The following is a 144,179-nucleotide window of genomic DNA, read 5'->3' on the forward strand; positions in this document are numbered from 1 at the left end:
GGTTCTATTTTGAAGATGGAGCCAACAGAATTTGCTGGAAAATAAAATAGGAGTGAAAAAAGTGTACCTAAAGAAGACACCACGTTCTGGGTATAAGCACTTTGAAGGGCTGTATTAAGAAGATATCAAATGGCAAGTTGCATCCTTAACAATATTCCAATCCCCACTTGACTCTATTTCTCACACAAACCCTGCTGGGATTTTAAAGTTTATGAAACACAGGTATGCACTAGTAAGTTCTGTAAGTGCTGGAAACTGTATCTATGATCCTTGCAAGTACACTGAGAGAATGTTCAGGAAGGATTCAACATGCTGGCTTGTTTGCTTTGCAAACCTGTTTCTTTGCATCCATTTCTCTCCCACCAAGGAAATAGCTATGTTCTGTATTCAACATACACTTTAAAGAAAGGAAAAAAATGACAAAGAGGAATTTTATTGGTTTTTGAGCTTCAAAGTAGACTTTATTGATATTTGGCAAATGCAACTGCTTAGGGAGAATCAGAGCAATTCCAATCCTCTGTTTTCTCTTACAGAGATGCACCCTCTGCTTCCTGGGAAAGAAACAAGGATAAAGGAATTGACAGGGGATGGAGTGAAAGAAAAAAATAGAGAGAGACAGGACCTGTATGGTGCTGGTCCCAAGTGACTCTATATCCTGTCCCTTTCCAGCACTAGAATGATTTTTGGTTGTTAAAAGTCCGATAGATTTAAACATGTGATGTGGCTCAAACCATAGTCTAAAGAATATATTCTCAAAGGGCTGGGGATGTAGCTCAGTGGTAGAGGGTTTACCTAGCACATGTGAAGCCTGGTAGGTTCAATGTACACCAGAACAGAACAAAACAAAACAACTCTCCTCAAGAAGCCCTGCATCTAGCACAGCGAGAAGCAATTGCTGAGTCAATGTTAACTCTAATCAAAAAGCATGGACATCTCAAATGCCCCAGAGTGGAGGGAACACAGAGAACTAAGAAAAGGCCATGAATAAAAGGGTCTTTATGCTTCAGGCAGTAATCTTGGAAGGAGCAAGAGTTTCCAGAACAAAAAAGAATTGGATAACAATCAGACAAGTACCTCTTTCGGGACTTACATGCCCCACCACAATGTCAGAAATGTGAAGGTGGGTCTCAATGTTCAACTCAGAACATTTTAGACCTGTATGCAACTCACTGATAGAATCTAAATTATTTATCCCAACAAGTCTAGAGAGTGAGCAAACAATAGAAAACTAAATTGTCTGCAAGGGCAGAAGAATCAGAGTGCAAAATTAGTTCCATTTTGTAAAATAAAAGTTGCATTTTGGCATGTCTCACTCTGAGATCTGTTTTACTACTATATTTGATTCTTATAACACCTTTAAGTAGATGAATAGTGGCCCTAAAGATATCACATCCTAATTCATGGAACCTGTAATTGTTACCCTACATGGCAAAGCTTTTGCAGATGTTATTCAGGGCTTTGAATTGGGGAGAATATTCTAGATCAATCAAGTGGGCCCTAAATCGAACCAGAAGCATCCTTTTAAGGCACAGGCAGAGGAGAATAAACACAGACAAAAAAGAAAATGCAATGGGATCACAGAAGCAGACATTCAAGAGGTGTGACCTCAAGCCAAAGAATGCAAACAGCCACCAGAGTCTGGATGGAGCAAGGAACAGATTCCCCTTAGAATTCCCAGCAGGAAAATAACCCTCCAGATTTGTGAAACTAAACATCCCTATTGTTTATGTCACCAAGTTTGTGGTAATTAGTTATAGCACTCTTAGAAATTAATACAATAATCTAATGAGCAAGCTGTATTTCCATTTTACTGATAATAACTGAGGTTTTGAATAGCCAATTTTCCCAAAGGTTGAACAGTAGCAACATATCTGACCCCACATGATGCTCTCTCCCCTGCACAGAATTACTGCTACCTGCCTAGAGCTTCCCAACCAAGACACATTCTCTGCCACCTACACTGTGTCTATTTATATCACAGGCATTCTTTCTGTATCAGCTAAAATCAATTTCTTGGTTTTTTTGCAGTTTTCATGTTTCCATTGCCTCAAATTTTTTTATTTTGAAACAAATTCAAAAACTATTTGCTAATAAATTGAAAATAAACAAACATATTTAAATTGTAAGGTAAAAATAATGGGCAACATTTCAAATTATATCACTCTTCATCTTCCATGAAAGTAATTATAAATCATTTCAATTTGGACTGCATTAAAAGGTAAATACAACTACACTTTCATCTCCCTCCATTCAGAATGACAATTTTCAAGAACAGAAACAATAATAAATGCTGGCAAGGATGTGGAGAATGTACACTCATACATTGTAAGTTGTGATGCATATTAGTATAATTTCTCTGGAAAGCAGTATACAGTAACCTCAAAATATTAGGAGTGGAACCGCTGCATGACCCAAATATTCCCCTCGTTGAGAATTATCCAAAAAAAACCTAAAAGCAGCATACGTCTGTATTTATTCACAATAGCCAAATTCTAGATTCACCTCGATGTCTATTGATAGACAAATGGATCAAGAAAATGTGGTAAATATATACAATGGGGTTTTACTCAGCTATAAAGAAAAATAAAATCATGGGGTTTCCCAGTAAATGAACAGAAATGAAAAAAAAATCATGCTAAGTGAAAAATGCCAAACTCAGAAAATCAGTGTTGAATATTTTCACTCATATGTTGAAGCTGTAGCAAAATAAGGGGAAAAATGGGGGGATCGAATGTCATAAACACATAGGGAAGATCAGTGGAGTACAAGAATAACATTGAGAGGGAGGGAGGAGGAATGGGAAAGGGGAGAAGGATGAAATGAATTTAATAAATTCAGATTATATCCACATAATATGACTATACCACAGGGAATTTCACCTTTTTAAAAACACCAATCAAAAATAAATAAATAAATAAATGTGCAAAATGAAGATCAGTGTAATAGAGGAAAGAGCAAAGGGGGAGTGAAGAGAGGAGTGTAAGGAAAGGGAGCAGGGATTGAAATCAAATTTCATGCACCATGCAACTTGTCAAAATGTCTCCAACTACCATGTAGAACTATAATCCTCTAGTTTAAAAAAAAGATAAAAAAGTAAATACAAAAAGGATTCAAAAATCAAGCTATAACAGATGTGTAACTAAAATACTACTACTACTACTACTACTACTACTACTACTAATAATAATAATAATAATAGTGGTAGTAGTAAAATGCCCATGGACACCAAAAAGTGAAATCTAATAACCAGGGTTTTTTTGTTGTTGTTGCTGTTGACCACATGGAAATAAAGGTCAGAATTCCAGTCTAGAAAGGAAAAATAAGGAATAAAATCTTTCAGAAAACTTCATTGAATATTTAATGCCATTACTAGCATCAGGAAATTATTCTCATAATATTAAGAAGAAAAAAATGTCTTCAAAAATGTCATAAACTAGAATACATGTAAAAAAGTAAAAGATGTACTTTCCATTCCTTCAATGAAAATTTCTGGTACCATCCTACTGAAAATTCAGATAACAGATAGAGGAAGCAAATTAAAATACAGAGGATTGAACACAATTAGGACTTTTGCCTCATATATCAGCCTGGTATTGAAAATAAAATTTTCCTGCTACAGAATCTGGCTTTTAAAGTCACATTACATTAAACATTCTTTTTAAATGTACACATTATTATCTCAATTTGGATGCATTGTCACATATTGTCCCCCAAGCAATCTCATGACATTAAGTATTAAGACTATAATAACCCAATAAACCCAGGTGGCATAATTGATTATCAGTAAATCACATTCTACATTAAAAATAGTATTTGTTATTTAACAAAGACAGCTATCTAAATACAGGCCTTTATACGCAGAAAGTTCAATAGGAACGTACAAGATGATGAGGTGGATTACTTTACCAGAAAAGGAAAACACTTAAAGGGAAAGTGAAAAGTTGCTGGTCACCAGCTTTTTCTTGCCCAGGCCTGGCTATAAAATATCATTACCAAGAACTAAGGAAAGTGGTGGACCAGCCAATAAGCTTTCTCTTGACCATCCTTTAGCATTATCATAAATGCAAACAAATTTTAATCTATTAAGTAATCCTACTAAGAAACTTACAATGTATTTTTCTAAATACCAAAAAGAAACAAATTAATCCTACAACTAGAGGCTCTTTACTGCAAAGTTCAAAACCAAGATGAACTCAAACATGGAGTTATTAGCATTTGAGAAAAGACCCCAGGTAAGTTTCACACAAATTCAACATAATTGTTTTAAATACTTTATTTCTTGAAAACTTCATGAAGTTCACTTAAAATACCATATCAAAACATTATTAAAACTTTAAATACACATTTTTAATCATTTAAATCCTAACCTCATATTTCCTACCCCTAACTACCTGATCAATAATTAATTAATTCTATTTTTAAACATTTTTCTGAAATTATTTTCCAGACATTATAAAGTGAATTATAATTATCAAATATTACATATATGTAGACAGAAAAACAGGAAGAAAGTCTCCTTAAATTACTTAAAAATAGCAACTATAGAGGCAGAAAAGGAAAGAAAAGCTTCAAAGAGTTTAAACAGCTTCTTTAAAACAAAAACAAAAGCTTCATACTGTTTTTAAATTTTAGTTTTGTTTCAAATATATCAGTGAGGTCTAATGGCAATTGAAAAAAACTGTACCAAATAATAATAATTATGTGTAATTCTGTTTAATTTTCAGGAACTTTATTTCTAAAAAATAAAAGAAGGTAAAGAAGAATAAAGATAAGTTTTTTCTGAAACTGTTGATTTAACTTCAAAGTCTTTTAAAAAAACCTCAATCCTCCAAGAATGGAAAGTGCTCACCTGTGATCTTCTGCCTTGATTTCTTTGCTGAATCTACTGAAAGTACAGCATGGGGCTCAAATAGAAACCTGAGTCCCTACTCTTCTCATCACTTGATAAGAGAAGAAACAAAAGTGGCTTTTACCTGTAATTCTCCCAGAAAACAATTCTTTTGTATATCTTTGTTACAGGAAACTCCAGGAGACAAATGGTCCTTGTACTTCTCTGCACTGGGTAGAAACTACAAACGTTTTTGTCAATCTTATTTTCAGATAAAAATGAACAGCCTCTGACCAAGCAAAATAAAAACTGAAGAAGCAAAGAATAAAACAGGGCTCAATTTCTAAAAGGTTCTTTAACCTAAGAATACTACTTAATACCACCAGGATCTCCCATAAAATTGCCACTGCCAGATTCATCTCCCCAAGTGTGATAATAGGAAAATTGTGACACTTTGGCTTGATGACTATAAAAGCCCTGTAGTTGGTTCTCCAGTGAATTGAAATACACTTTGTATTAACTCAGACCCCAAAGTCACCACTTATATTCATAGAAAGCCTTATTCTCCACAAAATGTTTGCATATATGTTATCTGAAGATGAGTGGGTAAATATCAGAAGCTCTATAAACAGCTTCCATATATTCCAAGCTATCCAGTGCATCCTTAAAGGATTCAGAGTAAATTTCCAGCTGGGCATGTCATGTGGTTTCTTTGGCCTCCTTTCTAAGCCTCTTCCATTTCTGTATTTTTGCAATCCATTCTTTAAATAATAACAATAATTACTATTATTATTATTGATACCAGGGATTGAACTCAGGGGCACTCAAGCACAGAGTCACATCCCCAGTCCTATCTTCTATTTTATTTAGGGACATGGTCTCACTGAGTTGCTTTGCTGAGACTGGCTTTGAATTTGCGATTCTCTTTCTTAGCCTCCTGAGCCTCTGGGATTACAGGTGTGTGCCACTGCGCCTGACTCTTTAAATTATTTGATATAAATATTTTACAGTTTAGTACAACTTAGTTCAAAACAAACTTATTTGTTTTGACCATGAATTTCAAAGATGTATGTAATGCAGAGTCCTTGTTCCCATGGAATTACTATCTAATTTTAATAATATGATTATTAGTAAGATCATTGTAAGAAATGGTATAGAATTTGGCCCACTTTGGGGCTTCAGGAAGATAACTTAGCTAAGTCTTTTTAAATTTCTTTATTTTAAAATTGTCTCTGTTTCTTATTTTTCTTATTTTCTTATTACTAAAAGAATACATTTTTATTAGAGAAAAGAAAAGTGGTAGTCACAATTCATGTTTAAATATATCAATCAGGAATAACCGCCTCTTGTCTTTTTCTCTGGTTCTACAAGAGGGTATGTGTGTACATTTTTCATAAAATTTAGAAAACATTATATACTTTATATGATATTTTTATTTAATCATCATTACAAATTGTATATTTTCCCACATCAGTGTTTAAAGAATAACTTCAAAAACATAACCAAAAGCTATATGATAAATAATGTTGTAGCTCATGAATATACAATAATTTATAACATTATATTATATATACCATTAAGCTTCACTTTCCTGGTTAATTGATATTGTAAATAATTTGCTTTGAATAGCCTAATGTCTAATTCCTATCCAAAGTACTTGTTTCCCACTCCTGCAGATAGCATGTACTTGTGGGAGCAGCACCTCCCAGGACACAAAATATTGCCAATACTCCTAATGCCTCCTATATCTCTCTCTGCTTTTCAGGATTTGCAATTTCCCAAGGGATGTATGAGAAAAAGTGGTTCCAGCAAATGTGCTAATCATCTCAAGAAATAGCTTCAGAGCACCTGTAGTGTGCATCTAGGGGGAGACATATCTGTGAAGGAGGTAGATGTGTCTCCCTACTTGCTCTCAGATGGAAAAGGTGACTATGATAGGTTGAGTGTAAGAGGCTCCCAACTGCTTTTTTCTTTTGAACTTCCTCAGACTGTGGTACTATGTTAGCTGTCACTCACCCTGAACAACTGAAGGTTTCATTTTTACTTTGTTTTTATAGGTATTTTATGAAAGGGCTAGGTGAAATAACTAAGCCATGGAAAATGCATAGCAGTAAGTCAGATAAACATGGGCAGAAAAGGGACTCCTGGGAATCACAACAGCAGGAGCAAGGACACTGAGAAGAAACCTCAGTGCATCAGAAATCTGTAGGCAGTTCTTGAATTACAAACAGTGAGGCTAGATGTGACATGGGCTGCAGTTTCAAGGGGCAGGCAGGTCACAAGGTACTATAAAGGCCCACAGAAGAACTTGGCCCCATATGGCATGAGAATCAGATCTGCATTCAGAGAGATAACCTTGATACTACTAGAAGCATGAGAACCAGGAACAGAATCCTGAGGAGAGAACTGGTAGGATCTGAACTCAAGCAGCAGAAGCTATGAGAACCGAAGAAGGAAAATTGGCTGAATCAGGAGGTACATGCAGGCAGAGCACTTCAAATTCTTGTTGCTTAAGAATTTTTTCATTTCCAGCCTTACATGTGCTACCAGGACACTATGGTCTTTTAAAAGCTGCAAGGTCAGGGCACATAGTTCACTATACAGAAGCCATATGCCACATGTCCTAAAGGCTTCAGGACTTTTTTTTGCTGGTGATAACGGTGATCACAAATCTGAGAGTTGGTAAGTTATACACAGCACAGAAAGCACAGCAACCTATCAGCCCCAGAAAACAAGAAAACACTGCCTATTTTGTTAAGAAGAAAAAAAATGTGAAGAATCAACTTGAAAGCAGGCAGCAGTGAACTGTCCCCTCCCTGCACTGTACATTGCTTTTGTCTTAAAGAGATCACGTGGACGTGGCTGCACACATAAAAACAGTTTGATTAAAAGCCTCCAGTCATTCATTTTGCTTATTAAAGCCACTCCACAATGATATCCACAATGGAAATCTCAGCTGTTCTAGCAATAATACTAAAATGCAATTAATTCCTTTTCCCAAAGAGTCTACAGGTATGTGCTAGAGGTATGTACTAATTGCCACTGCTTCGTACCATGGCTTCAATTAGGAATCAATATGGGAGCATGACAAACATGGATCCCATTAAGTTCCATAGGACTTGAAGCTGAAGTCGACTCCCCCACCAAGTTCCTCTTACAGTGATTATAAAAAAAAAAGAGTACTCCATCTGATGAGCTATAGTGACATCCAGTGGTTTTTGAGCAAAGCACACCAGTTACAAAATCTGGTATATTACAATATAAAAGAAGGGAAAATATTTGCTGATACAGTGACATTAAAAATTCAATGGCTATTTTTGACTGGAGAGAACTGGGGATGTGGAATATTTGTCATAAACAAATAGTGAGAAGTCAAAAAATTCAATGTCTATAAAATACTGTGTACATCTAGAGTCACAGTAAAACATGCACTCAAATTAGGAAATTCAGAGAACAAAATCAGGGTATTTAGTTGCTTTCAATGATTTATTCTGCCTATTAAAATTCTAAAAATCAGAATGGGGGATATTCAATGGCACAGTGTGAGTTTAGCACACATGAGGCTCTGGGTTCTGAGCACTAGCACCAAAAAAAAAAATTCTCAGAAGTATATATTAATAATTATGACCAGAAGATATGACAGGTTGCTATTACATTCAAAGTTCCAAACATAATATTTCTACTAAGTTATACAAATTCAAGAGCAGGTGATTTCCAACATGATTTCTTGTGTTGTTCAGATAAAATAAGTTATCAGCCTTTTTTAAAGTGAACCAGATTGGCTCAGTTTGATCTTAGTAACTTCAGTACCACCTTGGAAAGAAAGGCTATGCGAAAACGTTCTTGGAATTCAAGATTTAAATTACAGTATGCCTGAGTGACAGAGATGTAGAATGATACAGAAACAAACCCACCACATAATCCTAGGAACATGAGCTTTGACCAACTGGAGTGAGAGAAAAACTCTCAACTCTCTTCTATTCTGAAAATCTAAATGTTCTTTCTTATAAGGTCTCAAGATAGCTCAAAATCACTAAATTTCATAAATATGCAGAATACATGTAAATGGAGTACAATGGGTCATGCACAACTAGCACAAATGATAAAGAGGGGCAGGGATAATTTCCATAAGCCACAGGCAGTTTGCTGTAAAAGCAAAGCAAATTTGCTTATCCTCCAAGGGTCAAAATTTTAATTCTGGCCTCTTTTGTGGATCCAGCCCAGAATCTCACACATGCTAGGCAAGTGTTCTGTCACGAAGCTACATTTCCAGCTCAGAAGTATATATTAAACTAAATCAGATCATATTGCTCTCTGGGCTCACACACCCCTAATTGCTTTCTCTCTCAGGATAAAATCCAGGCCACTCCATGCCTATGAGATCCTATAGGATCTGGTCCTCTGGTGGCTCTCTGCTGTGTTATGCCATAACATTCCACTTTAGTGACACTACTCAAGGCACACTGGCCTCTGGGCTGCTTCCTGCATACAAGCACATTGCCACTTTGGGCCCTTTCCATTTCCCATATCCTAGATCCACAACAATCTCCCTCTGGCCTGCTTGATGTGTGCTTAAGGTCTGCACTCAAGCACCACCTTCTCAGGGAGGTCTTCCCATGCCTCTATTTAAAGCACATCTCTCCCACCCACTTCCACTTGCTGTTCTTCACCCAATCTTCCTTCCCTGGAGTTTACCCACACCTAAGAGATAACAAATATTAATGTTCTTATCCTTCTTTCCCCATGACATACTGTCTCCAGGATCTACAAAACTATACAAAAGTCAGTATAAACCTGTCTGTAAATATTTGCTAAACTGTTTATGGAGGACAGCCAAGGGAAGCTGGGGAAGTTCCTATGTTCCTACATTAAATGGAATCTATAAAGTAAAATGGGGGGTGGACACTCGAGGTTTTTTTTTTATGCACACATACACAAAAAAGAAAGCAGTCTACGAAAGTGAGAACAAAAGGAGAGTTTGTTAAAATAGGAAAACTATTTAAAGACATTTTTAATGCTAACAGAAGTTATTTCAGTGTTGTGAAATTATGGATAATTATGTTTAATTCTTAAGATTATTGTTTATTTCTCAGTTATTTACAGTGAACTGTTTTATTTTTGTATTTGAAAATATTTTTTAGGGTTGAGGATGTAGCCAGAGGTAGAGTACTTCTCTGTTTTGCACAAGGGCTTGGGTTTGGTCTCCAGCATCATAAATTTTATCAATGGAAAACTTATCACTTTGGTCCAAAAGAGGTCAAGGATGTCTCCTGAATAACATGCAGAGCTAACTAGCTAGTAAAAAAACTTTTGGCAAAGAGTTTGTCCTTTGGTTCTTTATATCAAGGGCACTCATTAAAGACTTATAGGGAGGAATCAGGAGTCATTCTATTGACAAAGGATATCTGTCACTGCATATCATATTTAAGGAAGAAAAAATAACCTCATTCTACTTCTTTTTATTCATTTTAATATGCAAATGCAAAAAAATGTTTCTTATTTCCATTACTTGATTAAATATATATTGTAAGAGTATTTATAGGTTTGTCAAAAGCACAAACAATAACAACAAAAAAATTTCAAAAACATATTTGTTTATATTTGGTGTTCAGGAAAACCACAGCACCTCCATAATGGTTATTTTCCTATTACACTGTTAGACAAAGAACTGGAGGCTGTGTAATATTATATATGTTAGCATTTGGGTAGAATTTATGTTTGCAACTGTTTTGCTTAAATATATAATATGAATGCAAAAAAAAGAAGAAGATGCCAGAACTAAAATTCCTTCTCATTGTTTGGTCTAAAGCATTGTTGATGAAACCAAGAGATATTATGCTCAAATCTTTGATTTTATTTCAGCAACTTCTAGAAAACATAGTAATGGAAAAATACATTGATATTATTATATGTTTAAATTAGGTATGCAGCTCAAATTAATTTTGCAATGTTCCATTTTAAGTTTTTCCAATAAAAGACTTGTATATTTCATTCTTTAGTATAAATAATTTTCAGTGTTCTCAGTGAAAACTGCTACTCAATTTGCAGAGCAGATCTATGTTATTGAACTTCAAAGCTATTTGCTAGGGATAAATTGTAGTGATTATAACCAAAAGAATAATTTTAAAGTTCCCCTCCAAAGAAAAGAGGATGAGATACTATGGCTATATGTGATGCTAAATAAAAGCTATATTCTTGTCAGTATAAGTAAATTAAATAATTTGGGATATGGCAGATATCTTTTGAGAGCATCATAGTTTGTGAGATTGATTATCACAAAGAGAAGTTAAATTAGTCATAAAGGGCAATGAGGAAAATACACAGTGAGCTTTCTCTGTCCTAGGATGCAGGGAGCTGAGCTGGCCACTGCAGACTGCTTCAGAACGCAGGATCGCTGGCAGGTACATAACCATCCTCACTCAGGTGTCATGATCAGCTGGCACTGCTGCAACTCATCAGCTGTCAACTGCAGAGGTGCTCAGGTTCCAAATCCCCATGGAGACTGTGGAACTATTTTAACTTCTCTTCCACAGGTTTCACTCTGTCCTCTCCTGGGGTTTCTGACATGTCCCAGGACAGCAGTCATAAAACCTGAAGTCTACCAACACTTTTTAAGGGTTTAGGGAATGCAGGCAGCATGAGGTACATCCACTTCACAAGGGTCTCTTCAATATGAATCCTCCTAAGAGCACACTTATGCCAATATCATTTTTTAAAATTCTGTTTTATCAGAGAATGGCAAATCTCTCATCTGACTAGAACCTTTCTTTGGAAATAATTCTCTGGGGTGTAAACTCTGGAACCTATCAAACAAAGGGACAATTTTGTATACTAGCAGTCAGATGAGAAAGCGAATGACTCTAATGACTAGTTATAAAATTCTTTCACAATTCTTCAAAAAAATTGAAGGAAGTAATTGAGCTGTGAATGATAAGTTATTTAAATGACTTTGATGATGTATTACTAAACGTTTTTAATGTATAATGAGAAGGAATTTGCAATAGGCTGAATAATAGACCCCCAAAATAACTCCATCTGAATTCCTGTGAATGTCATCTTTTATGAATAAGAAAAAAAAGTCTGCAGATGTAATCAAATTTAAGATCTTCAAAATGAGATTTTCATGGACTATCTAGGAGGGACCCTATAAGAAAGAGGGATTATATTTGGTGCAGATAGAAGAGGAGAAGGCACACAGACAGAGATTAGTGTAAGGCAGCCTTGAGCCAAGGAATGCTGACAGCCTCCAGAATTTGTAAAAGGCAAGGAATGTATCTTCCCCAGAGTACATGCCTGCTGACACCTTGATTTCAACCCACTATTACTGATTTCATATCTCTAGAGGTCTAAAAGTAAATTTTCCGTTATTTTAAGCAACAAAGTTTGTGATAATTTGTTATAGCAACCACAGGAAACTAATATAGAGTTCAAAGAGTTGAATGGAATTGCCATAACAAACTCCTTCCGTTCTCATCTACTTATCTATAAACATTTTTTTAAATCAATGCCATTAAAAATAAACAGGGAATAAAACTATTGTCGAATCCTGTATCCCTTGAGTAATGAATTCTTTATAACTTATTAAAAGAAGCTTTAAAAACTCTCCAGAGTTCATAATACAAAACCTCATTTCCAATTAAAAAACAGAAGTTCAGTGGATTAGACAAAGGGGAATGTAGTAAAGGGATAGAGGATAGAAATAGGAAAGACAAGTGGTTTAAATCTGACGACACTTTCCTATGTACATATATGAATAGAACACAGTGAAACTCAACATTGTGTACATCCACAAGACTAGCATCTGAAGCAGAATAAGACATACTCCATGTTTGTATAAATATGACAAAATAGACTCTACTGTCATGTACAATTTAAAAGAACAAATAAAATTTTTTAAAAATTGAAAAGGTTAATCTTTATATCTTCAAAATATAAAGGAGTTCTTTAAAATTTTCAAGTAAAATCTACAGTGCACAACACTATTAAGAGAATGACAAGCTGGGCACAGTGGTACACGCCTATAATCCAACTGGCTGGGGAGGCTGAGGGAGGAGGATCATGAGTTAAAAGCCAGCCTCATCAAAAGCAAGGCACTAAGTGATTCAGTGAGCTGTTGTCTCTAAAAAAATACAAAATAGGGCTGGGGTATGCGGATCAGTGGTTATGTGCTCCTGAGTTCTATCCCCAGTACCCTCCACTCCCCCCAAAAAGAGAATGACAATTGGGAATTGAGGGTGTAGCTCATTGGTAGACAGCATGCAAGGCCCTAAGTTTGATCCCCAGCACCACAAAAAGAGTAAAACAAAAAAGAAAGGAGGGATGATGGGGTGGGCGGAGAGAACTACTATGGATACTTATAATTGCCCATACTGCCATCAACATAAAAAATAGTCCAAATAACATTCTGCTTTGTCAACTTCTCAAAAAAAGTTTAATTGTGTTTCCAAAGATTATTATGAAATCATCTTTCCTTCAATTTGAACTCAGAGCTGGTATGGCTCTGTGAACCTATACTCTTGAAGTTGAGGCAGGAGAATCCCTTGAGCTTAGGAAATCAAGATCAGCCTGGGCAACATAGTGCAATCCCACTTCCAAAAAAAGAAAAAAGAAGAAGAAGAAGAATACAATTTAAACTCTATGTTTTAGTTCTAAAATTCTGATATGTCATTATTTAAACAAGGAACAATGCTATATTTATAATATTTCTATTCTTGTTTCCATTTGGTGCTATATTCTTGACTAATCACCAACAATGAAAAATAAAAAGTAAAGAAAAGATCTGATCATATTCCTTTTTGTTTACTTTTATATATCTGAAGAAAATCTTTGTCACATGACCTACAGGGCACAAAAAATGATGCAATATTATGATTCTGTATCCTTACCTAGACTTATATGAGGCAGGTGTTCAAAAAGGGTCCAACTGTGGTCATCAATGTAATGATTCTTCAGGATCAACAGCTGGCAAACATCTCAGGCTGTTATGTCACTGGGTACCTCTAAAGCCCTGCTGGTTTCATCTTCACTGTACACTTTAATCACCTGTGTAAGGAGAAAAAAGAGAGCTAAAATATTCTTGTTTGTTTTTTTAAAATAAATTTTATTGCATACATTAAAGGTATACAACATGATGTTTTAAGATAAAATATAGCTAATTAATTAGTTATTATAGTGAAGTGAATTAACATATCCATCATCTCACATGGTTACCTATTTCTTGTGTATGGCAAGAACAATTTAAATCTACTCATTTGGTAAAAATTCCAAAAACAATGACTAACTTAGTCCTCATTATATACATTAGACCTTTGGAAATGTCAGTCCTATATATCTGATAGTTTGTATCTTTGATCTATGTCTCCCATTCCCCTTCTCCTCACTCTGTCCCTATTTCTGTATTTTAATTTCTTAATAAAAGAAGATACCACATGCAACTGAAATCATGTAATATTTTTCTTTCTATGTCTGGCTATTTCACTTAGCATAATTTCCACCAGGCTCAGACATGTTGTAGTGAATGACAGGATCTCCCTTTTTTAAAGCTTACTAAATATTCCATTGTGTATTTTTATGTGCATATACAACTGAGTATATACACACATACACGGTTCTTTTTATCTATTCATCCTTTGATGGAACATTTAGATTGTTTCCATATCTTGGCTATTATTAATGATAATGTTGCAATAAACATGGCAGTGCAAATATCTTCAAGAAGTAGTGATTTAATTTCCTTTGGGTGTACCCAGAAGAGGGATATCTGGGTCATATGGTCATCCTGAATTTAATTTCTCTAGAAATTACCAAACCATTTTCCAAAATGCCTGAACTGATCTAAATTCCCACCAACATTTCCCTTTCTTTATATCCTCACCAATACTTCCCTTATCTTCAGAACAGCCATCCTAAGGACTTTTTGGTGATACTTCATAGTGGGTCTACATTTCCTGATGGTTAGTGATGATCTGCACCTTTCCATATACTTTTTGGACATTTTTTATGTCTCCTTTGGAGAAATGTATATTCAGGACCTTTGCCCATTGTTTTTTTCTGCTATCAGGTTGTAAGGATTGTTCTTTTACATATTAACCTTCATCAGATATGTGATTTTCAAAGATTTTCTCCAATCCATAAACAGCTTTTTCACTAAAATATTTAATTAAAATAACATTCTAATAAGCCAGTTTACTAGTTTACTAATTTTCTTATACAATGAATGCTACCTAACCAAAAGTTATTTGTCAAGGTCACTTTGTCCAACAAACTCCATTTTTTTTGCATTGTCTAAACTAAAAGCCATTCAATGAGTATTCAAAAAAATTTCCCCACCACTTTGCTCTATTTAAAAATCTATATATCTCTTATCAATACTTTAAGTTTCACATTCCATATTTAAATCTTGTACATAATCCCAGCAATGTTAGTGATTTATTCCCAGGTACACTTATGTAGTATGGAACAAAATCAGACTGTTTGAAAACATTTTTCCATTTCAGGTATAGAAGTTTGGGCAAATACTGGATAGATGCTCACCACATCCTTTTTTTTTACTCCCTTGCAATTAATGTTGCCAGCTGATTGAGTTTGAGTCAGTGGAATGTGTGTGTAAGGACTGCTGCACTTCCAGGATGCCATAAAATTCTCCCAAATTTAATCCCTTTTTCATCCCCCCCCCCCCCCGCCACTGAATGGAAACAGCTGTGTGGATAGCCCAAGGGAAAAGGAAAATCATGGGACAGAATGAGGTTTTGTCCTTAAATGATTTCGAGGAAGATGTTTAACTGATAAAAATCATCATGAAACAGTAACATGAGCAAGAGATAAATTTCTATTGTGCTGACTCACTGTATATGAGGATTTATCTATTAGAAAAGCCAGTGTTATCTTCAATTATATAGAATCAGAGTTTTATATAAAATACCCCATCAACATTTATCAAGCTGTGCTTTGGACTAGAATTTCCAATATTATCTATTCTATGTGTTAATTAAGTAAAAGAAGATATAGTGTCCCCCTCGCGCACCACTGTCTTCCGGGGCAGGTTCCGCGTCAGGTTCCCTGGGATGGGAAGAGCCCAGGCTAGTCAGCCTTGCCCCTAGCTCTACCGGCGGCCAGCATACTGGCTCGCCATCGAATTTCCCCATCCTGCCCCTGACTTGCCCCTGCCCACCCCCGCCAGGCCAATCCTCCCACCCCCTCCCCAACTCCCCAACTTTCCCACCCCTTCACTCCAGTCCGGCTCTGTCCCATCAGGTGGTTCCCCCCACCCCACCCCCATCCGCTCTATCCCGTGCCGGCCCCATCCTCGCCCCTTTTGTGCGCACCTGCGGTGCAATCTGCCCTCCCCGCCCTCCACCGCCTGCCTTGGACAGCGAGCTCCGCCACGGTGCGGCTGCCCTCCGTGGTCTCGCAGATGTACACGGCGTCGTCGTCAGCCGAGACATTGTGCATTGTCGGCCTGCGCTCGGTGCCCTCCTCCTCGATGCCGTACTTGGCGCTCGCCCACAGCCGCGTCTCCTCCTTGAACCACGCAGTTTCGGTGGTGGGCTGCGGCACCTCGCACTGGAACGTGACAGACTCCTTCTCCCGCACCTCCAGGTCCTGCAGATGCCTCTTGAAGGGCACGGCAGGCTCTGTGGAGACCGGCTGGTGAGAGGGGCCGGAGGATACCGGAGGACAGGAGGCTCCAGAGTGCAGGAGTTGGGATCTGGGAGTTGAGAAGTGTGTGTGTGTGGGGGGGGGGGCAGAATTCGGAGACAGAAGAAGATGGAGGAGGTGGGAAGGGGTAAAAAGGGTGTAGGATATAGGATGGCTGGGGGCAGGGGGTCCCAGGGGATGGGGACCAGAAATGGGGAAGAGGCAATGTCGGATAAAGGTGGGGAAGTGGGGTTTGGCAAGGAAAACGTGATAAGGGAAAGACAGTGGGCTAAGTATTAAAGTTCCGGAAATGGTGAGGTTTGGAGGGGTCTTGGCAGGGTAGGGATAAGTGCGGTGGGAGAGGGGCAGGGACTTGGCGGGTTGCACTGCTGTGGTGGAAAGCAGGTCCCTACAATCAGCAAAGACGGAGGATCTTAGCCCCTGCATTATGCAAATCAGAAACAAAACCTGTGAAAGGCGAGAGCCACCCAGACTTCCAACTCTGGTCTATATTCCACGAGCGACTTGCGCCATTGGGCTACCTATGGCAGCGGCGGCTAGGGCCAAAGGAGGTGGGCACAGGGACCGGGGAGGACCCTTGCCTGCGCGCAGGCAGCTTCTCGCTGGGACCGCCACCTGGCACCATGGTCCTCACCTCGCACCACCACCAACACGGAGCTGTAGGTCTGGCCCACGAGGTTGGACGCCGTGCAGGTGTAGAGGCCGCGGTCCGACTGCTTGCAGAACAGAATCTTCAACACGAAGTTCTCTTGTGCATCCTCATACACCACGTGTCGCCGTCCCTCTGTCACCACCTGCCCATCCTTCTTCCACACGATCTCAGGCTTGGGCTCACCCGTCACGTAGCAGCTGAGACGCGCGTGTTTGCCCTCTGTCACCGTGCAGATGTGGGTGCCGCGCCAGGTGGTGAGGCGGGACGCCCTCTGCGCGCATGGCTTCACGTCGCTGCTGCAGGTGAGCCAGGAGCGCTGCCGTGGAGGCCCCAGGTGGGCTGGCAGTTTCCGTGTCTGATTCTACCACCAGCGAGGCAGCAGCACTGGCTGCACCCAGCGGGTTCTCTGCCCGCACCTCGTAGGTGCCACCGTCCCGCGGTCGCGCCGCCCGGATGCGCAGCTTGCTCGCCTCGCCTTGCTCCTCCACGTGTACACGGGGGGCGTCTGGTGCACCCAGGCGCTGCCTGTCCTTGGACCAGCTCACAGCCGGTCGTGGCGAGCCGCGGCACGCAGCAACTAAATGTGGCCTCAGCGCCCTCGCGCACGCGGATGGACGTAGGCCGTAGCAGAAAGTGTGGTGCCTGCTCAGCACACGCGGCCTCAGCGTCCACTTGCAGGCCCACGGCCGCAAAGGCTTCGCCAATCGCGTTGCGCGCGCGGCACACATACTGCCCTCTATCGCCAAGCGCTAGGTCCAGGATAGTGAGGCGGTATATGTCGCCGTCCTGGGCCAGACGGAAGCGTGCGCCTGCCTCCACCCGCTGCGGGTCCTTCTCCCAGCTTACGTGTGGCGTGGGGTTGCCCACGATCTGGCAGCTCAGTGTGGCGTCCTTGCCCACAGACACGACCAAAGCCTTGGGCCGGGTCAGGAAGCGCGGTGCACCGCTGAAGGAGTGATCCATGGTGGTGGCAATGTTGAGGACCTGTGAAGGAGTGGAAAGACTGTCCCAGTGGTGTTGGGATGAGCCCCTCGCCATGCCCCACCTACACCCCTCCCTTCCTCAGTGCCACCTGCAGAACCCAGTTTAAGGCGGGGTGCTTCCTCCCCAGGGGTCTCTTCTTGTCCTGCACATTACCCCACCCACCAAGCCTGGCCAGATGGCACCATGGCCCAGCAGTGCAGAGCTCTTTAACTGTAAAAGCATCTCCTCTCCCTTCCCCTTCAGCTCCAGTCTCCCCAGTTAAGGTTCCTCCAGCAGCCAGGCAGCCCTGCTTCTCCAGCAACTTGGCACTTGGCCTTCTGCCTTCTGATAGCTCTCCCCACAGACCTACCCAGTGCACCTGGGCCACGCTGCCCGTGAGTGCCATCCCCTGCCACACACTGCTGCTACCAGGGTCTAAAACTCCAATTTGGCTGTTTCCCTGGCAGTAGGAGGGGGAGGCCAGGCAGGCTGGGCCTTAGAGGCCCCCAGTGGGCACCAGTTTTCTGTCTGCTCCCACTGTGGATGCCATTGTGTACCACAGGTGGCAGTTATTTACACAACCAGCTTTGCTCTGAGCCTCCTCCAGGTGTGCCCACATCCTTTATCCCTAACCTTTTCTGTGGGGTTCCACACATCCCCTTGACCCCATTCTTCAGCAGCAGAAGAAAAGGAAAGGAACCCCCCAGCTGGCCAGGCTCCTCTTAGCCAACAAGCACTCCAAGCCCACTCAGCTGCTCCAGACCCCACACCCTGGCTCACAGTGCCCATCTGCTGCCTGCCCTCCTCATACAAGTCTCTGGCCCAAGTAGGAACAGGGAGATTCGAGAGTGGGACAGTGACATGGCTGGAAAGGACAGCTGAAGGATCCTGGCCAGCTGGGGCTGGCAAGGTCAGCAATGTCCCCTGGAACAGCCTGGGGTCTCGAGCTAGTCTGGGGCTAAGTGGCCTGGTCACTCCACAGATCTGTCATAGCTCTGCCAGCTCTGGGCTGGGAAGGGGTCAGAAGCCTCAGTCAGCCTGAGGCTGAGCCCCAGCCAGCACCCAGTACAAGAGAGGAGACTTCCTGCCTGCACAGGGTCTTGCCTAAGAATGACAGGAGGAAGCACTGACGCTTTCCACCTGGGCAGACACAAGCACCCCACTACACAGAGGTCGTCACCATGTACCCTGCAGAGCCCCCAGTTTCTTGTCTCTGCTGCCCAGGATGTAGTAGTTGGATCCATGTTCCCTGCAACCCTCCAGCTCCCAGTGCTCTGATTCAAGTACCTAATCTCCCCTAATTCCCTTACAGGAGGCTGAGCCTGGAACAGGGCTGGGCTGCAGTTGCTGTCTGCTGACTCACTGTGCAGTCAGCACCTCTGTTTCTCCACCACCACAGCCAGGCCCCATCTCTCTGGGCCTCGGCAGGATTTGGGTAGGAGTCGGGGGTCACCAGGCAGCACAAATCAGGATCCCAGTGTAGAAGCTGCTGAGGCACCTTTATATGAAAGTACTACTTTGGCATCAACATCCAAAAACCCTAAGCACCTAGGTCTTAACAGTGCTTCCTGAAATTATATGGTCAATCTGTGGGTTCCCAACCCCCCATCACACCCAGAGCCTGAGCTGCCCAGCCAGAGAAGCTTCAACAAGCTTATGCAGGCAGCCAGTCACTGCACAGGTTTAAGGGGACCTGGCCACAGCCCTCAGCAGGTACACAGGTTGACTCTGGCCTAGCAAGAGTGGTGGACACCCCAAAGTGTTTTTAGGCTTCTGGGCGACAGTGTCTTGCCCTGCAGTCTGCTCAAGACCTACATTCCAGCCACCAGTATGTTTCGAGTGGTGATTTACCCCAGTAAAGACCATGGGGCCCAGGGGTTCATCCAAATATATCAGCTTCAGGGGACCTCAGCCACCCTGCAGGTAGACATCCCCACTGGTCAGCAGGACTAAGGCCAGAGAGAGGCTGTTGCATGAATATGCTCCAGGAAAGGGCAGCTGCTCACCTTCCCAGGCACCCATTCAACAGAGGAGGAAACTGAGGCCCCAAGAAACCCACCCAGGGACACATGCTGAAGCACCTTCCTCCTGCCTGGTTTGAACTGGGGTCTTAGGAATGTGCTTCCTCATAAACACAGCAGAAGCTTCTCAGCAGGGGAAACTGAGGTCAGACTTTTTCCTCTCTGATGTCTATGGACCACACTGGGTTCCTCAGCCTGCAGAGGGCTTCTCCAGCCTGCAGGACTCTTGGATCCCTCTCCCACCTGGGCTATCCCCAGGAGCCCCTGAAGCTGGCCCCAGCCCACCCATGCTCCTCACCCCACCCCATCCCAGGGAACCCCTCTGAGCGAACTCGCACAAAACTTTGCTATTCTCTGCTCCTTGCAGGGTTGGGCCTGTATTTCCAGGTGAACCTAGAGTGGGAGGTGGCTCAGGGACCCTGCAGAGTACCTCATCCCATTCCCAGGAACCCTGCTTGCAGGCCCTCTGCCTCCACTGAAACAGATCCAGTGACCTGTGACCTCTGTGTCCTTTCAGAATGTATTTCCAAGGGCAGCTCCTGAGCCTGTGCCTCACCTTAGACCCTGGGCCTACTCACCGCCCCCACTCCAGGGGAAATTCTTTCCCAGAATCAAGTGTCAGTGCCCCACTGGCTGTCCCCTCCACTGAGCCAACAGGCCCAAAATAGCCCCAGCTGTCAGCAGGCATCTATCTCGGTACAGCTGGGGGCAGGGCCGGCCGGACCCCCAGGCAGTACAGTGAGTACAATTACTCATCCATTGGCATTTCCCTTTTTGCTGTGCAAAGGGTATATTCATTCTGAAATATTTTGATGTGTATTTTGTCCAGTGTGTGTTACTCAAGCTTCATGGAAATTTAATTATCAGTTTTTTTTATTGGTTGTTCAAAACATTACAGAGCTCTTGACATATCATATTTCATACATTAGATTCAAGTTGGTTATGAACTCCCAATTTTACCCCAAATACAGATTGCAGAATCACATCGGTTACACATCCACATTTTTACATAATGCCATATTAGTAACTGTTGTATTCTGCTACCTTTCCTATCCTCTACTATCCCCCCTCCCCTCCCCTCCCATCTTCTCTCTCTACCCCATCTACTGTAATTCATTTCTCTCCTTGTTTATTTTCCCATTCCCCTCACAACCTCTTATGTGTAATTTTGTATAACAATGAGGGTCTCCCTCCATTACCATGCAATTTCCCATTTCTCTCTCTTTCCCTCCCACCTAATGTATCTGTTTAATGTTGATCTTTTCTTCCTGCTCTTCCTCCCTGCTCTGTTCTTAGTTGTTCTCATTTTATCAAAGAAGACATTTGGTATTTATTTTTTAGGGATTGGCTAGCTTCACTAAGCATAATCTGCTCTAGTGCCATCCATTTCCCTGAAAATTCCATGATTTTATCATTTTTTAGTGCTGCGTAATACTCCATGGTGTATAAATGCCACATTTTTTTTATCCATTCATCTATTGAAGGGCATCTGGGTTGGTTCCACAGTCTAGCAATTGTGAATTGTGCTGCTATGAACATCGATGTGGCAGTATCCCTGTAGTACGCTCTTTTAAGGTCTTCAGGGAATAGTCTGAGAATGGCAGCAGCAGCTTTAATCTAATTATCAGTTGTTTTTGTCTTAAAATGGGAGATAAACTGTAGTTGAAATGGTCAGGTTTTTAAGGCATTTATCTTCTGGTGACATTTTGCTCTGTTGAGACATGCATTTTGTAAGTACATGTCTGTATAATAACACACATATTTCATGTCAATATTTTTGTTCATAGAACCAGTTTTAGTAAAAAAAAGGTTTTCTATTTTTTCACTTCATCATTCGATATGTTTGAGCCTCTGTTCATGTTCTATAGGTGGGAATTTATTATGATCACCATCTGATAAAAGAAGCTGGTAGCAAAGTTAGGGTTAATTTTTATTTTTACCACAAGGTCATTTGTCATAACGAGGTTTTACTTAGGGGTTTTACAAGTTAGCATCAAAGTAGGCAATTAAGAATATTAACATTAACCAGCATTATTATAATTAATTCTTTTTTTACTTTTGGGATTTCACAGTGGGATTGAGAATATATGAGGAGTATCATTTCTTAGAAGTATTTTTAAGTGTAGCAGATGCAACAAAGCTTACATATTTCCATTAAAATATGTAGCCCTGAATCTGGGCTGGGGTTGTGGCTACACCTCAACATATGTGTGTGTATGTGTGTGTGTGTGTGTGTGTGTGTGTGTGTGTGTGTGTGTGTATGCTTTGAAATCCTGTCACTTTTGATTTTCAATTATGTAGAATACCTTTCTGAGTGTTGATTATATTTGTATAAGTTCATTTCATAGTTTTTGCTATTTAGAATACCTCTAAATGCAAATGAGGGCTCCCATGAGGAAACTAAATGTGTAAATTTTGGTTTCCCACAGCAGTTCTGTGATGTAACCCAGGGCCTCCAAGCCCCAGCTTAGTGGTTTGGTTTAGAATGATGATGGTATAAATGGAGAAAAGGGATGCATACTTGATTGTTTTATTTGTTCATATGCATTATAATTGAGAATAAAATATATTTTGACATACATAAATGGAGTATAACTTCTCATTTTTTTTTGGTTGTATATGATGTAGATTCACACTGGTCATGTAATAATATATGTATATAGGTTAATAATGTCTAATTCATTCCACTATTCTTCCTACCCTCTTACCCTACTCCACTCCCTTCACTCCCCTCTGCCTTATCCAAATCACCTGTATTCTTCCCTAGAGGGCATCCTCCTATCTCAGTCTCTAAACTCATGGACATTACAGGTGTGCAACACAGTGCCTGGCTTTTCTTCTCATTTATTCTGAGGTCCCAGGCAATATTTCTTCTCTCAAAGATTTATATTGTTTAACACCTCATAAGTACATATTAGTATGTACAATGTAATTACTTTGATTCCTGGGTAATATCTATCTCAATTTTTATGATTTTTTATTGTAAATATATTTTAAATATCCTCCTTTCTATCTAGTTTTAGTTATTCAATGCTGTATTCACCCGCCTCTGCCATAGAACACAAGAACTTATTCATCCTAACTGTAATGGTGTTCTGGTTGACCAATCTCTCTCCATCCTCCCACCCTCTACACTCTTCCCAGCTTCTGGTAACAACTATTCTCTCAACATCTATGAGATTGACTTTTGTAGAATTCACATATAAGTGGAATCAGGTAATATTTGTTTTTCTGTGCCTGGATTATTTTATTTAACTTAATGTCCTCCATGTTTATCTCTGTTGTTGCGAATGACAGGACTTCTTTTAATTTTGTGGTCAAATAATATTTCTTTGTATATATCACATTTTCTTTATCCATTTGTCAGTTTATGGGCACATCTGTTGTTTTCATTTCCTGGCTATTATGAACAGTGCTACAATCAGTAGGGTAGTGCATGTGTTTCTTTGCCATGCTCATTTCATTCATTTTTGTATACCCCCAATAGTGGAATTTCAAGATATGTGGTAGCTCTATTTTTAGTTTTTGGAGGACTCTCCATACTTTTTTCTATAATAACTGAACTAACTACATTCCAACCATCACACTCTTCAAAAATGATTTTTGTATCTTGCCTCCCACATTTATCCCAATATTTCCCTAATATTATGGCTTTCCAAGTATGAAAATATCTACCTATCCAAACCGTTATCTCACTGTCCTCAATACTGTCATGTAAATAAAAAGTTTTTACAACTGTTTCTCAAACACACAATGACAGTTTCTGTCTGGAACTTTACTAGATTTTTTTGCAACAATATCTTTGACTTTCTCAATAATTTACATAGTTTATTCCAGTATACTTAATTTTAAGTGTTTACTGTGTTATTATAAAATTGATTTGTCATTTTTACTTTACCATATTTGTTAATAGTACCTTAATTTTACCTTTATATCCCAAGGGATGGAATCTAGGGCCTTGTGCATGTGAGGAAAGCACCCTACCAGTTGAGCTATATCCCCAGCCACAGACTATATTATAAAAATGGAGAATTTCATAGATACCATTGAATTTATGTATTGAGATGCAAGAATAAATAAAATGGCCACATGAGTCATGAATAAAGAATAATTTGAGATTATTCAAAAATAATATCAATAATGATGATATAAATTAAGATTTACTAATAATTAAAATGTCTATTTTTCTCGCACTTAAGACAAATAATCAACCTAGTCAGCAAGAAAATGAGCACATACATTATTATCTAGGCAGTATATATATCCATGTAAGGTCTAAAAATATTTGGCTTTTATTTGGTGCTAAAGTTAAGAAAAGTCACACATCACTATTGCTGCATTATTTAAATAAAATTCTTTTTGTTAATCTTTTCTTTTTTGCTGGCATTGTAAGGATTTCTAGTAGAAATAATGTATTAATTTATTGAGGTATTCTGCTTAACTTGCATCATAGACTCCTCAAGATTTACATTTAATATGTAAAAATATTTTGACATGCATAATCTATTTTTATTTCATCAACACATTTTCTTAAGTTATGTATTTATGAACCACATAAACAAAAATATTCTACAAAGGTGATAACAAAATGAAGAGAAATAAAACAATTCTATTAAACATATAATAATAATCTATGTTCACCATTGAGCATCAAATTTTTAAATTATCATATCTTGGCATTTTTCCCTTTGTTTCCTACCACAAATTATATTATTCAATACATCTTATACAAAAACCTTTATTTCTTATTAATAATGTTTTCCAGCTAAGGCAGAATTTTCTGAATATTTCTCTCTGTGTGTGTATGTTTGTGTGCATAAACGTGTATGACTGTGTGTGTGTGTGTGTGTGTGTGTGTGTGTGTGTGTGTGTGTATAGAGAGAGAGAGAGGGGAGAGAGAAGGACAGAAAGACTTTTTATGTTAGGTAAATATATTTGTATTTGTATGGAAACTCTGGTATAATTTTGCTATAAAATTTGAACTTAAAAATGAAGTATCTGATATAAATCATTTATAAACAGAAAAATGAAATATCTGATAATAAACAGAAAAATGAAAATTGAAAAAGTATTATCTGCTGGTACATTCTTTATTTTGTAATTGATCTTTTAATATTAGATATTGATCAGATAATATCAGCTACTAAAAATAGCATTGTTGGGGCTGGAGTTATGGCTCAGTGGTAGACTGCTCACCTAGCATGGGCGAGGCCCTGGGTTCAATCCTCAGCACCACATAAAGAATAAATTAATTAAAAAGATATCCAGTTGTAACTGAAATAAAAATTTTACCCATCTTTCCTACTTCCAAATCATACCCATTCCCTAAAAATGAGTGTTCTTCTAATAAAGTTCACTATATAAATCTGTTGAAAATCAGATTGTCTATGTACTTTGTTAAGCTATTAATACTTGATGTGCAGCCTCCAATCTAGCTCCTATTGCAACCTGTTCTCAGATGTTTCCTTTACAAATGTCCACTCCAAAATTCTCACATCAGGCCACAGTGTCTCACATCTTCTGAGTAGGCTCACAGCTTCCTCCTAAATCCCCCATACTGTTTCCCTCCACCAGAGACGTTGACAGTCCTGGTGTTCTCTTGCCCTCCTGTTTCAAGGTTGATTCCTTCCACTTTTCAAGGCCAATCCTGCCTTCAGAACCATCCAGCTATAGCTACATAATGCTCTAGTCAAATGGACCCACTGGTTTTTCTTCAACCATCTCTGTGCTTCACTCTGAAGTCACTGTTCAGGTAATTTCTGAACCTCATGTAAAAATCTTCCTTTTAACTGAAATCTCTGCTCATAAGAATTTTACCCATCTTTCCAGAGGAACCAAATCAAACATTAATTCCATATAGCATTTCAGAGTTTTTAAACTCATATAAAGTGATTTCTCTCTCATTTCTATCATCACCTTTTGAACCTCTCTCATCACCAGAAAATGGGGCATCAGAATGTTGTCTTCACATACCTACTGCTCCTATGAGGCAAAAAGCAGAGGGCAGGGATGGTCATGTCACTTCTCCACACTTCCCTCAGAATTTAGTTTAATGCATATGTACACAAGAACTACTCAAATTTTTGTTAAATATAAAAACTGGACTAAAGTCATTAAACTGGACTAAAGAAAACAATATCAAAACATAAACTACTTCTCTGAATACTACTATTGCTGGGGCTTTTAGTTTAAGGTTGTGAATTAAATACATGTACAAAATTGTTTCCTATTGTTTCTGAGACCCTCTGAAAATGACAATGAATACAAACGGTAAGCTGGGTGCAGTGGCACATGCCTGTACTTCCAGCTACTTGGGAGGTTAAGGCAGGAGGATCACAAGTTCAAGGGCAGTTTAGACAAATCATGGAGACCATGTCTAAAAATAAAAAGAACTGGGAATGTTTATAAGTGGTAGAGCATCCCTGGGTTTAATCTCCAATACCTACCAATATAAATAAGGTAAAAAATAAATAAGACAAATAGATACATAAACAATATATAAATATAAAAAAGGGCGGGAATGTAGCTCAGTGGTAGAGCACTCCTGGGTTCAATTACCAGTCCAAAAAAAAAAAGATAACATGTATTTATTTAACAAAAAAGGGGAAAAATCTCCATGGAAGAGATGAAGACATTTAACAAATTCATGAAAAATGAAGAACAGTAACTGATATCTTCAGTGCTAACAGAGAAAGCAACAGGAGAAGATCTATCTATTAGAGGCACTGGACTCTCAAGAGGACATGTCCCTCTCCACAGAACAGAGGTAAGAACTGAGGCTGAACTTCTGTACGAAGAATAGAGGACCTCTCCAACTCCAGGAAAAGGGGTGAACAAACTAAACTTGGAGAACCAGGCAGCAAAAGTGGTTGCTGAAACCCTAAAGCAAAGTCTCTATATTCTGGCAACTAGGATTCTACCTCTAATTTATTATCAAGCTTGCTTGTCTAATTTCCTTAGAGCCAAGCCTAGTCAGTTGATATCCCTACTGAACACAATGGATACTTACTTGGCTTTGAAGTCTCATTTCTAATAATGAACATAACCAGGAACAATCACACTTAAAAGGAAAGCCTACAACATGAAAACATCCAGAACAGACTGCAACTTACTACTCCCCCAAATGAACTAATCCAGGGAATGAAAATAAATAGAGGGCTCAAAGAGTAACTTAAAGAAATCTGCAGTTACTGCATTCAGGATCCCCTCAATTAACACTGATGATGGCTATGAGAACTTTCCTAACATCACAACAACTGTACACTGAGGGATACCACAGTCTCAAAAACTCAGCCTCTGCCCACTTTAACATGTCAAAACTGGTTAGAGCTATGCTGAATCATCTTCTCTTTCTGCCTTCTGTCTAGGTGATCTCATCTGCATGCTGCAGGGTCCATCTGATCCTCACCAGTGTCTCCTAATGTATTAAATGTGCTCCTCTCTATGTCATCTGTCATTTTTTCTTTCCATTCTCCCTCCCTGTGCCCAGGCCACCAGGAAGGCCTACTTTTAAACAATGTGAAATCGACCTATTCCCCTCCATCTCTGATGTCACCTATCTAAGCCAAGTCACTGCTTGCCTGGTTATCTAACCATCACAGGCTCCATATTTCATTTGTGTCCTTCCAATACAATCATGAAATACTCTGACATCTTTTAGAAACCTAACCTACCACCCTTCACTATTTGACAAAATTCCTTCCTATGGATAACAAGGCCTTGAGCCCCTCCTCATTTCATCTTTCTCCTGCTTCAGTTCTCAGCTTTTTTTGACCATTTTATAAAGCAGTCCAAATATCTGTTAAGAGTATCCTGTTGATTTTTTTAGAACTTACCATAAGCTAAAATTACCATTTTAAAACCACTAACCCATGTCCTTTTCCCATTTAATTGGTAGCTTCACAAAGGCAGGGATCACATTAATTTCCTTTTTTGGATGCCAGGGATTGAACTTGGGGGCACTCGACCACTGAGTCACATCTCTAGCCCTATTTTGTATTTTATTTAGAGACAGGGTCTCATTGAGTTGCTTAGTGCCTCACTTTTTGTTGAGGCTGGGTTTGAACTCATGATCCTCCTGTCTCAGACTCTCGAGCTGTGGGATTACAAGTGTGCACCAATGTACCAGGCTCATATTATTTTTGCACTGTAAGCACAGTGAGTAGCATAACTGTCTGGCACCAAGGATATGCTCAATAAATATTAGTTGGTTAAGTAAAGGATACACCTGTTTTCATCAGTAGGTTAGACAGTGAATTAACCCAACAGGAATTCTTACAGGAAGCATAAAGATAATAACATAAAGATAATAATAAATACTTGCTTTGTCTAGCTGCATTCATTTCACCAATATAAACCTGCCCCTTAGTCCTAGAGTTAAGAGACATTTTTCAAAATTTTATTACCAACTACAGTCTTCTTAACATATGTCTCAGAGCAGTGTTTGAAATGAGTCCTCTTCATTTATATTAGCAGGTTTGAATCAGTTACTAGAGTTCACTGCAACCCAAACTCCCTTGTAAAATATCATACATTAGAATCTTACTATGTTATGGAGCTCAGTAACAGGCCCCTCCTATGCAAAGCATTTCCTTACTAATGTGCTTAAAGTATCATAGGAAACAGTTTCCTCTTACTATTCCTGTGAGCCTTTCATCAATCCACTAATACTAAAGTTCAGCAAACTTTTTATGTACAGGCACCAAAAAACATAGCAACTAGCCAAAACTACAAAAGATATAATGAGACACAGAAACACAGTAATTACGTGAGACTGTAAAAATGCCACTCTCAGTACAAGATAGAGCAATAGGATAAGTCAAAGTAAAGCAATAAGAAAATCCAAACAACATAACTGCTATAGTTTGGATCTGGAACATGCCCACAAAGGTCTCTGTACAAATGAAGTCCTGATGTCCAGTGTGGTGCTCGTGAGGTAGAGTCTAGAGGGAGGTCACCAAGTTCCTCGGGGTGTGGCCTCCAAGGACTGTGAGCCAAGTTTCTTCCCCTCTCACTTCCCCACTACTCCCACCACAATTCACTCTCAACACAGGTTCAAAAGCCCTCATGGATTGGAGCCCCCCAAACTGTGAGCCAAAATAAAGCTTTACTCTTTATAAGTTGATCATTTCAGGTATTTCACAGTAACAGAAAGCTGACTAACACAATAATCAATGCAGACCTTATGAACATACAGTAATGCTGTGACCTGAAAAAATAACACATATTCTCACATACCCATATAACAAGCCACAAAAATTGATTATATACTAAGCAAAAACAAAATAAAACAAACTCCCCAAACCTAAGGCCAAGTGACTCCATAAAATTACTAATGTTACAGAAAACTCTTTGATCATTATGCAAAAGCAACATAATTTACTAACAGAAACAAAACTCAGAAAGGCTTCTCTGGAGATTTAAAAGCTTTGTCATGAAAATTAAAGAACTTGTTAAAAATGACCCATGAAAATACTGCATTTCAGAATCAATGGGATCCACTGAAAACAATGATGAAATACAACAAAAACCAAACAAGAGGAGTGAATTAAATTTTGACCCCCAAAGTAGAAAAAGAACTACAGAGTACAGAGAACAAAAGCTAAAAATGAGAAAAAACAAAACAGATCTAGACCACACACACTGGCTTAAGTAAAAACAAGATGGCACAGATATACAAGAAGTAAGATAACCAATGAAACAAGAGAAATTTAAAAATTTTTTAAAGAATATCTTCTTTGCAAACCTGTAAACAAATACACCTGGAATTCTACATAAAATGCACAATTTACTACAAAAATACAATTTATCAAAATTCATTCCATTAGAATTAGAAAGCCTAAACAAACTCATTTTCATAGCAAAAAACAGTTATCAAGAAACTGCTCCCCTGAGTGCTCCGAGGGAAGCTGCGAGGCTGCGGCAAGCTGTTGAGACGCTACTTCAGGCAAGCTCAAGATAACCGGTTCTAACAAGTTCAAGCTGAACCAGCCACCTGAGGACGGCATCTCTTCCATGAAGTTCAGCCCCAACACCTCCCAGTTCCTGCTGGTCTCGTCCTGGGACACGTCCGTGTGCCTCTACGATGTGCCGGCCAACTCCATGCGGCTCAAGTACCAGCACACCGGTGCCATTCTGGACTGCGCCTTCTACGATCCAACGCATGCCTGGAGTGGGGGATTAGATCATCAGTTGAAAATGCATGATTTTAACACTGATCAAGAAAATCTTGTTGGAACCCATGATGCCCCTATCAGATGTGTTGAATACTCTCCAGAAGTGAATGTGATGATTACTGGAAGTTGGGATCAGACAGTTAAACTGTGGGATCCCAGAACTCCTTCCAATGCTGGGACCTTCTCTCAGCCTGAAAAGGTGTATACCCTCTCAGTGTCTGGAGACTGGCTGATTGTAGGTACAGCTGGCCGCAGAGTGTTGGTGTGGGATTTACGGAACATGGGCTATGTGCAGCAGCGCAGGAAGTCCAGCCTGAAATACCAGACTCGCTGCATAAGAGCATTTCCTAACAAGCAGGGCTATGTATTAAGCTCTATTGAAGGCTCCTAACATCATTTTGTGACTGTAAACAATTATTTATTAGCAAACAATTGATCCCAGAAGGGCAAATTGTTTGAGTCAGTAATGAGCTGAGAAAAGACAGAGCATATCTGTGTATTTGGAAAAATAATTGTAACATAATTGCAGTATATTTAGACAGGCATCTATTTGGACCTGTTTCTATCTCTAAATGAATTTTTGGAAACATTAATGAGGTTTACATATTTCCTTGACATTTATATAGTTCTTATGTCCATTTTAGTTGTCCAGCCACTGGTGATTAAGGTTGAAATGAAAAAAAATGTAGTGCGAATGAGACTCATTTCAAAGTAATTCCTTAAATCAGAACACGAACTCAGCTTGGCCTATTCTGAGTAGTTCCAAATAGTATTATACAGTCACGCTTTTTATTTTTAATTTATATTATTTGCAAATGTATATCTTTGATTAGGACTTAGACTATTACTAAAATTTTATTTTATCCATGATGTATTTTTTTTAATTCTTTGATATAGAGAAGGGTCTTATTTTTTAAGTATTTCAGTGAAAAATGAGTTCATTGTGAATGCATCTTTTGAAATGTATTTTCTTCATTGCAGGTCCACCTAATCATCTCATGAAAATGGTTTCTCTATGGAAAGCTTTGTTTGCTTCCTACAAATACATGCTTATCCCCTAAGGGATGTGTTATAGTCATTGTGAACATGTTATTTAGTATGTGGATTTGTTTTTTGTTTTACAAGAAATTTGCCTGTTTATTTTTTAATAGATTGTTTAGGATGAGGAGTCTGCGTCCTTACACAGTAGTGTGAAGAATTCCTCCTATCATCCCCCATGTAAGCCCAGTTGCTGTTTATGAGCAGTTCCAGTTTTTTTGTAGTATAATCTAAACCTGTTATTTCCCTGCTGTATAATAAATCAGATTCGGAACAAAAAAAAGAAACTGCTCCCCCCCCCCAAAAAAAAAATTGCCAATTCCAGATATACACAATCTGTGTGGGAAAAATTTCAACTGTATCTGAAAGACACAAAAGGATATTTGACCAATGGCAAGATATCCCTGTCCTTGGATACAACTCAGCACTATAGAGAGTCCAGTTTTAAGATGTGTCACCTGAAGCGACACATCTGCATATATCTTGTTTGAAAAATGGTCATACTTCACAATTTCAAACAATAACTAAATCAACAAAAACACAGAATATAAACAAGCAAATAAACTTATTTCAAACACATAATTTAACTATACTGAAGTGGAAAACAAAATAACTCAAATAACTTCTGAACATTACTTTGACTCCATGCTATCTGACAATTATAAACAAATCATAATTGCCATTTCTTTTGTTTTATAACAGTGCCCCATTTAACTCTGAACCTACTTTCAATGCATTCTAGGATCGAACAAGGAAGTAAAAATATGAGATCCAGGTTTCTCACTTTCAAGAGAAAGGAAGTACAAAAATAAGAAAATACAACACAACTCTATTGTACTGCACTGGAACTTAGATTCAGTACAAACTCATAGCAAGATACAGAGAAAAAAGAGACGCATGTACATGGAGGGTGTGTGTGAACACACACACACACACACACACACACACACACACACACATTTCCTGACTGTCTGCACTTAGACCTAGAATCAATGACATTCTAGTAAGGAATCAACAGTACACCTAGCACCCAGATCCTAACCCTCAATGCCATCATTAGTGAATAAGGAACCACAGATGGCTGGAATCATAGCTAATTCAGGGTGGAGCAGAATTACAAGGTGAGTCTGGAAAATAAGGTGCCAGAAATCAAAAATACCTGAAGAATGAAGAGTCAATGTCAGGACACAGAAACCACTGCTTGAAGCTGGGCACAATGGCACATGCCTGTAATCCCTGTGGCTTGGGAAGCTGAGGCAGGAAGACTCCAAGTTCAAAGCAAGCCTCAGCAATTTAGTGAGACTCCATCTCCAAAAGGAAAAAGGTGAGGAGGGGTTGTGGATGTGGCTCACTCTAAGTGCCATAAACAAAAACAAAAACAAAAAACAAAACCACTGCTTTAAAGGACTTCCCACTGGCCATATATAGAACAATTTGAGCATAAAAATAAATTACTGTAATAACAGATTAGATTCCACTGAATAAAACCGGAATCCATGAGTCCATGCTAATGTCAATATATTAAAAAAAAGAGTGAAAAAGAAAAGCTCTTTCTTACAGAATTTCAACTAAAAAATGCAAAAGAAATAATCAAATTAGAAAAACCACTATTTCACATAGTAGTAAATGATTTAGACTAAATCATCAATGGATATGAAAATCCGAGCAGCAAAATAGTGATCTAATCTCACAGCATTTCCTGGCAAACTATTTATTAATAAGGTACAAAAGAGTAACTTTTCAACAAAGAATTCTGACTGACACTATTTTATTTTTATTTATTTATTTATTTTTAAAATATTTATTTTTCAGTTCTTGGCAGACACAACATCTTTGTTTGTATGTGGTGCTGAGGATCGAACCCGGGCCACATGCATGCCAGGCAAGTGCGCTACCGCTTGAGCCACATCCCCATCCCACTGACACTATTTTAAAGAAATAACAAAGTTATCATGATCATCAGGAATGAGACAAACTGGCATCATACTGCCACATAATGGCACACCGAGAAGACACAGCACCATTTTTGTAGTATTCCTGCCTGAAATGCATAACCTTAAACTAACAATGAAGAAAAACAGACCAACTCAAACTGGGAGACATTCTATAAAACAACTGGATTGTACTCTCAAAAAATGTCAATATCATGAAAGTTAAAGAAAAAACTAAGGAACTGTTACAGATTAAAGAAGCTTTGAAAGAGACAAAGTACTATTTGTGTTCTTGGATTGTACTCTGGCTTGATTTTTGGTTTTTTGCTCCAGACACTATGCAAACCTAACACTCTCTAAACCATTGAGACCATGAATATGGTCTTCACATTAGGCAGTGTCATTGGCAATATCCTGATTTTGTAACTGTACTATGGTAATGTAAGAGAAATGTTCTTATTCTTAGGAAACACATGGAAGTATTTAGGTGAAAAGAATCATGACAGCAACTTACTCTCAAGTGGTTTACGAAAAGTGTGTAGAGACAAAACTGTAATGAGAATGTACTAAAATGTTAACTAGGAAATCAGAGAATGGTATGTGTTACTATTCTTGCAACTTCTCAGTGAATCTGAGCTTATTTCAAAATAAAAAAAAAATGCTTCAGACAATGTATTCATTTTACATGTTCCTTTATCAGTAAGCACAAAAATGTTTCATGCAGTAAAAAAGAAATCTAATAAATTTAAAAACATTCTTTTCATTGTACAGAAACTCTAAGTGATAAGAGAGAACAGTCAGTTTATTTGTCAGTTCCATTTGTTTTTAGTGGTACACAAAGTAACAATGTATCTTGTAATCAATGGAGTCTTATGTTCAAAAAATACAATACAAAGTCTCATAGAAAAAATTGCTCAAAAAGGCAAAAACAACTAGCCCTACCATATGTTCTCAGAAAAAAATACCAATTCTAAGAAAATATAATTCAGTAAAAAAGCCAAAGTAACTTTCTTATCAAAATCACTATTAATACCTTGTGTTGCTAGAATAATCCCACATGGCCACATCTAGGAGGCTTCAAACCCAGGTCTTTGAGGGCTCCTTGAGGATTTTTTGCTGGTAGATCCCTACTACAAGATCCTCTACAGCGAGAAGTTCTAGATCTTGCATGAATTCTTCCATATGTAAAGAAAAAAACAATTAGTGAAGGTGTGTATCAAAATGGAAACAGGAACTATAACACACTTCTGCAGTGACCCACAGTTTTACTTACCTAATGCTCGTGCCATTCGTTTCAAACACCAATTGACTCTGGCTCTATCATCAGACTGGACAAGGGGAAGAAATTATTTGTATTGTATGCCTACCTTAAGTTGCTTTTAATTAATTAATGCTGTCCTCTCAAATGGGTGGGGGGAGATATAGGGAATAAAGACTGAAAAATTTGATAACTAAATGATAACTATTAAAAACAAGTGATATACATTAGAAAAAAAAACAAAACTATTGTTACTACTCACCAGTTACATTTACCTAGCAATGCTAACAAAGTGAGACTTAAGATACGCAAACGCATAAAACTATTAAGAAGGAAAATATTATATAATCTGCTCATGATTAATAAGTACAAAAGTTAAAACCCAATTTCTCTGACTCCTAGCCTAGAAGAATTCAGATAAAATAAATAATATAGTTTTCTCTCAGCATTACAAAAAAGGGGGGCTGCTACATTAGACTTTCTGTAAAAGATAATCTTGTGTGGAATAATAGATGTTCAGAATACAGCATCCATTCTTCAGGTTAAAAAGACACTGCAGATATTTCAAAAGGAAAAGCTCAGAAAATATGTTATCTATCCAAGTGAAAATATATTCAGCTTTATAGTCTTCAAAATCTCTCCCAAATCAGTGAAATTTAAAAGAAAAGGAATTATATATTAATCACTCTGAAACTACTCAGAATTAATCTCACACACACAGTTAATACACAGACAAGAATTCTTTTTCTAGGTGCTTTCTGTGGATGTTCCGGTATCTAAATGGATACCTTAAGAACTATTAACTGGAAATTACCTTGCAGTAGATAGGTGGCCAGTTCCCTGGGTTTGGATGAATAAATCTATACAGGTTTTGTAATACAGTTGCTTGGTCATGCCCCAATTCAAATTCTTGTGACTAGAATCACCTGAAGGAAATACAAAGGAGGTAGAAGTTCAAACTTTGAACAATATAAATATTATGGTATAGTCTAGAAGTAGGAGTAAGAGAAGAGAATAGTGGGTAGTTCATATTTAAGCACTTGTTCCATGTGCTGGTATGAATAGGTACTTAACATTTTAATTCATAGTCTTAGTCACTTTAGGAGATTGATGATATATACAAAAGTAAAGGCCACTGAGGATCCCAGAAATGGGTAGAGAAAGATAACAGTTGGTAAATGTGGGGTCAGGACCCAAAACACAGGCTAAAGTGAGCAAGCCTGCAGTGTTTTCACTATTCCCATGCTGCCTCTTGGGAATATTTTGTTAGTAGGGCTGGGGAACACTGTAGTAATGACTACTTTTTAAGAGGTTGTATGATGAAGACTTTCATTTCCAGAATAGACCAAATAATTTGAACCAACTATCCAGGAAAAGAAATAAAATTCCTTGGGAATATTAAGACCATATGACAAGAGTAAACAATTACTAAGTCAAGGTACACAAGAATACAGAAATCCAGAGAAGCAAGGCTAATTTTGGAAAAGTTTTCCCCTGGGTTATTTTACCAGTTCCAAAAGAGAAAGCAGATGGCTGAGCAGTGTGCTTTTGCAGTTTTGGGGTTTCAACTTCTAGAAGCACAGTTTCTAGAAGCCCAGCTAAGATAACAATATTACAGGTCCCAAATTACTTACTTTTTCAAATACTTTATAATCAAGGACAAAAAGACAAGAATGAGAATCAAAATAAAGTTGATAAAGATCCAAAGGTACTCCAGATAAATAAAAATGCTTATGTTTGACAAGTTCAAATTATGAATTTCAATGTAAAATTAAGAACTATAAGAAGAGAATGCAGGGGGCTGGGATTATGGCTCAGTGGAAGAGTGCTTGCCTTGCACACATGAGGCACTGAGTGTGATCCTCAGCACCACATAAAGTAAATAAATAAGCAAAATAAAGGTCATAGTTGCATCTCTGGGATAAAACCAGCTTGGTTATGATGTACAGTCTTCTTACTTTGTCGTTGAAAATTGTTTGCTAATATTTTATTAAGGATTTTTGCATCTAAGTTATCAGTGATATTCATATGTAGTTTTCTTTCCTTGATGTGTCCTTATCTGGTTTTAGTATGAGTGTGAAACTAGCTTGATGGAATGAATTTAAGTGTTCCATCCCTTTCTCCCTCATGTAATTATTTGAGGTTCATTGGCATTCGTTTTTCTTTAAAATTTTTGTAGAATTCAGCTAAGAATCCATCTGGTCTTGGACCTTTCTTTTTGGAAGTCTTTTACTACTATTTCTCTCTCATTGCTACTTATTGGTCTTTTGGGATTTCTGTCTTCTTGATTCAGTTTTGGCAGGTTGTATATATCTATATATAGCCAATTCTTCCAGGCTACCCAGTTTATTGGAGAATAAATAGTTTCTAATGTTCCTCAAGATTTCTGTGATGTCTCTGTGATTTCTCCTTCTTTATCTCTAATTTTATTAATTTGGATCTTCTTTCTTTTGATTGATTTTGCTAGGGGATGATCAGTCTTGTTGTGGCCTCGTTCCCGCCGCGGCCTCGTTCCCGCCGCGGCCTCGTTCCCGCCGCGGCCTCGTTCCCGCCGCGGCCTCGTTCCCGCCGCGGCCTCGTTCCCGCCGCGGCCTCGTTCCCGCCGCGGCCTCGTTCCCGCCGCGGCCTCGTTCCCGCCGCGGCTTCCGGGGTGGAGGCCTCGTTGCCGCCGCCGGCGTGTCGGCCTGGTTCCCGCCGCCGCCGCCGCTGCCGCCGCCGCCACCGGGGAGGCGGCCTGGTTCCCGCCGCCGCCGCCGCCGCCGGGGTGGCGGCCTCGTTCCCGCCGCTGCCTCCTTCCCGCCGCCGCGACTGAGGTCAGCTTTGGGGGCAGTAGGGCTGTGGTAGCCGCGGTGGCAGCTTCTTTCCTGCCAGGAAGTAGGGCAGCTTGGATGGTGTCCCCGTGGTCTTCAGCTGGGGCTATGGTGGCAGCAGCTTCATTCCCGCCGCGAGGTAAGGCGGCGGGGCTGGGGTCCGCGTGAGGGGCAGCCTGGGCAGTGGAGGCAGCCTCCTTGAAGCGGCGAGGTAAGGTAGCAAGGCTGCAAGGCTGGGGTCCGCGTTGAGGGCAGCCGGAAGGGGGGGGGGCGGCGGGCAGCGCGCCAGGCAGCGGCAGTTTCCTTCTGGCTCCGAGGTAAGGGGAGGGAGGAGCCTGGGGTCCGCTTGGTGGTCACAGCCAGGGCTGTGGCAGCGGAATCTTCCTTCCCACAGCGAGGTAAGTTGGCGGGGCTTGGGTCCCGTGGGCGTCAGCCAGGGCGGCGGCTGCAGCTTCATTCTGGCCACGTGGTAAGGTGTCTGGGCTGGGGTCTGAGTGGGGGGCAACCGGGGCGTGGCAGCGGCAGCTTCCTTCCCACCGCAATGTAAGCGGGGCCTCAAGTCCACATGCGGGCAGTGGAGGGGGGCGGCGGTGGCTTCCTTCAGGCGGCAAGGTAAGGCAGGAGGCTGGGGTCTGGGCAGCGGCAGCTTCATTCTTCCTCCAGGTAAGGCAGCGTATCTGGGCTCCTGTGGGTGTCAGCCTTGGTGGCAGCGGCAGCTTTGTTCTTGCCGCAGGTGAGGCAGCGGGGACGCTGGTTCGGAATGGAGTTGGCGGCCTCATTCCTGCCGCGGCCTCCTTCCTGCCGGGGTAAGGTGGCGGGGCTGAGGTCGGCTATGGGGACAGCTAGGGCTGTTGTAGCGGCAGCGGCAGCTTCGTTCTCGCCAGGAAGTAGGGCAGCGGGGATGGTGTCCGCGTGGGCTTCAGCCAGGGCGGTGGCGGCACAGCTGCTTTCCTGCTGCGAGGTAAGGCGGCGGGGCTGGGGTCCGCGTGGGGGGCAGTAGGGGCGGGGGCAGCTTCCTTCAGTTGGCATGGTAAGGCGGCGGGGCTGGGGTCCTGGGAGGTGGGCAGTTAGGGCTCCGGCAGCGGCAGCTACGTTCACACCGGGCGTCCACGCCACCGGTGTCCCCGAGGTGTGGGGCCTTTTGGCTGCTCCTATTGGCGGCTGGGGTGGCGAGCTGTCCGTGGGCGGCCTTCCCCACAAAGGGCCGCGGAGCTGCGTGGACGCCGGCAGCAGCAGCAGTGGCTGGCCTATGAGGGCGCTGACATTTGTTGCAGTTCTTGGGGCTTTGTTGTTTTTCCTTGGGCTTTTACCCTTCTTTTTGTTTATTTTGGATAAAATGTCCCCGGTGATGTAAAGATTGAGCAAGGAACCTTGGTGACATGGGGAGCTTTGCCAAAGTGCAGTTTGGATTCTGCTTTTCCCATGGTGGCGGCTGGATGAATCTTCACTGCTGGCCCTGGAAAAGGCTAGGGAAGCTTGTTAGTTGAGTTTTAAATTTCCCAGTGTTGTGTTTAAAGTTTTTACGTGCATAGAAGAGGAATGTTCACCTTAAATAAGCATATGAGCGGTTAACAGGGAATGTTTTCCTCTGGGAAAGGGAATTTGGTAGCTCTGACCCATGTCAGTCTGTGAATATTTAGACGTGTAGTGACTTTTTAACATTTTTCATAAAAATATGTTATTTACAGTGTGTCATATGTTGTTAATACTCCTTGCCTTAAGTTCCCCGGCAAATCTTTTTCATGCCTTCTGAGAAAGTAGACAATTGATAGATTATCCAAGGAATGGAAAAAAATGTGAGTGGGTGATTTCGACAATCCCTGAGAGCTGGCATTGTAAGACTCATCCTATCCCCAGTAACATTTTCATACAATAAATGTGAACACTTTTGAAGCCTTTTTATAAAGATACAATTTGGGAATAATATTAAGATAAGCAAAAGCTGTTGATTGATTTCTTAGATTAACATTTCTTCCCTTTTCTCTTTAAATAAAAAAGTTTTCCAAGTGATAACTTCATGAAGATGGCCAGTGATAAGCAAACGTCCGATGATGATGACAGCCCACCACCAGCACTGGCAGTTCAGATTCGGACCCTGCTGCTCCAGATTCTGAAGATCATGAAGAAAGAACCTTCTGCCACCCAGCTGAAGAACTATCTAGAAAAACCACTGGTAAGTTATCCACTAGTGCTAAAAGGTAACATTGTCAGGTTGTCTTCCAAGTAATTGGATGCTTGTATTTTTATTTACATCAAGAACAATACTCCAGAAATACTTCATGACCAATTTTATTTGTACTTGAATGAATTGTCATCCTTTAGGAAGCATGAAAACGTCCTCACTAAAATTATGCTTCTAAGCACACTTATTCTGTACTTTGGTAATTTCAGCAAGAGTCCTAGAGACTGAATTCTCATCCTGACAGTTTAAGGAGTTGGCAAGGAAAATTTGTGAAACTGAATTAGATGGTTCACTCATTTGTAGGTTAGGGAATTCCCAGATACAGGATACAACAAATGACTACAGCGAATTTTGACTCGTTGGCTTTATGAAAATGAAGGTGCATTTTCTGTCTCTCCCCACCCCCCACCCCTCCCAATCCCCAAAAGATTTCAGGTTACACACTTACGGTTCAAGCTTCTGATAATGGCAGTCCACCCAGGGTCAACACGACGACTGTGAACATTGACGTGTCTAACGTCAATGACAATGCCCCCGTCTTCTCCAAGGGAAACTACAGTGTGATCATCCAGGTAAGCTTAGAGTACCAGAGGATTTGGGGGATCCTTTTTGAAATGAGCTCTTTCACTGGGGTCAGATGCTGATTTGAAATATCTTTCTTTTCCAAAGTCTTTCATCTCCCCTCCTTTTGTGCTTGGGTGTTGAGCTGTTCCCACTGTCTGAGAACTAAGAGCGTTGCTAATCCTGTCTTCTTCTGCTGTTGCTTTTCCTCCCCCCCTTCCTCCCCATCTTGGCCTGGCTTTGTCTTCCCTCCCACGACTCCACCCTGCATCCTCCTCGCTCCCACCCCTCCACACCACCATTACCTTCCACACACCCTTTTCCTCACAGGCATTCCTCCCCCTTCCCATTCTCTCTCCCCACCTCAACTCCAACTGCAATCCCCTCTACCCCACTTCTTTTTTCCCTCTGTCAGGTCGATCATCAGTAAGACTTTCCCCCTATGCTATATTTTATATTATTAAGAAACTCTCAGGTACCCCTTCTCAAATGGATTTGGTTGTGTTGAAGTAGTTTTGTGTTGTTCTGTTTTTAATTGGTGCAGGAAAATAAGCCAGTGGGTTTCAGTGTCCTCCAGCTAGTCATGACAGACAAGGACCCCTCTCACAATGGTCCACCCTTCTACTTTACTATTGTGAGTGGAAATGAAGACGAAGCATTTGAAGTGAACCAGCAAGGAGTCCTCCTGACGGCAGCCGCCATCAAGAGGAAAGTGAAGGACCATTACTTCCTGCATGTGAAGGTATTGAAGTCTTTCCTGTTTTATGGGAGAGCCTTAGGGAAGACCTGATTGGCAGTTATCTTCCCACATTAAACAGCTTACATTTCATAAAAACAAAAATTTATACGTTTGTGGCATGTTTTGTGCCACACCTTCATTTTTGAGGTGACTCCCTTATTCAGTTGGTAGCCTGATCATCTACAGTGCTGGAACTGAGTTTCTGTATGAATTAGTGGAAGACTATTTGTCCTTTATCTCAACAGGCCTTTTTCTCATCCAGAGGAATTGGTATAAAACAGTTGGTGATTATTTATTTATTTATTTATTTATTTATTTAGAATTTGAACAATGTAAAGACATTTTTATTAAGCAGTTATAAACAAGATAATCAAAGTGATTTTTTCTTTTCTTTTTCTTTTTGTAGGTGGCAGATAATGGAAAACCTCAGTTGTCATCTTTGACATATATTGACATTAGAGTCATCGAGGAGAGCATCCATCCTCCTGCAATTCTGCCCCTAGAGATTTTCATTACTGCATTTGGAGAGGAATACTCTGGTGGTGTCATTGGGAAAATCCATGCAACAGACCAAGATGTGTATGACACTTTAACCTACAGTCTTGACCCCCAAATGGACAACCTGTTCTCTGTTTCCAGCACCGGGGGTAAGCTCATCGCACACAAAAAGCTAGATATAGGGCAGTACCTTCTTAATGTCAGCGTAATCGATGGAAAATTTACCACAATGGCTGACATCACAGTGTATATCCGACAAATAACACAAGAGATGTTGAACCACACCATTGCTATACGCTTTGCCAATCTCACTCCAGAAGAATTTGTTGGTGACTACTGGCACAACTTCCAGCGAGCTTTATGAAACATCCTGGGTTTGAGGAGGAACGACATACAGATTGTTAGTTTGCAGCCCTCTGAACCTCATCCACATCTGGATGTCCTACTTTTTGTAGAGAAATCAGGTAGTGCCCAAGTTTCAACAAAACAACTCTTGCACAAGATTAATTCTTCTGTGGCTGATATTGAGGAAATCATTGGTGTTAGGATATTAGATGTATTCCAGAAGCTCTGTGCAGGACTGGATTGCCTTTGGAAATTCTGTGATGAAAAGATATCCATGGATGAAAATGTTATGTCGACGCATAGCACGGCCAGACTGAGCTTTGTGACACCTCGCCACCATAGGACAGCCCTGTGTCTGCTAAGGTAAGTAAATGAGAACAGGTATTTCATGTACAGCCTTTGATGATTATACCATACACATCATTTTGTTGAAATTCCTGTTTTTTTATCTCTCTCCTCTCTTTTATTTAATTAAAGAGGGGAAATGCCCACCTGTCCACCATGGATGCGAAGACAACCCCTGCCCTGCAGGATCCGAATGTATTGCTGATCCAAGAGAGGAGAAGTACACCTGTGTCTGTCCTGGTGGCAGATTTGGTCAGTGCCCAGGTAGGTTCAATGACTAAGCAAAATTTTATTTCAAAAAATCAGTTCCAATCTTTCTTAATTTTTTTATTCTTTATTTGAGAAAAATAAATGATGCAAAGTATGTTTATTTAAGTCAAATGTAGAGATGAATAAGGAAAAACAGTAATGACTTTTTCTTCCTCTTATATAACAACACATTCTAGTTCAGTTTGATGTTCCCCTTTTCGTATCATCGGTGCTTGAGTAGATTTTAGAGGTTTGTTTTTCCTTTTTCTCTTTCATCCTCTCTTAAATAAAACAAAATAAAACAAAAAAAGCCTGAAGAAAATTATATCTTACACAATCCTAACTTCTTGCTTTTTTTTCTCTCTACGTAATAGTGTATTATGGGCATATTTCTGAGCCAGTATTCTTTTTAATATCTGTGAAATATTTTCTAGCATGATTCTTTTTGTGATTTAATCAGCATTTTCCTTATGTAGAAAGATTCCAAATACTCTGTGTAAAAAAAAATAATAATAATCCTTATACATATATTCTTTTCTATTACAGTAGATCAGGAACTGCTGGGTCAAAGAATTAAGTGCATTTAAAATTTTAAAGATAACATTATGTTAATTTTCCAAAAAGGTGAAACAATTCTTATTTTTTCCAGTCATGTATGAAGGTCTCATAACCCAGTCTTCTGCCAGCATTGACAGTTTCCAGTTAAAAAAAAAAAAAGAAAACTCCTTTGGGGCTGGGATTGTGGTGTGGCTCAGCGGTGGAGCGCTCGCCTAGCATGGGCGGGACCCAGGTTCTATCCTTAGCACCACATAAAAATACATTGTGTTGTGTCCATCTACACCTAGAAAATAAATGTAAAAAAAACCTCCCCATCTAATGAACACAAAATGATATCTCGTGATTTTAATTTTCACTTCTCTGGCTGTTTATACCTTTTTATTAGCTTACTTGTTTGTATTTGTTTTGATTGTCTGGGCTACTTGTTTATTATCAACGTGTAGAACACTTTGTGCATTATGAGTAGTGACAGTCTATATGTTATTGACCTCTTAATTTGTTAAATCTTTTTTTTTTTTTTGGTGTATTGCAAAATGTTTTATTTCCCCTTCCCCTACCAGAAGTACAAAGGGATTTTTCTCCAGTTAATTAGAGACTAGAGGGAGTTGACTGGGAATTTTTGTTAAATATTTCGTCATTTTGGAATTTAATTTTTATCTAGTCAATTCTACTTGATTTTACTTAGCAATTTTCACTTCTGGAGAGAGCGATCAGTTTTCATCTTATCTGAGGAATGGGAATTGGTTTATCAAACTATCTTGAGGCTATGTAACTATTTTCTGAAATTGTCTTCTAATAATTTCCATTGAATATGGTTACGTTTAGCTCTTTTGTTATTTTAGAATTTATTTCTCTGTGATAAAGTGGTCTAATATATTCTTGCAAATGGATAGCCAGTCAGGCTATACTGTTTATTAAGTAACTAGATGTTTTGCCATGGAATTTAATTTTATAATTTTATATGTGACCTTAAATTTAAAAATCAGAATATAGGAGGACAAATCCTACTCTAAAAACTATACTTAAACTGGCTTCTTTTGTGATTCACAGGAAGTTCATCTATAACATTTACTGGAAACAGCTTTGTGAAATACCGTCTAATGGAAAATGAAAACAAATTAGAGATGAAACTGACAATGAGGCTCAGGACCTATTCTGCTCATGCAGTTGTAATGTATGCTCGAGGAACTGACTACAGTATCTTGGAGGTATGTGATTGTCTGGTTTTAGTCTTACACCTCCAATTATGGCAGCCTTTAAGAAATATAAATTCCATTCTATGTTTTGATTGTTCACTTTTTAAAAACATTAAGCCAGATGGGCAAATTCCACATTTAAAGAATTCATTGACACTTTTACAAATTTTATACTTCATGGGATGAAAAGTTCTTTTTCGCTTTGCAATAATATGGAGATTTATTTCTGTTTTTTACAAACGTTTTTAGGCATATGTGAGAGTTAATATTCAAACTCTGAATATTGTATCTTATTAGTTATACAGCAGGTTTATAGAGAGGGCATACGTATGTTTGAAGTGATAATTATCATGACTACTTTTTTTTAACTTAACTGGGTTTTAACATTTGATGCTACATGGTCCTTTCTGTGGTAGGTGTGGGTGGTTAAAAACTAGTCACTTCATATTTTTTGGATATGTACTTGGTACTAGAACTTGATACCCCTAAAAGATACCTTGGACAAAATGAGTGTGTGCTTTATAAAGTATTTAGATGGAAGCCCTTATCTTTTTTTTTTTTTTTTACCTTCATTCACCAAATATACCTCTCCTATAGACTTGTGGTCAGAGATTACAATTGAAAGTTCTGTGAAAGTAATGTGAAAGTGATTGTTTTCCTTGTAGATTCATAATGGAAGACTGCAATATAAATTTGACTGTGGAAGTGGCCCTGGAATTGTCTCTCTTCAAAGCATTCAAGTCAATGATGGCCAGTGGCATGCAGTATCTCTTGAAGTAAATGGAAACTATGCTAGATTGGTTCTAGACCAGGTTCATACTGCATCAGGCACAGCCCCGGGGACTCTGAAAACTCTGAATCTAGATAACTATGTGTTTTTTGGTGGCCACATACGGCAGCAAGGAACAAGGAATGGAAGAAGCCCGCAAGTTGGTAATGGTTTCACGGGCTGTATGGACCCCATTTATTTTAATGGGCAAGAGTTACCTTTAAATAGCAAACCAAGAAGTTATGCACACATCAAAGAGTCAGTGGATGTATCTCCTGGGTGCTTATTAACAGCTACGGAAGACTGCTCAAGTAACCCTTGTCAGAATGGAGGCATATGTAATCCATCGCCTACTGGAGGTAGGCTTCGTAACATTATAGTGATTAAAATGTTGTATGTGTACATTTAAGGGGAAGAATCCCAAATGCTTTTGGTTTTCCCCCTCCTTTTGTTCAAATATTATTGTCAGATACTGCAGCAGAAATGAGTAGGAGCCGGGCACAGTGGCACATACCTTGTAATCCCAGCAGCTCAGGAGGCTGAGGCAGGAGGATCGTAAGTTCAAAGCGAGCCTCAGCAACTTAGTGAGGCCCTAAGAAACTCATTGAGACCCTGTCTCTAAATAAAATATAAAAAAAGGGCTGGGGATGGGGCTCAGTGGTTATGCAACACTGGGTTCAATCCCCAGTACCAAAAATAAAAAAAGAAAAAGAGAAAGAGAGAAAGAAGGCAGAGCAGGGCTTAGTATTCTTCCCAGAACTAGGCTGAAGAGATCAGCTTCTCTGGCTGCTGAACTTCTACAGGCATGTCTGAGGTGTTTGAGTAGAACATACTTCTGTACACAGTTCATCATGCCCCCGAACCACAGCCACCTCTGAACTCTTCTTCTAACTCCTCAGACATAGACCCTGGGAAATTTAGAACTGGTATCGCTTAGTTCGTCTTGGTTCTTTGTACCCCCTTTCATCCAATGCCTCAACATGGAGGTCTGCTAGACTCTTGCTATCCATTAGAGAGTGTGAGTTTTCAAAAGGCCTCTAATCCTCCTCAATTGCTGCATTGTCTGTCTGTCTTAAAGCCAGTGGGGACTCTAGAGCTTCTGTATTCTGGGTTTCCATTGGACCATTTATAATCAAAAATAGTTAGGAAGAAAATGGCAGCTATCAAAGCCTAATAAGTAGAGCTTTGTGTAACTGATAGAACAAAATGTTTCAAAATAATACTTTAAGTGAGATTTCAAAAAATTCTGGTTGTCTGCTATTTTCTTTGGAGAGAATGTATGTGCATTAAAGCTAATAGAGTAAGTACACCAGCTTATTCCCATAGTAGCACTCTGAAAATCCTAGTCATGTCACACAACAAAAGCTTATATTATGTTCATATAAATTATGTGATCAAATCAGGGCAGCAAGGAGGCTGACCTCACTGTGTCACTTTGGGATGAGACTAAAAATCTGAAATGCTTCAAGATCCAAAACTTTTTTAGTGCCAACGTGACACTGAAAATTTTCACATTTTGGAACATTGTGGATTTTGAATTTTCAGGTTATGGATGTTCAACTAGTATTATTGTAATTTTCTGAAATTAAAATACTCCAAAATCTGAAATATTTATGGTCCCAGCATTTTGGATAAGGGATATTCATCCTGTACCAGCAGTGGAAGGCTTGTCCATCAGGCTTCTACCCAGAAGGAATGGGAATTTTACCAGCTTTATAGATCTTGGAGAATTAAATCTTCACTTAGATGTAAAGGTAAAAATCAATATAACAAGACTTATTTTTGAATCATGGAATGATAGGACTATTTTGTTCCTTTTTTACTGATGTAGGCTATTACTTCAAGTGCAGTGCCTTATACATAGGGACATACTGTGAAGTGAGTGTCAACCCATGTTCCTCCAATCCCTGCCTCTATGGTGGCACATGCATCGTACACAATGGAGACTTTGTTTGCCAATGCAGAGGGCTATACACTGGTTAAAGGTATGTGTATTTTTCAGAATGAATTATATTATAAATTAATTATAAATTTCAGAATGAATTATAGTTTTAAATCTTTTAAAACATGTAATTCTGCATGTAAAACGTCTCTACATTCTTCATGTGTTAGTATTTTGTTTTGTTATAGACTCATGAAGTTTATGCATGTTTTTCCCTTGTTCTTCAGATGCCAGCTTAGTCCTTACTGCAAAGATGAACCCTGTAAAAATGGTGGGACGTGTTTTGATAGTTTGGATGGTGCTGTTTGTCAGTGTGATTCAGGTTTTAGGGGAGAAAGGTAAATGGTTTCTTTAAAATTTATATTTCTACCTTTCTGTGGTATTATATTCATTAGCAGACACAACCAGCCTTCATTAATGTAGACTACATTACTTCAGAGTTGGATAATCCTCATTGGCAATTTTGTAATTTATCTTCTTGCTCTTGAGATAAGGGAAAATACCAAGCAGATTAATATATATTATGTTTGAAAAACCTACTTCTATACTTTGGAGGTATTATTTATAAACAAAGAATGTATGTGGTTTTACAGGCAGCAAATGCTTGGAGTGAGGTGAGTTTCTTGTTTTCTACAGTAGATGCTTGTGAAGCTGAACCATCCATCTTCAATAGCAGTGATAATGACATTTTATCATCATATGTTATAACTAACATTTATGGAGATCTAGAAACCTTTTTCAATTCCCATTTTGCAATAATTACTGTAATTCTAAGAGGAGATTATTATTTTCTAAGGGACAAAAATAAGGCATGATGTATACCTTAAAAAAGTGGATGATGTCATCTTATGTTAGACTTTTCACCAGTTCGGTTTTAACAAAATTACTTAGTGCATATTATCTATAAGTGCCTAGTGTAGCTTGCTTATGTATGTATGTATGTATGTATTTATGTGTTTGGTACTAGGGATTGAACCCAGAGGCACTTAATCTGAGCCACATCCCCAGCACATTTTTGTATTTTATTTAGAGACCGGGTCTTGCCGAGTTGCTTAGGGCCTCACTAAATTACTGAGGCTGACTTTGAACTCATGATCCTCCTGCCTAAATCTCCTGAGCTGCTGAGATTATAGGCATGCACCACCACGCTGGGCTAGTGTAGCAAATTTAGATAAGCCTTTGCTATCAGTCTTATTAGGCTGTTGGTGGCCACACCTTGTAGGTGTTCCTGTATAGTTTAGCTCTTGTAGAATCATGACTTGTGTTTCGGCCCTAGTCACATGGCCTTAACTCATAAAGTGACTTTTCCTAATTCTAGTTAATGGATACTCTTATCATATTTGACAAAATATATCATTAATTAGAATTTTTATACCAGAGTATGAGGGATGGTAAATGGATAAACTTTATTGAAGGAGGAGGGAAGGTTTGATAAGCGGCAGGTAGATCTGCATAGGTATATGATGTGTCCCTTTTCAAAAGACAGAAGGGACTTGCTTCTAACTTATCCTGAATAACATTTTTTAATGGAAACCATAAGAGTTTTCTATGCTTTTATGTGTGTTATGGAACTGTCATATTCCCAAACACAAATATTCTCTTAGAAATTTAGTCTAGTCTATTACAAGACTTTGCAACACACAGGTAATTTTTCAAAATGCACATCCCAAATTTCTGAATGATAGCTTGTCTGTGAGAACTAGAAACAAACTGATGTTTTGCTTATGGGATTGATGTAGTTGAATCCTATAAAAACAGTTAAATATTGGCTTGATAAGTTCATCTCCCCCAATAAATATACATTCAAAGCATAAAAGCAGCTGATTAATTAAAAGCTCTTTTGTTGTTATTGTTTATTTGTTTTCTAGATGGTTTAATCTGATTTTATTGAGGGGTATCTTATTAAGAGGGGATCTTAGCATTAGTCTCTGAAGAATTATAGGTCTGGCATAGTCTGACATACCAAAACAGTCTCTCCACTTTCTTGGCAGGTGTCAAAGTGACATTGATGAATGTGCTGGAAACCCCTGCCGTAATGGGGCCCTTTGTGAGAACACACATGGCTCCTATCACTGTAACTGCAGCCAGGAATACAGAGGAAAACACTGTGAGGATGCTGCTCCCAATCAATATGTGTCCACTCCATGGAATATTGGACTGGCCGAGGGAATAGGGATTGTGGTTTTTATAGCAGGGATATTTTTACTTGTGGTGGTGTTTGTACTCTGCCACAAAATGATTAGTCGAAAGAAGAAACACCAGGCTGAACCAGAAGACAAACACTTGGGACCAACCACAGCTTTCTTGCAAAGACCATATTTTGATTCAAAGCTAAATAAGAACATTTACTCCAACATACCACCCCAGGTGCCTGTCCGTCCTATCTCCTACACTCCAAGCATTCCAAGTGACTCTAGAAATAATCTTGACCGAAATTCTTTTGAAGGATCTGCTATACCAGAGCATCCTGAATTCAGTACTTTTAATCCTGAGTCTATGCATGGACACCAAAAAGCAGTGGCCGTCTGCAGCATAGCACCAAACTTGCCTCCCCCACCTCCCTCAAACTCTCCTTCTGACAGCGACTCAATACAGAAGCCTAACTGGGACTTTGACTATGATGGTGAGAAAAACTATTTTCATCTCACTAAAATGTTACTGAGATATAACAGTGATTAGAAGTTCTGCCATAGCCACTGGTGGTTCAAGTCAAAATGTGGAGAGATATATGATCAGAATCTGAAATCCTTATGATTTGGGAAACATTTTCAGATGTCTTGAATTCTCACTGCGCATTGTGGCTATGATGTTATTTTAATGAATGTTCCAGTTAATATTCTAGTGTCATGTTCCAATTAATTTTCTGAAAAGATCATTCATTTTTGTAACTGACAAAAGCTCTCAACTGGATCTTTTTTGGACTTATTATAATAAAAAATAATTGGAAGGGAGCATTTCCATGTTAGAATTATTTTTTAATATGGCCAGAAGAAGTAGCAGTATTTAAATTACCAAGTTAACATTTATTTTAATGCCTTAAAAAAAAAAAGCTCCATGTGCTCTCTACTCCTCCTCCTCCTGTACTGGGGATCAAGGGGAGGAGGGTGCTCTACCACAGGGTCTTGCTAAAATTGCCTAGGTGGTCCTTGGACTTGTGAGCCTCCCCAGCCTCCCCAGTAGCTGGGATTATTGGCACTCAGTGCCACAACCAGCTTCTATATATCATTAAAAAAAATCAAAAGTTTTGTTTTTTTTTTTTCTTTCTAACAGTATCCATATGCCTATTTATAGAGAAATTCTATCCTTTGAATATCACAGAATACTTACTGACTAGACTCCTTTGTTTGGGTTTTTGTTGTTTTTTTTTGTTGTTGTTATTTTTCTGTTGTTTTGTTTTTCTGTTGTTGTTTTTCTCTTTTTTAAGTTTCAGTGGTTCATTTATGAATAAATTTTAGGCAGTCACTTGGTAAAGCTCAGCAGAGAACTGAAGATTCCTGGCCTACATAGAACTTATTGCTTGTCTCTCATCTCTTTTAGCTAAAGTGGTGGATCTTGATCCCTGTCTTTCCAAGAAACCTCTAGAAGAAAAGCCTTCTCAGCCATACAGTGCCCGGGAGAGCCTTTCCGAAGTGCAGTCTCTTAGCTCTTTCCAGTCTGAATCCTGTGACGACAATGGTGAGTGTGAGAAAGGTGACGGGTGGAGGCCGCTCGCTGGTTGTGCACGGTGCTGCTCACATCATGTCACATAACAGTGTGGATGCACCAGGCCCCCAGTTAAGTCTTAAAATATTGCCATAGTTCTCTTGAACCACTTTTAAACAATACCTTGTACACACCTGCATGAACATCTGCTGGGGAAAATATTAAAGTGTTCCTAATGAATAGGTACTTTGACTGTAGCAACATGTCAGCAGTAATAGGAAGGAAAATGTAATTAACTGAAACATCATTTCTGTCTTATTGACTAATCTTATTTTTGTTTTTGTTTTTGTTTTAACCTAACAATAAATGTTTTGAAAGTTTTATGGGTTTTTCAGAAGTCCTTTAGGCTTTTTTGACCACACAACATGCACACATACACCTGCATCCTTTAAAGAAGAGATATAATAGTCTGAAATGTTCAATTTCAGTCGCACCTTTGGTATTACAAGGTTTTATTTGTCTCTTCCCCCAACTCCACTGCGGCCCCAGCTCCCATTTGGATCAGAGTGTACTGACTGAGAGCACAGTTTAAGAGATTGCTAGTAAGTTTGATTATATTTCTAATGAAGAAAGTTTGACAGTGGGATCTGTGACTTATCTGATTTCCTTAGGGTAAATTGCTTTGGTAACCAGCTTTGACTTATTTACACATACCAGTAGAGAAAATGTCAATATTCAGTGACAAAATTAAGTGAATTTTTAGTGGAAATTTTTGAATCTCAAATTAGTGGTTTTAACCATAATTTTTTTTTCTTGCATGAAAAATCTAAAGTTTTATTTTATTGGAGGAAAGAAGCAATAAATATCTGATCCAAAGTAAAAAAAGTCCATAATCTAGAGTAACATAATTCATAATACATTGCGTTTGAAGAGTTCATAAATCCACATTGTTCATAATACATTACAGAGCTCTTTTCTAAACTCAAATCATTTCTGATTTCAAGCATGTTTTATGTATCTCAGAGTGTACCTGTGTTGTGTGTGATGAATATATGGGTATATCTGCACTTGTTAATCAACAAAAACAAGTCTCCAGTTCATTTGAATTCTGAAAAGTTTGTAGTGCCAGTAATTTACATTTTCACCCTTAAATGTTCTTCATTCCTGAATTTTGTCACTAGTATTCTTTCTTTTTTAGTTGTCTTTTTGAAACCATGTTCTTCTTACTAATACTCCTAAATTCTTTGAACACATTATAGCCAAATTATTTACAAAAATTAATTACCAGATAATACAGTGTGAGGAAAAGACATGTACAGGAATGGTTAATATTTTAATAATTTAATCATTCTCGATCATAAAGTTTTGACCATAATATGTAGGTCTTGTTTTTAATTTTGTGGCATTTTTTGATATATTATCTCTATAGAATTCTATGAACTAGGATCTGTGTTTAATTTTCTTTCATTACATCTGAGAATTTATTAGCTATTATCTCAGAATATTACCTCTCTCTTCCCCAACTGCATGCATGTTAGTTTCTTTAATTTTGTCCTGCTTTTCTTGGGTATTCTGCTATGTTTCATTGATCTATTTTCTCTTTCTGTTGCAGGTTGACTAACTCTGTTGCCCTATAGTCAAGTTCACTGCCGCTTTTTTCAGGCATTGGCCAATCTGCAATTTAATATCTCTAATATTGATTATGTTTCTCTAGCATTTCTATTTGAATATTTATAATATTTTCTATTTTCCTAATGAAATCACTCATTCGTTTATGTCTATTTTCCGCTAGATATTGAGATGTATTGATCATAGTTATTTTAAGTTCCTGTTTGACATCCCAACATCTTGTTTATCTCTGTGCCTTCTTCTGTTGATTGCTTTATTTCTTGATGATGTGTTGATTATTTTCTTGTTACCTCATGTTTTTTTAATGACCCTCATATTTGCATGATGAACAGTAGTGATAGAGGGAATTTACTTTATTTTTTTTATAACCAAAAATAGGTACACGTCTTCTGTCAGGGCACTTACGCTTGGGTTTTGTTATGGCTGTAATCTTGGCCTATGTGAGGGGACCCAGGCCTATGTTGGGATGCCTGGATGTTCCAGAAGATAGGCCTATGTGCCCAAGCTATTGCTGTTCATGAATATGGCCATGAATGTGCGGGTCACTATCTTTAGACAGGCAGTTCTGGGTTTGTTGCTGCATTGTTGTGAGCCAGGTGTGTGTTGTGTTTGGTAAATTGCTGATTTCCACAGTGGGAATTCTGGGGCGAGGCTTGCATGGATAGGATAGTCTGCAGGGTTCATAATGTTCTCTGTTCTTACTTGTTTCCAGGAATCCAGATACTTCTTTTAATTGTAATGAACTAAGCTATAATTAGAAGTGTCATTACTATTAGTACTTGTGTTATAACTTATTTTATTGATAGTCTTATTCAAAGATTACGTGATGAACTTAACATATTTAAGTACATTTAATCAGAATTCAGTATGCTAAAACCCTTCTTCCAAAATAGTTGAAACTAAATACTTTGTGAAGAATTTCTACATTTTTTGCTTGCTTTTTTCCAGATGATTGTAGAGAATATATACCCAGGCTATAGATTTTGTTAAACAAGCTTAAAATATGCACATTTTGAATCTGGCGAAAGACAACTTCCCTACTCTTTCACCTAACAAAAATAAGAACCATCCCTGAGACTAAGGCTTCTTGACTGAGTTTATTCAGAGGCTAATTTATCTAGGGTCTAATCAGGGTCAGGTGATGTTCTCAGACATTGAGTCCACACTGGATAAGATTGTGTTACCTGGAACTTACCTTGCAACTTCTGATTTGAGGAAAAATTTTGAGCACATCCTTTTATTAAGGCTTCAGATCTGAAAGGCTGCAGCAGCTGGATTTTCTTGTATTCGGGCTTAAGGGTCACTTGTCTTTGACAAGCCCCTCCTTGCTGAGCTAACCAAGTCTGACCCCTAGCTCTGTAATTTAATAGCTCCACGATCATGGCTAATCCCTTAAGTTCTGATTTTTGTTTTTCTCCTCTCTAAGTTGAGCAGTTTGTTGTTTTTATCTTAAATGTCCCCAGAAGTTCACATTTGAAGGTTAGTCCCCAGTGTAGCAGAGTTCAGATCTGGGCCATTGGGAGGTGATTGGATCCCCAGGGTTCTGACCTCATGAGTGGATTAATGCATTTATGGATTCATAGCTCAGTGGGGTTTGAGGAAGGCACTAAGTTACAAAAGCAAACTCTTCCCTACCCCACTCTCTCCTGCCTGGTTGCCAGGAGGTGAGCAGCTTTCCACATGCATTCCACCATGATGTTTGGCCTCAACACAGGCGTAAAAGCAAGGAAGCCAGCTGACCGTGAACTAAAAACTCTGAAACTGAGAATAAAAACAAACCTTTCCTCCTTTTAACTTGTTTATCTCAGGCATTTTGTCACAATGACGGAAAGCTGACTAACATGATGACCGTCTCATGGGACCACAGTGAGAATAAGGTCATGTGTAAGCATTTTCAAATCACTGAAGGCTCACCTTGTCTAAATTGATTATTACTGCTTTACATTAAAAAGAACACAACTTGCTGAATGTCAAGCTTTGGCTGAAGTAGAAACCAGTTCTAATCATACTTCAGAGAATTATGCATGGGCAAGGATCTGATTTCCCCTGCCACTGGGAATACACATTCCTTGACTTGGAGGAAGAGGAATTGTCTTCTATCTTCCCTCCTTCCACAGAGATGCTCTCTCACCTTGGTCCATGGGGTTGAGGAGGACTTTAATCAAATTCCTGAAGAGTGGTTTCTTAGTTTTCCAGTGGCTTCAGGTGGGGAAGCCAGGGGTGGGGTAGGATAGGGTGAGACAGCCTCTGCTTTCTTAGCAGCCCTATCTCTACGCCCAGTTTCAACTTAGTCCTTTTTCTGGACATGAGCACATTTACCAGCCCTTAGAAACACACACTTACCCCCTGTTTGGGAAGAAGGAGTTTCTTTCTACCCTCCATATTTCTTAACTAGGACTCCCTGTAACGAAGGGCAGATTACAAGAGAAAATCCACCAGGAGTATTTTCACAAGTGCACAGTAGGAAACCACGGGCTCATCAGCACACATGTGACACAGCACTGATGGTGAAGTGATAGGATGTCGAAATATAAGACACCCCCATGCTTCTTGGAATACTTTTATAGAACTTTTTAAACAGATACTTTTCTTGCTTTCTTTTTCATCTGAAATGGCATATTTAACAGCACTTTGCTTTTTAAAAAAAACAAACTTTTCTTCAAGTTTTGTTTGGGCTAAAAGTACAAGTGACTTTTAAAAGTGACTCCATTCATAACTGCCACCCAGTGACAGCCCTGTGCAACTCTGGAGTCTGGTGCTTGCCCTGCTGTGTCTGTTTTTTGTTTGGATACCACGTTCACGTTCAATCAGGGAGGTAGCGATGGAAACAGGATTTCTTTTCAGTCTGAGTCTGATAAGAACGTCATTTACCCTTTTGGAAAAAAGCAATACATTGTGACGACTTATCTGTGGTTTTTTTTTTTTTTTTTTTTTTTTTTTGTAATCAGACCTCCAGTTGCTAAGACATATCTTTTGCAGTTTTTTTGGCTTCCCTTTATATTCTTTATTTCATTTAAAAGGGGGTGGATGGAAAAATGAAATATCACTGTACCATTTGGTCTTATTTAAAGAGAACTTTAAATTGTTAAATAAAAAAAATCATCAAAGAACTCTTGGTTTCTCGCTTTTACTTAAAAAGTGTGTGGCCTCCACCTTGCCTCTGACATCCACCTTGGAGACTCTTCTCTCTGTTAGCACTTTACATGCAGGTCCCAGGTCACCTCAATGAGTGTCATGCCCTGGCTACTTTTTGTCAGTTGACAGAAATCCCAGCTCCAGAGCAGGGACTGGAGACTTGCTATTTCCACTGTAGGATTCCATAGAAAAAAGGGGTGCAGGAAATGGGTTGGTTTCACCCACATATAAAAGTGTCCATCAATCAAGAATGAATGCAAATTTGGAAAGGTGACTGTTCCTGTATAAAGCTGGCTTCCCAGTGACTTGTTCTATTTGATGTCGCACTCAAAGCAACAGCTGGACTCCACTGAAGGAATAATGCAGATCTATACTGAGCAGTGTGGGGGTTCTTACCATGGAACCCAGAGAGAAGCTTTCCAGTCATTCTCCATAAACAGCTCTCCTTTCCTCCATACTTTCTGCTCAAGAGATTTACCTGGATTCATATTCTCTCCGCCCACCCCCAGGCCCGCTCCGTAGCATCTTAATGCTGTTAATTTTTCTGACAGAGGTAACACATGATGTTTTAAGCCTAAATGTAAACTGCCTTTTCAATATGTACTTTGGAGGTTCAGGGTACTCTTTGAGCTGTCAGAAAAGCAATGGAAAACATTGTGGGAAGTGTGGGGAAAAAAAGGGGGGAAACTTATGATGGAAAGTGATATCAAAAGAGTATTCAAAACGGAGTTGGGAGGCCACTAGGAGTCAGTGTACCAGAGTCCTAAGTTAGAGGCTCAATACTGGTGGTCCCAACAACCCAGGTTCCACACTTGTCCAAAAAACCAAATGGAAAAGATCGTGGTGACAAGCAGGAAAGGAACTTTAATTAGTGTCGTTATACTGGATAGACCAGCTCACTGAGCCCTATCTTCAGGGGCACTGACATGGGTGCCCAGATATACAGACAAGGGGGTGGGCAGAAGTAAACACAGTTAAGCAGTCTTGGTCAAACTGGGGTCAAGTTGATTATTATCACAGGATTGGTCAGGAGGGAACTTGTGGACAGTGATAAAAAAAAAAGTTACCATTGTTTGGGGGATAGTTTTAATTCAACACCCAATGTTTATTGATCAGTCCTGCTGTTCCTGGAGTCGAAGGTGATGAGGAGCAAAGGAGACAGATGAAAAACAGAGGCAGAGATACCAAGCTTTTTAATCCTGCTTTTAGTTGCTCATTCACAGGCCCAAGTGAAGAGACACTGTTTTAACAAAAGCAGCCTCTAAGTCCTTGTCACAGCAGAGTTTATACATGATTCCAGCTGTTGCTGTAATTATCACCTCCACCTTTTGATACCAGGCATCTGAAATCACATGAATGACCAATTACATTGAGCCTAGAGGCTCAATGCATATCAAGAGGTTACAGACCCTTGTTTTACCAGCCTTTCCATTCTATTTGCACATTCTGTTCTTTATCTTCTGTAGGTTTCAAGATCTAAGATTCCTTCTCAACCTTCAATAGTCCGAATAATCTCCTGCTTTTCCTGCTTTTCTTAGAGCAGTGATTCAGAGTTATCAGAACCAGTGTCTCCTGAATTACAATTCCTAAGACCCATAATAAAGTCCTTTTATTTTTTATTTTAGTTTGAATTTATCAAAGTGGAGGCAGAAACAATGATGTCTATTTTCTTTAGCTTCCTGGGGTTCAGCCCCAGGAACTGGTAGACCTAATTCTGCAAGAAAGAAAAGGGTGGGGAAAATTCACTACCACCCAAGCTGCTCTTCCCTATTGTCTCCTTCTATTTCTTTCTCCTGGGCTACTTCATGCTCATGCACTTTCCCCCCTGCTCTGCCTCCTTCAGTCTTTTGGAAACTACCTCTCTGCTGGATGCACTAGTAAACCACCAATACTATTTACTGAATTCCTGCTTTTCCTAATGGTATTGTGGAGATACAAAAGAGTGACAAAAAATAGTAACCATATACCTTGTTATGTGTGCAGATGTGTATTCTTGTCTAGTTCTCAGAGCCTTTATTTTATTTTAATTATTTTTTTAAATACACAACAGTGGAATGCATTACAATTCTTATTACACATATAGAGCACAAGTTTTCATACCTTTGTATATAAAGTATATTCACACCAATTCATGTCTTTATAAATGTACTTTTTTGGCATTACAATTCTTTTTTTTTTCTTGGTGCTCTGTCTTTTTTTTTTCCCATTGGTTGTTCAAAACATTACAAAGCTCATGACATATCATCTTTCATACATTTGATTCAAGTGAGTTATGAACTCCCATTTTTACCCCAAATATAAATTGCAGAATCACATCAGTTACACATTCACATTTTTACATAATGCCCTATTAGTAACTGTTGTATTCTGCTGCCTTTCCTATCCCCTACTATCCCCCCTCCCCTCCCCTCCCATCTTCCCTCTCTATCTCATCTGTTGTTGTTCAGTTCTCTCCCTTGTTTTTTTTCCCTCCTTTCCCCTCACAACCTCTTATATGTGATTTCGTATAACGTTGAGGGTTTCCTTCCATTTCCATGGAATTTCCCTTCTCTCTCCCTTTCCCTCCCACCAATCATCTCTGTTTAATGTTAATCTTTTCATCATGCTCTTCCTCCCTGCTCAGTTCTTAGTTGCTCTCCTTAAATCAAAGAAGACATTTGGCATTTGTTTTTTAAGGATTGGCTAGCTTCACTTAGCATAATCTGCTCTAATGCCATTCATTTCCCTGCAAATTCCATGATTTTGTCATTTTTAAGTGCTGCGTAATACTCCATTGTGTATAAATGCCACATTTTTTTTATCCATTCATCTTGCCTTACAGGTATGTAGGGAATCCTCCAGCTGCTGAGAAGCTCAAAGGTAGATGCCGAAATGATCCCTGGAGCAAATGTAGGCAGCTAGGTAGGACCTGTGAGGTCTAAAGTCATCTTCCATGGACAACAACCCAGTCAGGATGAAGGGCTGTGGCTGAATTAGCCTCTCTCTTCTCAATGCAGGGAAGATGGACACAATCAGGCCTGGGTGGGTTGCTGATCCCTGGCTGCTAGGGTATATAGACCATTGTGACTTGTGAAAATGTCACAGGAAGGTGGGGCAGCCTACAGCTCATGGACCCCTGGAAACATATGTTAGGACAAAGTGGTTGCCAAGGCAGTGACCTCATTCACTTCCCTGAAGGAAGTGACCTCACCTCACTTCCTTGGTGATGAAATTCTCTGAACTTGGGTTCCAGGAGTCAAGGCACCTAGAGGCAGTTACAGTCCCAGTGGGCTCACTTGTTTTTCTGTACCAAGGCCAGAGTCATTCTTTCTTGGCACCTGGTGATGTGTGGATAGCCAAATGCATTGAATGGACTGAACAGGGTCCTTTCCTGAGAAAGAAGTGTTGGCTCATTGCTGGCTCCTGACAACTACATGGAGATGTCCTAGGAGACCAGAGCTGAGAAAGGACAGGCCACTTCTGGGGAACATATTTTCACCCACCAGTGAGAGGACAGAGTGGATAGATGCAGACCAAATACAGGGGTGGTTTGTGTGTCTTAGTGGGTGTGTGTTTCAATTTGGCCTTTTGTCTCATGTTCTGAGAACATGAAGGAAATCTTTTGTTGTTGTTGTTGTTGTTTGTTGGTTTGAAATGGACTGTTAACTAGTGAGTCTTTCTATGTCAGTGGATCCCACTGGGTATGTTGTTAATGAGAGTAGAGAGAAGAATGCAGCCGTGAATGTGTCCTATCTAGTGGAAATCTTTGCAGGACTCCTCATGGCCAATTGATGAATGGACTGCTGCTTGCCTTGCAGATGGGAAACACCTACCAAGATCCCAAGTTCCTGTATTCTTCCAGAATTTTGGCCACTCTCTGAAGGGGTTCGTGTTTTTGTGTCCAAGATGGGTACCACCTTCAAGCTCTGTGACATGGCCATGGACTGGATTGGTGATGGGAACCCCAAGGATCTCAGAAAAGTCAAAAATTAGCATGACTGGTAAGGATCTCTCTGGAGAATCCCTGCTTGCATAGATAGCCACCAAGTTGCATGATTAGGAGCTGTCAGTGCCACAGTGTTCAATTCAAGAAAAGTTTTTTTCCAGGCTTCTTTCCTCCCTATTGTTCTGTTCCCCTGAATGTCAGGCAGGTGTTGCACTCCTTTGGGAATCCTCAAGAAAACGGTTTCAAAGGGAAATGAAGAGGCCCAATCTGTGCCTTTTAGGTAAAGTGCTTTGTAAAAGCTGTGTCTGAATCAGACTCTTGGCCTGTGTGTGGCTGTGAATTACATTCTCAGCATCCCAGGAAACTCAAGAAAAGTCCCATGTGTCCATCCAAATCTAAAAGGATGAAAAAGAAGTGTAATATAGGATGAAGTCTCTTGCCTTGCTGTGGTCAGGCTCCTGACCCCGATGAAAGATCTTTTGCCATTGTATATGGATTCAGAGGATTCACCACTTCAGATCATAATTCAAAATTATGTATCCAAATGAAGGCCCCAACACCCTTGTGTGCTTCAGATCTTACCTAGTTTTCTATTTTCATACTTACATTTCACCTTACATTCTTATAAATATCCCAGTGGCCCAATCCCCGTACTCATCCAGCAGAATGACTCCTAACCCAAATCAAACCTGATATGACCCTGAACCAGACTCTGTTCCCTCAATCTATTTTCACATAACAGCAGGTCCTGAGTTGATCTTGCCTTACAGGTATGTTGGGAATCCTCCAGCTGCTGAGAAGCTCAAAGGTAGATGCAGAAATGATCCCTGGAGCAAATGTAGGCAGCTAGGTAGGACCTGTGAGGTCTAAAGTCATCTTCCATGGACAACAACCCAGTCAGGATGAAGGGCTGTGGCTGAATCAGCCTCTCTCTTCTCAATGCAGGAAGATGGACACAATCAGGCCTGGGTGGGTTGCTGATCCCTGGCTGCTAGGGTATATAGACCATTATGACTTGTGAAAATGTCACAGGAAGGTGTGGCAGCCTCCAGCTCATGGGATCCTTGGAAACAACTGTTAGGTCCTTTCACTGTTGTAATTTAACAGTCAGTTTTCTTACTGAAAAGAATACCAAATTATAAGATATCACAGCAGTGGTGTTGCATATATTTTTAGGTAAGCTGACCTGTAACAGAGACTTGTGAAATGAATTTGGAAATGATGTACACTTAATCAAAAGGGCAGAAAGGCAAAACTTTGATCAACTTCTAAGTCAAGAATCAAATGACAAACTAGCTCTTAAGGATAATTCTTACATAACGTGACTTGGAAAGTAATAGTTTATATAGGTTGCACTGTTGAAAGTGCTGTTTGGTACATCCTTTTTGCAGGAAATCTCTCAGTCACAGAACCTAATGGGTAAGCTTCAGAACCAGTTATGACAAACTTACTTCCTCATGTGTGTAGTGTAGTGGGGATGGTTGTTGCCTGGCAGCTTTGCTTTAGGATGAGCAGAGTTGTGGTTAGATGTTAACCTGGGGCTTCCAAAGGCCAGTATACAGAATGCTGTGTTGTGGGAGCAGTGTTGATAGAGGTGCTCTAGTGTCCCCTGATGGTCTGTCTGGCTCTTTAGAGGGGAGCCCTGTGATTCTCCCATCCAAGTTAGGTGTAGATATCTTCACCACATAGAAAAAGTTATGAGGGACATATGAGGGCGATAGTTTGTGATAGAAAAACATGGGTCATTATCTCATTTTCCTCTCTGGTCTTTTATAATTCTTGTTGACTGAGTCTAGATCCTCCCTATGGTTCTAGGCAGATGGGCTTCCTCTTCAGCTACAGCCCCTCTGTGTTCCTTCTGGGCTCATTTTCCTCTACTCTATTTAAAAACTTGCTTCAGGCAGATTTTGATAATTCACTTTTTTGTTGTTGTTGGAATTTGTTAACTGCTCATAGGCCCCTATTCCTTGTTGCAGATTTTTATCTTTTTTAAACTTTTTTTTTCCTTTTGAATGTAATTTTGGGTGGCAGGGCATATAAATTTATGGGCTCGGTCCCACATCTTTAGTTGGAACTATCTAAAGGATTATAAACTCTTTTAGCTTATCTCATTTATTTTATGTCACTTACTCCTTGTATGGTTTCCCTGTATGTTTAGTTACACGACAATTTCTTAAACCTTACCTGCCTAATTCTAATTCTCTAGATTGGTATGCTTAATTTCCAACTATCCACCCTCTTTAGTATCATATTTTTCCCTGAGGAGTTTTGAATAGATATTCTTCAAAATTAGAATTGCTGCTTGTACCAACATCCTTTCAATTTTAACTTTGCTCAGTTTGTTACACTAATTACGCTCTCAAGATACCTTGCTTTACATATTGCTCTTTGTATTTTTCGGTACTTTGGATTGATTGCTGAGCTGGGCAGTTTTTGAGCCTTCACTGTATTCTTCAGCTTGCCTCTCTGCAGGCCTCAGCTTTGAAGAACAGAATCTCTGCACATATGCACATCTTCCTGCTCTACCTTTACTTGAGCCGGGATAAGCAGAGCTCTTACCTGATAACTTTTATTTATAAGGTCTTCCACTACTTATGTCTGTCTTCCACTTTAGCCCTGGATGCAGCTGTTGCTGCTTGGGCCAGAAATGAAGAAATTATTTGCATAGGTGGCTTAATGAATGATGAGGACCAGAATAAAGGCCTTTGGTCAGCTTCATTCTAGTGTGTTCCATGATCTTGCCTTTGTTCTTGCCCTGTGATTGAAAAGCCACCATGCCCTGGTACAGACCTTCCTGATCTTCACTGCCAGCCATTTTAAACCACAGTCCTTTTATTATTTTTTTTCTTTGTTCACTTTGGCACCATAATGTGGTTCCAGAATTTATAGAATAGTATTTGTCTTTAGTAGTCATAGATTGAAAACGAGTTAATTTTTTTTAATTGAGAAATAATTCATAAACAGTTCACCAAAGTGCATAATTCATTGGTTTTTAGTATAGTCACAGATGATGTGCAACTATCACCAGTGAATTTTTTAACATTTTCAAATGATTGGAATCACATAATATGAAATCTTTTGTGCTTTTGTGTCTGGCATTTTTCATGTAGATTTTTCTTTTTTTTCTTTCAAGTGGTCATGTTTATTTATACCAAAAGGTTATATTAGATTATTAGTACCATAACTATATTATTGTTCATGTAGATTGTTTTTGTTTATTTTTTTAAGATTTGTCCATGTATCAGTACCTTTTATAAAAATTGTGGTATACATAATATAAAATTTACTGTTTTAACCATTTTTAAATGTATTTAGCTCAGTGGCATTAATATATTTATATTGTTGTACTACCCTTACCACCATCCTTCAGAATTGCTGACACTTTGGGTGGGGAGATACAGGGAAACAGTATGGTGAAGGTTTTATTTATTTTTTTGCAAATGTATAACTTTCTCTTAGTTGTTAACATAGTGGGGTTTAAATTCCTTTAAATTGTGTAGCTTGTATTCTTAGATTCTGTTTCCAATTCTAAATAACGGCTAAGATCAAAAAGTGAAAAAAAGTAAACTGAAACTTGATACCCATTAGATACCCATTAAACAGTAACTCCTCTTTCCTGTCTCCCTCAGTCACTGGCTAATTTTTTTTTATTTTTGTGAGAAAGTGTGAGTGACATAGGAAATAGGCAGAGGACTAGAAAGCAGTGATAAGGAAAGCAGCAAGAAACCTTGGAGAGCAGTTCTTGAGTATTTTTGGTGGTGGACCAGTTTTAAGATACAAAGTCCATGGCTGGGTGTGGTGGTGCGTGTCTGTAATCCCTTTGATGGAGAAACTGAGGCAGGAGGATCACAAGTTCAAAGCTAGCCTCAGCAATTTAGTGAGGTCCTGAGAACCTTGACAAACCTAAAATAAAATATGAAAGGGTCTAGGGATGTGGCTCAGTGGTTAAGTGTCCCTGGGTTCAATCCCCAGTACTAAAAAAAAAAAAGATATAAAGTCCACAGGATCTTCCCCCTAGAGTATCCATGAGATGCTCAGTCCTATTGCATTAAAAAAATAAACTTTATTTCAGAATAAGATGATTCCCAGAAAGTTCTTGCACACCCCATACCTAGTTCCCCCATTGCTAGCATCTTAAGGTTACTAGGTACATTTGTTAAGAAATGGCATTTATGGGTCACTATTAACCACACTCATAGTTTTTAGGATTTCACTAATTTTCCCATTCCAAGATCCAAACCAAGATACTATATTCCATTTACTTGTCATGTTGCCTACTCACTGGTTTCTGACAGTGTCTAGTCTTTTCTTATTTTTTTTTTACTACTTTGACATTCTTGACTAATTCTGGCCAAGTATCCCATAGATTGTGCCCCTGCCTGGGTTTATCTGTCTGTCTTGTCATTAGTTAGCCCCATAACTTTGCATATAATTTTGGATGTTTTACACACTGATGCCCGGGCTAAGACCATAAAACAGGTCAAGGTCCATGGAGGAACAACCACAGCCATGATTCACTCCAAAGACTTAGAGGCTGAGAAAACTGCCTTATCCAATAAGGACCAACTCCAGTTAGACACCATCTTGTTTTTTGACAAAGCCAACACAACAGAAGCCATAAGCTGTATTAAGGAAGTATTATGTGACCAGACTGTAGATGGCCAATCCATGGAGGAGGACTCAGGCTTTCACATACATCATAGCTGCCTGCAATCCTTACAGGAAGCACTCCCAGGAGACCATCTGCCTTTTGGAGTCAGGTGGTTTGGGATACAGGGTCAGTGCAGAGGAGACAGCAGACAGGCTGTGCTCTATTTCCCTCAGGCAGCTGGTGTACCATGTCCATGCCCTGCCCCTGAGGCTGATTCCTCTAGTGTGGGATTTCAGACAGCTGAACAACACTGCTGAAAAGCTCTACATCCAGCAGATTGTGCAGAGACTGTTGCACTACATCAGGATCATTGAAGATGAGACTCATGTGATCACAGAAGTGCTCTATGCCTCTCAGAGGTTCATGAGGAACACTGAAAGTAAGTACAGTTTTGTCAGCCTCTGGGATGTGGAGTGCTGTGTGAGGTGTTCACTTGGTTTCATGGCCGCAGCGAAATGCTATTGGTGAAGCTGAACACCATTCTCTGTGAGATCAGTGTCAGCAAAAATAACTTCAGGAGAGACCCCATCTTCTGGTCTCTGGTGCTGGATGTGGGGGTCTGTTACCATGAATCCCTAAAGGAGAAGGAATCCTGCTGCAGAGCCATTTGCAGGTATTTTCTAGAACCATATGATGACAGCAGGATCATCCTGGATGAGATCATGCATGCACAGGATCTTTTCCTGAGTTAGATGCCTCTGAGAAAAACCATAGCCAGGAACATGGCTCTGAAGGAGAACTTATTTATGATGATCATCTGCACTGAGCTAAAGATACCCCTCTTCCTGGCAGGAAAGCCTGGCAGCTCCACATCTCTTGCTAAGACTATCATGGCAGATGCCATACGGGGCCAGGCCTCACACTCCAGTCTATTCTGCAGCCTGAAGCAGGTCCACCTGGTGTCATTCCAGTGTAGCCCCCACTGCACCCCCACATGGCATCATGAACACCTTCAAGCAGAGTGCTCACTTTCAGCAGGGGAAGGACCTGCAGCAGTACGTATCTGTGGTGGTGTTGGATGAGGTTGGCTTGGCAGAAGCTTCCCTGAAAATGTCCCTGAAGGCTCTGCACCCACTGCTGGAAGATAGGTGCATTGAAGGTGATCCTGCCCCCCACCAAAAAGTTGACTTCATAGGTATTTCCAACTGGGTCCTTGACCCTGCCAGGATGAACCAGGGTAGTTTGTGTCCTATGGCAGCCCCAGTGAGAAGGAGCTCATAGAGAGTACCAGAGGGATGTGCTCTTCAGACAGTCTGGTACAGGACAGAGTCCAAGGGTACTTCGCTCCTTTTGCCAAAGCCTATGAAACAGTGTGCAGCAGGAATACGAGGAATTCTTCGGGCTTCACAACTACTATAGCCTCATCAAGATGGTCTTTGCCACCGCCAGAGCATCTAACAAGAAGCCTTCTCCACAGGATATTGCACAGGTAGTCCTTCAGAACTTCAGTCGCAAAGGTGACATTCCCACTTTGGACATCTTCATGGCCAGTTTACCTGAGGCCAGGTGTGTGGGAGAGGTCAGTCAGCACCCTGGAACTCATCAAGCAGAGTTGGGGAACTGGAAGAAGCTGAATCCCGCTACTTGCTCATACTGACCAAAAACTACATGGCCCTGCAGATCCTGCAGCAGTCATTCTTCAGTGAAGACGAGCAGCCCAAGATCATCTTTGGTTCCAGTTTTCCCCGGGATCAGGAGTACACCCATATCTGCAGAAACATCAACCAGGTGAAGATCTGCATGAAGACAGGCAAGATGGTGGTGCTGCTGAACCTGCAGCACCTCTATGAGAGCCTGTACAATGCACTCAACCAGTACTACATCTACCTCAGGGGTCAGAAGTACGTGGACCTCGTGTTCGGCACCCATGGTGTCAAGTGTCAGGTCCACCCTGACTTCCGCCAGCTTGTCATCGAGGAGAAAAATGTGGTGTACGATCAGTTCCCCATACCCCTCACAAACCAGCTGGAGAAGCACTACCTGGACTTCAGCTCAGTGCTGCAGGGGTGGCAGAAGAGCATCGTGCAGGAGCTCACGTAGCGGGCAGAGGAGTTTCCTGATGTGAAGGCCCATCAGTTCCTTGCTGGGCACAAGTACAGCCCTGCTGATGTCTTTATCAGCTTCCACTTCGACGCCTGTGCCTCTGTGGTGCTGCAGGCTGTGAAGAGGCAGGGCCCTGGGGACCTGATGGAGGAGATGTACCCCAGGGTGTCTGAGAAGGCCAAGCTGATCCTACTGGACTGTGCCACACCAGATGCTGTGGTGTGGCTGAGCACCTCGACTCTGGGCTCACTTGTGGCACAGGCGCTCTCACACAAATATTGGAACAAGCAGCAGCACCACTCCTTTGCAGATTTCCTCCAGGCCCATCTTCACAATGTAGACCTGGAGTGCCATGCCATCTTCGCAGAGGTGACTGCCCCCACAGCCTTTCCTTTTTCTCTTTCACCCATGAGCCCTCTATCTCCAGTGCCAGAAGGTCTCAACTCTGTTTAAGGCACTGTTCAGTCTAGGAAACTCGTGTGTCCCTCCATGTTAGGCACAATGAGGATAAGTCCATTTTGGCCTCTCTCACCTGTTTGTGAGCAGAGCTCTACTCTGAGAGCAGCACTGAGCACAATGTTCAATTCCCAGGATGCTGGGCCCACCTGGGATATAAGTGATTGGCCTGCTTCTCATCCTTGGACAGCCTAAGAGTAATGGATGAGGATGCCTCCCATTCAGATGCCCTTAGTGTCACAGGTGAAAGCTGTGCAGCCAGGTGGGGGCATGAATCATAGTTGGTTCTCCTTAAAAGACATCTCCTGGGCTGGCCATGAGGGCTGGCTGGGTAGATGTCAGAAGCAGAGGGCTCCTTGAGGCACAGGTGTTGAGTCTGAATCTGCATCTGTGCAGGAGTCTAGGAAGGGACTGCTGACAGAGCTTGAAATTCAGGCTGTGAGTGCTGGGTAGTGGAGATGGGATAGGTGGAGAGACATGTGGAAGGGCTTGTGGACAGCCTTGGGCTTGGTCTTGACTGCACAGAGAGGAGCTATGAAGGAAAATGTATGTAGACATGCCCTAATGGCTGGGTGATGAAAAGACAGTGGAGTAAGAGAGTGACATTGAGAGGAGGGATCTGTCAGGAAGCTTCTGGCATGGTGCAAACTGCAAATGGTTAGCAAGCAGTGTGGCTGGGCTAATCATCAATTCCATGGAGGGGTGGCAGGAGGTGGAGGACAGCCTTCCTGAGCTCATTGCAGCTTTGTGCAATTATCATGGAGACCCCAAGAAGGAGCAGTGGGTTTGGGAGCAAGTGGTGACATCTGTTTTGGATAGGTTTGGATGTCTGCTGTGTGGTTGGGTGTAGGAATGCGAAGCTTGTCAGTAAGGACAGGTCCAGAGAAGGGGTCTGGAGCCAGGCGGAGTGGCACATACCTGTAATCCCAGTGGCGTGGGAGGTTGATGCAAGAGGATTGAGAGTTCAAAGCGAGCCCCCGAACTTATGGAGGCCCTAAGTAACTTAGCAAGACCCTGTCTCAAAATGAAAACTAAAAGGAAGGGTTATTGCTCAGTGGTTAAACCCCTGCATTGTTCCCTGGAACCAAAAAAAAAATGGGGTCTGGATAGCTGAGGTCCTATGTGCCTGGGAATGTCTGGGTTTTCACCATGGGATATGGTCCATGGCAGAGAATGGAAAACTACTGAGGGGAAGTGAGTAGCCAGTGGCTAACTCCATTTGATAGCATGAAGTCAGATTACAAGATGAAATGGCATTGTGCTGGGCCCTAAAGTGTCAGAAGGCTCTCAGGTAGGGTCCAAAGCTGGAAGAGAGACATTGGAATCTCAGGAGGAGATCAAGGCTTCTTTTAGTCAGGGCAAGGCTTCTTTCTGCCATCTATTGACCCTGGAGGTCCTGCTTGCCTCAGCCACTCCTTGTATATAAAAACTGCTCTAGGTTGGGCTTCTTTTCTGTCTGAGTGCCCACTGGCCCTGCATTCTGATCTGGTGCTCTGTGCCCTTGCTTGAATTCCAGCTGATGACTTGTGTGCCCATGTTGCATGCCCATGTCCAGATGCCCTTAGTGTCATAGGTGAAAGCTGTGCAGCCAGGTGGGGACATGGATCATAGTTGGTTCTCCTTAAAAGACATCTCCTGGGCTGGCCTTCTCCAGACTGCTGATGAGCCATGACTGCTAGGCCCTATGAGTAGATGTGAAGGGCTTGGCCCTGAAACCTGTGATCTTGTCACTGCAGCAGTTTGACACTGAGTACTCATTCCTCAAGGAAGTTTGGTGAGGTGTCATATCTGCCCATTACCCTTGGCCCCTGCCCTGGGAATGTGGTGTTGCATGCCAGAGTGTGGTAACTACCAGTAAGGAACTCTGAGTATGAGAGGGTCATTGCTCAGCTTCCTGGTATGCCCCACTGGCCCCAGTTGTAAGACAGTCATGTCCATCTGTCTCCTGAGCATTTTGTGTCCCTTTTCTTCTCCAGTGGATTGTATCCTCACCTTGTGGAGGGAGACCCCACCTGGATGCTGGGTTCTGCATGGCCTGTGATTCCCTTCATTTTGTGGAGTGTTGTGATCAATGTTTTTTGTTTTGTTTTGTTTCACTTGTGTTTGGGATTGAACCCAGGGCTGCCCTACCTCTGAGCCACATCCCCAGTGCTAATTTTTATTATTATTAATTTTGAGATAGGGTCTTGCTGAGTCGCTGATGCTAGCCTGGAACTTGTGAGCCTCCTACTTTAGCTTCCTGAGCTGTGGCTGCCCATGTTTTTGGACAGAGGACTCACTTGGGTGATTCCCTTTTTCTTTCAGAGGAAGCTTAATGAAGACAGTCAGATGTAAAATCCTTATTGTCCAGATGGATTTTGATGATGGTACTCATAGTGCTCAGCTAATTGTGTCAGCTAGTAATTTTCTTGGAAAAACAGGAAGCCAAAATGTCCCCAGGACATCCTGAAGAATTTCTTTCCATGAAAACAGTGTGAAAATATGAATGACTCTCCCTCCCAGCTCTTGACATGGGCTAGAAAACCTAGAGAGAAAAGGATGAATAAAAAGGCCATTAATGGCAGAGAATTTGTGGAATGCAAGATGTGTCAATAATGGAATATTTGTAGTGTGTAGGAGAATGTGTTAAAGCTGCATTTGCAGTCATTTGCAGTCTTTTTTTGATCATTTTTATTTTGAATCATATAATTCAAATTAAAGTTCAGTCTGGGATGTAGCTTGTTGGTACAACACTTGTCTTGTATGTCTGAGGCCCTAGATTTGATCCCCAGCACTGCATAAAAAGAAAGAAAAGAACTTATCATAAGTTTAAGGGCAGTAAGACTATATAAATAAATTAATATTTATTGGATATTTTTCTGATATCCATAAATCTGTTGCTTTCATAATTGCTGTGTTCTGTTACCTCACATAATGTAAGAGTGATTTCTGCCCCTTTAAACATGGGGAACCTGTTATAAGTTAAGGCCCAGCCAGATCCTTTAGGGAGGTGGTCTTTGGCCACTGGGTGTTCAAGGGGCACCATACCACACTGTACTATCTCAAAATGGGAAGGCCAGTAAGCCCCATCCTCTGGCATATGGATGCCCTGAGGCATTCAGGGTGAATGGGGGTTCTGATCAGCAGTGAGAGGAAGTAATCCTACAAATTGGAAGACACCCTTCTCTCCTGAGAGATGTGGTGGCCCCTGGCATTGTGTGGAATGTGGTAAAGCCTCAACAGCTCCTGAGACACCCATCAGCCATCGCACACATTAGATTTTGCTCCATTGCTTTCTTTGCTTTGATTTTTGTTTTCTCAATAGGTATTCTACTATTAATGAAATCAACAAAATACAAGGAACTCAGGGCTGTGTCTTTGTCTATATCATCACAAAATGTTGAGAGCCACAGCGGTCAGAATGCCACCTGGCATTTGCCAGAGGGAATGTTTGAAAGGTGATGCCAGCAAACCATTCAGATGATGATTTGAGTTAAGCTATATATAATTGCTGTGATGCTGGATTGATTGTATTGTATATTTGACCTTTGCTGTCGGGAAATGGGGCAGCTCTTGGTTCCTCTGCGCCCGCTACTTTGGAGTTTTTGCATGAAGTTCTCTGGGGATTCCTGGAGAGATCCCATTGGTTGGGGAAGTGCTGTAGGAGGGATTTCCACCAGTGTGGGGTTTTTCTGGAAGCGCCGCATGAGAGTTGAAATAAAGTAGTTGCTGTTTGAACCTACAAGGCTTTGTGGCGGCTCGGTTATTCATGCCCATCCAGACTGCAGTGTTAGACCAGGACGCAAGAAAAGACCACTGACTCCAATTAAAATCAAATTAAAGCAAGCTTATTATTTCGACCGGCCGGGCTGCCTTTCCCTCCCAAAACGGCAGGAACAAAACAGCCCCGAGGCTTCTTTGTGGCCCAGTTTTATAGCCCAAAAAGTTACATAAAGGGGGGGTTACAGATAACAACATTCTGAAGAGCATAACACAAGTTTACATTTTTGCTGGCGCCGGCATCAGAATTTATGGAGATCTTGGAGACTCAGAGAGGGTCGTTATCTGGCCAGGGAGGGCCAGAATTTATGAGGCGTCACTAAGGTTTAGGAAAGGGTTGTTATATGGTCAGGGAAAACCGGACCTGGGTGAGTTCAGGGCAGGGGCAGGCATTCCAATCAGCTTTACAACATCAACTAATGGCCAGGCCATACAGACATCCTGATATTTTTACAGAAAACAGAAATGAATCCTTCATAACTTGTGACAAGCTGGCTTCTAATCTTATGAGATAACTAGGCTAGGTATATCATGCAGCAACAAAACTCTCCTGGATGAGGAGCAGATCATCCAACGTGGGATTCCATGGAGGTAGGGCCAAAAGATGAGTGACTGTCTTTAAATATGTCTGGGCTGCTTCTTGGGGTCCCATGCTGCCCATATCTAGGTATGACACCAACCCCAGCTTTCTCTGGGCTTCTCTGGGCTCACTGTTCACAGCCATCACCCTGGGACTTGCTGCTGCTATGTCAGTATGGTCTGGCCTACCTCAGGAGTGCACAGGATTCACTCCTGCTCCTACTCTTTATTATACAAATGACTCAGAGATCTTCCCCTTGCACTTAGTGTTAACTCTTTGTGCCTGCTCCTTGGGGAAGTACTGTGTTCAAATCAGTCCATTCCTTTTTCTATGGAAGGTCACCAGCTGGATTCTATAAGACCATTGGTATTTTGGAAAGAGGGAAATAGTTTAATAATTTCATAGATAGAAAGCCAAACTGTCAGCACCTTGCAGCACTTTCTAATTATGGGACAGTAAGTATGATAAGATGCACATAAAAAACTGTGGGCAGGACCCATGTCATGTAGTCTTTGCATGGCAGTTAATCAGCCTTGATACCCACGTTGATGGTGTGTGGGCTGATGTGATGTAGGGGGTCTGATGGGTTTTGGTGTGTTTGGGGATGTAGACTTTGAGGTACCAATCATCCCTCTGACAGTAGTGTGATTAAACATCTGGACAGAGGTGTATCCCTGAATATAACAAGAAGAAACCAGACAGATGTGAGAAGACTTGGTGGCTTTGTTCTTCACAGGGCTATGGTGGTCTGTGCACATTGATGACCTGAAGAGGTCCACAGTCATAGCTGCTGATGTGACTAAGCTGTGGAGTGTCACCATCAGCCAGCTGTTCATGCCAGGAGGCAGCCTAAAGCATGAGTTGCAAGGTGGCAGTCTGCAGAGGTGGGGGCAGAAAGGCAGGTGAAAAGTGCCAAGTTAGGCAGCCTCCTGTGAAGCTGGAGTCATGGCTGCCACATTTGAGTCACTTTTGAGTCTTGACACCTGCCCATATTAGGAACTCAGGATGTGGCACTGAACTGCCTGGTGCATGGTCAATATAACCAGGGCCTTGGGAAGGCCAAGGAGCAGCATCCAGTATATTAGCTGGTGTTCTTTGGGTCATGTGCCAGGCCCTCAGCCCAGGCTGTAGGGCACCTGACTAGTGGATGACAGATGTCCCCTTAACTGGGGCTGCCACTGAAATTTAGGACAGGAAACCCTGGTGAGGCTCAGCCTAGGCAAAGACCTGGTACCACCCACCCCCTTCCTTCTCCAAGAGGTGACTTGATTGTGTTCCCTTTGCTTGCATCAAAAAGCAACCAGGAGGAGGTGATGGAGGCAGAGACCAGCAAGTCAGGGGAGGTGGCAGGAATGGAAATGAAAGAGGAAAGTCCGGAGGAGATGGAGTGAGAGGCCACCAATCTGAGGGGAGGTGATGTGAGTTCTCCTTTGTTCCCCTGTTGGCTGCAGATGGCTGAGCTGGAGGAGCTCAGGCAGCTGTGCCAGGGTCATGCTGAGCCCTGCCTTCTCTTTATGCTGGAAGTGTTGGGGATTTACCAGGACAAGATCTGCCTTTTCCTTCTTTATGAAGGCTCCTAGTTAGCTCTGCCCTGTCCCTCAACCACTGGCCAAATCCGTGACATCAGCTACCACTTTGACAGTGGTCCTCTGGGAGTTGTCCAATTCACAGGGATCAGCTGGGGGAGGTCAATAGGTCAGCTTCACTATGGAGACTGGCCACTGTTGCTATGTGCATGTGGACACAAGGTCACCTTCTTGTGTGGGCAGCATAGTTTTCACCCATCCTGGAGATGGCAGCAGCAGATGATGTGCTGTCTCCCTTGGCAGGCACAGGTTCTGGACACCACCAGACTGCTGAGGAGTTGTGTGCAAAGTGGGGATGCTCAGGGACCAGGAGAGCTGCACACGCAACATGATGAGAGTCACCGTCCTCCTCAGCCTCTTGAACAGGGACATTGTGTGCAGTAGTACGAGACATGTCCCTGCTTTTCATCCTACCCCAGCAGGCCCTTCCTGAGCAGTGGGGATAAGGTGGCTGAGTGTGGCAAGCTGCCCTTCTAGGTTCTTGTGTCTTGGCAGATGCAGCTGGCATAGCGGGAATCTAAGGACATCTCTTGAATTCTGCTCTAGAGTTGGCCTGGCCAGGGTACCTGTGGCTTCCCTCTGCAAGAGAACTGGTCAAGCAGCACAGCAAAGCCTCCAATTTGGTGCTGACAGGTGGCCAAATTATGTACCTTTTGCCTTTTCACAGCCTTGTTTTTGTGGATATCCAAGATGCACCTCTCCATCCTTCTAAAGAAGCAAGAAGAGAACAAGCTCTGCAGTCTGAAAGAGTGGGTGGGGAGAGAAGCTGCAAACCAGGATGCACTCCAGGAGGCCGGCACCTTCAGGTACTATGAGCAGTGGGCAGTGCAGGGACCTGCTATACTGTCTCAGGGGAAGGAGCACACCAGGTGTATTTTTCTCCACCTGAGGAGGGCAGAGCTATGTTTTTGCTCCAAGATCCCAAAACAGACCTGGATGGTGGTCATGTGTGGTTGTTGGCCATGCAGGTTGTGGTCCTGGGGTGTTTATTGACCACCTGGAGTTGGTCATGGAAGATTGTTGGCCACCTGAATGGTGGTCATGGTGATTGTTGGCTTCCTTTCTCTGCTTTTGTGTGCTTTACTTTATTTCATTATAGAGAACTTAAAAAATATTGTTCTCATAGGATGTTGGCCAGCATGTCATAAATAGCAGCCAGGGTTTCCATTCAAGGTTATTAAAATTGAGATGGAGATGTGCAGAGAAGTAACAGAAATTATCTTCTCAGGCTACTGCTTGAAGTAACAGAAAGTACAAAAATAGGACCCAGGAGTGTCATTTATTGTCCATGATCCTTTTTCTAAAAAACCATAACCTTTTTCTTCAGACTTGAGACAATCTTTAAAGAGCCTGTGCTATGGGGACAGGAGGTTTGCTCAGGGTCTCAGATGGAGAGTCTAAGGGTCTGAAACTACCTGTGGGCAGGGTGATATTAGGCCAATGGGGTCCTCCAAGGTCCCTCCAGTTCTGCTCTTCTGACCCCATGGCTCCAGGTCTGCTGCCTCACGTGGTTCACAGGGGGAATGTGGGGGATGGCAGAGTCCTGGGCGGCCAGGGCCCATGGGTGCTGGCTTCCTCACCACAGGACTTTTCCATTTTGAGTTCTCTCTGCAGTGCTCCTTGACTTCTTTCCTAGTTACACCTTCTGAAGGACATTTGTGAGCCCAGAAACTGAATATGCTTTTGTCTCCCTGGATGGTCTCCCTTTCCTAGCATATGTCCAAGCCATGTTCCCATCACCCCTTTGCCACTGTTGCTCTGGCCTTACTGGGTTTGCCAGCCTCCCTTTTCACTGTCCCATGGTCCACAGCACCTTGGACCAGTTTCTTCTGGTCACCAGCAACACCCAAGAACAATTGGACCTGTTTGCACTGTACGCTCAATGCCCATTTCTGGGGCTGGCAGGCCCTTGGGAAACTGCTGGTCTGTCACAGGATCTTGTGACACTTCACCAGCACTGTGTGTCTCAGACTTAATGTCACATAACCTTGGGGCTAGATAGCTGGCCTCCTTGGAGTCCTTTCTGGCAGAAGTCTTCTGGTTTTTAGTTAATCATTTTATATAGCCTGTTGCCTTCATTTTTTTTTTTTTAATTCTCAAATTATTTCAAATTTGGTCTCCTGGAGACACTCTGTGGTGACTGCATTACTCTGGATTACTTTTCAGGGCTCTCAGCTGCTTCAACCCAGGGTCTTTTCACTGCCTCCCCTACATCCTCTGAGCATGTTCTAGCCTGGGGTCATAAGACAAGGGATGTCCTTGACTAATGGGATGTTTGTTTTCTCAGTAGATATTTTTAAATTCACTGTAGAATCCTTTGTATTGTATACTCAGAAAAAAATTTTCCTACAAAAGGCTTCACTTTCTTTTTCAACATAAATATTTATTAATTATATCCTTTACCACAAGAAATTGTGGCACTTTTCATTATGTAAAAAATATATCAATTTAGCATGAACGTGAGATGTAGTAAATTCAACCAATTAACCACTGTCAGTCTAAAGTACTCAGGGTTAGTTACAGAAACACCTTTAAGAAAAGCCGAATTCTTGGGCTGGGAATGTGGCTCACGTGTTAGCGTGCTCGACTGGCATGCGCGTGGCCTGGGTTTGATCCTCAGCACCACATACCAACAAAGATGTTGTGTCCGCCGAGAACTAGAAAATAAATATTAAAAATTCTCTCTCTCTCTCTCTCTCTCTCTCTCTCTCTCTCTCTCCTCTTTCACTCTCTCTTAAAAAAAAGAAAATCTGAATTCTTGATAAATATATTTTCTTATTTAACTTTGTCTGTATCAAATTTAGTTTGGTCTCTTCATCTTTATTATATTGTATCTATAGCTACATTTTTAAAAAAATATTTATTTAATTTTATAGTGAAATTGTTCATTATTCGATTTGTTTTTAGAACCTAGTAGGCTTGTTCTGAAAAAAATTATATAAAATGCAGCAAATACTTCTTCACCTTTTCAAGGCACTAGTTACTATTACTAGATATAAAATTAAGTTCCATACATCCTGCTTATAATGTTAAGACAATTGCATTTGTGAGTCTCTTATACTTAAAAGTGATGGAAACTTCAATTTGTAGCCCTGGCTTGTAGGCTAGAAAGCTTGTTGACACAGAGGAAGGAGGTGTCAAGAACAGCACTGGCTATGATGCTGAGCCACTGTCCCCTGTCCCCTGTCCCACCCCTGCTGCAGACATACCCTTTGGAAGTGGGTCCAAAGCACAGTCACCCCTCTGCTGGCCAGCATAATTTCTCTCATTGACAGAGATAGCAACCAGGAGCTTCTGATTGGACCAGACTCACCAGCCTGGGCAGCTCTGGATGTATATTTTTAGTAACAGTAAGTTGTTGAACATTCTGCTTGTGATGAATAATATAAGGTGAATGAAAATCCACAAAGCACCCTCAGTTGCTCTCCTGGGCTTGAGAATGTAGACGCTGCTTTCCAAGGAATGTTTCACCAGCTCCTTCTGCGAGGTTGTGGCATCTTGGCAGGTCTTTGTCCTGTCTCTCTCCTCATTTTCTCCTCTCAGGGCACCTGTGTTAGTTCAGAAAGTCAGGTTGGATTCTGTGTGCAGTGGGGACACTGCCCTTTGGAAAGAATATGTCCTTGATCATGCTCATGTTCCATTATACTGTTCCCTATTTTGTGTGGGGCCTCCACCAGCTTTCTGTTCAGATTGCAAGGACTTCAATTCTGGAATGTAGGCCAATAAGATGCAGGAGAGAGACAGGCACAGGCCCTAGAGACCTGGTTCTGCCTGAGGCTTTGGACCCCTCCTAGGCCCTGCATAGATGGCCTGCTTTCATTCTGTCCGTAAACAGGGGTTATGAGTAGCCCTCCAGTTATTGTTAAGCAGGAGCCCTGGCCATAAAGGGAGACAGCAACTGTCTGTGCAGCCTTGTTTTATTTTTATGTGTTGCAGGGGATGGAACCCAGGCCTTGCACATGCCAAGCAAGCAATCTACCATGGAGCCACCCCTGTCCCACAGCACCTTCACCTCTCGTTCACCTCACCTCACTGCAGATCCAAGAGTGAGATGTTTACCATCATGGTGCAGAACCATATGAGCCTTCCTGAGGGTGCTTGCAACAGTGTCCCCTTCAGCTGGAGAATCAGGGACTATCTTGAAGAGCTCTTGGTCAAGGCCCAGTATATCACAAATGTAAAAAGTGAGCACTGCTCAAGATTGGCCTGATGCAGACTTTACCCACAAAGACACTGCCTTGAACATTAGCGGGCAGACAGCAGCTAGCACCTAGTAAATTCCAGGACTTGTAGTTTTCACACTTTCCATGTGGAATAGGCTCAAGTTCATGTATTGCCTTCATTCTGAAATTTCTGCTGAAGGAGTAAAAGTCTCCAGGAGGTGAGAAGCCTTTAAGTCACACCATCAAGGGAGCCTGTGAGGTGATTTAATGGTGCACTGACCAGCAGTATGGTGAACTGGAACATGTTCCAGCAGGCACAGGGCTTGCTACCTGCTGCAAGTTGACCATTCCAATCATGTTGAAAACGCAGCTACCTAGAGGGCCTGTTGGCTCCTCCTCTGGGCACACAGTTTTAGGTGGTTTGAGCCCACATGAGCTACCCAGATTTCTGTTACTGTGGTAAAATAAGTGAGACAATTACTGTAAAGAGGGAACATTCATGTCTCCAGAGGTTTTAGTTCAAGGTCATCTGGTCCTGTTACTTTTGGGCCTGTGGCAGGGCAGCACATCATGGCAGGAATGAAGCTGCTCACCTCACGGCAGCCAGGAAGAAAACAGGAAGAGATCAGGGGCCCACTCTTCCCTAAAGAGCACACTCCTATCAACCTAGGACTGCCTACTAGGCCCATCCTCTACAGGTTCCACTACCTCTGGATAGGGCCATGGGCTGGGGACCAACCCTAACACATGGGACTCTCAGTGACACTCAAAGTCCAAACAATGGCACCACTGGGCTGGGCTGTCTGCCTGGACTGCAAGGTGCTGGGCCACCTCCTCCAGCTTCACTGCTTATCAGCTTCTGTTAGCTTCCCCTGTCCATGGCTCTCAGCATGAGCAGCAGACCCCTGAGCACAAAATGGAGCCATCCTCAAGCACACTCTGCTCCAGGCCTATCCTTTGACCAGGTTGTCATCCTCCCTGGGAATTCCTCACAGTCTCTCATGTGGGTGAATCCTGGAGCAAGAATGTACAGGTGTACAAGCCAAGTCATCCTGTGTATGATCAGAACTCCAGGTCACGTGTGATAGAAACCACCTGAAGCAAAAGTGAGTCCTGTGTATTGACTCCAGGGTGAGTCACTCCAGGGCCTACCAGTCTCCTGGCTCTTCACCATCCCTGACCCATGGGGGTTCAGCAGTAACTCCAGATTCCCTCCTTCCTGCATCTAGTGACCCCATGCATGGGGATGCTCTAGCTGAATGGCTTTAGCTAAAGCCACAGGTGGTGTGCCTTGACTGGCCCAGCCTGTCACAGGCCTTTCCCTGAGCATGTCACTGTGGCTTGGGGTGGCCAGAGCCAGGGTCAGAGCCAGCCTCCACCCACCCATGGAGATGGGGTTTCTCAGTGTAAAATCAAAGCTCTGTTGCAAGAGGAAAAAAACACCAGGTGGGGAAACTGAGGCTGGGGCTTTTTCAGAAGTGTAGAAGCTCCACGGACTCATGAAGCTTTATTCCAAAGGCCTAGTAAGGCACCGTCTCCTCCCACTAGCACCCTGTCCCATCTCCTGGTAATTCTCTTCCAATGCCAGCAGGGAAAAATGTGTTTAGGGCCACATTATTAACTTGCCAATCTCATTTCTGGGACACAAATGGTAAAGGCTTAGGTGATCCACTTGGCATGTAATGAGATCTCCAGGACAAGTTACTTGAGGAAATGTCAGGCAGGATCCACCATGCTCACAGGGAGAGAGAGCCAATCAACTAGGGCAACAATGGATTCAGCCTCCAGCAGGGCCAAGAAGGAGGGCAGGGCCTCACTGTTCCCTTTACTGGAGCTAGGAACGCTGGGCATGCACTCTGGTATCTACTACCTCATTGATTTCTTTGGCACCTGCCCAAATGAGTCATGGCTGAAAGAGAGGAATAACAGGGGACAGAGAAGTGCTGAGGAGGGACAGATGTTCAGGCAGGTGGGCGAGATCAAGTGCCAAACTCAGCTCTTGCCTCTCTGGCCAGAAACACTCATGTGTTCTGGGTGCCTGGGATGTGTCTCCCAGATGAGGACCAGTGACCACCCTCACATACCCTACCCATGGCTTTGCCCATGGTGGAGCCCCAGCACCCCCTCTGGTGCAGGAGATGACCCCACCCTGATCTACTCAGCAAGTGATTGAGAGCTATCAATTTCCAGTCCCCCAGCCTTATGTCTATTCATGACACTGACATATGGTACCTCCACATGGATGGAATGGTCCAAGGAAGCTGCTAATTAAGAGAGTGAAGCATGTCCTCATTAGACCCCTGCTAAAGCAGAACAAATATAAGATGCTAGGGGGCAGAGGGCAGCCTGGGGATACTGCATGTGTCTGCAAGCAGCATTGCAGGGGTAAGGGAGGAAGGAAGGGGGAACATGGGCAGGCTGCGGGCTTGGCAATGGGTTCTGGGTCTCAGAAGATTCCTGGGCCTCAGTTGATGAAGTCCTAAGGAAGTGGGTTGGCCATCCTGGCCTAGGCAGGCTGGCTTGTAGCAAGAGCTCAGCTGACAGCAGGCCCTATCATCTCCCTTCCTTTCATATCAAAGAAAAGCTGAGCCAGTGACCATAGATGCACCAGAGGCTCAGCAGCCCAGGAAATAGGCCCTAAAATGTTCTAGTTCTTTCTGCAACAAAGATGTTCTATATCATATTGAACCAAAGTCCTGAGAGCTCTAGACCAGAGTCTTCTGTTTTTATTGGGGGTGGCCTGGCCCCATATCAGTGATTATGGTAATGCCATTCACCAGGGGTTTCCCCACTAGGCCCCCACTCCATTCTGGTTTCCCTCCCCAGTGCCCAGCTGAGGATTAACCACCAAAAAGCTCTAGTCCTGGGACTGGAGAGGGCAGAGCTGAGACAAAATTCAGGGTCTCAGGGTCCTAAGCAGCCTTTCCTCCCCACCCATGTCTGGAGCTTGCTGCCTGGAAAGAGGCTTCTTCACCAACTGGCCACGTGAATCCTAGATGACTAGTGGGTTTGAGATTTATGGCCACCACCTCCCAGGAGGTGTAGGATAATGGTCCCCTGACCTAGTATGACCATCTGCCCCTGCAGTGATAGGAAGTCAGAGGAGATGGAGATAGGATCTAGGACATGAAAGGCTAGGATGCTTAGGCTCTCTAGGGGAAGCCCTGGGGGTGGGGCTTGCCCTTGGCTCCAGCTGAGCTTCTGAACTTCTGGGACACTAGAAAGCTCTGGATGCCCTTCCATTGGCCTGAGCTTGCTCTCTGAGAAGTGGCAGTCTCATGGGGTATGACTGAGGGGTTCACCTACTACTTCTTGGCAGGGGTAGGTCTGGGGCCTGAAACTAGCACCCCAACACTGTGGGCTTTTCCCAGGGAGTCAAGCAGGGGCAGAATCTTATCCCTCAAGGGCACAGCCTGCTAGAGAGGGGCCCCCATCAACTCCCTCCAGGCAGCTGGAGTGAGGGGCTACTGCCAAGACAGCTCTAACTCCAACTCCACCAGCATCCTTATTCTAGCCCTGTTGGGCCATTTGGGTGTTCTGACTTGCCCAGCTACACCCTGGACAAGGTGCTTCTGTCCCAACAGAATGTTTAGGGGGTTCTGCCACTGGCCCTAGCCCTGGCTGGCAGTGTTCACATCTGCTTCAGGTGCTGGGCCAACCGCATATCAGGCACCGCTGTTCAATGAGGCATCTGCTGCTACCATCTTGGGGCAGATAACTGCCAGTGAGCTAAGTGTGTACAAGGGAAGGGATGCCATAGGAACCCTTTCTTGCAGGGAGAATGGGGTGGAAGAGGCAGGCACCTGTTAGCTGGGGGAGCAGGGACTACACCTGAGGGAGAGTGCTAGGATCACATGGGCTCCAAGGTTGGGTTGGGGTCCAGAAACCAGATCCTAGACACAGGTAGCTTGAGCCCAGCCTCAGAGAGAGTGCAGGACCCTGCAGGACAGGATTGGCATGCCCCTATCATGCCTGGTCGGGTGGTATTAGGCATGTCCCTTTCTCAGTTCTTCAGGGCCTGAAAGAAAGGGTTTGGTGTCTTCAGGTGCTTTCATTTTCTGATCCTGAGCTCGGAAATATAGGGGCTTCATCAGCACACACACATGCTTGCTGTCTGTAGGGTCCTCTGGCCAGGAAGTGACAGGTCCCCAGCACACCCTACTAGACTCCCTTCAGGACCTCCACCCTGCACTCAGAGGCTGAGGCTCCTACAGAGCTTGAAGTGGTGGTCATTGAGGTGCCCATGCAGAGCAAGACCCTTTGTCAGCTTTCCTCAGCCTCCGAGGTTGCACCAGGAACCACATGGTGCAGGGTATGGCCAGGATGCTAGGCAGAAAGCTGATTGAAATATGAGATCCTGCCTGCTTTGTCTGCCTGCAAAGCCAGTCCACTGGACCCAGAACCCCTCAGAGATATTGGGCCCCAAGGAAAGAGAGGTGTGGAATGTCATCAAGGAAACAGCCCAGTCACCAAAGCCTTGTTTTGTTTGGGAGGGTCTGAGGCTGGAAGAAAGGCCCCATGGGCACCCCCAGAGTCCCTGCTCTAGAGTAATGCCCACTCAGGCCACGAGGGCTTCTCCTTGGTGTCAGAGAACATGGCAGGATGGCCTGTACTCAGTCCTAATGTGCTGGACTTGGAGTCCTGGGCTCTCAGCCTCCTGTAACCAGCACACCACAGTAGGACAGAAAACTGGGCCTAAGAAAGCCTGAGTCACTTGCCCAGGTCACTCAGGGCTACTTATTGCCAAGCTGCACTATGAATCTAGGTTCTGGTCAGCTTTCATGCAGCCCAAGGTATGTAGACCTGTAACACCAGACCAGAAGAGCCTACATTCTCTGAATTATCTGCCAGCTGCATCCAGAGGTCCAAGGGAGCATGGCAGGTGGGCCCATTTCCCCTCTTCCCACCTTCCAGTAACCTACACCCAGCCACTGACCATGTGCCAAAGGTCTCTGCCTGCTGTGACTCAGCCCAGCTGTTACTCAGCCTACTGTTTGCTAGTTCTTGCCTTTTTTTTAACTTGTCAAAGTATGACTTCACCATTGAGTCCTGGCAGGGTGACTTCTGCAGCACTGGCAGGTCCTCCACTCAGGCCTCAGTCCATGCATGCCCAGGAGTGTCCTTGGCTTCCTCTCACCAAGTGGCTGAGAATTAGATGCTGGGATGAAGCATCCTTGGACTTTGGTCCTGGACAGACTGTCACCCCCAGGGCCAGCAGTCTGTTCATAGTCACCCTTCCTAGGTGCCTCCAAATCCAAGGGCCCAATGTCCGTGACATCGTAGATTTGAGACCAAAGGCCAGAAACCCTCCAAGGGAGGAGCACCCAAGAGTCCCCTTCAGAAGGAAGAGGCAAGAAATGGGGTTTGTCATGAGAAGGCTCAAGAGGTGGGTCAGTGCCATGAGAAGCTGGGGCATCATGTGGATAAGGGCTGTCCCTGGGGGAAGGCAGCTTCCCTGAAACTCAGCACGGGCAGTAGAGGCTGCTGTTTTGTTAGGCACTGAGCCCCCCTACAGTGTTGAAAAATGGCTTATTTACAAAGCTAGGGAAGTGATTATTTTCATGGTCTCCAATAAAAATATAAACCAATTTCCATCAGTTGTAAGCCATTTACCTCTCAGCTTCACCCAAGGGCATCAGCCCTTGAATGATCTCCAGAATGTCCTCATCTGTCAACCATAGCTGTCAAACAAGAAATCCAATATATGTCATACTGAAAACATAATGAATTCACAGATGTAAGTGACCAGGATATTGGAACAGAAAGAGTAATGAGGAAAAAATTTATGTCAACCACCTTTTGCTTAGAGAACTAAGAGTGAATAATTTTGTACCCTAGAGTGAATATTTTATTTCAATCTCTACTAAGGAAAAAGAAAAAAAATAAGAAGAATTAAATTTCATAAGATGAAAATAGTTCATGTCAGCAATCCCTTCACTGCACTCAGCATTAACCATTAGTCAAACTTTTATAAAGCATGGTAAGTTGCAACATATTTGTTCTTTCTATCTCAAATTCACTCAACTTGAAAGCATTGCTCATGCAGAATGACAGGATGACAAACTCTTAGATAAAGAGAAGAAAAAAAAACTCTAATAAATCTGTATTTTACTAAGACCTCTTGGCACCAATTCACATGGTATTCTCATCAGCATGCTTGATGAATTGTAGAATGTATACAAGAGGTTCAAATCCAAATAGTAGTCATCAATGACCCTGTCAGTCTCAGGCAATATGTTTAAAAGGTATCAAAAGAATTGAAAAAGAAATACTATTTTTATATCTTACCAGAAGTATGATGATTAAAAAAAAACAAATCAGATTAAATTAGAAGACAATATCATACCAAGTGTAGTTTCTGTTACCTAAGAAAGCAACAATAGACTGTGATGTATTAGATAATAACTTCATGGAAATATATTTGACTATTAAAGTATATAGTATAAGTATATATGTTTGACTACTAAAGTACTATATATTTTATATATAAAGTATACTTTATATATAAAGTATAAAATTATAAAATATACTTTATATATAAAGTATAAAATATATAGTACTTTAGTAGTATGTAGTACTTTATATATAAAGTACATTTTATATATAAAGTATATTTCATATTTTATATATAAAGTATAAAGTATATAGTACAGTCACATGCTGAATCCATAGTGTTAGAAATTGTTTTTTTTAAACATGCTTCAAACAAATGGAAAACAATTAGTAATTTACTACTGCATTTCTTCTTTGGATTTTTCTCAGTATACAGTGGATCTATCTGAAATATAATTCAGTTAGTCATATCTAATTTTACTTATCCAAAAATTTCAAATTAGTACACATGCAACAAGTGAAATTAAGCAATTCTGCAACTAAAAAGATTTACATTATCTAAATGTATGATAAATTTTATTATCATATAATTTAGTATTAAGAAATAATTAGTAGGGCTGGAGATGTGGCTCAGCGGTAGCGCGCTCGCCTGGCATGCGTGCGGCCCGGGTTCGATCCTCAGCACCACATACCAACAAAGATGTTGTGTCCGCCGAGAACTAAAAATAAATATTAAAAATTCTCTCTCTCTCTCTCTCTCTCTCTCTCTCTCTCTCTCACTCTCTCTTTAAAAAAAAAGAAATAATTAGTAGCATCTTTTTACTTCAATAGATAACAAAGAATAAATTGTTTTGTGTAAATAACAACTTAAAGAATATTCTCTTATGCTAAGTGTTTTCTGATACAGAGAAAGATTATAAATACTATTAAAATTTTCTTTTATTGTAGAAGGCACTTTGCAAAATGGATCCCAATGATTTTTGGCTACAACTATTCACAATTTTGTGAAGTCCTGTCTGCTTGAGTAGAGGTTGGATTTAGTGCCTTTCTTTTAGAGAATGTAATATGAGTGAAGTAATGATGTATTATTATAAAGGTCAGATTATGAAAGTCTCAGTTCTGTCTTGGTTGTGCCCCTGTCTCCCTTAAACTACCATATGGGGAGATACCAGATGCTGTATTGTAAAGTAACACTGTAGGGAGGAGCCCAGGGCAAAACATCAAGGCCTGCCTACAGTTATGTGAATGAGCATGGCTATTTATTCTTATATAATCAAGCTTTTGGTTAAAACTTCATCTTAGTTGACAACATAACTTTTAATTCATGCTGAGTCAGAAACTCACATAACTCAATTCTGTATCTTTGACTGACAGAAACTGAGGGATAAATTTTTAATGTTATAAGCAAATATAGTGTGGGGGTTTGGGGTATTTTTAATAATATAAATAGATAACCTTTACAAATTTTTTTTTTTATTAAATGGAGTGTTATTAAAAATGTGGTAATTTCCTTAGAGTCAAGCAGTGAGTGGGAACTGAAGCAAATTTAAGGAGAGAATTACAGAAAGTCTACATTTACCTGGATGGACTATTAGTAGCATTTTAGGCTTTGTGGATAATTCTCTTGAGGGCTTTAATGAAAGTGAGAAAAAAAAATTTCACTTTAAACTAGATCATGAAAAATATTTATTGTGCAGTGGCAGAAAGTATGGTGTTATTGCTTCCTGAACATATGTTGAATCAGTGGGGAAAACCCTGATAAACAATGACCAACCCAAAGGGATATGTGGTATTATTTGTGGAGAGTAGATTCTACTCATATCCTATCAGTTATCTATTGCATTCAGGTAGAATAGACTTATTTGTAGAAGCTTGAAAGAAAAAAAGGAATAAAGAAGGGATCTCACAAAATCAGAAAGAAGAATTATAAAGTAGAGGAAGAAGATGAAGGAGGAGAATGGTGAGGAAGGAGAGGGGAAGTGCTAGGAAGTGAAATTGGGCAAATTATCGTGTGTGCATCTATGAATATGTCACAATGAATCCCACTCTTATGTATAATTCAAATGCAGTCATAAAGGCACAAAATGATAGAATAGATAATAAGTGGGCTTTAGGTAAAACTAAATGATAGAGTCATAAAATTATTCAGATCCCAAATGAATACAAATTAATATAAAAAATAAACAGTGCAGGAAAAATGAGACATGCCTGTTTTAAATTATGATAAAAAATTCCTATTAATTTGAAGCCAAATATTGAAATGTTTTATTTAGATCTAAATGTCAGCTTTACCTCAAGAAATACTAAAAATCAAGTGTAACAACATTATTTTGGAGCTTTGAGATAAGTAACTATTTATTGAACCATACATTTCAGGTTCTATTGGAATTGAAGATAACCAAAATATATACTTATTCAGAGCATCAAATTATAAAAATGAATGTAAAAACATAAAAATATAGTTGCATATACAATACTATACTATATAATGATAATATACACCAGTATAGATGAAAAATCTAAGTTCTGAACAAATGTTAACCTACAATTAGATATACAGTGAAAATGTCCTTCAAAAGTACAAAACAAATCAAGAATTTCTTAGACAAACAAAACATTGGTGAAGTTCATTGTTTGCATACCTGCTCTACAAATATTTAAAAAGTTCTTCAGATAGAAGGGATGTAAATCAGAACTGGAAAAAAGTAATAAGCAAAATAAAATTAAGAAATAAAAAAATATTTTAAATTTTATTTTTTTTATTATTATATTTATTTTAATTAGGTATATATGACAGCAGAATGCATTGTACACATCAATAGACTTAACGATAAGAATCATGTGATTATATTAATTGACACAGAGAAAGAATTTGACAAAATACAGCTCACCATCATGTTCAAAACACTAGAAAAATCAGGGATATTAGAAATATACCTCAACATTGTAAAAGTTATCTGTGCTCAACCCAAGGCCAACATCATTCTAAGTGGAGAAAAATTGGAAGCATTCCCTCTAAAACCTGGAACAAGATAGGGATGTTCTCTTTTACCACTTCTGTTCAACATAGTGCTTGAAACTCTAGCCAGATCAATTAGACAGACAAAACAAATTAAAGAGATACAAATAGGAGAAAAAAAAAGAATTTAAACTATCATTATTTGCTGATGACATGTGTCTGTACTTAGAGGATCCAAAAACTCCTCCACAAAACTTCTAGAATGAATTAATGAATTCAGCAAAGTAGCGGTATATAAAATCAATACCCATAAATTTTATTTCTATAAAAGACAACAGTAAATTTAGAGTAATGCTACTAAAATTGTGTTGGGTATTTATAACAGATGTGCAACAAAAATGACATAAGATTGGAAGGTGAAATAGTTATAATGACCTTACACTTTATGATGGAGAAAAATATTCAAATTTTGACTCTGAATATTTTATAAACAGCATTGTAAAATTTTGTTTTAGAATTTTTTTAATTGTTAAATATAATAGTTAACTAAATGAGCAATTTGGGATGCAAATTCACTTGGAAAGGCAGAATAAGAAGGTGATAACCAAATATGAAAATTAAATAAAGGAATGGAAAACAGCTAGCAATGTGGCAGAATGAAAATAATTTTGAATGTGAGCAAGCTCACTACAGCATTTAAAATAGAAATTATCAACATTCAAAAACCAGTCACTGCAAGCCATCATTTTAGCATACTAAATAATGAATATTAAGAAAAAATAATTGCACAAATTCAACATAATTCTTTTTTTAACATTTATTTTTTTTTAGTTGTGGTTGTACACAATATCTTTATTTTATTTATTTTTATGTGGTGCTGAAGGATCAAGCCCAGGGCCTTGCATGTGCTAGGGGAGTGTCCTACCCCTGAGCCACAAACCCAGCCCTCAACATCAAATCTTGATAAAAAAAAATTAACAAAACACACTTTTCTTAATTCTAATAAAAGTTATGTATAGCAAACTTACTCAATGGAATTAAAGCAGTCTCCCTAAGACCATAAACAAGGCAAAGTTTTCATTCCTCATCAGTTTCTTTTCACCACCACAGAGGAATTACTACATACTACAACAAAGTGGGAAAAGAACAAAAGAACATTCACTGGAGAGGTGAATTTATAAATTTGTAAGAGTGTCAATATAACAGTCAACATGATTTTAGAAAGAAAAAACTATATTGCAATATACATATATATATATATATATATATATATATATATATATATATATATTGCATATATGTATATATAGTCATTGATATATATGGCAGAAATTGCCTTAGCAAAATTGCTTTCACCTCCACTCATCAATACTGTATAAGACCTAATCCTATTTTTTATAAATTTATTTATTAATTTGCTTGTTTGTTTATTTATTTATTTATTTTTATGTGGTGCTAAGGATTGAACCAAGTGCCTCACACATGACAGAGGAGTACGCTACCATTGAGCCACAACCCCATCCCCCTTAATCCTAATTTTTAAAGATCCATCCCTTTAGTCTGGTATTCTTTTTTTTTTTTTTTTTTTTTTTTTTTTTTTTTTTTTTTTGGTGGGGATTGAACTCAAGGTCACTTGGCCATTGTGTTTTATTTAGAGACAGGATCTCATTAAGTTGCTTGGCACCTAGCTTTTGCAGTGGCTGATTTTGAACTGGTAATCCTCCTGCTTTAACTTCCCAAACTGCTTGGATTACAGGCAGAATGCCCAGTCCTTTAGCTTTGTATTCTAAAGAAAGCCCTTTATAATGCCCATTCTTTTCTTTAGCCTTAGGGTAAATAGCATTTGTGGATCATCTATTAATTCAAAGCATATGAATTAACTGGCAGAAAAGTAATGTGTCTGAGAAGAAATGTAGGTGCAGTCTCAGGAGGTAGTAGTCCTTTCCAATGTTCTGGAGAGGAAGGATAAAAGACTGCCATAGAGAAGTAGACACTGTCAGAATACAACAATTACTAATTGGGCATTATGTAAAATTGTGGATGTGTAACCGACGTGATTCTGCAATCTGCATCTGGATAAAATTGGGAGTTCATAACCCACTTCAATCTAATGTATGAAATATGATATGTCAAGAGCTTTGTAATGTTGTGAACAACCAATAAAAAACAAAATTAAAAAAAAAAGAAATAAAATTTACACCCATAAAAAAGAGAAGTAGACACTGTTCAGGACTTAAATCTCCTGCATTGTATCACTGTATCCCATTTTTTAATCTATAAAAGCCTTTTATCCACCTGAGTCACATCAAGATGGAGATATGAGATGAAAAGTCCCCTCTATCTTCTACAGGACCAGCTTTGAATAAAATGATTGCTTCTACTAACTTCTGTCAACTGAATATTTGGTCAAGCAGTGGGAAGCACAAACATTTGATTCCAGGAACATGAACACATAGACTAACTGAAGTAAAATATAGAAGTATCCAGAAATAGAACCACACAGAGTTAACTGACATTTGAAAAAAATGCAAAGTTAATTCAATATAGAAGAATCCAGAAATAGAACCACACAAACAGAGTTAACTGACATTTGAAAAAATGCAAAGTTAATTCAACAGGAAAGAGATTTTCTTTTTAAAAATGGTGCTAAAAATAATATACCAATATGCCAAAAAATAAATGAACCTCAATACATACTTCACAGTTTATAAAATATGAAATTTATGACAATTTATATAAAACTATTAAAATATAATTCAAATATAACCAATATAAATTTAAAACTACAAAATTATTATAAGAAAATATAAAATAAAATAACATGCATCATGGTTCATAACAAATTTTTAGATTCAAAACCAAGGACATGAGTTTAGAAAGTGTCTGGGTTTTTATCCCCCACCCCCACCCCATGCCCTCTTGACCTGTGGGAGAGATTGGGGCAGCATGCCCCAACCAGGAGGAGCGAAGAATGGTAAAGGTCGACTGGCCGCCTGCACCCAGCCATCCCTTTCAGGAGGACAATCAGATGCGCCAGGGAGAACAGTCAAAGCAGCATCTCCTTTATTGAGAAAACACACACATCTAATATAATGTACAGGAGCCAATCAGGGTAAAGGTCACCAGGGTGGGGAGAATTTACATCTACACCCATCCTACAGGCAGTAATGGGAGACATGAGCTGTCCATGAGGGCAGAAGGGTTCTGAGCCTTAGAGGTGGTCCGATTCTTCATCACAACCCAGGGCAATGCCTTCTGACTAAGGGCTAGGTGCTCTCTTAGCCACATGTGGCCCCAGGTCTGGGAAGCAGATAGCAGCCAGCAAGTTAAGTTTCCTCTTTTCTGCTGCAACATGCCCCACGTTACATCATGCCCTACAAGAAAGAAAAAACTATATTGCCATATATATATGGCATACATATATATGTATATATAGTAATTAATATATATGTGGCTATATATGACTATGTATTATATATATATATATATATATATATATATATAAATATATGACTTGATCAAGTACTTTCATTAACTTTGCCAAGAAATCTATCTGATAAAGTGGAGGGTCATGTCCATAATTGAATCTCCCACACATAATCCAGTCAATGGCTCTGTGAGCTTATCCAATTTGATTTTCAATCTTTACTCCAGGCAGAGAAAATGATCTGTTTGACAAACAGGACAGGAAGGGCTAACTTCCTTGAAGAAAAATCTCCGTAAAAGAACTAGACTCTATTTTTTTTTTTAACCTGGACTGTGAATCATAAGGTCTGTAATCAGCTAGTATGTCAGTTGAAAGCTTTTCAGACTTTTGCCTCTGTCTAATGTGGATCTCCTTGAGATCATCATACACATTGCAATCTCTTTCTTTCCTAAAATATCATTTATATCTTTGGGTTTGTAATACTTTTCTGGAATCCATGATGTAACTATTCTTCTTCCTCCAAACAGGATGATGTACACTGAAGGAGTGATCACAGGAGACAGGAAAGTGTTCTTAAAAAATTCCATCTCACCCTGGAAGACCCAACTTGCTGACCACCTCACTGGGTGATACCAGTGCCCCATTCTTCCTCTTGTAGGTCAAGGTGAGATCCATTTAATTGCAATATATAACGCTGGGGAAAAGTAGCTACATACATACACTTAAGGAAAAGCCACCTAACTTTCTAAGGTATGCATTTTTTCTTTTTTTTATGGATTGGTTTTCCTCTAGGAAATAATCAACAATAGAAAAGACATAAGAAAATAAAAATCTTTACATTCATGTCTACACAGTAATATTCCATTTGAAAACTCATAGTAATTAACTAAATGTTATAAAAATTTCTTAATATCTTTTTTAGGTTATAATTAATTTGATTATTTTTTTGTCTTGCTATCGATTTTTTTTGAAATAGGTTACTGTTATTACTAGTTTTTTCTAGTGTTTTGAACATGAATGGGTGCTAAATTTTGTCAAATGCTTTTTATGCATATATTGAGATGATCATATGGTTCATATCATTAAGACCATTGATATGATGAATTTTGTTTCATATGTTGAACCAACCTTTCATCCCTGGGATAAACCTCACTTGATCATGGTGCACACTTTTTGATGTGTCTTGTATTTGTTTTGCCATAATTTTATTGAGAATTTTTTTATCTATGTTCATTAGAGATATTGGTCTGAAGTTTTCTTTCTTTGATATGTCTTTAGTTTTGGAATTAGGGTGATATTGGCCTCATAGAATATGATTGGAAGTGCTTCTTCTTTTTCTATTGCACAGAATAATTTGAAGAGTATAGGTATTAGTTCTTCTTTATAGGTCTTATATAACTCAGCTGTTTATCCATCTGGTTCTAGGCTTTTCTTTTTTGGTAGGCTTCTGGTGGTGTATTCTATTTCATTGCTTGAAATTTATCTGTTTCAATTGTGTAGATCATTCTGATTCAAATTGGGCAAATTATATGAATCTAGAAATTTGTGAATGCCTTTGATAATCTCTAATTTTTTGGAGTACAATTTTTCAAAATAATTTCTAATTCTTTTCTGTATTTCTGTGTGTCTATTTTGATATTCTCTTTTTCATCATAGATGTTAGTAATTCGAATTTTCTCTCTCCTTCTCTTTTTAGCATGGCTAAGAGTTTGTCAATTTATTTATTTTTTCAAAGAGCCAACTATTTGGTTTGTCAATTTTTTAATTGTCTCTTTTGTTTCAACTTCATTGATTTCACTGCTGATTTTAATTATGTTCTCTTTTACTGCTTTGGGTATTGATTTGTTTTTCTTTTTCTAGAGCTCTGTGATATAATATTAGGTCACATATTTGTTCACTTTTTTGTATTTTCTAAGAGTTGCTTTGTGACATAATATAGTCTATTTTAGAGAAGGATGTTTGTGCTGCTGAGAAGAAAGTGCATTCTCTCATTGAAGGGTGAAATATTGTGTGTGTGTGTGTGTGTGTGTGTGTGTGTGTGTGTGTGAAGTCTAAGTTATTGATGTATTATTGAGTTCTATAGTTTCTTTGTTCACCTTTTATTTGGCAGATCTACTTAGTGGTGAAAGAGGTGTGTTTAAGTCATCCAATATTATTGTGTTGTGGTTTATTTGACTCTTGAACTTGAGAAGAGTTCGTTTGATGAACATAGAAGCTCCAGTGTTTGGGGCATATATATTTATAATTGTTAAGTCTCGCTATTGTGTGGTTCCCTTGAGCAGTATATATTGTCATTCTTTATCCATGTTGATTAACTTTAGGTTGAAGTCTACTTTATTTGATATAGAATGGAAACACCTGCTACTGCAATCCATGTGAGTAGTATGATTTTTCTCAATCCCTCACCTTCAGTCTTTCGATTTCTTTTCCTGGAGATGAGTCTCTTGAATGCAGAATAGCATTGGGTCTTTTCGTTAAATCTAATCTGACAGTCTATGTCTTTTGATTGCTAAGCTTAGGCCATTAACATTCAGTGTTATTATTGAGACATGATTTGTATTGCTAGGCAATTGTGTTTATTTTGGTATTTAACTTGACTTAGTTTCTCTTTTGATCGGTTTTTCCTTTAGTGTAATCCCTCCCTCTGCTGATTTTCACTGTTGTTTTTTTGTTTCCTCCTCATGGAATATTTTGCCAAGGATGTTCTGTAGTGTAGGCTTTCTATTTGTAAATTCTTTTAACTTGTGTTTATCATGGAATGTTTTTATTTCATCCTCCAATCTAAAGCTTAATTTTGCTGGATACAAGATTCTTGGTTGGCACCCATTTTCTTGTAGAGCTTGATATATGTTGTTCCAAGATCTTCTAGCTTTCGGGGTATTTGTTGAAAAATCTGCACATAACCTAATTAGTTTTCTCCTAAACGTAATCTGTTTCCTTTTTCTCATGACTTTTAATATTCTCTCCTTATTCTGTATGTTAGGCATTTTCATTATAACGTGACTTGGTATAAATCTTTTGTGATTTTGTACATTTGGCATCCTGTAAGCCACTTGAATTTGGTTTTCCAATTCATTCTTCAAGTTTGTAATTTTTTCTGAAATTATTTCATGGAATAGATTGTTCATTCTTTTGGTTTGGAACTCTATGCCTTTCTCTACCCCAATAACTGTTAAATTTGGTCTTTTATGCTATGCAATATTTGTTGAATGTTCTGCTCATGGTTTTTTACCATTTTCACTATGTGGTCTACATACCTTGAAAGATTATATATGTTGTCTTCATTGTCTGAAGTCCTGTTTTTCAAGTGGTCTAATCTGTTGATGATGCTTTCAATTGAACTTTTATTTTGGTTTATTGTTTTTTTCACTTCAAAAATTTCTGTTTGGTTTATTTTTTAGAACATCTATCTCCCTATTGATATAATATTTTTCTTCCTGTGTTTGTTTATGTAGCTCTTTGTTGAAGTTGGGTTTTTGCTGCTTGCATTTGCTCTCTTATATCATCTTTTAATTCACAAAACATTTTAATTATCTACATAATAAACTCCTTTCTGTAATTTATTCTACTAAGCTGGCCATGGATTCTAATAATGTGGAATCTTGTTTTGTTTGGGACACTTTCTTCCTTTGTCTTTTAATGTTGTTTGTGTGTTTTCCCTTCTAGCACTGTGGATCTGAGGCATTGTTGTTTTTACTCTATAGGCTTATAGTGCCTCTGTAGGGCTCCAATACCTCTCCTTTGAGGGGAAGGACAATGTTAACAGTTCCCAATATTAACAATGTGCAACTTAAAATCATATAGTTGCTATTAGGATGTTTACAGTTTGGTCATAATGTAAAGAAATTATGAATTTAATTATGGTATATACTATAATCAGTATGTTTGTAAAAGGGTTTACAGTTTCTGAGGGCTGACACAACTGGGGATGAGATGTAGGATGATGTGCTGAGGAGGTAGGAGGTGAGGATATAGAGTTATTATATCTTAGGAACTGTGAAAAAGAAATCTAAAAAAGAAGATTAGTAGCAGGAGAATAGAGAGGAAACAATTTGGGTAGACAAGTAAGTGGGAAGACAGTAGAGTACATATAACAAACACACAAATATATTAAGAAAAATTTTAAAAGTTAAAATAGTAAAAATTGGAGGGAAAAAAAGAATATACAACACAACTGTAATATACCATTCAGATGTCCCAGTCCTCAAAATTCTAATTTATGCAAAGTACTTGGTTTCACATATGTTGGGGATGTGAAGGTGGGAGAATAGAGAGGGGGAAGAAAAAAAATCTCAAAGGAAGAAACAAGGATTGTTTTGGTTGGAGATCATTATCCTTCCTGCTTCTCTTCTTATCCAATAGGTGGGGTCATCTGTCTTCAGTTGGTATCTCCACATTCAGGATGGTGAAATTAACCAGGGTGGGATGGTTGTTTCTGTGTGGAGGGCACCTGGACGTGGGGTGTGGCACCCACCAATCCTAGAAGGGAGACTGCAACACAAGGATCTCTTTTTTGGCCTACTCATATGATGAATGCTTGGTCTTATCTCCTTATCTCTCCTGAAGACCTCCCAGTTGCTGGTCTCTATGTTAGTTTCTAAACTGTGTCACCCTCACCATCTTCTTTACCACTTCCTAATAAGGGACCTTTCTCTCTGGGGATCTTGTGTGTGGTGCTTTGCGTGCATTGCATACCTGACGCTAAGAGTTGTTTTATGTTGGGCAGTCACTCTGCCAGGTTAGTGCTGCTAGGGAGAATGGGGAGTTAGAAACTGGGTACCTGGTCAGCTGGAGTTCCAAATTGGGAGTTGTCTCCACTAAAGATTGTGATGAAGGTGATCCAATATGGAGGCGGCTGCTTTCAGCAATGTGGTGTTAGGTTGGGTTGGGTGGGGGAGACAGGCGATGGTGTTGTACAATGTATTCAGAAGTGAGCTCTGTGGCATGCAGTGTTTTATCTGTCAGCTCAGTGCCTGTGTGAAGTTCACAGGTATAGGCAGGCTACCGCTTGTAGAGGAGTATCCATTTCTGCAGAGTCCCAAGATGGAGGCGACAGGGGGAGCCCCACATGGGAGTGGTGGCCAGAGCTCCTATGTGTGGGTAGCTAACTGCTTGGTATCATGCATGGGAGTGGCAATGGGATTTCTATTCAGGTGGGTGGCTGAATGTTCTGTATGAGTGCTAATGCCCATGGTCCCTCTCGGGCACCTGGAAGTCTTGCATGGGTGAGTGTTTGGGACACCTCCTCTGACACTGAGGCCTGGAGCCCTGCATGGGCACATTGGATGTGATTCCTGCACAGGAGCAGGAATATCTCTCACAGAGAAACAGTATTCTGACTACTTGAGAATGCTGCCTCCCTCTGCCTGCCATCTTGGATCCCCCCAGTATTATATCATTTTTATCATAACTTTTTTTTTAATATTTAGTTTTCAATGGACTAAATATTAAAAAAAATTACTATTTTAACTTTTTAAATTTTTCTTAAAGCCACAAATCTGAGATTGCAATCCAATTTTCTACAGGTCAGCTTTTACTTATTATTAAGCAGTACTAAGAATCGAACACAGCGCCTCACATATTAGGCAACTGCTCCACCATTAAGCCACAACTCTAAACCCATAACTTTGGAAACCATCTATTTAAAATATCAGTTGAAAATATCTCAGAAAAAAAAATTAAAAAGTTATTAATTTGGTGCTAGGAGCGAGGGAGACAAAGAAATAACAGTTGTTGACTACTAAAAGTACAAAAAAATAACATAGATCTCATTTGTACTACTTATTTATACTACTTACTTACACTAAACAAACTATTTTTCTCTTCTATGAGCATCATTACATAAAATTATACACAAATCAAGTTACATAAAATAGAATGTCAAATGATAATTCCATTCTGGAATATGTATCATTTAATACTATTCATTTTAAACAAACATACTAGCAAAATAAACTATCAAGGTCAATATTTGCCAAGTAGTTAACAATCTTTAACTCAACACAATGTCAAATTTAATATAAAAGAGATTTTTAAAATCAATGAAAAAATATAAAATTGCCATATAATCACTAATCAGGCAAAATCTTCCAGGCTCAGTAATCATAATCAGATGCATAATTCATTCAGATAATTAGGAAACACAATTTTAAAATTGTACAGACTCTGTATTTTAGTATTGAGCATCCATGGTACTCAAATGCTTAACAGAAACAACACTGGGGAGTTGCTGCTGTCCATATTTGTACTAATGCAAAAAACAGCCACAGGTGGTAAACCAGATGATTACACATAAAGAAAACTGTCTGACATTTTGAAAATGGAAAAATGCATCAATAATTAGAAGCACTGTAGGTGAGGATCTCCATGCCAGACTAACAGTGGGTTTGCTAGTATAAAGGTAATTGCTGCTGGTGGTATACAGCAGCATGATAGATTGAAGAATGCATGGAAGCAAATTGAAGATTGGGAAAGATGCCAATTTTCCAATCTTCCTTCCTTTATGACCTAAGCATAATAAATATTAAGCTGAAGAAAATCATTCACATGTGAATGATTCCTTTGGTTCATTTTTAAATTCTGAAATACTCCAATAGGAAATAGTCATATATGGTAGATGGGCTGCGGGAGCTGCAAATCTGAGATTGCACACCAATTTTCTACAGGTCAGCTTTAATGTTTCTTTGTTTACATTTAATGACATCATTACTATTATTCTTACATGGAAATGGTTTTTGTTTTTTTTCACCTAATATATATTACTTTTGCCTGAAAATGTTCAACTAGTGTCTAAAGTAGAATTGAAGTCTTGGCACCTCTGCTTCCATTCCTATCTTTTTTGCTGAGTCACCTTGGATTCCAAGAACAAGGTAAAATCTGATAAAGATCTTGTAATAAGTTGAAGCTACCCACCAGGCAACAGAAACTTTAGGGGAAAAGGCCCCACCTGCCCAATCCTTCAAAATGATGGACAGATCACAACCAATAAATATCACTTGCTTTGGCTGCTATGAAATGCCCCCACTCTGCAACCATCGAATCCTTACCCTCACTCCCCTTTATACAAAACCTCAGTCATTTTCAACCCCTGGAAGTCAGGGTTAAGGATGTGGGTCCCCTTTTCTTCCTAGTATGGCTACATGAGATAAATATTCTTTTGGAATATTCACCATTATCTTTTCTGTTTAGTCTTTTGTGCAAGTGTCAGGACAAGTTCATTGAGTACCAAGAGTCAGGCCTCCAGCCTAGGACACTGGTAACAAATGTACATTTCTACTGATGATAAAATGAATCACATTATATGTAATTTGTGAATGTCATGAGGAGTCGTCTTCATCTTTCAGTGGTGAGCATGACATAACAGATATTGCAAATGTTTATTATTTGATATGTATGTGCTGTTTTCCAAATTATTTCATAATATCATTTACCTGGGCCACTGTTAAGAGTCTAATTCTGCCAGTTTATCTTGACTATGCATTTTGCAGTCACATTTTTATTCCTTTTCTCTACAAATGCTAATCCAAACCCATCTCTCACTCCCTTGTTTGCATTCAAGATTGTCTCTTTTTCCTTAGGTACTGGGATTTTTAAAATCATAATTCTCTAAATAGTACTATTTTTTTATTTGTTTGTCTTATTTATGGACACTGTTTTCCAAAAGCATTCTGAAAACAAGTCTTTTTGTTTTGTTTTCCTTCTGCTATAAAGCATGTGCTTATACGTAGGAGGGTAGACTTTCTTTTCCACATCCCTGAATAAAATGCATCCATCATGGTGATAAAATGTTGAGGAAAGTTCAGAGAATGAATTCTGCGCACTGAAAATCTAAGTCATTAGAGAGGATATTTATAAATGGAAAAAGATGATTGGTATCAGAGATAAAACTGGATACTATTTAAAATAGTAAGGATAAACTTCATTCACTTATAATTACTGCAACAGGAAAAATGGTTCAGCTTGAACTGAATACAACTTTTATTTGTATCGTGGTGCCTGGGTATTTTAAAATGGAAATAACAGTATACAGAGGGATAATAAGCAGGGGGTTAAAGCAGAAATGGATTTGGGGGTGCATATCTGAAGGAGAAGAAAATATAACATATCTTTATGACAGAAGTAGTAAAGCAACTTAGAAAAAAAAAACACTGAGGAGAATAAAGGGAAGAAGGAAGTCATTTCCCTAAATGTTTGCCTTTTAAAGATATTACTCTCAGATCCTTGAGTTCAGGATGGTGGAAAGTCTACATGTTAAATGACAAGAGAAATGTATTCCTACTATATGCTTTCTAAAGTAACTGCTTTAAGGTTCACATGCCTATTATCAGATTTTGGCTGAAACAAATAGTTATTCTCCTTGATATTCCTCATGTAGTTATCCTAACTATATTGCCGCAAATGTTTAGAAACTCTTCGTGTTACTGAAATCTTGTAGAGAGAGGGTCAAAAGATACCAGAGTGTACAGTTGAAAAGAGTTCCACTTTATTCTGAGACCTGATTTCCATTGGAAGTAAATCCTAAGATTTTGATAATCTTATTAAAAGTAGTTTGAGTGATATGGGAAAAATTATTCAAGTTTCACAGCTTGAATATTCATAATTCATACTGGAAAAATGGATTATATTATTTTGAAGGAATCTCCTATCACTTGGAAAATTTATGTTAAATAAGATGATACTTTTTAAAGAAATGTAGAGTATATAGTTATAAAAACCAATTAAATAAACTAATTTACATCAAAAATAGATTATATTTAGCTCTTATAATATTAGATCACCTGTTAGCATTTAGAAAATATTTTGAAAATCTCAAAGTTCCAAATTTTATAGTAAAAAACTCTTTTTTATTCCACACATGGGAGAGATCATGTGGCATTTGATTTGTTTCTCTGCCTGACTTATTTCATTTTGTATAATTTCTATCAGTTTCATCTATTTTTCTGAAAATTGCAAGATTTCATTTGTGCATATGTATATGTTTGTGTGTGTGTGTGTGTGAGCATGTGTGTTCATGTGTGAGTGTATACTACATTTTCTTAATCCATTGGTCTCTTGATTGAAATGAATGTGATCTCCATTTCATAGGTATTGTTAACAGTATAAACATGAGAATGCAGATCTATTCAACACACTGATCTCATTTTCTTTGCATAAAACTCAACCATAGACACCTAGTCAATATGTTAGTTTTGTTTTCTATTATTTTTTAACCAAGGGTTGAACCCATGGGCATTTAACCAGAGTACCATCTCTACACACCTTTTTGATTTTCTGTTAATTTTGAGACAGCTTCTCACCAAGTTGCTTAGGGCCTCACTAAGTTGGGGAGGCTGGCTTTGAACTTGATATATTCCTGCCTCAACCTCCCCAACCACTGGAAATACAGGCATGTACCACCATACCTGGCATTTTATTTTTAATTTTTTAAGGGAACAATATACTGTTTTCAAGAATTACTATACTAATTTATATTCAGACATTTATATGTATTTTTTGAGGAATGTCTATTCAGGTCTTTGGCAACTTTAAATTGTATTATTATTATCATCATTATTATTTGCTATATTGAGTTGTTTGAGTTTATTAGATATTCTGGATATTTACCAGATGCATATTTTGCAAATATTTCTTCCTATTCTGTCAGCTGTCTCTTCACTTTGTTTATTATTTCCTTTGCTGTGCAGAGGCTTTTTATTTTGATGTAATCACATTTGTCTACTTTTGTTTTTGTTGCATATGATTTTGAGGTCTTATATATAAAATCTTGCCCAGATGAATGTTCTGAAACATTTTCCTTGTTTTCTTTTACAAATTTTATAGTTTAGTATAAAATTACTATTTGAGTCTTTAATCCATTTCAAGTGTGATTTTTTTCGAATTAGTGAGGAATACAGGTCTAGTTTTAAATTTTTGCATGTGGATACCCTGTTTTGCCAATGCTATTTATTGAAGAGAATGTCTTTTTCTCTGTATGTGTCATTGATGATTTTGTTGAAAATAAGCTGTCTATAAATTAAAGGATATATTGCTAGTTGTTTTTTGAATTGGGTTCCATTTGTCTATTTGTCAGTTTTTAAGGCTGTCCCATATTGTTTTGGTTACTAGTGTAAGTCTAGGTAGTGTGATACTTTGAATTTTATTCTTTTTGGTTATATGACTTTGGCTATTTTGGGAATTTTGGGGTTTCATCCAAATTTTTAAATTATTTTTGTGGAAAATACTGGTATATTTTGTGTATTAAATTGAATCTGTAGGTTTGGGTAGTATGAACATTTTAATAATATTAATTCTTACAATCATAAACACAGACATTTTTACTTATGTGGGTTCTCTTCTATTTCTTTCATCAATGTTTTATGGTTTTATTTTCCGTTGAATATGTTAATGATGGATAAATATCTTCTTTCACTTTCTTTTTTTTTGTCTATACTGCTGCAGCTTTGTGCATGCTGAGCATGTGCTATACCACTGAGTTACATCCTTGCATCCCCTGCCTAATGATGGATAAATATTAACAGAACACAAAACTCGGACAAAGGGGCTGTGGCTCTGGCTCAGCCTTCAAAGAATAGGGAGCTTTCCTGCTTTGACTACTGTTCACCAAAAATCATTCTAAGAATTCCTAGGGGAATTTTACAGATGCAGGCTATCATTATTTGCAGCTGCTACCTCTAAAATTTTGTCTTCAAATTGCTGAGAATAATAAATAGGTAATTCTGCACTGTATGTGAGATAGGCTGTCAAGGAGCTGGCCATTCAGGAAGTGCAGAGAATAGAAGACATGAGCATTTTGTGTGATAATTTTTTGAGAAAAGTATAACTTTAACTACTTGACAATATGTAAGGTATTCAAATGACTTATGATTTTCAAGAGCCTAAATTCAATCAGTGAATTAACTCCTAATGGAATTAATTGAATAGTAATGGAAGGCAGATGGGGTATGTATTTGTATTTGGCAGGTGCTCTCAGCCTCCTGATCATCATGCGAGCTGGTTCCCTTCTAAATACTCTTTCACTATAATATCCTGCCTCACCTCTAGCCCCTAGGAATGGAGGCCGCTGTGTTTTCTCAGGCTGCTGGGACTGAGAAAACATCAGCCCCAAATAAAATTTTCCTCTTCTACAATTGTTCTGGTCAAGTCTTTTAGTCACAGAAGCGAAAAAAAAAAAGCTAACTAAAACAGAAACTTTCCATTTATCCTAATATTTATCCCAGTATTCATATGCAATCTTCTGATACTCAAAGAGAGAGGGAGAGCAGGGGAGAGAGAGAAACATTTTGTCTAGCATGCAATGTTCAAAACAATGAGATTATTGGAGAGAGGAAACATATCTTGTATATTTTTGCTAAGCCTACTAATTCAAGCAAGACTCCACTAGCTGCTGGTTCAGCATGATTCTACTCTTTATTATAAGAAACATATGACACGGTCCTCATTGGTTTATACATGTTTTTCTTGGGAAACATAAAAATAGGCACATCATTCCTTGGAATTATGTTTTTACCTATTCATAAGCACTGGTTCTTAGTAATAATGTAATGCATTTTAATAATATTAATGATAATAAGCACTCATATAGAGCCTTTTATGTTTCAGACTCACTTAATACAACAGTTTGATAAAGCATGTCTTTTTTAAAAAAAACAAAAATAAAAGAAGAAAGTTATTGAAAAAAGAGATTAAGCCACTTACTCAGAAACACTTAGCTATGAACTGAGCAAGGAAAAATTCAAATACAATAAGTCTGATTCAAGGGTACACAACCTTACCCTTTATAATTTATCACCTCATTAAAGACATTCTAACTACTCTGCTATCAATTTTTTTTTTGTATTCCTGGCAAGTGAAAAAACTTTTATTACTTCCATGATGTCAGACAAATTAAGACAAGGTATAACCCACAGAAACAAAGAATAATAGCACCATACTTTGGGAACAAATCAATGTAAATTTGTTATCAGCTTCAAGTGCAGTGGAGCACCAAGATGACAGGATGGCTAGAAAGCCTTGCTGAGTCTACATCAGTTTCAAGAGCCTGAATTGCCATGACTGACATATGTTTGGATAATTTCAAGCCAAATAATGTAAGATTCAGAGTGGACCTGAGAGTATTGTCATATAGGGTCAAGGAGGTAACACAATGGTAAAACGCTTGCCTGTCATTTATAACCGGCTGGATTAAATCCCCAATATTGAAGAAAAAAACAATCAAAGCATAGTAAAATATTTTAACATGCAGGAGGGGAGGAAAAAATAACTTTAATGCAGTCAGGATTTTCGTGTTTTACGTCCTTCTCTGGTTCTCCAGTTTATATACCTTCACACTCTCTTTCTTCTTCAGTGACACATTGTTTTCATAGATAGCTTTTCTATTGTTTGCAGTAAGAACATAGAAAAATCCTACTGGAAACTGGAATTTTAGCTATCAGCTACTGAGAGAATGAAGATGTACAGCTGTCTTTCTGACAAACACAAGATATTCTCTAGTTGTGCTCAAAACAATAAATTACCAACCACTCTGAAATCTGTGCACCTTAAGTCTGGTGAGAAGTGTTCACTGGTCATTGAATGATGAAGAACCCTCATTCCTCTCTCTTCCACATTTCATCTGGAATGGATGAGCAGATGATAAAACTTCAAGCTATCTCCAACTCATAAATTGACCTGAGTCTGTCCAAGAGAGCTTCAACTTTCCACTGACCTTGATTAAACTTTAGACAATTTTCTTACTCACTTTAGGTCCCTAGACCATCTTTTTGTTTCTTAGAGCACTGACTTTAGAAAACTTGGAATCATGTATTCTTTCTTTGCTTTTTTAGATGTAAAACTTCTTTCAGGTTCTTGCTAGATTTACAAAACAGGAATACCTTTTTGAAGGACATTTCTAGGGAAGCAAAATCATCATCGATGAAGGCAGTCTCTGTAGGAGGATTAAAGCTGAACTTCAATAAAAGTAAATCAGCAAACAGAAGTGGCCTAATCACCTTGATCAACTTTACCTTGACTTTCATTCTTTAGTTTTTTAATATTTTACTATTGTTGAAGAAAGAATTAAAGACAGGAAGTCCCTGTAGATGAGTAATCAGGTCACTTCACAAAAATGGAGGCCAGTTTGGACCACCCCTGGGAGATTGAAAAGTTAATGCCTCCAGAACCCTTTGATTACCAAGATAACCTGTCTATAGTGCCCCTTGCAAAAGGTTGTTAATGAGTTGCTAATTAATGTCCTGTGGTTGCTAACCCTTGATATCATTATCACACCCAATACTTAAAAACTTGTCTTTTGTTTTACTGGAATAGAGTTTATTTTCACTTTGGCAGTTGTTTTGAATAAACTTCTTTGACCATTGAACTTGTCTGGTACAATTTTATTCCAATAGATTTTGTTAATACATAATGCATAATATAGTTAGAGTCCACAAGTTCTAGATCTGTGGATTCAACCAACTGCAGATCAAAAGTTTTCAGAAAAGAAAAGGTAGTTGAATATTGAACATGTACAGACGTTTTGTCATTATTATTCCTTAAATAATACGCTATAAATGTTAATTCATATAACATTTACATAGTATACTACAGTAGTCTCTGGATGATTTAAAATGCAGTTATTTCCTAGTATAAAGAAGAAGTACAGAGGGCTCAATTGTAGATGTTAAAGAATTGAAAGAATCCTTTTGGTAATTTTCTCTGTTTAATAAACTTTTCCTGGAAGTTGATGGTGATTTCTATTCACACTTTATTAGCTATAGGAGGATCAGAAGAAAGTCCTTGGTAAAAAGTAATCTATTTATCCAACAACTAGAGTGGAGGAAGTCAAGAAAAAGACTGAAAGGCCTTGGAATAGTCAATTCACCCTTTGCTTTAATGTTCTCTTTATATTTTTTTTTCAAAATTTTATGATATAATTAAAACCGAAATCTGTTTGTATGTAATGTAAACTCTTGAGACTTTTTACGAATATATATTCTTACAGAACTACCACAATTATTATTTTAATAAATATAATTGGCTTAAATAATTAGAATTTTAATAATTGGAATACATACATTTGAATCCCTCCTGTAAGTTTAAATTTATACAGCCAGAGAGAAAGCTGATAAAATAATTCAGATGGTGTTTTAATAGAGGTCTTTTACAAATACTGTTTTGAGTCAAATTTTAAAAATAGCAAATATATGCTTTGCTCTTCAGGCTCAAAATAGAATATTTCTAATATATCTATGTATGATTAATTCAAGCTTGTACTGATTTTTAACTATATTTTTAATCAACCTTAAAATATTACAAAACGGTATTGGAGCTATAATAATGCCAGTCAACCTTGCTTTTTTTTTAAGAGGAATAAAAATGTGAGGTCTTTTTTTTATTTTTAATTTTACTCTTATTTTTGGAAGTACCAGTGATTGAACTGAGAGGCATTCAACCTTGAACTACACACTGAGACCTTTTCAATTATTTATTTATTTTATTTTGAAGTATGATCTTGCTAACTTGCCCAGGCTGGCCCTGAACTCAGGATCCTCCTACCTCAAACTTCTAATTCGCTGGGATTACAGGTGAGCACTATTATGCCTAGATGAAATTGTCAAATGACTAAGGAAATGTTTTGATTTTTTTTCTTGTACCTTCATTTACAAAACTATTCATTTTATGGGCTTTAGGTTTAATAGTTTTATGAAATTAATGGTACTGTATGAAAATACCTTTTAGAAAATAGAGGAAAAATACTTGACTATGTCAAAAATAGCCATGCTTTCTTCATTCATTATCAGCATTCTAAGACAATACTTTATTCAATAAATTGTCCTAATACTGAAAATTTTAGACTTGGTGCTATTTTTTATTGGTTGTTCAAAACATTACGAAGCTCATGACATATCATCTTTCATACATTTGATTCAAGTGGGTTATGAACTCCCATTTTTACCCCAAATACAAGTATACACGATGGAGTATTATGCAGCACTAAAAAACGACAAAATCATGGAATTTGCAGGGAAATGGATGGCATTAGAGCAGATTATGCTAAGTGAAGCTAGCCAATCCTTAAAAAACAAATGCCAAATGTCTTCTTTGATATAAAGAGAGCAACTCAGAACAGAACAGGGAGGAAGAGCATGAGGAAAAGATTAACATTAAACAGAGATGAGTGGGGGGAGAGAAAGGAGAGAGAAGGGAAACTGTATGGAAATGGAAGGAGACCCTCATTGTTACACAAAATTACATATAAGAGTTTGTGAGGGGAAAGGGAAAAAAAAACAAGGGAGAGAATTGACTTGGTGCTATTTTGACAAGGAGTTTTGGGGGCTGGCTACCTTCCTGTGGGTGCTCCTTAATTTATGCCATGTTGTTTTTTCTATTCAGCAAATAAATAGAATGTGGTCTAGATTTTAAGGAAGTCCTCTCTACATTGCAGCATTAGGAGACACCCAACAGCATTTGTGATCTGTTTCTTGCTGCTAGGAAAAAAAAGATTATGAAATGTTTGCCTTGTATATAAAATTGACAGATTCTACTAGTACAGGGTTTTTATCCTTGTGCAAACCTTAGCCTTGACATTCTCAAAGAATAACACTGAACTTGTGTCAAAAGAGAGCACTGACATAAAAACAACCAAACAACAAAATACATAATTAAATATGACTAAAATAAAGCAAAAACACAAAACAATCATGTTTAATTATGTATCAATGTATTCAATATTAAATAAAAACTTGTAATATATTTTATTATTGTGTTGAAGAAGAATTAATCAGATTTCACTTTTCATTCTTTTATTTTTATTTAGAATTAAAACTCTTTCCTGAAAATAAAAATGTTCAGTAATTATTCATTGGGAGCTAACCCCTCTAGTAATTTCAAATTTCATACTCATAGGCAATGCTAAACAAAGTATCTTAGTTATAATAATGAACAAACAGGAATGGGAAAGAATTTGTATTGTCAAAGTAGATACTCTTTTTAGGTACTCAACTCTTCTATATGTTTGTCACAATTGCAGCTTTTTGGGGTTGTAATCCACGATCTAACAATTGCTGAAATTGGCCTTGACAGGCCCAGCTAATTGGCTCCCAAGGAGCTGTTATGTTCTACCTAGTGAAATGTCCATGAAGTACACAGCTACTTGTCCAAACCATGCACAGAGCTAATTATAAAGCAGCAGGAGATATCACATGGTAATAGGCTATGCACTGTTATTAGTACATAATAATTCCATACCCAAATCATCAATTATAGTACTCTTGCTACCTTGAAGAAAAAGCTATTGCAAGAATGATTACTTGGGGACTCTGAGTAGAAATTGTGCTATTTTTATTGCCTTAAATGACTAATTCTTTTGACTTTCCCTGGGAGATTAGAAACCCTATCTAGTCACTACACACAAAACAAAATGAAATGAAATAAAACAAACAAAACAAATAAAAAAGTTGTTTTATGGACTGCAGAAAGTAAATATAACGATTGAAATGATATTTATTTGGAAAATACAGTGCTATAGCTTAATTTTATCTTTTGCAATTTATTTTGTTCTAGTGCTTGAATTGATCCTCTACTTTATGACTAATTTCAGAAAATATCGAAGTAGTATCATTGTAAGTTTATTTTAGTATGTATTTATATAATTACAAGACAAATGTGTATATATCAAAGGATGTCATCGTAGTCACCCTTTCCAACATCTTTCCATGCTGAAGTAATTTAACTCAGTGAATTTTTTTAAAAGAAATTGTTTAAAAAATTAAGCTCACTTTGTCCCAGACAGTTATGGTCTGGATATGAGCTGTCCCCTGAAAAACTCATGTGACAACACACGCACAAATGTTCAGAAGTGAAAAACTGAGACTGTGAAAGTTGTGACATAATCAGTGGATTGATGTATTAGATTGATGCATAATATGAATGGATTCCTGGGTGGTTACTGTAGGCAGGTGGGACATGGCTTGAGAAAGTAAATTCATGGAGGCATGCTCTTGTAGACTCTGTCTTATCCCAGTTCCTTGTTCCTGTGCATGCTTGCACTCTCCCCTGCCCCCTCCCTGCTTCCCAGCCACCATGTCCTAAGCAATTTTCCTCACGCTTGCTTTTCTGTCATGGTTCCACTTCACCTCAGACCCAGAGTAACAGAATAGACTGACAATGGATGGAAACTCTGCAACTGAGCCAAAATAATCTTTTAATTCTTTAAGTTGTTCTTTTCAGATATTTTGGTCATGAGGATGAAAAGCTGACTAATATACAGACTGTCTAAGTCGTTTCTCTAAATACTAAATTGTCTTCTCTGGACAATTTGTTTTATAATCAAGTTCAGTATTTGTCTAGGATTTGTTTGATCTTGGTTTGGGGTCACTAATTCTGATTTGTTCTTGTCTTTAGATTAAAACATGAGAATTCTTTCTTGTAATTAGATACCCCTTTAAAGCTTTTCTTCTTTGTTTCTCTTTTAAATGTTTCAAATTAATTCATTTAATTATAATTCAAACTAAAAATTTCAGTGCCTAGCTTTTACTTTAACTACTAACATGGAAGTTTTGTTGTCATTGTTGTTAATTGTACCTATTTCATTAGTATTAGGATCATTTCTTGACTGCTTAAAACTCAGTAGGTAATAGAAATGAAAACAAATGGTGATTCGATATTCATCAGAAAACCTAATTTGTACACTTTGTTTATATTAAATTAAATGGTCTATGCCAAAAATGAAATAAAATCAGAATTTTTATTTATATATGTCTGTTCAAAAATTTCAAAATGAATCTGAAATTGAAACAAGTCAATTATTATATGTCACTTTTCCTTATGAATCATTTTGATGTATAAACATGATTTCTGTTAAGATTCATAGCAACTTTGGTGTATTGACCAATTTGTCAGTTTTAACTTAGAATTTGATGGTTCATGTTACTCAATTCTTGTTTGGTAAAAAAGACACTAATTTTAAAAAGTTTCTGTAATTGTGGGTTGTATCTTTGTGATCTTCATGCAGTAAACATGTGACAATTTGTGATTATTTTATCATGGATGGTTTTGAAGTACATATTAAATTTGAAACCATACTTTCTGAGATCATAAGACATAATTCATAATTATTCACTACTCTAGTTTAGGCATTAAGAAAACTTACTAGATAGAAAGATTTACTGTTTAACTTCTATTTCTACACCTTATTTGAAGTTATCCAAACTCTCTGTGTCTCTTCAGCTGTGTCTAAGGATGGATATGTTTTAGGATTGAAAATAAATGCGTCGTGTGTATTTCAATAAATACATACATCTTGGTCCTTTATACAAACCTTAATTTGACAGAGGACAATTATATGGTCCTGCAGATTAGATCTTATATCTCTTGGTCCTTTATACAAACCTTAATTTGACAGAGGACAATTATATGGTCCTGCAGATTAGATCTTATATCTCTTTATTAAAAGCTACATAATTGGTACTTGGTCTTAAAAGTATTAAAATATAAGAGTAAGTAGTAAACATAGTTTATCCAGTAGATCAGTTGAGGGTTCTGTCTTTTGCCTATCTCTCTCTCTCTCTAGTCATCTCTCATAATCTGTTACTTGGGTAGTATTGAGTATGAATGGGAAATGAATGGCTAAAGCTCTGTGGAAGAGAAAAAGATGTAAAGGATCATGTTTGGTCATAAAAATAAATGTATTAATTTTTAAATTTTTCTTTTTAATATGTTGTGATTTTTAATGTTTGCTCACTTTACTAAATATTTTAATAAGAATAATACTTTGTGTATTTAATATTGCTTATTTTTTAAATTGTTTTGAGAGATATCTGTAAAGATATAGCTTTTTTATTAGTTGAAAGAAATAGAAATAATTTGTATTTGAGTTACATATTTATATAAATGTGGGTTACTACCTTCTTAAACAACCTTTTTGTATTCATTGAACACAAAATTCAGTTGTGAAACATTCAATGTGCCATTGAGTTGTAAAATAATTAAGATATTTTATTCTTAATAAAACACAATCACCTTTTGTCAAGCTTGTTAGAAGCTATTTAACTACTTAATGGTGAAATAGGATGGAATTTGATTTACACTAAGTAGGGTTTTTACAAATTACTTTGACCTTGCAACATTGATTATTGACGATTTATGAGTTAACAAACCAAATATATAATTAAATTATTATTTTAAAATATAAATGTTGGAGCTGGGGATATGGCTCAAATGATAGCATGCTCACCTAGCATACATGAGGCACTGGGTTCAATTCTTAGCACCACATAAAAATGAAATAAAAATATTGTGTCCACCTGAAACTAAAAAAATAAATAATAAATAAATAAATATAAAATATAAATGTCAAATAATTTAGAATTTGTTACAAAATGTGTTATTCTATAAGACAGAGATAGTTAATGTTTTTTAATGTATACCTAACAGCATAATTACATCAGAGATTTTGTCTATTATAAAACAAATTGGGAAAATATATTAAGCAAACTAAAAATCAATTGTAGAAATTAATATCAATAATCATATTATAGTCCCCATGCTTCTTTATTAAAATCCCTATACCTTTTTTATTTAACTCAATTGATAGCAAATAACTAGATATCTATTGTGCTATTGATGAATACCTCAAATTCCTGCCCTTGATCTCAGAATCTCTCTACCATTTCTTTACAGCATGTTGACTAGTTTTCCCCTCCCAGGAAAAAAAGAAAAAGAAAGCATAAATGCTCATATACAGCTTAATGTCTCCAACTGTGGACCTATAATAGGGTTCAAGGTCTTGCTCTATAATATAAAATATGAATAACCTTCAAATCCTGCATCTTCAGAATTTAAATGCACCGGGATTTAAATAAATTCTTTGGAATTTAAATAAATTCTTATTTTAGGTTCAAAACACTCAAAGCAGAAAGATTGATGCTGGCAGACAATGGAAACGTCGTCCTGCCTCTTCAGAGTACAGGATTTTGTGTCAAATGGGGGTGATGGATGTGGTGGGGGGGGGGGACCTGAAACCGGGTGGTTCCTTTACAGTGTCCCCTCGGGTCAATAAAAACCAGAACTGTCTGACATTTCTGGAGTCATGAAGACCCTCTGCGTGATGGAAAGGGGTTCCGCTGAACTGTGCAGGGCCCGGGGTTTGGGTCTTCCTGGAGACTGGACTTCAGCTTCTTGACCCTCCAGGGCTGCCGCAGAGGGGAGGGAAATGACCGGAAGTCGGGTAACTGGCAGCAAAAATGAGAAGAGCCGACTTTGCTAGAGTCTGGGGCATCCCGAGTCCCACCCAGATGGGGGCCTTCCCCTGGCTCGTCACTCTGTCTTGTTGATGGTTGAGCCTTGACCTGGAGCTGAGGGTTCTTGTGCTGAAAGTGAAGTTCTACCCACTTCTCAGGAACAGGTTCTGGACCTTTCCAGGCAGAACCAGTGATTTCTTCTCCTGGGTCCTGAGGTGTGTGACTCCCAGGAAGTCCTCCCTCTCTGAGGATAACTGTCACAGGACGAAGACACCGGAATTGAGGAGCACCCCGTGTCAGTGCACAGTGTGTGTGTGTGTGGGGGGGGAAGGTTTAGCTGACATTTACCTTGAAAGAAAATGAAAATCAAGTCACAAAGTTTGTCAATAAAATTTTATGAAAAAAATGGATAAAACAAAGGCCATCTGCTTTATTTCCCCCAAAGTTAGTGGATTGGGTACCTGTATATTTATTGAGTCTGTCGTCAGTACGTAGTTTAGGTGGAATGTGTGGGGTTTGCACCAACTTGTCCAAGACTGGTGATTAGGGAGAAAGGTCCCAAGGACCAGAATTGTCAGAAGGAGGGGTCTAGACCACACCCCTTGTGGAGTTCTACGTTTCTACTCTTGGGAGATCAGGACTGATTATCATGAAGACCGAGGGAAGTTACCAAGGATGCACACACAATACCCCCTGCTACGATTGTTACGTTTTAAAAAGTCCACACAGTGGGGCTAGGACATAGCTAAGTGGGTAGAGTGCTTGCCTAGTGTGCCCTGGGTTCAACCCCCAGCACCACCAAAGAAAACTCCCCCCACCCCCACTGCCCCCTAGTGAAAGAGTCAACCCAGTACAATGCCTCTGGCTTCAGCCCCACCACCTACCAAACAGGCCCTTGTTCAGCCACCTCTGGCCCAGCCTGGGAAGGGCGGTCTGCAGGCCTAGCTCTGGCCTAGCTCTGGTTGCAATTCCTGGCTTTACTGCTGTAAGCCATTCGCGGGCCTTGGGTTTCATGTTCTCTACCTCGTGCAGGATGAGACTTCCCGTCCTGTGAGCTCTGAGGTGAACAGCATGATCCACACAGAGAATAGACAGGAAGCTGGGGAGCCGAGCCCTGGGCTCGGGCTTCTCTTCCTGGACACCACAGGAGCTACCTGTCCAGGCTGGTTATTGACAAAGTTGGGGTTTGAACTCTGGCCTGTCTGGCTCCAAACCTGTGCCATTTTTCTCCTTCTCCTTCTCCTTCTCCTTCTCCTTCTCCTTCTTCTTCTTTTTAGTGATGCTGGGGATTAAAACTGAGAGTCTCACGCAGTCTAGGCAAGTGCTCTACATCTTTAGCCCTTTTATTTTATTTTGAGACAGGGTCTCAATAACTGCCCAGCTGACATCAAACTTGTGATCCTCCTACCTCCTCCTCCTGCCCCACCTCCTGAGTAGATGGGATTATAGGCAAGTGGATAGGTGTGTGCCACCACACCTGGCTGACCTGTGCTCGCTCTTTCTTTCTTTCTTTTTTTTTTTATACTGGCACTGGACCACTGAGCCCCAGCCCCAGCCTTATTTTGGATTTTATTTAGAGACAGGGTCTCTCTGAGTTGCTTAGTAACTCGCTGTTGCTGAGGCTGGCTTTGAACTCCCAATTCTCCTGCCTTAGTTTCCCGAGGCGCTGGGATTACAGGTGTGTGCGACCATACTTGGTGACCTGTGGTATTTCTAATACAAGATGTCATTGCAGTAATATAGAATGTCTAAACTTTGACCTTGACTGAAGGACACCATTCAACTCAACCCAACTGATATTATGGAACAGTGGCAGTGAATTAGGTAGTAGGAAATTCAGAAGTGAGCTTGCTTTCAAGGAGGCTGCAATGGGGTGCCATTGCCGGGTCTGGTATATGATAAATTGGTGTAGAACAAATGGTGAGTGAATGCTATAACTGATTATTATGTAGTTATCATATTCTATTAGAAAACTGGTCAAAATTTTTTAGAGGAAATGCACCATGGCTGCTAAGATCATGTGTCTGGAGGGGTAAAATGAGGCGGTATAACTCTTTACTTCTTAGATGAGGAAACTGAGGCTGGCAAAGGTGAAATAACTTGCTCCAGGTCATAGAGGCGGCCAGCAGCAGAGTGTGGAGTGACAGGCCTTCTGATGAGCAGTGCTCCGGGATTTGTGTTTTCCTTCTGCTGCCTCTGCTGGGCTGAGAGCCTATTCCTGACTCTCTCTGCCTGTAATCACAAAAGAGCTATTGTTACATCCTTCCTCAGACAACATCTCTTTACCTTCTCCCCCTGTGGACAAGATGTGTATTAGCTGACAGGAGCAGGCTACCTATCGATCATAAAGAGAAGCTTCTTTTGGAAGAGATGAGTCATTGTGAGGATTAAACTTTTAATACAATAAGTTCATTGATTGCTGCTGCAATTCTCCTGATACCTTTGCACACATGTGCTCATCTGTGCAAGCATGCATGTGAGCACCTGCACACACACACACACACACACACACACACACACACACACATGCCTACGCAGTGTGCCGAATCTGGCTATGCTGAGAATTAGGCTTCTACTGCAACAGCATCGATGAGATTGTTCAAGCAAACAGCTGACTCACTCCTGCAACCGTTATAACTCTACTGCCCTCTCTTCCTACTTTCTCGCCTCCCGCTTCATTACCTCTCTTAGTGCTTTCTCCTCATCTACCACTTCCCGTCCTTTCGAATTAAGAGTCCATGATGGGAGGTGGCTGGGAGAAACCTTTCCGTATCATCACGCTTGCCAATACCTTTTTATTTATCTAAATTGGCGGTACAGACACTGAGCATCATCCTATGATGATTATTTTTTTTTTACCAAGTCTTCATGCTAAATATTTTCTTCCAGGAATCTACTAATGCCTTAAGTGGTTTCCCTCCCTGTTTATCATGAGATCTACACACTGGCTTTCCAGGATGACAGCCTGAGGGCCTAGCACAGTCAAGCTACTTATTGAAATAGTTTAAACATTCCAGATGAGATAGGTATAATAGCCCATTCGGAAAAAGGCAGAGCTGGCAGAAGCAAACTTGTAAAAGAATTGCATTTCAGCTTCAATCTCTGGCAGTCAGCACTTGAGCTGTTTCTGCATTACACATGCATGCCATTTAGCAAATATTTACCGGTAGACTTTTGTCATGGCTTGTTTCCTCCAAAACCCATCTTGAATGTTGAGTACCAATGTCATGAGTGATACTGAGAGGTGGTGGGACCTGCAGAAAGCGATTAGGTCATGGGGTGGGCACGCTTACGGGGGGGATTAATGTAGCTCCTGCCAGAACACATTGAACATCTATCAAGTGGGTCAGCTTACTTGTCCCCTCCCTCTAATTTGCATACACCTGCTTCCTTTTCTGCTTTCCCACCCTGCATGGAGCAGCTTGCGACCCTCAGCAGAAGGCAAGCAGATGCCTGCACCTTCCTGTTCTACAGAACTGTCAGCCCAAATAAACTTCCTTTTTTAAAATTAACCACCCAGTCTCAGTGGTGGTCTATTATAGCAATGGAAAATGGACTAAGACATTGTTTTGTGGTTTGGGGTTTTATATTCCAATGAAGAATGACCCAGACACAAATTCTCTCAGTATCATGGGTAGGGTTCTTGAATAGCATCTTAGGCCACACGTTTCTCTTCTTAGCCAGGCAGACTGGGGGCAGGTAGGGCCCTTATAGAGCTGTGGTTCCTCCACAGAAATGCCCACCTCCGGGGAACATGCCGAGAGCACAGTTTGACTTGGACAAGGACAGGGTGTGAGCTCTCTGCACCTTCAGGAAGGAGCAGTGTTGCCCTGTGCAACACAGGTGGAAGACTGGCCTTGGACCTGCTGGGTCACTTTCATTTTTTTTTTTAAAGAGAGAGTGAGAGAGGAGAGAGAGAGAGAGAGAGAGAATTTTTAATATTTATTTATTTATTTTTTTAGTTCTCGGCGGACACAACATCTTTGTTGGTATGTGGTGCTGAGGATCGAACCCGGGCCGCACGCATGCCAGGCGAGCGCGCTACCGCTTGAACCACATCCCCAGCCCCTGCTGGGTCACTTTCAGATTCCCCAGTCATGAACCAGGAATCCAGGTCATTGTCCTGTCTGCCTCCAGATTAACAAAACGAGGCTCCTCTACAGGAGCATTCAGGAAAAGTGTAACCTCAAGAATTTCCACCAGCAACCGAGGTCCTAGGGGGCTAGCCCTCCCCCACCCCCAGCTCCATGGAACTCACTGGCTCCATCCCACATGGTAACTCTAGTGTATATGGAAACCTCCAAAGAAGAAGGCACTGTGACCTCATTCTCAAAGGCTGGGACACAGCAGGGTATGGGGACAGGCCTCAGCTGTGGAGTCAGAGGTCTGGCTACTGGCTTAATGGGAGCATGAATTTTGGGTGGCAACAATGTGTCAGTGTAGACCCTTCAGTTGTCGTGTGCATGTAGGGCAAGGGACTGCAGTCAAATCTCCAAACCTTCTGTTGGATTTTGCTCTAAACGTAAAACTGCTCTAAAAATGAAGGTGGGTTCTCGTCCTTGATTCTGCACAGTCCCTGGTGTCCTGGTTGATCTACCAGCCCAGTCAGCGGGTCTCTGCCCTGGCCCCATGTTCCACTCTCCTACTCTCTCTTCTGGTCACTGAAATTCTCTTTTTCAACAGAGGACTACACGGTCAGCATGTCCCCTTAACCTCTGCATTCTCAAAGCTTCTAAGCAATACAGAGTTGCCTCTCTCTCCAAAAATGCTAGGAATCTGTACAGCCACACATCCTCTCACGACTTATCACAGGCTGGGGTGGGCAGCTGAGCTTCACCTGAAGCAGGTACCCCAGGCCCTGCCTGAAGCAGAAGATGGATGTGAGTTTGCTACTGCAAACCCTTGTGGACTGTGGAAGTCCCCGGATGTCTTCCCTGTGAAATGTCTTCAGGGCCATTGACGCCACATGCCCCAAGCCCCGAGGGCACTTGGTACTGCTGCAGACAGACCTTCCAGGAGGAGAACTTGACAAGCAGGCTGGGGATGATGCTGTGCTTCACCACGATGGAGACAATTGATTTGTTCAAGTCCATTAGCCTAATTCTGCCCGGAGATATTGATTGCCTGAGAACGGCAGCCTGTCACTGGACAAGTTTCATTACCTTCACTTGGGATGGTCAGAAATAGGGAAGAAAAATATGAGCTGCACAGTAGTGAAATCATCTCTGAGTCAGAGGCGTGAGGAGTGGAGGTGGCCAGGGTTTAGAGTTGAACTGACCCATGTAAAGCAGGCCTGATCCTCAGGGTTATACAAAATGACATATAAGAGGAAAGGAGGGGTAAGACAAGATAATACAAATAGAAGACATGATTTACAGTAGAAGGGGTAGAGAGAGAAAAGGGGAGGGGAGGGGAGGGGAGGGGAGGGGGGATAGTAGAGAATAGGACAGACAGCAGAATACATCAGACACTAGAAAGGCAATTTGTCAATCAATGGAAGGGTAAATGATGTGATACAGCAATCTGTAAACGGGGTAAAATTGGGAGTTCATAACCCACTTGAATCAAACTGTGAAATATGATGTATTAAGAACTATGTAATGTTTTGAACGACCAACAATAAAGAAAAAAAAGAAAGAAAAACACACACACACACACACACACACAAAAAGCAGGCCTGGGTTCCCCCTGTAGGGGGCGCCAGCTCACCACATGTAGGACAGGGGCTCTCCAAGCTCTGCAGGAAGACAGCTGGATGGGTCTTCACAGAAGGCCCCTCACAGGTAGCTTCTAATGTTTCAGGCCACAGCACATCTTCTCTGTCTCCTTTCCTTATTTCTGCACAAAGAACTAATCCAATAGCTCATCTCCAGTTAGGCTCCCATATTGTCAATCAAATGTGGGGAGGTGACCCATTGGCCTGGATTAACATAATTACCTTTTAAATCATACATATTCAAAAGGCCCTAAAAAGCATCTGAGTACCTTTTAAAAAATTGTTAGACAGACGATCAGATTAATACTGGCATAATAAATTAGACCTATAACTGCATACTTAGAAAGAGGGCTATCCTTCAAAGCCAGGGTTGTAAACGACAGGAAATCCCGTTAGACTGGGGGGGGGAACCCTCGAATTCTTTGGAGAAATTAATTGTCAAAAATCATGTTTCTGCGGAAGATCAGAGTCCCCCTCCTGGGTCTCCAGATTCAGCTGAGCCCAGAGAGACACCATCTGCATTTGTAACTGGAAAACCTCCTCAGGCGCTTTTCCGCAGCCGCTGGGATCCACTGGGTAGATGGCTAAATTACAGGCAGCCAGATTAGACCACTGTTTCCCAAGAAACTCAGTGCCTGGTCAAATCACGTATATTCACATGACTTCCTGCTGCTCAGATCCAGGCTTATTGACATCCAAGCCTCTTTTATGAATTCTTCTTTATAAGTACTGAAAATAATGGGGACTTATGGATCATAAAGCATAAAAAGCCAAAGGCCAGATGCAGGCCTGGGACATGATCCCTTGTCTTACAAACCGGTAGCCTTCTGTGGGTCCTCGTAGCCCCAGGGGCTGAAAGAAAGACCAACAGGAATTTGGTCATGGACATTCACCCTTGATTTCATTACTTACCATCTGCAAGAACAAGACATGGGGTGATACATGCTATTAGCTAAAACCTCCAGTGGTCTATCACCTTCTAGGTCAAAGTCAATTCCCCTTAACAAACTGAAATTTCAAAGTGGCCATAGCGGTGTGCGAGCGGCCAGCCTGCAGAAGGGTGGAGACCGAATGCTAATGGCAGGCAGCAAAAAATACTGCAGTGTGTGTGGGGGGGAGTTTGCCAGAGAGAGGCAGGGAGAGACTGCGCTTGCAACAGTGGGTTTTGTTCACAGTGCAGTTCAGAGGAGCCCTGGTTAGGAGTTAACCCGTCTATACATCAAAGTAGTTCATTTCTATATTAAGCAGCACTTTCCCCAGGTTGCTATTTACAGAGAATCTTGAAGTTTTGGAGAAACTGTTAAATAAAGCACAGTCTGTCGTCTCTTATGCAGAGTGTCTGTGCACTTCAAGTGTCTGGCGTATGGATTATGGAATGATAAGTTCCATTGTACCTGGACAATGTGGCTTTGACTTTGAAGTGGACCAACCTTCATCTTTTGGACCAACCTAAAATTCCTATTAGTAGGAATTTTAATCTCAGAGAAATGGCAGGGACCATAGAGAGCTCATCCACTCCCTTGAATGAAGAGGAGAGGAGACTGAGGACAAACTGGTTAAATGTCTGGCCTAAAAGGTACAGAGCAGATTGTTCTTAATGTCCTGGTCTCCCAGGCTCCCAGTTCCCGGGGCTGGACTCCATCTGCTGCAGACAGAATGAAAGGGTATGTCTCCTGGTCTCTGGCTTCAGACTTAAGCCTCCATATACAACTACATTGGGAAAAAAAAAAGATCTCCAATAAATGAGGTGTTGTCACGAGGTAGAAATGGTTTTTAACTTTTTTTGTGTGTGTGTGTGTGTGTCATTCTGTATTTTTCAAGTTTTTTAAATAATGAACTTTATTATTTTGAGAACTGGAAAGAAAATGATACAACACTTTAAAAATCAAGTGACAGTCCTCCCCGGCCCCTCACTGGGCCTGTGCTCAGAGCTTCCTGGCACAGTGGTTCGTAATCCCCTCTCTAAGCATCTTTCTGTCTCATTAGACCCAGGTCTCACATTAGGTGGGGCCAGGTCTCCTTGAACTTCTTTGCATCCTCCCAGCAGTATCTGTGATACAGATTGAATGAGTCATGGAAAGAATTCTTGAGTAAATGCTATCAGACACACAATGAATCCCAACAGCAGCTTCATGTTCACCAACTGATTTTACATAATACAAAGACTCCAAATATCATGAGAAGGTCCAAGCAATTATGACTTCTAAAGCAAGGACTTTCTTTCCTTTGTGAGATCTATGTCCTTAGACTCCTATTAGGCTAAGGTGAACTTTCTGCTTTGTTCTGCCAATACTAGGGAACATCCCTCAGGACTTCCAGATTGATCCCTACAGGATTCAAAAGAAATTCATATTTGGGAACCCAGAAAACTTGTTAAAATTATTATAGCCCCCAGAGTAAGGTTCTCCTATGCAAATAAGCCAGACTCCAACCATCCATAATAAATACTTCATTTCTTCTGAAGCCTGCTGGACATTTTTTAGTTCTCCCTGCATTCTACTATCTTCATTTACCTTGGTAAATAACATATGGATAAGGAGACTAGATGGTAGAGATGGTAAGCATTTGCACAAGAGGCAAAGCCCCACAGGACATGCAGATGACACCACCAGGGGAGAGGACACCCTTGGGGGACTTCTTGATCGGATGCCTCACAGGGGAATCACTTTGTTTCTTGAAGCAATGGAAGAGTTGAGCTGCCTCGCACATACCGCTAGCTAATCAGGATTCTATTCCTGGACTGTGGTCTGGTCATTTTAAAAGGTAGTACCAGAAATGGGTAGATCAGTCTGTGGCTTTAAAGTAAGCACCATGGTAAAGAATCTATACCTTTCTTTCTCACCCCTGCAATACGGACGCTTTGTATTCTCAGCACAGCTTTGCAAAGAAAAGTGCTGATTCATTTGCTGCTCCTTCTCGCTGTCGCCAGGATGAAAGAGTATAAATAATTTATATTGAGATAGCAAGACAAGCAGTAGTTTTAAATTTGTTGCATTCCCTGGCTTGAATTGCTTTTGTGACACTGAATTAAAAACTAAAAGGGTCATCAGTGAGTGCTGTAAGCTTTTAGTATGGTTAGAAGTTGCCCATTTACTGCACAGTCCTAGGCTTGAAGGTTAAATAAATATTGCACAGAGCTGCTAGATGGATGTGAGAGCCCAGGGATTTTCAAGGACCAAAACTGAAATTTAAAGGGAGAATCTGGACTGGCTTTGAAAAAAAAGCTCATGTTGCATAAGGGACCATAGACATGGTGAAATTGCTAGCTTCTCTGCTATCTTCGAAAAGTACAAGTTTTAGATGTTTAAGATTCAAGCTGATTTTAGTCACTGACGAGAGGAATCCTTAATGCAGCTGGCGTGTAAGTTTGGTGTTGTCTGAGACTTAAGAAGGTCTTCAAATCTCTGAATCACTGGCAGACATTTTGGTACATGCCCTGAAGATTCCAGACTGCCAAATCCAGTGAGAACAGAAAAGAAAAAAATAAAAGAAGACGAGGTCAGGGAGAAAAAGTTGGAAAGGGAGAGAAACTTCCATTTCTCTCCGTCTCTGTCCTGTGTCTAGGTCTGTGTGCCCTCTTCCTCCTGTCTGTCTCTCTACCGCACCCAACCCCGTCACTCCTGATACCTCCTCAATTTTTCTTCTATAATTTCTCTTCTTTCCTTGGCCCTGGCCCTTCCCTATCTTTAGACTGTTTTGCATTTGTAGCATAGCTTTTTCTGCATGTGCCTCAACTAAAATTAACATGTAAAGGATAAAGATTTTAGTGTCTTGGTTCTAATGCATCTAGATATCATTTAACAGAAGATGGGAGATGGCAGGCTCCCTGCTACCACAGCCCCTGGAACGCCCAGGGCAAAAGTTGCTGGTGGAAACTGCACTTTGCTGAAGATTCTCAGTCTTTCTTACTCCCACCTGCTCGGCAGCCTCCGCTGAGAGTTGGTGCTTGGATGAAGCCACTTTGTTAGCCTTAATTAAAGACTTTCAGTGGAGCTGCGTGGGTTGATTTCAAGTGCCGGTTTTCACACCATTCCAGCAGCCGCTGTCGAAAACAAACAGTTGGTCACACCAGATAAGCAGGGACTCAGGTTGTGAAAATTGCTCTGACCTCTTTGGTGAGGTTGTTTTGGTCCAGATCATAAGACACATTTGTTGGAGCCCTGGAACTATCCTGAAAACAGCTAAGCCATGCTTGTTCGGGTTTTAGAATTCCTGCTATTGTTTTCAGATTCTGGAGCCTGCATGTGCAGACTCTGAGTACCACCCTAGATTATTAAGACAAGACACCTTCAGCTAGGTGGCTGGTGACCTACAAGTGCCCACAGTCCAAGCATCTGGGAAGCCCCAGGTCAAGGTGCAGACAGATTCCGCGTCTGGGAAGGTGGTTCCTCATAGACGCTGCCTTTCTGCTGCTCCTCACGTGGTGGAAGGGGCAAACAAGCTCCCCCGAGTCTCTTTTGCAGGACGCTAGGGCCACTCACATGACCTAATCATCTCCCATAGGCCCCACTGCTCAGCACTACTGCCTTGGTGATTAGGTTTCAATATGTGAATTGGGGGAGCCTCTGGGCTCCCAGCTCCTTCTACACCTGGTGTCACGCTTTACACTGCGGAACACGCGTGTCTCTCCTCTGTCTGGTTCTTGAACTGTCACCCCTGGCACCTGGGGGTTCCAGTCCTAATAATCTATTAAAGCAGCTCTTGGGGAGGACGCTGCTGGCACCTTAGAAATCTCGTAACCTGTTCTCGGCTCCCAGTCACCTTGCACCGTCAGCTGAACTTGACACTATTGAGCGCTCCGGGTTCCCGTGCCTCCCACGCCTCTTGCCCCTGGCTCACTGGAGCTCTACCCACCTGAGCTCCAGGTACATTTCACTCTCGGATCTTGAAGGGCTGCGCTGACTGCTCCTCGCTCTTCTGAAGGGGCTCTTGGTTCTTTTCCTGTGGGTAATGACTTCAGCTGCCATCACTACTCCACTGATTCCAAAATACCCAAGTTGCCTTTCTAGGGGCACCTGCAGCCGTCGGGTCGCCTCAGCAGGTGGCCTGTGGGACACCGGCTGTAGCAGGCCCTCGGTGAAAGGCTGACACCCCCAAGTCATTTGTCTTACCTGAGACCCAGTTCTCACCTCCAAGAACCTATGGGCTGCTGTCCCCACGTCTCTGACTCCCCACTGCCTTTCTTCCTCCAGCAGATCTAAGCTCTTCCTCCCTACCCTGCCTGTTAGTATCAATGCCATTTGGCAAATAACTAAGATTTAATCACCTAAAACTTCCTATGACACAATCTTATTTTTCTTTTAAAATGGCTGCAGCCATCCTGTCCCTTCCCAATGGTCCCGATTTCGCCCTCCACCTCCCTCCACTCGCCCAGGTTGCTGACACTTCCTTGTGCTGGCCTAACATGTTCTTGCCTCTTTTTCTGGGATCCAACCGAAACACGTGCTGTTGGATGCCATTTCTGTAGGAAAGGACGCATGTAGATTATTCGTCCCCTGCCTTGTGTGGAAGCTGCTCCGGCTGATGTTCAAGGCCATCCGTTGAGAGTTCCACCACCATTCATCTCTCTTCCTCCAGGACATCACCTGGCTTAGTCCAGTGGCCTTGCCCCCCAGTCACTCCCTCTGCCCAGTTCTGTCCCCACGTTGGGTGACATTGCCCTCACCTATACAACCACGGCTGTCCCGGTCAAGTTCCAGTTGTCATCTAAGGTCTGTTACATACGGCTTCTTCTGTAAAGCCTTCTCCCCACTCAATCTATCGTTGCTTCCATGAATTTATCATGAATTGTTCTCTCGTTTTAGTGGTAAATTTCTTGTAGCAAGGATTCTTCCATTGAGTCCCTGCATTGCCCCCAGAGCTCAGCACAATCTTGGCAGATAAGATAGGCTCGATCACTCCCTCATTGATTTACTGTTCCTGAATTTAACAAACACTATTGATTGAATAAATTGTTGGGTGAATGAATCAAAGATTGACTCATTGATCGATTCTGTCTATTTATATAATTCGGCACTGTGCTCAGTTCTCTGTGCTGTAATTTGAAAAGTGTGTCAACCAATATTTCATTCCCTTTCACCTCTAAATAATTCCTGGAAGAGATTCTCGTAAATAAACTGTCGGGATCAAAATACCTCTTCCATCACTTCCAGGTGCAATTATGGTGGGCAGAACTTTAATATCTGAGTGTTAATGATGGAGTGAACCACTGCCCAATGTTTTTTGTTTTTTTTTTTTTTTTTTTGCCTTGAGACATCAGAGGGAGGATATAAATCTCAATGAAAAGGTAAATTAAACCCTGGCTCTCTTCCTAGAAGTGACACATTAAACACCAGATCATTTTTCTCTTTTAAGAAAAGAATAATATTTCAGAGACCAGAATATGTGGTATTGCCAAACTGAGTTCTGCTCAGCATAATGGTTTTTAAGAAACTGATGTTCTTATTTTGTCTTCAAGAGCTTAGTGTCTCTAAAACCACCTTGTCTTCCACTCCGTAACATCTATATTTTGCTAAAACTTCTCACCTCATGTCTCGTAGTGCAATACAAGCATCCTCGTGGGCTGAATCGGGTCCCCTGATCCATGTACTGAAGGCCTCCTCCAGAGTCACCCCAGGACGTGACTGTATCTGGAGATGGGGCCTTTAAAGAAGTGACTAAGTCAAGATGACACCTTTAGCATGGGCCCTAGTTCAATCTGACAGGTGTCCTTATAAGAAGAGGAAATTTGGATCACAGAGATCCTAAAAATGCACGTGTGGAAGAAAGACCATGTGAGACACAGGGAGCAGACCGCCCCTGCAAGCCAGGGAGAGAGGCCTCAGAGAAACCAGCCTGCCCACACCTTGACCTTGGACTTCCTGGCTCAGAACTATGAGAAACTTCTGCTGTGTAGGCCCCTTCATCTATGGGAGCCCAGGCAACTGTGTGTATGTACACGTAGATGCTGGTGTACATCTATCTGTCCCCTAGACTGGCTTCCTTGAGAGCAAAGAGTAGCTCTCACTCAGAGTGGAAAATAACTGAACTGACACGGTGTCATGGACATGAATGTGAAGCTGGCTGGACAAATTAGAATGCTCATTCTTGGAATATGTGTGACCTGGATATCTACCACGTCCCAGTACTGCTCTGGACACTGTGGCTGAGACTCATGGGAGGAAAGCTCTGAGTCTATCTCCAAGGAAAGTGCTTTGTACTAAACATTACTGGAAGTTTGTAATCTTTTAAAGATATAATACGTGTGTGGTGTGTGTGTGTGTGTGTGTGTGTGTGTGTGTGTGTGTTAGAACATTAGGTCAAGGTGCAGATTATGAGGTGGAAAGAAGTTGTGATATGTAAGTTATGAAACAATTTTTTTAATTTTTCAAATAAAGACCTAAAAGATCTCTGACTTCAAAGTTGTAGGTGTCACTGTTGTGTCATACTGCCTCATCTAGAAGGAAGTTAGTTTCTGCCATGCTTATGAGAACCTGTTCCTGCACACCGATTGGACTATGCACTATGCAGATTGTTAAATACTTTGAATTTCGCACCTGACACACTCTCTCTCTCAAATATATATATATATATATATATATATATATATATATATTATATATAATATATATGGAACTGGAACTTCCCCTCCCCAACCCCATCTCCTGATTCTGAAATACATCCCCAGACCTTTTTAAAATTTTTTATTATTTTGAGACAAGGTCTTGCTAAGTTGCTGAGGCTGTCCTCGATCTTGTGATTCTCCTGCCTCAGCCTCCTAAGTTGCTGGGATTTCAGGTGTGCTCCACTGTGGCCAGATTCCCAACATACACTTAGTAAAAAGCCTCTAGGGAATGTTATGTAGTGGGGACCCCTGCAACCCATGAAAACAAACTAAACACACAAGTATATATAACACAAGTTTGTTAATTATACTTACTATAGTGTGCAAAAACACCAGAATTTATTTCTCCTATCTAAGGTAATTTTTAAATTAAAGCTTTATAATTACACATAGTATTTGGGTTCATCCTGACAAACTCGTTCATGCATGGAATTTGAATTGAGTTCATGATCCCTAATCAGTTTCCCTCCTCCTTCTCCTCTCCTACTCACCTTCCTCTACTCTGTTAGATCTCCTTTTGCTCATATATTAATTTATATTTGATTGGTTCTTTCTACTTATGCATAAAGGTGAGGTTCTCCATCATGTACTTATACATGCACGCATCATGATTTTCGAGAATCCATTCTGCATTGCCTCCCTTTACCCATCCCTCCACTCTACCTCTTGATCTCCTTCTTGTATGTTACTGATCTTCTTTTTATCTTTTTTTAAAGAGAGAGAGAGAGAGAGAGAGAGAGAGAGAGAGAGAGAGAGAGAGAGAAAGAGAATTTTAATATTTATTTTTTAGTTTTCGGCGGACACAACATCTTTGTTGGTATGTGGTGCTGAGGATTGAACCCGGGCCTTATGCATGCCAGGCGAGCGCGCTACTGCTTGAGCCACATCCCCAGCCCCTTCTTTTTATCTTTATTTTTTCCTCTCCTTCCCTCCTCCTTTCCTTTTTTTTTACTCTAGCTTCTGCAAGTTAGAGAATATTTGACCTCTGAGTTTCTGAGTTTGACTTATTGTATTTAGCGTGATATTCTCCATTTTCTAGGGTAATTTTTAACCTGTGGACCATTCTCTATCTACTTCCCCTCCTTAACCCCACCCCTGATTCTGGTAATCACCAGAAACTTTCTACTTCTAAGAGACCAGTTCTTCTAGACCTCACACAGCATGAGGAGAGGGTGGTCAGAGCAAGCCACAGTTGGAGGAATAGGGTCAGTACACCCTCCTTAACAATAGCATGTGGCATGTTCCAAAATAGCCAGAAAAGAGGATTTTTAATGTACTTACGTGCAAAAAAAAAGATAAATCTTTGAGGAAATGGAATCACCCTGATTTGGTCGTTACATGATGTATACATGTATCCTTCAAAAATCTGTACAGTTATCATGTGTCAATTAAAATTTGGAAAAGGAAAAAAGAGAACTGGAAAAGCTCAAGCCTTACACAGATGTATCTTGAAAGGCAGGGCATATGCCAGTCATGAACAGTGATCATCTCTGGAGAAGGGAGGGCCTGGGTTAAGAATTCTTCTTTTTCACATTTCACCACATTGGTTTTCTCTGAAGTGGGTTCTGGTGGTGAAGTCCATCTGTCACCAGCCCCGGTTGCAGGATGTCTTGCTTGTGTTCTCTCTCTCTCGCTTGTGCTCTGAGCTCCACCAGGAGGGGACCTGTGTCTGGCCTTCCATGAACATTAACTGTCATGTCACCCCCCTACACACAGCCACAGCAATAGCCACTGCTGCTTGTGACCAATCACGTGGCTGCGCTGAGACCAGGTGGGCTGTGCTTCTGGGGTGACGTAATGGGAAGGCAGAGTCTGAGGGGCGTGGAAGTGAGGGGATCAGGGGTGCCCAGTCTGTGGAGGGAGCCTCCTTCCCTGGGAGGTTCCCATCCCCATCTTACCCTCTGGGGGTCATCCCTTGGTCCAGTCCACTCCTCTGATTAGGATTTGTCTTGCCAGGCAGGTTTGTTATCAGGGAATCCTGGAGTTGGAGAATGATATGTTTTAGTGCAAAGGAGTCTATTAAAAATCTAGTTTTTAGGCACACATTCCTGTGATTGTGATTGTGATCATCATCATCCAGGACCCTGGAGGCCAAACCCTCTGAGTACCAACCACACATTTGTAACCCCATGAAACTGAGGCTTTGGTCCTGGAAAGGAAGACTGAGCCCATTTTCCATGAGACCTAGAGGAGGAGCCACATGAGTATCCCAGAAGTTGTCCTTGTGACAAAAACCTTTCCCAGATGGGAACCCTCCATATGGAGAGCTAGCCTCTCACTCCTGCAGCAGCTTCCTTTTGTGAACACTAGTTGGAACTGAAGGCTAATTGCTGGACATCATGGTGCAGACCTGAAACCCCAGCAGCTTGGGGGGCTGAGGCATGAGGATCACAGGTTCAAAGCCAACCTCAGCAACTTAGTGAGGCCCTGAGTGACTGAGTGAGACCCCGTCTCAAAATCAAAAATAAAAAGGGCCAGGGATGTGGCTCAGTGGTTGAGAACCCCTGGGTTTGATCCCTGGTATCAAATAAATAAGTAAATAAAAATTAATAAGTAAATTTAAAACATAAACTGATGGCTAGTTAAAGGGGTAGTTGTGGATTCTATTTTTGGCATTGTTATCTTCTAGGAAAGCCTGTTTGGCTTCCTCCCGGCTCCTCCTGAGGAAGAGTTGGAGAAGAATGTCACAAGGAATGAGTACCCCCAACCTTCCCTCTGGGCCCCTGGGGGTGGGGTCAGGAGACTGGTCCCTTCGTGCCATAAGTTGGTGACTGCATTTGGGCATCTCGTCAAGCTTCTGTGCTGGTGTGGCCTACACACAAAACCCTCAGGCTCAAGGTAGCAGGCCTTCTGTCCAAGTGGGAAAATGGAGGCGAGGGGGAGAGGTTTGGGCCACAGCAGCAGTGAGGTTGAGGGAAGTCCCACAAGGCAGCCTGTGAGCCCTCCTGAAGACAATGGACGGCACCTCCAGGCGGGTGGGTCCACACAGGCCAGCCTTGGCCCAGACCACCTCAGGAATCTAGGTGTGCACAGCTCAGTGATAGACAGGACTGCACAGAAACTTAGGGGACACTCTCGTAAGTCCAGCGAGGCCAAGTCTCTAGGGAACAGTGGGGACCAGCTCAGGCCGGGGGCTCCAGACTCTAGGAATCCAGACAGTCAGTAAGTATATCATGGACAAGCAGAGCATTGTGAGTGTCGGAGTCTTACAGCCCCCTGAGGGCGTCTCGCTGCCTCGCCAGGCTTCCTGATACTGTCCAAGGAGAGCGTGTTTCTGGCTGTTTTTTAACCACGACATTATCTGGCCTGAGATCAGAGCTGGCCAGAAAGGGAGGACCCCGGACTCCTGAAGTAGGAGGGAGATAGATGCCCCAGCCAGGAGAGAAGGTGGTGGAGTGGCTTCTTCTGGACCTGGCAATGACAACAATCATGTCACCAGGACAATTGGTTGTGACAACTACCACCTGTACCTGTCCCATGTGCCACAGCGTTGTGCAGAAGGTCTCACACGTCAGTCCCTTGGCCAATCTGGGCAGTGGGCCTTATCATCCTGTTTCATACACGAGGAGGTCAAGGCAGCAAAGCTCGCACATGCATTGACACCGATTCTGAGCCAACACCTGCGTTGGTCAATAAAGTTTCATGGGAACACGGTCAAGTCCTTTTGTTGTATTTTGTGTGTGGCTGCTTTCTCTCCACCATGGCAGGGTTGATTAGCTGTGACAGAGACCCTGTGGCCCCCAAACTCTAAAATATTTACAAATTGGCCCAAAATGATAGACCGCTGGAAGCACAGGTGCTCAACAACACTGATTATACGCTTTGCAAAGCTGTGCCACCTTGGGCCTGCCCAGCTCGGCACTGTCCTGTGTCTTTTCTGGCCACAGTCTCAGCCGATGGGCAGTTCATTATCATTCCCACACTGTGTGCAAATGGATACTGTCTGAGGCTAGACTAAGGCTCAGGCATCAGCTGCCAGAACTACTGATGCTAATTCAAGGGCAGGTGGTCTATAGAGGGGCAGGTAATATGGGGTTGGCTTACAGCTCGTAGGGAAATGGAAAGATACTCTTATTTTGCCAGGGGTGGTGTTGGTGGTGGTGGTAGGGTACTGGGGATTGAACTCAGGGGCACCTAACCACTGAGCCTCATCCCCAGCCCTATTTTGTATTTTATTCAGAGTCAGGGTCTCACTGAGTTGCTTAGCACCTCACTGTTGTTGAGGCTGGCTTTGAACTGGCGATTCTCCTGCCTCAGCTCTCCTTCCCCCCAGCTGCTGGGATTATAGGCCTGGGTCACTGCGCCCAGCTGGAGAGATACTCTTTTTTTTTTTTTTTTGAAAAGAATTTTTTAATATTTATTTTTTAGTTTTCAGTGGACACAACATCTTTACTTTATTTTTATGTGGTGCTGAGGATCGAACCCAGCGCCCCACGCATGTCTGGCGAGTGCGCTACCTCTTGAGCCACATCCCCAGCTCCCGAGAGAGACTCTTTTAGAAGAGCTCAGCAGAAAAGAGCAGGGAATAGGAAGTGGGTTCTGGGATGCAGCAAGACTTTGTGCTAGGAGCTGTCTCACTCCAAGAATCCAAGGAGCAAACAGCAAACTTAACTGAGCAGCCCCTGACCGCGCTCTGGTGTCGAGGGTTGGTAGGTCCTGCCTCACCTCTGCTCTCACCAAGCTGAAGAGGAAGCTGATCTCAGGACACCAGCCACATCTCCCTCTCCCACAGCAGCTCCTGTGCACACATTTTCAGTTCCCAAATGCTGGCACCCTGGGTGTGTGGCCCTCGCTCCTCTCTTGAGGAGGGTGCATTGAACCACATCCAAACATCCTGGAAAGTTCCACCCCGACCATCGCATCCCTTCTTGTACATGTGTTGGATCTGCTGTCATTCTTTCCAAATCAGAAGAGTTTTCCTGGGTTCCGATCAGCCTCTTTCTTTTCTTCTTCAAAGCCGCATAGCAAAACCCACTATGAATCTGCTCTTCACATCACCTTGCATGTCCTCATCAGTAAATAATTTGCCACATAAACAGAAATGTCAAGATTACTTCATAAAGAAAGCAGAACTCTGGAAGTCAAATAAGTGAAAGCAAACATTCCTCCCAGCCCATCCAGCCCAGGACTGGGAGCTGTGGGACGCGCTGTTATTTGCTTAGCCTATCTTCATGCATTCTAGATGCTTTCCAAATATTTAAAACTCAGGGATGGAGACACTCATCAATAATGCATTTCACAGAGATGACAACTGAGCCAACGGTGTCGGATTGTGTCTGGGATCCCCAGCTGCAGAAAGTGCTCGTGACCAGGACACAGTCAGCAGGCCCATGGGGCATGTGAGAAAGCTCTTGTCTAGTGCAAATAGGAGCCCTGGCTCCAAGTGCTGGAACTTGACCGGGGAGGTACGTCACGTCCTCAATAACCATGCTGAAACCAGAAGAAAACAGGAGTGTGCGTAGAGAGTGGGAGTATTTATAAAGTATAGATTGTACTGATTAGGTGCTGTCATGATTTGGATATGAGTTGTCCCCCAAAAGTTCAGGTGTGAGACATGCAAGAATTTCCAGAGGTGAAATGATTCGTTTGTGAGTGCTGAAATCTAGTCAGCAGATTAATGCACTGGTGTGAATTAACTGGGTGGTACTGTAGGCAGGTAGGGTGGGTTGGAGAGGTGGGTCACTAGGGACGTGCCTTTGGGGATTACATTTTGTCCCTGGTGAGTGGAGCTCTCTGTCTCTCTGCTTCTTGTGGCCCTGTCCTGAGCTGCTTCTGCCCTGATGTTTGGCCTCACTTTGGGCCCAGGGCAATGGACTCACTATTCCTTCATAGACAGAAACTCTGGACTGAGGCCTCTGAAACCATGAGCCCCAGATAAACTTTCCCCCGCTATGTTGTTCTTGCCAGGTCTTTCGGTGACAGCAATGAAAAGCCTGACTAAAACAGCAGTCATGGTTGAGGCAAGTCAGGGTGCTGGTCCATGGGGCCTAAACACATCACACAGGCGGAGAGTCATGTGTCTTACTCCCAGCCCTGCCCGGGAAACGCTGGAACAACTGGCAAGTACTGCGAGCTCCACAGATCTGCAGGCAGGAAGTGGGCCCTTTGCTAGGAGGACACCGCAGAGCAAGCAGCAACCCAATCATGGTCTCGGTGTTTTAAAATACAACTGAGTTTTAACCTCCCTTCCTTTTAATGTAATTATTAACCAATATTGCCCTTAGGAGATTGCACAGGTACTCAGAGCAAGTAAAAGGACAGGCATCCTCATTTACAGGGACTTGTGGGTAACATTAAGAGATAATCCTGGTATCTCAAGGCTTCGAGGAAAGAGAGTTCATTAATAACATATAAGAATACAAAGATGGTTAACAGTCTGTTACTGTGACAAGTTATCTGAGGTAAACGATTTGAAAGAAGGGAAAGTTTGTTTTGGCTCACACATTCAGAGGTATCAGGCAATGGTCAGCTGGCTCTGTCGCTCTGGGCCTGAGGAGACACAACATCATGGTGGGGAGCACGGGGTGTAGAAAAGAGAAAGAAAGAGAGAGAAAGAGCTGGAGTTCCAATATCTCCTTCAAGGCCACACCCCCAGGGACCTAACTACCTCCCACTAGGCTCCGCCTCTTAAAGGTTTCATCACCCTCCAAGCATATATATATATATATATATATATATATATATATACACCCTAAGTTCACCCAAAGGAAAAGAGGAAGAAAAGAAGTTAGTGAAATGTAAAATTGGCAAGCAACTTTTAAAAATCAATAAAGCAAAAGTTGATTACTTGGAAATTTTAGTAAAATGTATGAGCCCCTATACTAGGAAAAAAGAGAGAAAACACAAGTTAGTAATGTCAGTAACAACATCAACAGCAAAAGAACAGTACTACAAATTCTATGGGCACAGGATAATAAAAAAAGAAGCTGTTATGAACTAATATCAATAAATTCAGTAACAGAGTAAAATGTAAAATTTCTTTACATAACTAACTTTCTGAAACTTACTCAAAAATAAATAGAAAATCTACAACAGTTACTAATAGGGCATTATGTAAAAATGTGGATGTGTAACCGATGTGATTCTGCAATCTGCATTTGGGGTAAAAATTGGGAGTTCATAACCCACTTCAATCTAATGTATGAAATATGATATGTCAAGAGCTTTGTAATGTTGTGAACAACCAATAAAAAAGAAAGAAAAAAAAGAAATAGAAAATCTAAATCATTCTCTGTCTAGTAAATAAAATAATGTAATTAAAAACTTCACAGAGAAATGTCAGGTCCCAATGTGTTTCCTGATGGATTATAAAAACAAAACAAAACAAACATTCAACAATACAGTGCCAACAATTGTACATGAACTACCTCAGAGGCTAGAAGAAGAGAGAGCATTTCCCAAAACATTTTATGAGGGCAGCACAATCCTGATACCAAAACCTGACAAAGAAACTACAAGAGAAGTATAGGCCGATATCTCTCAGGAATATAGTTAAATATAAATATTAAAAATAAAATTTTAGTAAGTCAAATTCAGCAAAAACACACACATACACACACATATACACAAAATATACCTATTAGCATATGGGGTTTAATCTCAGGAATGAAATTTGGTTTAATTTGTAAATCAATCAATGTACTTTATTGCACTAACATAGTATCATGCCAATGTATGCAAATCAGTTGATAAAATCCAGCAGCTGTCCATGGTTAAAATTCTTACTAACAGGGAAGAGAATGAAGTTTAACTGATCCAATAAGAATATCTATTAAGGGCTGGGGATGTGGCTCAAGCGGTAGCGTGCTCGCCTGCCATGCGTGCGACCCGGGTTCGATCCTCAGCACCACATACCAACAAAGATGTTGTATCCGCCGAGAACTAAAAAATAAATATTAAAAATAAAAAATTCTCTCTCTCTCTCCCCTCTCTCACTCTCTCTTTAAAAAAAAAAAAGTATATCTATTAAGCCAGGTGTGGTGGTTCACCCCTGTAGTCCCAGTGTCTTGGAAGGCTGAGGCAGGAAGATCATGAGTTCAAGGCCATCAGCCAGCCTCAGCAACTTAACAAGGCCCTAAGCAACTCAGTGAGACCCTGTCTCTAAGTAAAGTATAAAAAAGAGCTGGGGCTATGGCTCAGTGGTTGAGTGCCCCGGTGTTAAATTCCCAGTACCAAAAAAAAAAAAAAAGAAAGACAAATGACAAATGAATATCTATTAAAAACCCACAGTTGATACCATTTTTAGTGATGGTGAGATGCTTAATGCTTTCCTCTAAGATCTGGAGAAATCACCTTCATTCTCACTGACTCTATTCAATATTGTACTGAGAGATCTCGCCAGGGGGGAGTTCCCCTTGAAAAGCAGAGGGGACAAGGCTGAACAGGGGCTAAAACCCCCTCAACGTGGAGTTGGCCTGCCTGTGTGCTGGGAAATCCCGACTAACCCATGAACTACTTGAAGTAATAAGCAAATTTACTGATGTGGAGGGAGATACCTTGGTACTGTAAAGTCTGTTATTAGTTCTGTATATTAGTAGGGAAAATTGGAAAATGAAACTTAAAAAACAATTTCCAATGGCATCAAAAAATTCCCCCACTGTCTGGGAATAAGTCAAAAGATGTGTAAGTACAAAATATGCTGAGAGACATTAAAGAAAATGTAATGAATAAATGGAGAGATATATCATAATCATTGCCCAGAAAGCTCAGATTGTTAAGGTGTCAGTTTTTATCAAAGTGATTTATAGATGCAATGCTATTGTGATTAAAGGTCCACTAGACTGGTTTTTATGGAAAAGCTTCCGTAAGCTGAATTCAAAATGCATATAGAAATGCAGAGAATTTAGACTAGCCAGAACCGTCTCGAAGAAGAATCCCTCAGAGGATGTATTTACCAGATTCCAAAGCTTACTACCACCAATTGAATTTTGTCAAAGACGTAGAAATTAAGTGGATAAAGAATTTCAGTAAATGGTACCAGGACTAAATAACCATATGAATTACCATGACCCATCCCTCACAGGCATGTATAAAAGTTAATTTAACATGGCTCCTAGACCTAAAAGTAAAAATTAAAGTTACAAAGTTTTTAACAGAGAACATAGAAGAATGTCTTCATGATCTTGGAGGAGTAGAGATTACCACTAGGACACAGAAAGCACTAAGTCTAAAAGAAAAATAATTGACAAACTTCATCAAAGTTAGGAAAGTTATGCTTGTTAAAAGACAATGTCAGGCTGGGGTTGTGGCTCAGTGGTAGAGCGCTTGCCTAGCCCACGTGACACACCAGGTCCACTCTTCAGCACCCCATAAAAATAAGTGAATAAAACAAAGGCATGGTGTCCATCTACAATTAAAAATATTTTAAAAAGACAGTTTCAAGATAGTCAAATGACAAGCCAAAAAATGAAGAGAAATGGTGAAATACATGTATAAGACAAATTACTTGTGTTAGGAATACATACGGAATTTCTACAAATCAAAAGACAGTAAACCCAGCATAAAAATGACCAAGGAAGAAACGACCCACAGATAAAGACGTTTGAAGTCTATGAAGCACATGAGAAGGTGTTGATCATCGAGCACCACGAAGAATCAGGCAAAAGTCAGGGAAAACCAGCACTTTCAAACTTTGAAACTAACACGTTTGAAATGGCTAAAATTAAAGAGGATAGCAATATAAAGTTTGATGACAATAGTGAGCCACTGAGAGGGTTCCATTTTCCTAATGAGACCCGTATTAGTAGAGCCATTTCGGAAAATTGTCAGTTTCTAAAAACTGTCATATATATATATATATATATATATATATATATATATATATACTCACACACACACACATATACACACACACAGACACACACACGTATGTATATATAAATATATATGGAATAGCTACACATATATGACCTATGAACAAGAAACTCACCCCCACGTCTTCATTCAAAGGAAATGGTAGTGGTGTCCATGAAATGGCACCATGTAAATATGCACCAATAGGAAAATTAACAGAGTGGTGTATTTTCTGTATCGACTACTACTCAACAATAAAAAGAAGAAACTATTGATACCGACAGCATCACGGACAGGTCTCAGAAACGTGACCCTGAGTGGGAGAAGAAGAGTCCAGCTCTCGGGGCTAAGGTTCCATCCCCAGGTGAGAGCCATCAGAATGAGGCTGTGGGGGTTAGAATCGGAACCCCCGTCGCCTTGGGTGGAAGGAAGATAAACTGAGGAGGGGCTGGGAAGGGAACTTATTGGGGTGACAAAAATATGGGTTAGAACGATGGTTGTACACTTGCCCAAAATTATCAAGTTATCCACTTGAGCTTAGTGATCGGGCTACATTGAATGACGTCTCAGTCAGAGCCACAGCGAGTGCACCGAAGCCTACTCTGATAAGTCTGCAGAAAGTCACTGGAGATTGGTGACTCAACAGGAAGCGTGGGGGAGTAGGCTTGGAAGAGTAGGCAGCAAAGGACGGAACCCTGGGGATGACTGGCAGGCACCAGGAAGGAGCAATGTGGCTGTGGTGGGTGGCTTTCCTAGGTCAGCCAATGCCAAGAGCTTCTAGTAATTCCCAACCCAGGAGCTGGCTCATGGTAGCATCGTGACTCATCATGAGTAAGAGAAGCACAAGAGGGTGTTTTGGTGGAAGATCTCTTTTTTTGCAGCTAACTTAAAAATGAAAAAAAAACCCAAAAACTGCATATTAAAAGCTTTAGATCAAGTCAACAACTGGCATTTATAATCATATTCCACATTTTATGAAGTTCTGAGCTTATTGTGAAAGCATTTTTCCTCCTGGAGTACGGTACTCAAAGTCCTGCAGTGTGATAACCGGAATTTATCTCAAAAGCTTTTGGGAGCCAGGCCCTCAGGTGCACGACTGCAATCTCAGCAACTTGGGAGGCTGAGGCAGAAGGATTGCAAGTTTGAGGCTAGCCTCAGCAACTAATGAGGTCCTGAGCAACTTAGTGAGAACTTGTCTCAAAATAAAAAATAAAAAAGTAGTACTGGGGATGTGGCTCAGTGGTAAAAGCTCCCTGGGTTAAACCCCCCAGTATCATAAAAAAAGCGTTTGGGAAGTAGATGGAATATAAATGATCAACAAATTATATACTAAAACATCTTGGGTTTTAGTTTTCTGATTTTAAAAAGTGAGATTTGCCGTCACCATCTTTAAATCCTCTTCCACTTCTAACAACCCTGCAAGTAAAGCTGATTTGCTGATTAGTCTAGTCATGTCCTGAGATAGACAGTCTTCTATAATCTGGCCAAAAGACCCCTTACCATGTGGGGAAAAAGGTACACTCATATGTTGCTGGTGGGACTGCTGATTGGCGCAACCACTCTGGAAAGCAGTACGGAGATTCCTCAGAAAGCTTGGAATGGACCCAGTTTTCCCACTTCTTAGTATATGCCCCAAGGACTTAAAATTAGCGTACTATAGTGACACACCCACATCAATATTCATAGTAGCTCAATTCACAATAGCTAAACTATGGAGCCAACCTAGGTGCCCTTCAACAGATGAATAGATAAAGAAAATATGGTACACATACACAATGGAATATTACTCAGCCTTAAAGAAGAATGAAATTATGGCATTGGCCAGTAAATGGATGGGACTGGAGACTATCATGCTAAGTGAAATAAGCCAATCCCCCAAACCCAAAGGCCAAGTATTCTCTCTGATATGCAGAAGTGGACTCCCAATAGGTAGCAGGGAGGAAGGAGTGGAGGTTCACCTGATGGGACAGGGGCGATGGAGGGAAGGAAGAGGGATGGGAACAGAAAAGACAGTGGAATGAATCGGACATCACTTCCTATGTTCATATATGAAAATATAATTGAAAGGAAAAAAAAAGAAGCCCCCTTACCATTGACTCTCTGCTTATTGTTCAAGTGACCACATTCCCACCCAAGCCTTGGCTCTTCTGAGCCCCCCGCCTGCCATCCCTCTCATTGGAAAGCTGACTCCCCCCACAGGCTCCTGCCACCTTCCTGTTCATCAAATCCAACTCACCGCACCAGGCCCAGCGGTGACCGTCCGTTTACCACGCGGTCGCCCCCTCCTCTGAGCCCCTGCCGTATTGGAACAGGGGAATTTATTTTTCAAATGCCACACACACCCTGCGCTCTCGGTCACCCATGAAGGCACCCCTGTTTTCTCCCTGAGCAAGAATGGAACAAGATCAAGGCAAAACTTACAATGTACACTCCGCCTCCAAATTGCCCACGGTGTCCAGTTGTGTTCAACAAAGACCAGACGATTACCCACCGACTGGTTTTTCCAGGTGGGGAAGAATCCTGTCGGCATTACCCACATTTTGGAATTTCATCTTTTTAAAAAAAGAGGCCTGGCTATGTGCCCATGCAACTCCCCAGAGGAGGGCACATTTTCCTGGAGGAAACATTTGCACGAGAAGTCCGGAGCGGTGGCCACAGGCTCAGGCCCAGAGGCCTCGTGTGTGGGAGGTTGATGGATTGCATGTTGTTAGCAGAACGGCTGCATCCCGGGCTGGGAAGCATAATATGCTTTGGCGTCTCGCGTGCTTTGCTGAATTAAAGTTTAAAAAGGAAAGTCATGAATAAATGAAACAGCGGCTCGAAGGCCAGTCTGTTAAATGAAAACGAATCCACGCAAGTTCCAGGACATACTTTCATCCACTTAGGACACCACTCTATCATGACACTGAAAATCCTCCGAGCACTCAGCTCCCTTGTGAGTTTGGTAAGAACAATTGGATGGTACAAGCATTAACACCTGGCTGCAAAGGAAACCTGAAGCTCTGCCCCTCAGGTGGAGGTGGAGGTGTGCTCACCACTCTGACGACGTCAGTTTTCTGCTTCTAACATTGTAATGACTTTCCATGGCCCTTAATATAAAATTCAAAGCCCTTCACATCCCACAAGGCCCTATTTGATGTGCCTTGTCCATTTCTGCCGTCTCTTCTAACACTGTCCCTCTTTCCTTGTGCTGCACCCCCCCCTTTGGCTCCACATGCTACACATTACTTCCTGCCCCAGGACCTTGGCATATGCATTCCCTTCTACCTGGGGCTCTTTCCTGCTTTTTGCCTAGCTAACTCCCATACATTCATGTTGCTTCCGTGGAAAGTCATGGAAAGTTCTCTTATTACACCCTCTTGTAGCACCCTTGCTTCGGTTTCACAGAGCAAATAAAAATCTGAATAAATGAAATGCAATTACATATATTTTTTAAAAAAAATTTGTCTCCCACTCTAGGTTTTGCTCGGGGGGATCTTTTCCTCTTACCTCCTGTTTGCAGTGCAGGTGTGTCTACTGGGACCACCCCTGTGCCTCTCTCTCTACATCCCTTCTCACACGGTGATTCTTCATGTGGAGCATTTGGGAGAAGGAACAGGGTACATGTGGCTTCACTCTGCCGGACTCCTCTTTTCTGATGCTGTTTTGCTGGCAGGAGCAGCATCCTGGACTCTCTGTGCCCCAGGAGAAGGGCATATCCCTGAAGGGAGAGAGGCAGGCAGGCCGGCAGGCCCGACCTTGTCCAGCGCGGCAGTGACCAGGGGTGAAGGATACAAACAGGATTTATCAATACTATTGCTGACATTTTGGTCTGTGTTTCAATGGCTGCTGTTTTATTTTTTCAGGGAGCACAAAGCTTAAAATGGGAAGAAATGATGTTAACAATCCCATTACATTATCAGTTTGTCTTCCTCGTCGAGACTAAGCATCCAGTCCTGTTGCTGCAGACAGCAAATGCTCCATAAATATTCATTGAATGTATGAATTATTTATCCTCTAGCTGGATCCCTTAAATGTAAAGTGGTGATAAAAACCTACCAACCTGGCAATGTTTTGTGGGTATCCAAGGTACTATATTAAAGTACTCAGTATAGTACCTGGCAGGTGGTTAAGTGGCTAAATATGCGGGAGCTATTATTATCTGCCTGCATCCACCAAGAGCAATTCCTGCTTAGAGCTATTTGCTTCCACCAGTGACAGGATAATAACCACATGTCATTTGTGCCTACCAGATTGGTTCTGGCATCTTTCTTAAAAATAACATAGAGTCTTCTTTTCTTTTTTTGGGGGGAGCGGGAACCAGGGATTGGACTCAGGGGCACTCAACCACTGAACCACATCCCCAGCCCTATTTTTTTGTGTGTGTGTGTTTTATTTAGAGACAGGGTCTCCATGAGTTGCTTAGCATCTCACTTTTGCTGGGCTGGATTTGAACTCAAGAGCCTCCGGCCTCAGCCCTCAAAGTCGCTGGGATTACAGGTGTGCGTCACCAAGCCCAGCCAGCATTTTCTCAAACATAATTCTATGTAGATAAAAAAGATTACCTATAATATGAAATAAAATCTAAATAATCTAGACAATATACACAACCGACATAGGAATTACCAAAGCCTGTGTGAGGATGCCTGGTCACAGTGATCCTGTTTCTTACCCATCCTTCCACACTGAACTACAGAGAAGCACTTTTGAAGATGATCATTTTGGTGATCTATTTCCTGGACTTGGCTTCAATCCACTTTTTGTGGAATCGCTGTGGCCTGCGTGGTCCACGGTATCCTCACCCTGGGCCTTGTGAGGAGCAAGAACGAGGTGCATGCTGCAGGCAGCCATCACTCTCTCAGCCTGGAACTTTCCAGAACCCCGTCCCTGACTCTGTTATGGGCCAGGCTATATGGGCAGTGACCAAACAGACTCCATGTTACCCTGAGACTCCATATCATGTTAGAAATGCTTCTCCCATGGGAAAGCCCCGCGTCTGGGCCTATTCATAGTTACCTACTATAACACACTTGGGAACACAAAAGAGCAATTCTTACACAATGTAAAATTGTTCTCTTTGCTTTCCATTTTTCTTGGGCAATGTACCTTGCCAGAGATTGACTGTCCAGACGTTAGTAACCATTCTCTAACTTGTATTCAACTGGGGTCATTTGACCCATTAAAGTCCTGTGGGAAACACCAATGTGCCCACTGCATTGTCCCGTTAACTGCCCATTCCAGCTTCTGGACCTGCTTGCTTGCAGCTGCGTCAACCCGGATGTGGTTTTTGTCTTAAAATATCCTGAAATGCTCAGGCTCAGGGCTGTTCCTTGCAGAGGCAGTTGTGGGTCCTGTGGGGGGCAGGATGTCTTTAGAATAAAGATGGAAGGGGGGTCTGTTTCCAGGCAGGACAAAGGATGTGAGAACTCTTTATTCCAGAGGTAACAACACAAAAAGAAAGGAAAGCCCTCATTTCCTGTGGATCTAGTAAGAAGAAGGCAAAGAAGACTGGAGGAAGTGCTGTCCGGAGGAGGTGGAGCCTCCTCAGGGTGTTCCCATCTCAGGAGTGGATGCCTGGTCCGGCCAGGGTGAGAGCAGGTGGGTCAGGCGGGGCTGGGCAGCCTCTGCGTGGACTGGGAGAATACACCCACGCCTTGGCTGGTGGTGAGGACTCACTGGGTGGGCTGGTCTTTGGAAGAGTCCCGTGCAGAATCCAAGGACTTGCTCCCCAAATCCCTTCCACCTCCCATCCCACAGGCATGTGCCACCCCCACGTGCGCACCCTGCATTTGGCAAAGAAAGCAACCACGATGGGGGGATGGAGGGCAGAAAGATCATAGTTTCATGATTTCATTTAAATTCTGGGGACCTGCTGGGGCTGAATCATCTGATTCAAAATTATCTGAGATTGAAGCCTTCCCACTTCCAGTTTAAACATTGATAAGATCCAAAGATCAGCCCCTAGGTCGAGAAAATGAAAGTCCTTGGGAGTGATGTCGAGAGTTGACAAGCTGAAGACCAACCGTCAGCCTGTTCTCCATTGCTGTAGCAAACTACTTGAGGTCAGGTCATGTGGACTCTGCCCTTGTGAATGGATTAGGATCTTTTCCTACTGAGTTGGTCAGTTCTTGTAGAAGCAAATTATTATAAAGCAAACTTGGGGCCTCCCCATGTCACACAGATTCTCTAGGTACAGGGACCTAACATGATGCCATTGCCAGATACCACTCTCTAATAAGAAATTTCCCAGCCTCTGGAACCATGAGCTAAATACACTTCTTTTCTTTATAAATGATCCAATCTCAGGAATTCTGTTATAGTGACAGAAAAGGACCAAGACACCAACTATGTCTGTTCAGGATATTTTGGGCAACAATTCTAATATTTCTGTATGGTTCTCTGTCTATATCCAGGTACAGTTAGGGTTTTAACAAATGTTCTTTATGATAATGTTTACATTGATGATGCGGATGGTAATTCCAGATAAAGACACCTCACAATGTGTGGGAGTTCATAAATCCTCTTGATTTCATAGATAGCAGTGCTACGTTTTGGCATGGAAAGTGTCCTAGTCAATTTGAGCTGCTGTAGCAGAACACCAAAGGCTGAGTGACTTGGTCTAAGAAACTTATTTCTTACAGTTCTGGATACTGGAAGTCCAAGATCAGGGGGGGCAGCATGGCTGGGTTCTGGTGAGGGCTTTCTTCCAGGTTGCAGATGGCTGCCTTCTCCTTCCTTGTATCCTCACACGACAGAAAGAAGACTAGAGAGCTCTGCAGACTGTCTTTTACAAGGTCACTGGTCCCATTCCCAGAGGCTCCACCCTCATGACCCAAGACACCTCCCTGAAACTTCATTCTCTGACACCTCTACCTTGGGGTTAGGATTTCAGCATATCAGCTTAGGGAGTTGGGGCACAAACGGAAGTCTGTCCTACATGTCAGCAGCAGTTCTGGGGAACCCCACAAGGTCTCGGATACATGCCCACGCAATATTTTTAACTTTTCTATAGTAGGAAAAAAAAATACTTCCCTAGTCTATCACCCATCTCTTTCTGAATGCAGGGAGGGGCAGGAAAGTTACAAAGAATGAAGGGGAAGGAACCAATATTCATCATCTATGTGTGCCCGAGTTTCTATACAAATTATTTTTAAAAAATTATTTTCCATACTTCTGTGAGAATATTCTAGATCTATGGAAACTGAGGCGCAAATGTGAATTAGCCAGTCACAAGGCAGCTAAAAGCCTGCAGATAGGTCACTTCAGAATGTGTCTAGAGAACTGCAGGAATTGCACCCCGGGAGCAATGGATGTCAACGCATGGCTACTGTGCAGAAGCCTCGCTTGGTCACCATTTCTGCAAGCCTTTGTCCTTCATCCTCCTGTCCTCCCTCGGGGACCACGTCCCAGGTGCAGGACACATTTGCTATGCAGACTCACAGCACAAGGAAAGCACAGACCTCAGAATCATTGGAAGAGAGGCTTCTGAATGTTCTCATCACAAAGAAATGAAAAATGCATGAGATGATGCATATGATTGATGGGCCGATGCACCAGGTCTCTGTGTCTTGAACATCAACTTGTACCCATAAACGTGAACCAAGAGAAAGAAAAGAAAAAGAAAGTGAGAATCCAGCCATCTTGGCTTCTAGCCTAGCCAGGAGTAGGTCTGGAGCAAGGAAGTCACATTGTCACTCGGAGCTTCTGTTTTCTCATCTGTAAAATGAGTATGTTGGGGAGGTTGGTGGGGGGAGTGTTAGCTGCCAAAGTTTCATCCAGCTCCAAGGCTACCATTTACAAATGGTGCAACGTGAGAGGGCAAGGGAGCCTGGTCCTTGCAGAGTAATTAGCCTGGCCATGAGCTCATTTACATAAGCGGGGAGGTGGCTGGCTCCTGCAGAGGTAGTGGCCTGCTCCGTGACCCGTGTGCCTTACAACCAGTTACAAGTATTTATTGCTTCCGAGGACCGCAGCAGCGGCCTGCAGCCAGAAGAGAGTGCCGTGCCGCAGAAATGCCTGAGTCACGCCGGCTCGGAGTCAGGGCTGGGGATCCGAGGGGCCAGAGAGACCCAGCACCTGCAGGCTGCAGCCACAGACCGCCAGCCCCTTGTGGTTCTAATGCCAAGATAAATCAGGTCCTCTCTCCCCTCTTCATAGGAAGCGTGTCAGGGAAGAGTGTGTGTGTGTGTGTGTGTGTGTGTGTGTGTGTGTGTGTGTGTGTGTGTAAAAGCCACTAGCTGCATAAATGGGAGAGTGTGATCCCAGAACACTAGGAGGGAAAGAGATTCTCAACTAACTCCTTCACGTCAAGGTGGGACGAGGACCCAGGGCACGAAGGGCACCCGTCACTACTGTGGCAGGGTCCCCTGGCACTCAGAGCCTCTCCTTCAGAGCCCCAGGCTCCCCCCACACCCCCTTCCAGAGGGACCAGACAGCAACCTGCCCAGGCACCCTACCAAAGAGAGCTGTCGTCTAGGGAGGAGGGGGAGTGGAAGAGGAACCAGAGGGAACCAAATCTTTGGGTGGTCTTTCTTTCCTTCTTCCCTTCTTTTGTTCAGAAGTTTTCATGGTTCTTGGTAGAGCAACACCTAATTTCTCTGATGACCTTATGAAAAGAAAAAGAAAAAAGAATACCAGTAGCTGTTTTGCACTTCTCATAAAAACCTAAGAAAAAAACATTTTTGTCCTCTACTCTAAATTCCCCTTTAATTGACATGTAAATGGGAAAGGGTGATGAAACTAAGGCCCTGTCTGCCTGATCACCATTCCATTCCTACCTCATTAAGAACCAAGGGACTCTTGGCTGAGGAAGAGGGTCTGCCGTGAAAGCCATCACTCCTCCAAGTGTGGGCTACCTACCCACGTGTCATTACGTCCTGTCCAGAGAGATGAACGGGCTTTTGGTCTCACATTTTCACTGAAATTCTGGTAAATGCATATGAGACTTTAAGATTCCTTTAAAGAGAGAACAGGAATTACTGAAGGGCCCGTCTTGCCGTCATAAAACACCGACACAAATGCACAGTCATTGCCCCAGGGAGCGATGGAAGAATTTTATGTTCTGCTTTTCCCACTCATTATGCGGCTTTGAATAAAAAGACAAGGTGGTGAGGAATGACCCATGAATGCCTGTGGCACAGTAGCTGGTACCGATCGGGAATATGAAATGGAAATCTACTGCGAGAAACAGTCGTGTGTCACTTGCTAAGGGGGCTCCTCGCATTTACTGCTGAAGTACCTTTGCATCTGAGTAATGCCCCCAAAGACCCTCTGTTTTTCTTTTTCTTTTGCATTATTATTTCTATGAAGACTTTTTTTAAAAATATTTTTTAGTTGTGGATGGACACATTACCTTTATTTATCTCTCTCTCTCTCTTTTTTTTTTAATGCGGTGCTGAGAATCGAACACGGGGCAGAGATGGGGGACATTCCAAATCCAAACCTGAACAGTAACCTAGAGTTGTTGGCCTTTCCTGTTCTGTGCTGCTCCTTTACTGAGGGCAGATCTATCCACCTCCCTCTCGAAGCCTTGAGCTCGGGTGCGCCACAACAAAATGACCTTGTGCTTACTACGCTGCTGCCTTGGTTTCAACCTCAGGCCTGACTTCTCCCTTCAGTCAAGTTCTTGGTGTCTGCATCTCAGCCGCTGTTCTCGGGGCTTATCATGAGGTGCCTTAGGGCCACACCCTTGGAAGACTGTTAGTTAGCCGCCCATGAGCTGGTCAGTGAGGGACTTTAGTGCAGACCATCCCAGAATATGCCACATTGGCCCAGATGATCCTTGGCTTAGGAAGGGACCACATCCTGGAAAACTCGTTGTAGGTGGAAAGTACATTCACACTTAGCCAGCGGCCACCCTCGCTGAGCCTCGCTGACCTCCAGGGGCTAATGTGAGAGCGTTTACACCAGCCTACAGCTGGGCACAGTCACCTCACTCAAAACCGCTCATAGCCAAGTACCAAGTGTCTTGTGTAATGACGGACTACTGCACTCACAGTGGGAAATCAGATGGTGGCACGGGTACACTTCCACATTGCCATTAAAGTCGAGAAATCGTAAGAGAACTGTTGTGAAGCCGAGGACCATCAATATGGATCGTTTGGAGCTGGAGGCACTTGAGAAAGAGCAGAGGCAGGAGGGGTTCTTTGATCTTCCCCTTTTGCCTAAAAACATGTCAAACATTTTCCCGTCAGAAAGGTGACCTTTCTGAACCAGGAAGAGAAGAAGATCCCTCCTCACCCTCTGAGGCTGGAAGTCAGCACAGCAGTGGGTTTGCACAGACACACTGAACTTCCACCAGGTCCCCCGCCCCACGTCAAGTTCCTTGATTCTTCCCCACGATTTGGTGCCCCCCACCTCAACCACCTCTGCCTTGTCATTTTTTCACGAATTTTCTTTCTTGGCCTAGAAGTTGTTAAATTTGCCTTGAGGCTGTCTCTGGACCTCAAGTTCCTGTGTGACAGATCACAAGCTAACTTAGCCCATGAGCGAACAACAAACCTAACTTAGAGTGAAACAAGGCACCCAATGCCAGACCAGGACAGGCAGCCACGGCCCAGACCCTCTCCAAATGAGGTGAACATAGCTGTCACCAACCAAGCTCTTCCCTGCATTTTGCCTCCTTTTCTGTCCCTAAAATTCACAGCCAACAGTCGTAGAGCAGAGCTCTCTGGTTCGGAGGAGTGCTGCCCAATTCATGAGTTATTCTTTGATCAAATGTGTATCTATTAATGGGTCATCCAAGCTTTCTGTTCTAGTCCTGTTTGGGGGTCTTTATGTTTCCACTGTACATGTTAAAAAGATACTAAACTCGTATGCTTTGCCGTTAACCTGTCTTATGTCAGTTTGGTTCTTAGGCTCAGATGGAGACCCTAAGAAGGTAGAGGAGACATTTTTCATCCTCAACATCAGTGGCTCTGGAGATGATGGGAGAAGATCCTAGTTCTGCCCACTGCAGCCGAGACACATCAAAGACTCACACAGAGATGAGCTGAACCCCCTCCACTCAAAGGAGGTGGGAATATCCACCCAGCCATCAGACCTCTTGTGACTTGTCCCACACCCCCCCCTTTTTTAAAAATAATGATCCAGCCTCTTCTGGATGAATAGGAGAAAGGGGTGAGGGTAGAGAGCGTAGGCAGGAGCGGGGTCACCCCATGGGGCATAGGAACAAGACAACCTTCTCTATCCTTGCTGGTGCAACCGAGTAAAAGGAAAGGAGGGATCGGCCTTCTAGCTTCTCTTTCTCCCTGCCCCACCTGTGCCTGGTCCTTTTCCTTCCCTACCTGGTCACTTATAGGTTCTCTTCTATCCCAGTTTCTGGAACTAATTTCTACCCCCCCCCGCCAGTTTCTGGAACTAATCTTGACCTAACTTGAAACAGAAGATATTTAAACAATCTAGCTCCATGTTCTAGGAGTCAGGATTGGGTATGCCCTGACCTTCAATCCCACCGGAGGTGTTGTTTATTTTTCTAGTTGGCTTTTGCTGTTTCCTTCCCCAGCCTGACAGCAAATGTCTGGCCCAGCAAACACATCTCTATGAGCTGGTCCAGTGGTTCTCAACAGCAAGAAGGAGATGGAAATGCACACTGGTGGGGAGGGCAAGGGAGAGGGCACTTTTGGTTGTCAGATTGACGGAAAGCACTTTGTGGATGGAGGTCATGGTTGTTAAACAATCTGAGTTGCTTAAAATGCCAACAGCACCGTGGTGAGGGGACGGCATCGTGGTGGAACACGGCTCCTGACCCAGGAGGACATCTGTCCTGCACTAGCAAAGACACACTGAGCCCTCAGCTCCACCTGCTTCTTCTCCTTACCTTCTCACCTTGGTTTTGTGACCCGGAGCAGCAGTCTGCTCCTCCCCTGCAG

General features: G+C 41.0%; 1 protein-coding gene and 1 pseudogene across 1 annotated transcript; both read left to right on the forward strand.

Annotated features, from left to right (window-relative positions):
* The first annotated feature begins 26,379 nt into the window (after positions 1 to 26,379).
* On the forward strand, positions 26,380 to 30,688 carry LOC113178399 (mitotic checkpoint protein BUB3 pseudogene; annotated as a pseudogene).
* An 8,669-nt stretch (positions 30,689 to 39,357) lies between these two features.
* On the forward strand, positions 39,358 to 65,297 carry LOC144252558 (protocadherin Fat 1-like). Its single transcript, XM_077794805.1, is given in 15 exon segments — positions 39,358 to 39,507; positions 39,945 to 40,088; positions 40,622 to 40,819; positions 41,223 to 42,026; positions 42,139 to 42,268; positions 43,862 to 44,019; positions 44,673 to 45,135; positions 46,608 to 46,761; positions 46,946 to 47,056; positions 48,710 to 49,341; positions 50,256 to 50,393; positions 61,664 to 61,757; positions 63,874 to 64,059; positions 64,612 to 64,788; positions 65,012 to 65,297. Coding segments are annotated over 15 exon segments (3,825 nt in total).
* The last annotated feature ends 78,882 nt before the right edge of the window (positions 65,298 to 144,179 follow it).

This window comes from Urocitellus parryii, unplaced genomic scaffold, assembly GCF_045843805.1.
Source record: "Urocitellus parryii isolate mUroPar1 unplaced genomic scaffold, mUroPar1.hap1 Scaffold_48, whole genome shotgun sequence".
Classification (NCBI taxonomy): domain Eukaryota; kingdom Metazoa; phylum Chordata; class Mammalia; order Rodentia; family Sciuridae; genus Urocitellus; species Urocitellus parryii.